The sequence below is a fragment of the Stegodyphus dumicola genome, chromosome 9 (genome assembly GCF_044657685.1).
Source record: "Stegodyphus dumicola isolate Sdum_Otavi_A_Nest chromosome 9, ASM4465768v1".
In the NCBI taxonomy this organism is placed as follows: domain Eukaryota; kingdom Metazoa; phylum Arthropoda; class Arachnida; order Araneae; family Eresidae; genus Stegodyphus; species Stegodyphus dumicola.
In genome coordinates this window covers 190,524,616-190,668,794 of record NC_140776.1, presented here as the reverse complement: position 1 = coordinate 190,668,794, position 144,179 = coordinate 190,524,616, and the positions used below count along the sequence as shown (strand labels likewise).

Below are 144,179 nucleotides of genomic sequence, written 5' to 3'. Positions count from 1 at the left end.
CCCAGAAGACACAGATTGAAAGGAAAGCTTTAAACGAGTAGAGGGGCCTGTGAAAGGGAGGGTCTAGACCCCGGAAGTTTTAAAAAAACCCTCAAATAGACATTTAAATACGGTCATCGTAAAAAACTCACAGCTACCAATTATACAAGTCCTGGTTGGCGATGTACCAGTAGAAGCCCTCATCGATACAGGAGCAGAAGGAAATTTTATGAGTGAAAATTTCTTCAAAAAGAATTTTTATAGGGTACGATTATTTAAAACCAAAAATACGGAAATTATAGCGGCGCAAGGAAAAACATGTCACTGCATCGGGAAATTATCATTAAATTTACAGGTAAAAGAGGAAAGTCTCAAAGTATTAATTTTTGTGGTGAAAGATCTGCAACATTCTCTTATTTTAGGTATGGAGTTTTTAAGGGCCGCGAGGGCCAAATTAAATTTTCAAGATAGTTCCGTGGTGTTGGAGATGGACCAGAGGGTGGTGGAACCTGTGGAGACACCGCAAGTGGACCTTAGCCATCTGAATGACCATGAAAGGAAAGCAATACAGCAAGTGGTGAGTAATTTTTCTCGTTTGTTTTCAGAAAAACCAGGAAACTGCGAAATAGTGACGCACAAGATTCAATTAAATGCCGAAAAACCTTGTAGGACTAAACCTTATCGGTATGACAAACAAAAAGACGTAATCATCGAAGAACATATTCAGGAGATGTTAAAGAATAAAATAATAACGCCCATAAATAGTGAGTACGCGAGTCCAGTCGTACTATGTAGGAAAAAGAACGAGTTTCCTCCTTCGGATAAAAGGGCTTGGAGGTTTGCTATCGATTACAGAAAACTAAATATTATTACTAAATTTCCAGTTTACACTTTGCCGGTTATAGACGAGATCATTATAGATCAAATCGACAAGATATATGTCTACTTTGGACTTAACGTCTGGCTACTATCAAATAGCTATGAGACCCGAAGATATACATAAAACCGCGTTTATAACAAAATCGGGCACTTATGCATTTTTACGCATGCCTTTTGGGTTGTGTGGGGCCCCATCAACATTCCAGAGAGCTATGGACATTGTTCTAAAGCCTGTCCTAGGAAAGTCAACTTTAATTTATCTAGATGATATAATTATAACGAGTAGTACGTTGGAACAACACATTAATGATCTAGAACAAGTTTTTAAATTATTAAAAGAGGCCGGTCTTACAATTAACGCCTCAAAATGCAAGTTCGCAACTAAAGAACTTAAATATCTCGGTTATAAAATTTCGCAAAAGGGAATAGAAACGCAAGATTCAAAAATAAAAGCTATTAAGAATTTCCCACCGCCCAACACCGCCAAGAAACTTTCTTCTTTCCTTGGGTTATGTTCTTACTATCGATCTTTCATAAAAGATTTCGCTAATATTGTTGAACCACTCTTAGTAATCAAAAGAAAAAGGGCTAAATTTACGTGGACAGCGGAAGCTAACACAGCTTTTGAAAGATTAAAAGAAGCGCTCATTAATGCCCCTGTTTTAAAATTCCCGGAGGGGGACGAAAACCTGGAAATTGCAGCAGATGCGTCAGACTATGCGGTGGGTGCGGTTCTTATGCAAAATAACCATCCTCTGGCATTTTTTAGTAAAACGTTGAATCAGACACAAAGGAATTATACAGCTACAGAAAGAGAAACATTAGCCGTATTAATGGCTGTACACAAATTTCGAGTTTATTTCGGCAAATCGCCAGTAACAGTCTTTTCGGATCATGCGGCTGTTGGTAGACTTTACTCGGGGAAAAACCTAACGCCCAGGTTAATAAGGTGGGCTTTAAAACTCCAAGAATATAATATCACAATAAAATATAAACCGGGTAAGGAAAACAATGTAGCTGACGCACTTTCTCGTATAAAACTGGACGATGAAGGAAATGAACTTAAATGCGCTGTGTTGACTTCAAAAATTTTAGATTCTAGAGATACGGTTATTACTGAACTGAAAGCTGATCCTGAATTTGGAAATATCTATGCTTATTTGAAAGACCCCGAAAGCTTTGAGCATACAGATATCGATGCGATAAGAAATAGAGCAAAAAACTATGAAATAATAGATAATTTATTATTTTATACGAAAACAACAAACGAAAATCTTGAGTATAAACCAGTCATCCCAGCCTCGCTTAGATTAAGCATTTTGAAGGAGTTGCACGAAGCAAAAACAGCGGGCCATCTAGGGGTCAGAAAGGTTTAAAAAGGGTACGCGAGGCGGTATATTTCCCGCAATTATACAAAATAGTAACGGCGTATGTCAGGTGCTGCAATCAATGTCAGTTAATAAATGATATTAATTACAGCCCGGCCGGGTACTTAAATAGCATTCGCGGTACATTTCCGAATGAAATTTTAGGCATAGATCTCCTTGGTCCCTTTCCCCAGAGCGAGTTAAATAAAAATCGTTTTCTTTTAGTAATAGTAGATCATTTTTCAAAATGGACAGAAATTGTTCCACTTAAACGCGCGTCAGCCAAAACAGTCGCAGATGCATTCTTACACAGATACATTTTAAAATACGGTGCACCGATAAAAGTCATTAGCGATAACGGAAAACAATTCATTAGTCAAATATTTGAAAACATATGCAATGGAGTTGGCATACGCCATATCAAAATGGTTCCATATAGACCACAGGCTAACATAGCAGAAAGAGTTAATAAAAACATAGTAAAAATAATTCGCAGTTACGTGAGCACACATCACAAGCGCTGGGATGGCTACATAAATGAATTAGCTTATGCTTTAAGAACGGCAAATCATGATACTACGGGAAATACCCCAGCAGAATTATTCTTAGGCCGAAAATTAATTACGCCTTTAGATAAATTATTCTTTGTGCAACAAAGAGAGCAGGAGTTTAAACAAAAAGATGTGCAAAAGCTGATTGATCAGGCGCTTAAAAGCTCGGATACGGCAAGAAATAGGCAGAAAATATATTATGATAGAAAACGCCGTGAAGCAGATTTTAAAGTTGGGGATAAAGTATTGAAGCGGAAATTTTCTTTATCAAGTGCCCCAGACAATTTTACTGCAAAGCTAGCTCCAAAGCTTGAAGGCCCCTATGTAATTCAGGAAATCAAAGGAGTAGTATTATATCTTAAGAACCAGAGAGGGGAAATCTGTAAAGCAAGTCCCGACCAGGTGAAAAAATACTATAATCCAAATGATTTTGAAATCCTTAAAAGTTTCTTGCAGGACTCAAGTCTAAACGAAATAGAAGGTCCAGAGATAACAACTATTCCACCACCCAAGAAAGAGAGAACTGAAGAGAGACCTAGCCCTTCTACAACCCGGACGTCGGTATCAAAAAGAAAAAATAATTTTCAAACTCCAGCGTTTAAGAAAAACAAAAATACAGATGCACCGGGTAAAGAAACCGTGGTAAAGAGAAAATCACCACCTACAAAAGATTGCAGGAGAAATTATATATCAAGGAGAACGCGCACACGGCCACAGAGTCAGGTGCCAGCAAGGCCGCCGTTCCGGAAACTGAAACGGCAACAGGAGGCACAAAAATACGACGAACAGAAGAAATTCAAGAAGGACTCCAGACCGGAGGACGTCAAGACCAGTCGTCCCAGGGAAAAACGGAAATGCCAACAACCAGACGATTACTCCGCCAAGAGGCCAGCATATAGAGGACGCAAAAGAAAAAGCAATGTGGACGACACTCGGAGATCAATAAGGAGAAGATTGACATCCATGAAACCTCTAACTTGGGAGCAATATTGCCAAAAACGAATGACGGAGTTTCAAGCATCGAAAACTCAAAGATAAGTTAAAACCTTCTATAAATTGTTTTTCTCTTTTGTTCCGAAATGTTATGCATAAGTACGAAGTTCTATGTTTTGACGAAAGTCAATATGTCTCGGTTGAGACTTAGTTTTGTTTTACTTTATTTAGCTAAGGCAAAAGTATTATTTTCTTTAAGTGTAAAAGCTAAAAACAAGCATTTTCTGTTGGTCGAAAGACTAATTCTGTTATGTTAAAGCCAAAATTTGGCAGAAGATAAAAATAACTTCGTATTCTTGTACTAATAAGAATTTTAGTTTCAGTGCCGCCAGCTTGGCGAAGAATGAGTAAAGTAAAAATTTATTTTCTCTTATTCATTTTATGGTAAATTGTAAAAATCATATGTATTAAAATTTTGTAAATATACGTAAATACTTGAATGTTATGTAAAAGTAGAATTTAGTCTAGAAGCATAAAATTGTAGATGCTAAAAGTGAATGCTTAAAAGCAATGAAGTCAAAATTTAAGTATTAAATTGTAGATAAAGTCATGCTTTAGAGCGAAAGCCTGCATGTTTAAAGATGAATGAGGGGGAAGTTAGAATGAATGTGTTTTGTAGGGTTCTCCACCTACATTTGAATTTTTAAGAATATTAAAGTAGCTCATTGAGTTGTAGAATGTCGAGTAAGGTGTGTCTATTTGGTCGTTGAATTCTAACAAATCATGGTGGTTAGGGGAAGTGTTGTAAGACTAAAACACGAATATTCCCGTTTGACACCACACACGGTGGAGAGCCAGGGTAAAGTTAAATTAATGCTTGAAAAATTGAATGAATGTGAAGTAAGCAATAACTAAGAAAAACGAATCGTTAAAAACAAAAATTTATTGTGTCAAGAAAGTGTAAATTATAATGTATTTAGAAAGATACTGATACTTATTCCTTCCAGATGCTGGAAGGAAAGACCAAGATTGATTGATGAAGTCCAGGAAAAATTGCTGTAAGAAGAGAGCTTTATAACGATCAACAGAATTTTAGTATACAATTTGTTACATAAGATTTTTGTTGTGTAAACGAGGTTCTCGCCAGTTAGTTCAGAATTAGAGAAACTTACAACAGGTCGTTTGTAGGACCTGCTTCCAAGTTTTCCAAATTCTGGCAGCGGCAAATGTAGGGTTTATATTTATTTTAACTAACATTTATTTTAAGTTTAAACTATCTTTCCTGTCAAGCCTTACTTTCCCCTGGAACTGCCAATGCCAGAATATGTAAATTTTAGTAGAACGCGCAAGGATTCAAATTATCAGCGGAAGTATTATGATTTAAATAGAAAGGAAACAGATTCGTTCGGGAGGTGATATTCTTACTTCACGAGCGCGGAGGTAGTTAGCGAAAAATTGAAGAACCCCGCGTTTCGGCCTATGTGCTTGGCGGGAAGTAGTGTTAATCGTCCAAGTGAGCTTCAAGTCTGCTGAATTAGCAGCGGTATTGTAAAACGCGGTGAGTTAGTTATTTTAGAGAGCCTCGTAGTTAGAGTCTTGTCTTTAGTTTCTTTTCAGGTTATTATTTTTATTTGACCGCCGAGTTGGCGCAGTCTGTGAGCGTCAAGAGCACGCAATTGTAATTTTTACGTTGAATAAAAAGGGACTTAAACCCTTTACAAGACTCTGTGTTTTATCCAGTTTTCACAGTCACCCCTTGGTTGCGTGCAAGTTGGAGGCGCGCAACGTTACAACTCAGAATGCACAAAATAAACCTAGAACTATGTATAAAAGAAATTAAGCAAACAAAAGAAAAGAGAACAGTTTTTCACAGACGATTGAGTATTTCTCATTCAATTAATTCAGTTCTCACTTCGCGACAAGGCAAAAATGCATAAAAACTCAAAATATCTATATTAAAAATTACGAAGTAAATGTCAAACGCTTATTTTCTCGAAAAAATTCCAGAAAGAACTAAGCGTGATTTAATTGGCAATAATAAATGAATGCGTTATCTTTGTTGTTGCGCTGCTAAGTTTCTCTAGATTGGCAACAAATCCACTAGTCTCCTGTTTCAAATGTAAACATCAATGGCCGCCATTAAAAACAGGCTTAGCGGCAATTAAAAAACTTTAAAATTGCTGATAATTCTAAACGTATTGCACACAGATTTACCAAAGGCATAAAATACTAATCCTTAAAAACAACATAATTCAATCATATTTAAATCAAAAAATGTACAATTTACAAACATGTAAGAGTAAAGAAACTGATATCACTGAGCCGGGTAATAGAGTGGATATATATATAAATATATTTATATACGTTTGGTGCGGCCGGTTGCAACCAAAATACGAGGTGCATATCTACATGTTATAGCAGTCCTATATACAAAATTTCAACGTTCTGAGGATACTCGTTTTTGAGTTATGCGAGATACGTACGTACGCACGCACGTACGTACATACGTTCGTACAGACGCCACGAAAAATTCTCTTCAGAATTAATTTTAAAGCAGTTTTATAATTTTTTTTGAAGGAAGAGTCTTTTATTCTGTTCTTACGTACAGACATCTCGCAAAAACATCGTTAAATTGCATTCGATAGCGGTCAAAATGGATATTTTCGTTGAAATATGCTGCCTGAAATTTTTCGCGATTACAATACTTCCTTTTTACTTCGTACAAGGAAGTCAAAATAAATACACAGAGAGAGAAGTATAGTCATTTAATCAATATTAGTCTTGCGCTCTTAATATCAAGATTATCATTTCCAGAAGCATAGCCTAAAATAAGTAAAATTATAGCAAAATATGCAGTTTTTATTGCTAATGTAGTCTAGAGTTGTTTGTCATTAGTTAAACAGTCATTAAACTAATTTTAATGTTATTGTATTATCACTGGGGACCCTTTCACTTTCTTAATTAACCTCCTCATTAATAAAGCCTCCCCCCACACATACACACATACTTGATGGAGCAACTGAAGCTACCCAGCACTTGCTACCATGTCCTAGTGTCAAATTCCGATTACAGAAAAAGCAGTGGGTTGCATCTGGAGCTTACAACTCGGGTTTGCCGTGGGTAAACGTATATTCGAGTTTCTTTTGTAAGAAACTTCTAGAAAACTCTCAACGCAGGCTGGCAGCATGAAAGTTTGCGTGATTTTCCTCACAAGTGACGTATCAAAAAATCTTCCATGAAGGCATATTCTTCCTCTAGGGAGCATATTTTGCCGCAATTCTAATAATAATTTTTTTATTGCACTGTGTTTACATTTTTAGCCTTCTGTACAATTAAATCTGATGATGAAAGCATCTTTTTAAATTAAGGCATACCAGCTCTAATTAAACTAAATTTTATTTTTGAATTTAAAATTTCATACAAAGATCCTTTTTCGGATCTCTATCGTTAAATGTCTGTACATGCATCAACTTCATTATTTCCGAGCGGAAACATTCTTTTGAACTTAGTAAGGAACGAAAAACTAAAATGGCACATCTTCTAAAAACTTCTTATTCAAAGTAAGCTATTCTAAGCAATAAGAACAATGCATTTAATTTAATGTGGCCACTAGACTACGCTGGGGCATATACAAGATGATCCACAGGTCGCGCATTTATCTTTACATATAATAAAAGAAAGAGTCTGTCTGTGTGTGTGTGTCTTTCGTTCGCGCTGCGCGTAAGCTAATAGACCCACGGCTACGACATTTGGTACATAGGTGCATCTAGACAAGAGCCAGTGCACCTCGAAGCGATTTTTTTCGAAATTCGAATTAGAATTTTTTTATTTTATGTTTTGTGACGAAATCGCATCATTTTGAGACATAATGGGCTATAGGGAAGCGAGATTTTATTCTACGCACACCATTTTCACATGGTCATGAAACGTAAGCACTTAGCTATTTTACGAGCTTAAAATAAATTTCGTGTTTCAGTAAATCGATTCAATACGAATTTATTTAACAAAGGGAGCTTAATACCTTTCGAACGGGATTTTTTCTAAAAAAGGCTTATTTTTAAAAATGTATAGTTTATTTTTCTTTGATTTTTGGACACGTTAAACTTTCAAACTTTCATCCTTGCGACTGCTTTTACAAAAAGAATTTTGGAAAAATGATAATATTTATATTTTAAAAAAATGTTTTAAATGAAGCCTCCGAGTACACTTCTCACACCTCACATCTTTAAAACTGTGATTTTGGCAACAATTTTCCCGTCTTATTGTTGTTGATAGATTTTTGATGAAATCGCGTCATTTTGAATAGTTTCATTCTTTTAGAAATATGGGTTTGGCAACAATTTTTCATCGTATTTCTTATGTCACTGTTTTTAAGAGATTGGCATATTTCATTGTCATTTATATATATATATAATACATTTTTATTAATTTTTTTTTTTTTTTTTTTTTTTTTTTTTTTTTTTTTTTTTTGATAAAGTAGTTCTGCAGAGTAAAGTTCTGCGCGGAATTTTATGTTTTTTGAGTTGCTTTCATGTTATTTTTTGCTTATTTCACTGTTTGTAAGATATTGAAAAGTTTTGCATGATTTTTGTTCTGCAACGGAAAGTTGGTCAATTTTTTTATTAGGATAATTAATATTTGTATTAAAGGATATAGCTTAATTCAGTATGGGTTTCGGCTTCCCTGTTCCGAGTAACTAAATCTCACTACAGGTCGACTCTGCCTTCGGGCACGTCGTGGAGGTTCAACCTCCACTATTACCCTCCAGCAGAGCCGCGCACCACCTGGATACGTCACCAGGGAGCACCGGTCGTCAATTGCTCCTGCCAGTCGCTCGGACGAGCCCGTCGCAGCGGGACATTACCCAGCGACCCCGGGGGAAAACCCCACGGGTTACTAGCACCACGCCGCGCTAGGACGTGCCAGACTCCGAGGCCGGCCAATAAGTGACCTTTCCCAGAGCCTTCAGAACCACCAAGTTCATAAATTTTATACCCCCGTGGCCGAGACTGCCTAGGTACAGATCCTAGCCAGTAGCTTCGCAGAGTTCTCTACGGCGACCCCCGGGGGGGAGCTTAATTCACTGTAATTTTGTTATACGTAAGAACTTTTTTTTTTATGAAGTTGTTCTGCAGAGTAAAATTCTACGCAGTTTTTAAATTTAACGTTTGGTGTTCCCTTCAGCCATTTTTCCGATACAATTAAAAAAGCCAGACGAAGGCTGGCAGCGAAACTGCTAGTAATTTCAAAAATTTCTAAACTCCGAAATGGCTATTAAAGGCAAAACGTTTCAATGAATGAAACTTCTGTATTCTTAAAAAAAACAAATCACATGAAACTTCAGTTGTACATTATGCCATTACTTTGTAGAGATAATGAGGTTGTTTCGAAGCAGATGTCGTGAACGATGTGCAATGCAATGCCTTCGCTGGGAATCGAACTTCGGACCCCTCGAATACTCGCCGAACGTGCTGACGAAGTGTGAACGTACCACGAAGGCATGCTAAGAAGGTGGAAGAAATACCTTATAATCTTTAAAAATCCAGTGATTTGCTGCAAGACAAATTTTTATGATTGAGCTTTACTTCAACAACGCATTCCTAGAGAAAAACTGTTGAAGCTTTTAAAGATTACCTCCCCAAATGTTCGTCAACTTAACAAGACAATAAGTTTCCGATTGGTAACTTGATTTCGAGAAACTAAAGTAAGCGTTCACCATAAGAAACGAAGTAGCCGCTAGTCTCCTCTGAGTTCAGACAAAATGGACTCTCAATCAAATCTATGCGTTGCGAAATAATGCTCAATCATAAAAATTCTTCGGTAAATCTTGGGCATCTGATACCAAATAAAACAGTTATAGGGGGTCATTGAATGAAATGATTTGCCATTTATATCCATTTTGTAATTTGACAATTTTTGAGAGTTTGATGACAGCGAATTTTGGAACACCCTGTACCTTTCTACAGAAAACAAGGGTAAAGATTCTATAATGTATTTTAAAGCAACATCGTAAAACTCAAGAATAAAATAATTTTAATAATAAAGAAGAGTAAATACATTTTTTGACACCATTTGCCGTCACTAATGATACATCAAGAATTTTTCTTCCCCTTTTTAGCTCAAAAGCAGTTAGCCCAGAAGTGTTGGTTCACTATAAAAGTCCGAATCTCTTTTCAAATTGTTGCCACCCAATATTAGAGCCCTGCATTATATTAAAAAAATAAAGAATGAAGAATCTGCACTAATGTATGTATGTTTCTGGCAACGCAAAATTCTGTTTTGATTCAAAATTGGATGACTCTGGGTACCGTCGTTTTTTCACAAAGCGAGAAACATACATACGTTCATGTAGGGCGATAATATTGGGTGGCAACAATTTAAATAGTAATTCAGTCTTTTGCTATGATTCAACAGAAAAACCTGTTTTGAGACTGATAGCCCTTCTTAGCTAAGGCCATTTGGGCTAATATTTCATATTTTTTAAAGAAAAGTGTAAAATATAAGAGAAAAAGACCATTTTAAAATGCTTTCTTTTATATTTTCAGAGAAATCGGCATGGAACAGAGCAGTTATAAGCAAATGAACCTTAAAATATCTTTTGAAGATTATTTCAGCCGCGAAGTATCTTCATCATTTTGTCTCTTCCACCACGATTCTCGAGATTCGTATCTAGTTAGCTATAGGGCATTTTCTCCCTGCTTCCTGCATGCCTTCGTGGTGTAGCGCTACGAGGTCCTGGTTCGAGTCCTGGCGAGGGCACTGCTTATTTTTCATGTCTTCTGATTCTAAACAACCTAATGTCTCTACAGTGGCGCCCGAACTAAAAGGTGGAGGATGACGATTCTTTACCAACAGAATTTGGCGATTGAGTACGCTAATCACCAGTCACTCTTTAAAAGGAGATTATATAAGTTATTTTCTTCCTCGTTCCTGTATGCCTTTGTTGTGTAACTGTAGCATACTCGGCGCTTATTGGAGAGAGTCCAGGTACCAGTATGTTGCTAAAGAAATCATATTTTGAATAACATTCTCCTCCACCCGAGTATGAGCACTTGAAAGCACAGATCAGGATTTTTTTTTGTTTATGTCATATTTTGCGAAGCTTTAACGAATTTTTGATTAAAAAAACTCAACGATTCCTAAGTGAGCAGTGGTAACACTGTACGAAAAAAAAAAAAAAATCTGATGTGTACACCACATGACTTCCTTGTACGGAATATTAAATTATACGCATTTGTTTCTCGCACTTCTTTTAAACTTATTGGATTTAATTAAATCTACTTCGCCAACAGCGCATAAACCACAATAGAATAAAGGCATTCTTTAAAATTCACTCTATTTGTTTAACATAGCGACACTCTGGCACTAGGTTCACTTAACAGTATTATATTTCACTCATATTATAACTCAGAATGCACAAAATGTATATCATTTAAAGAATTATCTAATCGATGCGACATGTTCTTTTCAAATACTATAATAAAGCTAGAACGATGTAAAAAAGAAATTAAGCAAAAAAAGTAAAAAAAGAAACCATTTTTCACAGACGATTGAGTATTTCTCATTCAATTAATTCAGTTTTCACTTCCCGACAAGACAAAAATACATAAAAGCTCAAAATATCTGTATTACTAATTATTAAAAATTAAGTAAATCTTAAACACTCAATCTTATTTCCTTGAAAAAATTCCAGAAAGGCTTAAGCATGATTTAACTCGCTATAATAAATGAAGGCGTTATTTTTGTTGTTGCGAAGCTTAGTGTCTCTAGATTGGCAACAAATCTACAATTCTGCTGTTTCAAATGTAAACAACTATGTCCGCCATGTTATTTAAAACTTAACCGCACTTAAACAGCTTTTAAATTGTTGATAATTGTACAAATATTGCTTCCACAATTACGAAAGGTATAAAAACCTCAACCGGAAGATAAGAACAACATAATGCAATCATTTTTAAAGCAAAAAATGTACAATTTACAAACATATAAGAGTAAAGAACCTGAGATCACCGTGCCGAGTAACAGAGTGTATATATATATAAATATAGTATTTATATACGTTCGGTGCGGCCGATTGCAACCAAAATACGAGGTGCACATCTACATGTTATAGCAGTCCTATATACAAAATTTCAACGTTCTGAGGCTACTCGTTTTTCAGTTATGCGAGATACGTACGTACATACGTTCGTACAGACGCCACGAAAAATTCTCTTCAGAATTAATTTTAAAGCAGTTTTATAATTTTTTTGAAGGAAAAGATTATTTTATTCTGTCCTTACGTACAGATATCACGGAAAAACATCGTTAAATTGCATTCGATAGCGGTCAAAATGGATATTTTCGTTGAAATATGCTGCCTGAACCTTTTCGAGATTACAATACTTCCTTTTTACTTCGTACAAGGAAGTAACAAAAGAAATATATCTCTAGTGTGAGAGACCATCTATCGGAAATTATCAAGATATGCTGTTTTTAAACATTTTCAACCCAAACGGACATTACCGCAAATGCTCTCGATGTTATGTATGAGAGTGTAAATGAAAGACATGCCTAAATACCACTAACAAATTACGAAAATGATCATGTAAAATCACGCAAAAAAAAAAAAAAAAAATCACTAAAAGCGTTTTGTCACTTTTAAAACAGCTGTCACCATGTTTTTCTCTCATTATGAAAAACCAACAGTACCTCTAAAGCCAGCAAATGTTCAAAAAAATAGTCCTCCACCCGAATATGAGCAATTGAAAGCCCGAATTTACAATTTGATTTATAGTCCATTTAATATTTGGAAAGCTGAAAGTAAATGAGTTTGAAAATTTTGGAAGTGGGGCATAACTTGGAAAAAAAAAAACAATTACAATCTAGCCTGTTTCTGTTAACTATTAAAATTTGTTCGAAGCATAAATAAAAATACAAATGTTTGTATGCAGACGTCTATATCTTCAGATCTTTGGTTTGGGATCTATTTATGCCTTTGGTGACACTGGAAAAAGTAAACCTTAATAATTTCGCTAACGCATCTAAACTTTTAATCTAGCATGCTGCGACCCAGTAGCAACCCCTTTTCTCCACTGAGATTTTTTCGCAACCCCAGAACCCCAAAAGCATTACGCAAATCCTATTGCACTTTTAGGTCATTAACTTTATTTCTAATTTTAAGACGCAGAACAATGTGAACATTTTAAACAAGTAACAGACGAAATGACAGCGTCACGTGCAAAGCAAGTAAAATGAAAGTTTATATTGTAAAAAGAATGCGTCAAAACGTTTTCGTTTTTCGATTTTGTCTGAATGGTCTTATCTTTATCCATCTTCAGATATATTGTGTAAAAATATTTGTTAATTGTAAAATTATTTTTACAAGTTAAAGCAATATTAAAACTGTTACTGCAGGTTGCAACCTACAGTTCAAAAGACACTGCTCTAAATACACTGAAAATGCGGCTAATCTTTGGAATATGGTAACAGGTAGTTTGGCGACATTTTGGTAAGGCGATAAAGGTTACTAGCTAGGACATTAGCAGTGTACATGGATAAAGTCAAGAGTGTGCGCAATGCTATTTTTGTGCAATTCTAGGATGTGTTAAGTGAATATAGGTCGAAGGGTATATGGATGATACCGTGTATGTGCAATTCTTAAAAACGAGGCAAGCAGTGAGCGATTCTGCACTTTCTCCCAATTTCGTACCTAATCTTCGTCATGATTAAGCACTTTTGTTCCATAAAAGTTCTAGCATAAGCGTAATTCGGCTAGCAGATTGTTCGAAAAAAATTTTGAGTAAAAAAAAAAAAAAAAAAAAATGCCTTTACTTCGTGAAAACAAAATGGCGTCAAAAAAATAAATAAATAAAAGTTTCTGTAGCAGTATTGGTCGCCAAATTTCGCCAAAAAATCGCCAAGTTACCATAATCCGAAGATTAACCGAAAATGCTCGTAGAAAGTGTATGCCAATTACACAGTATTCTAATTCAGCTCTGCCTCACCATTTCAATGCAGTATATATAAGTAATATTCAATATATAAATCCGTGCATAGGATGTGAAAATACTCCAACACATATCTGTTTCTAAATTTCAAAACAATATAAAATAATATAATAACAAAACAATATAACAATACACAGTGTAAATCTGTGTATAGGGTGTAAAAATAAGTTTAAGCACTGTTAAAACACAAATAAATATTCGTTCTTTAAAAGCACGGTAATAATTTCAGTACTCAATCGTACTCAGGTATACATATCAGATATAAGCAATTATCATGTTTTCCTCTAAATAACGCACATAAATAGACAGAAAGTTGTTCAAGAAAGATTTGCCAATACAGTTTACACACGCATTCATCGATATCACTTCAAAGTATTGAGTAATGTGCAATTTCTCACTATCATATGCTAGGAAACAAAATGATTCCCAAATTCCTGTAAAATTTATATAAATCAGTTTAATGTGTAAAATAACGAAGCAAAACCAAATACATACCGAATCGCTTCGAGGTGAACGAACACTTACATCTTTTAGTCCAAATAACTTCAAATCAAAACTTAAACAATCCATTCCGCTTATGCTAAACCCGCTGAATATGCTTATAGCTCTCCAAATAAGTGTTATAAATACACACTACATCTCTGAAACAACTTCAGATCGCATTTTAATGTAAAATATAACGCAAAATTTCAGATACACTATGTATTTACCAAAAAATAATGATAAATTGAAGAGCTCGCAGAACCAGAGACAGCAATGGCGCCGAGCATGCGCAGAACCAAACATTAATGCGGTAATCCAGTACCCAATGACTCGCCAGTGGCCGAGTGGTAAAGTCACCGAACGCTGGTAGTTCGGTCCGAGGTTCGAATCCCGAGAACGGGCTGTTTGCATGAGCGTTTTCGTGGTGTTCCCAATGTGTAACGTGTATACGAGTCGGTTTGCCTTAGAAGTTTCTGTCTGATTGCTGTCTCATCTAGAAGGCTTCCCTCTAGAAGGCAGACAGCACTGGAGGCTTTGCCGTAATCATATAAGCAAACAAACGAACGAATACTTCATGCTCTTGTAGGGACGAGTCGAAAATAAAAAACAAATTCGAGATTGATTATGTTATTCTAATTTCAGAACAGGAAGAGAAAATATTGAAAAGCCACCTGTATGAATATAACAGTGTGTTTGGAGGCGAGCTTATGCTATAAAACGAGCAATTAGCTGGGCAACATAGCGAAAAGAGAACCTAATCAGCATTTACTCAAAGAATGAGGCATCAATTTAAGCAACTACAGATTTCAGAAATAAATCTCCAATTGTACAAAAGATTCCCGAACTTTTTGTCTTGTTTCTGTTTGCTACTTATAAGAAAAGCTTCTCATCGTGTTACAATGATAAAATAATGATGATTGATAAAATTGAATAAAAATAAAATAAATAATCGCAGATTACTTTTTCTTTATAGATTCTGCAATCTAACGGTTTAAGAGAATAGAGTTAAAAAAGTGCAGTAAGTGTTTTCTAAAGGAAGGTAAATAAAATTAAATAAAAAAAATCGCTAATTTTTAAAATACAGTCCACTATATTTCTTGTAAAAGCGTCTATAATCGCTAACAAAATTATTCCAAAGGGGTAATTTGCCAGAAGAAATATTAATTTTGTTTTGGAATTTCACTTTTCAAATTGTAACCATCCAATATTAGAGCCCTGCACACCTAATGACTCTACAAGCGGTCATTAATTTGGTCTCATTATTAAGCCAAGCGGTCTAATTATTTTGCCTTTATTTGTTCTTGGAAAAATTCCTTTGGTATACACACAAAGTTTTTTTTTGTTTGGTTTATTAGGTTGCAGCAAAGAACTGGAGGGCTATCTGCCTCAGGGGAAGGATGCCTTCGTGGAGGACTTTCCAAAGGAAAATGGCTCGTTTACACGTTACGCAAGGTGAAAACCCCGAAAACGACCATGCAGTTAGCATGTTCACGGGATTCAGACCTGAGACCAAACTACCAGTGTTCAGCGACTTCACCGCTCAGCCGCTAGTTGGCCGTATACACCCCAAATTGAATAATGAAGTATACCGAGGTACTACTGTATGAGGATAATGTGACCAGCTTGTGTTTCTCGCATTGTGAAAATACAACGATTGCTAAAGTCATCAAATTTTGAATATCGTATATCGCCGTCCAGCTCGGCTGTGCAATTTTATTTATTGTGTATTTCATATTTTGTAAAGCTTTAACGAATTTTTGATTGACAGACTCAAGGATTCAAAAGCGGGCGGAGTATCTCTATCCGAAATTGTGAATATATGCTGTTTTTGAATGTTTTTAGCCTAAAGGGACGTTAGCCCAAATGCTCTGAAATGCTTATGTTTGCGTAAATTAAAAACACGCCTAAAAATTCACTAAAAAATGTAAAATCGCTAAAACAGTTTGTTTAGTATTTTTTGTTAGCACACAAATTTCTAGTGTATCTTGGCAACAATAGTTGACTACCTCTCATGATTCAATTACGGTTGCTGTGGTAGCCCGAATTTGGAATTTGTTTTACAATCTATTTAATATTTTGTAAAAGTTTAATGAATTTTGGATTAAGAAACTCAATGCTTCCAAAGCGAGCAGTGGTAACACTGTACGAAAAACAAATCTCCAACTGGGTGGCTGTCTATCGAATATTTTAAAGATATGCTGTTTTTAAATGTCTCAACACAAAGGAACATTTGCCCAAATGCTCTCAGAACATGTATGTGTCTGTAAATTAAATAAAAAGGGCTTAAAATTCGCGTAAAATCACGAACAAAATCACTAAATGTGTTTTACATTTTTAAAATTGTTTCCACCACGTGTTTCTGGCATTCAGAAAAAACAACGGTATCTAAAGGCATCAAATTTTGAATAACGTAGTCCTCCACCGGAAGCTTATCACCTGAAAGCCCGGATGTGGAATTTGGTTTATTGGAAACTGATGGTAAATACGTGAGTTTATATTTATATGTAAAAACTAAAGGCTTACCTGAGTGCAGGCCATTTTAGCCAGTTTCAAATACTGCAAATTGCCATTCAAATTTCTCTACGAAGAGAATACATAAAAACAGCATATCTAAGTTTTCTGATAGAGTGTTAGCACTATATTATATTCGCACTATGCAGTTTATTATATTCGCTAGATCATTTCTTTAAAAACTAACCACTCATGTAACCAGCAGCCTAAAACAGTAATCATAAAAAAGTATATGATGATTGAATCGGTGAAGTGTAATTTTATAAAAATATTGAATATTTCTAATTAGAAATGTCGATTTTTACACGTGTTTATTTAATTCAATCACATTAAAAAGTACACAAAAATATTCTTAAGAACTCAGTTCATTGTTTTTTAAACCGCTTAATTTATTACTCGACAACCTTCCTGAACAAATTTGAAAGTATCTTAAGCTTTAGTGAATGGCAACACGCTGGCACGTGGAAGATAAAAATATTTAATTCCGGCCGCTGCAACACTTTGCTTTCATAGAGTCGAATTTGTTAGCACAGATCGAAAGATAATTATCTTAAAAATCTTTATTTGGAATAGTGTTACGCTGAGTGTGTTAATCAAATCAATCTTTACGTGTGTTAATCAAAAATCCATTAAAGTGTTAAATTATAAATAAATTATCAGTTGTTGCCTAGCAATTAAAAGCGAGAGAGCGGTAAAGTCGTTTTCACCGAGGAATTCGCCCACAAGCTCCTTCTGGGGTTCTCCCGGCTGAATGTCTTTCAGGACCCTGGAAATTTATAGCCATGGGGGGGAGGGATAAACATGTGTTGCATCGTTTGTGAGAGGGCGGAAGGCTTCATTGGTAAAAGAAAGGTTTCCGAGTAGAGGATAGGGGTCTGAAATGTTAAACTTGTTCCATTTCGTGCTAGAAATACTGATAAAATTTACACTTTTTTTTTTTCCCCCAAATTTTTCATAGTTTATTCGCAAGAAAATAATGCGCAGATGCAAAAATTTATAAAACGTATGCACGATTTTTGCTTATTCGAACTTCCCCTTGATTAAGGAGTCCACACCAATTTTAGCATCAAGTGATATGTCTCTTTTTATAACATAAATATTAATAGTAAAAAATTCAGCATGTTTTAGACTATCAGTTGTAAAACAGGCTATCGGCCTTAATTTCTCAATATCGAATTACTTCGCAATACACTTTATGTATGAGAATGTTTTGTTAAGTAACTTAATAATAATCATAGCTTTAAACAGTAAATAGTACCATAAAAGATGCCATATCATTAATTTGAATTACTTTATGCATTCAATTTGGTACGTCACACACAGTGTCAATATTTTCAGCGTTGGTCTAATGTCTTGTTACCATATATTATCGCCCTGTGTTATATTTAAAGAAATTAAATAATAAGGTACCGACATGAACGCATGTATGTTTCTCGCATTGTGAAAAAAACGACGGTACCCAGAGCCATCCAATTTTGAATAACGTAATTCTCGAACCGAACAATGGGCACTTGGAAGCTTAATTCGGAATTTGTTTTATCGTCTATTTCTTATTTTTTAAAACTTAACAAATTTTGATTAACAAACTCAATGATTTCAATACGAGCAATGGCAGCACTATAAAGAATAAAACATTTTTATCTTCAGCGTGCGAGACTGTGTATCGGAAATTTTAAAGTAGGCCGTTAGCCTAAATGCTCTCGAAACATGTATGCGTCTGTAAACTAAACATATAAAAACCTGAAATCTTTCAGATTTTTTTTGTTACTTCTGGCAATGTTTATTATTCTTTCATTTCAAATTTACCTCAAGTAGTACCTTTTCATTCTACATACTTTTTTGGGGAGGCTACCAGCGGACGAGCTGCAAAATCGCTGAACGCTGGTAGTTCGGTCCGGAGTACGAATGTCGGCTAACGGGCTGGCTGCCTGTTTGTTTTTTGTGGTTTTCCCCATGTGTAACTTGTATAAGAGCAAGTTTTCCTTAGAAAGACCTCCCTCATGCAGACAGCCCTTGTATATTTTGCAGTAACCAAACAAACCAAATTATTCTACATTTTATTAATACTGTATTATAAGAGGCATATAATTGTGGCAACGGTTTTATAGATAGGTAGGTTGTTTTGTCTTTAGAATTTTATATATATATATGTCATAATAAAAGCAAAGGAAATAACGGAGCAGTGTAGATGCGTGATTAGATCCATATTGAAGAAGAATTTTGATTGCGTAGTATTTAAAGAACTTGGCAGTCGAGGCAGTTTTAATTCCATTTTTATTTGCAACTGATATTTGTGGCCACAATCACTTGGCACTCTAGTCGTGCAGAGATTTACATTTTTGATATTGTTGGGATAGAAAGCAAGCCAGCGAAATTACATCTTAGGACAGCAGAGAGCAAAAGCTGAAGTGCGTCGTTATGAAAGATGGAAGCACGCGAAGAGAAAAGTTTTGGTTTACAATTCGGTGATTGGTCGTCAAGAGGCATCTGGTATTAACGGTTACGTAAGATCGCATGATTAATTTGAATGACGCAATGCAGATAAGTTATTACGATTTTAGAATAGAGAGGAAGAATTAATGTTTATAGTTATATTATAATTCTGATTCATACATTGTTATCTTACATATATATATATATATGGATGTTGACCATTTTTGTTGCAAAGAAATATATCATTCTCTGCTAACCCAGGCTTTAAAGTCTGAACTAAAAATGTACCGATGTTCTAGAGGGCAGTAAACCACAAGAATGATAGAAATGTGATAGGCAAACAAAATACGCTTTGGCCCAAAATTATATCTCATACATAAAACTAATACTATTTATGATTCATACAGAAAACTAATACTATTTATGAAATCAATATGAATAATGTTTCATGCAATTAGAAGAAAGCTAAAGTAAAAATTCGTATACAGTAGAACTTGGTCAATCTGTTCCGAAGAGTCTGAATAAAATGATGAGGTATTGAGAAATGGAATGACAAATGCTCTAAGCCAAGCTTAAAGTTTCAGAGTTTAACTTCAGTGTTCGTTCAGTCAAAACGTTTTCTGGTAGCAAATTAAACCCTTGTTTAGAAGAAGATATCTGTGTGCCATTATGGCAAAGCCTAGAAGGCTATCTGCCTAAAAGGAGGGATGCCTTCGTGGAGGAATTTCTAAGGGAAACTGGCTCGTATACACGTTACACATGGAAATAACCTCGAAAACGCTCATGCAGCCAGCCCGTTCGCGGGATTCGAACCTCGGATCGAACTACCAGTGTTCAGCGATTTTACCGCTCAGCCGCTGGTGGGCTAGAAGATATGAAACTGAGAAATGTCGGCCGTGAAATGGAACACCGTATTTCCTTACGCACTTCCCCCCCTTTTTGTAGTAAATGTTTCGTAAGTAAATCGAGAGGGAAAAATTATGCGAATACCTTAATTTCCAAAGGACGTGGTTACAGCAAGAACATGAGAAATGAAAAGTATTCTTTGAATGACCTACATGTAACTATTACAATATTACTTTTTTTAAGTAATCTTTATTCCAACAAGAATGAGTAGTAATATTAACATTAGTTTAACTAATATGTCTTCATGTCTACATCCCTGTAACATGGATCTCGCCGTTGTTATTCCTCAAAATATCTATGCAGCTGGCTCAGCGAAATGGTAAACTGAATGTCAGTTGGTGTTTGCTTCGCTCTGACTTGTCGGTTATTGAATTAGACTAACATAAAATTCAACAGTTAGATAGGAACGTTTCGGAGGTATCTTCGCAAGTATTTTGCGAGAGTTTGTCTGTTAGTAAGATGAAAACAATCACCTATATGAACAAATTCATTTTAGAATTTAAGGGAGTTCGTTTTCTGAACGCATTGAGAAAGGAGAAAAATCACGCGAATATTTTTAAAACTTTCAGAACCTGGCGCTTAAGATCAAAGAGGAAATACGCAAGGGAGAAAAGGGATTTACGCGAGGAAATACGCTAATTGTTTTGCATGCAAGACGTAAGAAAAAATGGTATTATAAGCTGAATATATAAAAGCAGGTTGTCTTACATTATAACTCTTTTATTGTACATTTTATAAGAGATCTAAATTGTATAGTTTAAACAGTGTGGGATTTTTATTTTCCTGGGAAACTGACATTCCGTCTACAACTTCGCCGTGGGAGATGCACATTCACCTTCTCTAATTATTTATGATTGAATTGAGGTTTAAGGAGTACCATGGACAACAATAAAACTGTCAAGATTCATTTGCAGGGAACTAGAAATGAAGACATAACAAAGATGTGTGGTTTAAGAATCTGTATTTTTAAAGTATGGAATAAAATATATTTATTCCCAGCCATTGAGACTGTATACAGGGAATTCTAAACATGTGCTACTTTTAACTGTTTAGCTATTTTGCTGTTCAAATGGGTTTCCCAACTAGTCCGTTTGTGAATCCCAGCTAGCCCGTTTGCCTGCAATAGAATCCAGTCTAAATCGAACTACGAGTTTTCACCCGAGTCTACACTAATTATACCATCAAGTGATGTGTCTCTTTTTATAACATAAATATTAGTGGTAAAAAATTCAGCATGAGTTAGAATATGAGTTATAAAACAGGCTGTTGGCCTTAATTTCTCATTATCAAAACTAGTCGAATTACACTTAATGAGTGAGAATTCTTTGATAAGTAAGTTAATAATAATCATAGTTTTAAATAGTAAATAGGGCCGTAAACGGCGCCATATCATTAATTTGAATTACTTTATGCATTCAGTTCGGTACGTTACACTTAATTATGCACTGATATTTTCATCATAAGTCTGAGTTATTGCCACCAAATATTATCGCCCTGTATTATATTTAAAGAAATTAATGCATGTTTACTGCATGTTTCTCGCATTGTGAAAAAACAACGGTACCTAGAACCATCCCCTTTTGAGTAACGTAGTCCTCCATCCGAATATGGACACCTGGAGGCCCAAAATCTAAATGTCTTAATTTGTTTCATTATCTAGTATTTCATACTGTGTAAAACTTTAATAATAAATTATTTATTAACAATGACCATTCTGTTTTGCCCAATAAAGTGGGGTCCAACCACAATTGTTTATTGTATTTGCCTGAATATTGGAATCATCATAGTTTAACTATTCCTGCATGACTCTTACTTACCTCGTTGGCATCAAACGGATTCATTCTTAGACTTATTACAAGCAAAAGTAATGAACACAATATAAAAACATATTATTGAAATTGAATGCTATACAGAGTTCGTACACACGGAAATTAAGTACTTTTAAGGACCATTCATGAAAAAAATTAAGGATCTGTAAGCAAATGGGAACAGAATAAATTCAATTAAAAATATTATTCTATGCCTAAATTTCATTCTTGTAATATCATCCTAAAGATAAAATAGATTCCTAAGTAATATGCATTATTACTAAACATGAATTAATTAACATAATTATTAATAAGTTTGAGAATAAAATAAACTTCAGTAAATATTTTAGCATTAAATATTTTACACTTATAATAGGTAGGACATATTTGAAAAAAGATGAGTGACATTTACGTTTTACTAATAGTTAGCTTTTTGTAAATTTTTTTTGTCTCATTTTGTCACATACTTGGTCAGTCTAGAGCAGAGTTTCTCAACCGGTAGTATGCGTACCACTGGTGGTACGTAACAAGAAAATAGGTCGTACACAAAGAAGCAAAGTATTTTTAACTATTTATTTCAAAAATTAAAACCCCAACATCCTCATTGAGTTTTTTCTCTAACACTCGTAAATTTATGCGATCTGAGCTTTGTTCGAGAGTGGTGGTAGTAGTAGTAGTACTTTGTGGTGGTGGTACTAAAGGGTTTTCAATTTTTGCTTAGATGGTACACGTTAGTCAAAAGGTTGAGAATCGCTGGTCCAGAGGTTTAGTAAATAGCCAGAAGATTTTATGTCAAACGGCATAGGTTAAAATGAGAAGTAAGATCATAATCAGCATGATTCATAACAAAAGACTGATGTTATCACCGCAGCTGCTTGTTTAGAGAGAGACCTGCTGATTAGAACAAACCTGAAAGGCATGATGCAGGCACGGTTGGCAAGTTTAAAAGTTAGTCAAGCTCTGTTTGATGCAGTTAGTGTCATAGCTTTGTGTAGAGTTCCAGGGGTTGTAACCCAGTTAATATACTTTCAGGTTCCAATTGCCATTAAAGCACCAGAGATGTAAGTTGTTTTCTACTATTTTAAGTCTCAGTAGATGCAAATAATATGTTTTACTTGAATTTCTACATTTTTGTGTTTTAACTTGCGACTACAGTGAGTATAAATGAAAGGCAATAACTCGCTTTAATATGTAGAGATAATTTTTAAGGGTAAGCAGTTACTTATAAATTATTAAATTAGGTGAATAGGTAACCTTAGTCATTATGGATCCTATTAAAATCTAAATCTAATAAAATTTCACAGTTTAAAATACATGTAATTTATGACACTGATTCTTAAAGGATATTAGAATAATTACATATTAAAAGCTACAAAACATTTATGTTTTGTAACAACAACACTCAACAAAATATTTATCCGTCATTTTAATTTGAAGCCTTACAAAACATTTTGGCTAGTTTATATCGATTTCCTTCTCTTTAAGCATCTTTCCTAACAATAATTAGAGATTTGTCTCAATATGCAAACCAGTGCTCTCGCTAGTTTCTGCGTGCTTTATCTCCTAACTTGTAAACTTCTCCACAATGTACCTATGAGGGTTTACTTGATCTTGTAAAAGTTAAATAGTTAAATAACTGGTTTTTAATAGTCCAAAACCCCCAACAGACGTGAAGCAAATTATCACTATGTCTGAAAGTAACTACAATATCAGACAAAGGTTTAAATAAACCTTTTATTTAAAAAGAACTGGGAACAAACATAAAGGCATGTTCTGATGCTAACAAAGTCAATTACATCTCAGGGTGGCGTAATTAAACAAGAACATTCAAATTCAAACTAAAAATGTGGACGAGTGGTCAAAGATTATACAATTTAATTTTAATTTAATCTGGCTCAGTAACTCTATCATATGAGGAAACAGAAATGGAAAATTATAGTAATGGCTAAAATCATAAACAATTGGGTAATTTACATAATAATAACTGCACATATCTTTGACATAAAAAGATTTTTAATTAATTACCTGTTTAATTAAATGTTTTAATTAACATTTTAACATAGAAAGATTTTTAATTAACTACCTGTTTAACTAACTGTTTTAATTAACATTTTAACACAGAAAGATTTTTAATTAACTACCTGTTTAATTAACTGTTTTAATTAACTGATTTTTAACTAAAATTTTAACATAAAAAGATTTTTAATTAACTGAGAGTTGGTAAAGAACTTAGTGGGTATAAAATGTCAGCCATTAACTTGAAATTATTTTTAAATTTTTTGAAATTATTTTAAACTTGAAATTATTTTAATAAATAAATTTAAACTGGCTCAGTAACTCTTATCATATTAGGAAACAGAAATGGAAAATTATAGTAAAGGCTGAAATCATAAACAATTGGGTACAACAATATAATAATAACTGCACATATCTTTGAAGAATAATTTTCTTTATTTATTCAGTTTCTTTCTTCAGCACGTTTCCTTTTCATTTTAGAATTTTTGGATTTAATTAAGGATTTCCGTTTATCTAAAAAACACTAAATGCATTTAGAATGTATAGAAAAAGTGACTAATTTAATTTATTTACTAATATGGAATTCAAAAGAAATATGAAATATGTATAGTAAAGGCCGGTTACAGAGCTGGTGTGGCAGAGTTTTTAGAATTTAGTGACACACCAAACAATAACATCTAGAAATGCCAAAACCTTTAGAATTTAGACAGGCACTGCAAGCAGAATTTAGATAGGCACCATGCAGTCGAATTTAGGATCCACAGAGATTTCATCAGATGTCAAAATGCCTCTGTGTATGATGCATTAAGACATATTAGATGGATCTTTTAAATTGTAAGTTTTCAATTTCTTTCTTAATAAAAAAAAATCCCTTTCTATAATGCCTGCCCAAGTAATAAGATTAGAAGCATTTTTGATATTTTCCATGCTTGTATATAGTGAAAAGTAGAGAATATAAAGGGAAGATAAACATGTTAAAAAAAAAAGATTCTAGTATCAGGAGTAAAACATTCAAATATTATGTCTTCATTGTTCTTCCAGACGTTCTCCAAAAACTACGAAATTCATCGCAAACTTTCTGTAAAGTACATCCATTACGCGCTGATACCATGGAGACATTTTTCATTTTGTCACATATTTCTCGAATCTTCTAGAATCGTGGGTCTATAAATCTTGCCTTCAAATCCTTCTAAATTTTCCAAGCTGAAATGTCAAAAATTCTAAAGAAAAATTATCTCAACCAAATCTGTAACAGCAAAACAACAGAAATATTTTGGAAAAAAAAAAGGGAGAGAAAAGTGTAAAATTAATTTTATAGAGAAAACTGATGCATATTCTCAGAATTTTGAATATTTTGAGACTATTACATGGACTGCAATGTCAAAAATACTAAAGAAAAATTACCCTTACCAATTCTGTAGCAGCAAAAAGTCAGAAATATTTTTGGGGGAAAAAAGGGAGGGATAAAATTAATTTTATAGAGAAAACTGACACATATTCTGAGACAATTACACGGGAAAAACTCTTACTATGAAAAAATTAAAAAGACATTTTTAATTAATTGCAAAGCTAATTTTGCTTTTAACGTTTAACTGTTACAGCACAAAATAGCCTCTTTTGTAGGATTAAAAATTTGCTTTACAAAGTCCAAAATCTCCCCAAGAAATATAATTTTACAATGTAAAACCAATAGACTTCTATAAACATAAACTAGTCTTTAAAAGAAGAAAATTGCCTTTTATTTATGAAAAGAATTTTATATTTAAACCTTATCTTCGAACAGTCATAAAGGACCTTTAAATTTATTGCAAACGTTTAACTGTTACAGGACAAAATAGCCTCTTTTGTAGGAATAAAAATTTGCTTTACAAAGTCCAAAATCACCCCAAGAAATATAATTTTACAATGTAAAACCCAATAGATTTCTATAAATATAAACTAGTTTTTAAAAGAAGAAAATTACCTTTTATTTATGAAAAGGATTTTATATTTAAAGGTCGAAAACTCCTTTTTGTCTGATATGAAACTTTAATTTTAAACGAGAAAAACTGCATCTATATTTATATTTAAAACTTAAATTTCATAAAATGAAAAATGACCTTATATTTTACTTGATATCGTTGTGCAATTCATACATGTCAGGACGATCTTTTTTCTCTTAAACAAAGTTGTAACCAATATATATGTTATCGAACAAGATTTTGGAAATCATAATTTTTAATTAATGAATCAGATATGCAGATATTATTATGCAGAAATGCAGTTTATCAGGAATGCAGATATTCATAATGAACTTAAAGTTCTAGAAATTAAAACGTTTATGGCCAAAATTGCCAGAAAATTCTTTAAGAACATCCGCAAGGTTGAGAATGAAAGGATTCCTTTACTTAGCTACGATTATAATGAAATTAATAACGCCAGAAGGCCAGGAGCAATTATAACGGCATTAAACTAATGATTATGAAGAATTTTATTTAATTTTACTTTATTTAACATTCTCTGGAAACATATTTTCATAATATGCCTTACAGCTTTCATTTTTTAACAGTAATTTCTTATTATTGATTCTATTTTAAATTTAAACTCTTAGTTAGAAAAAATTGTAATTCCTAGCAGTAGAAAATCATGGACCTTATAAGAAATAGACTAACCCAAACGGATTTTCTTCCTGGTCTGAGGCGTTGCCGGCTGTCACTTTGATCACATCCGGAGGAGTAGGGACGACTTGCAGAAATTTAACATTGGTTGCCTATTGCAGCCTGTATAATTGTCAAGAAAAAGCTGGTTGTAGCGCCTCATTTCACAAATTAGAATTTCTACATATTTTTATTTTTTAAATTGAGATTGATTTTTAAAAATTTAGCATATTTATCAAGAATAATAACCGTTCCAAATAATTATAAAGCTATTGCACGCTTTCAGGGCTGGATATTTTTTTACCTATAAGGAAATTTGTAACTACTTCTTTTAGAAAATAATATTTTTAATCTGAACTAATAGAAAATTTCAAACAAGCCTTTTTCTCTTGCAATTTTTATGCTTTTTATTGGTGTAAATAAGTAAAAATTACTAAAATATTTAAAAACGAAATTTGAAAGTTTTGCTTAAAATTCTAAATTGTGCTGCTTTTTTTAAATTATAGATGAGTATTATAGCACAATTTCTATAAAGGAATTTTATTTCAATTATATTTCATACTACGTCATTAGTGATAAACACTTTTGACTCCTTAAAAATGTTTATACATTTAATTCTAATATTAAAATTGTATTTAACCGTAATAATTAATTTTGCTTGTATTTTACAGTGATTATTTCTTTTAATTTACCTTTAGCTCTGCATAAGACTTTTTTTATTTACTGTTAAATTAATTTATTAGCCCAAAGCGGCAGTAGCTTAGAAAGGCTGTTAGTTTCGAAGCGGCATTTTGCACTGTTTTACCATAAATGTCCGTGTCTCCTTGCAAATTGTTAATATTATCGCCCTGTATTATATGTAAAGAAATTAAATAATGAAGAATCTGCATGAATACATGTATGTTTCTCGCACTGTGACGAAAACGACAGTATCTAGAGCCATCAGATTTTGAATAATGTAATCCTCCACCCAAACATGGGCATCTGGACGGCCGAATTTCGTTTTAATCTATTTCATATTTTGTAAAACTTTAACGAATTTTTGATTAACAAACTCAACGAGTTCAGAGCGAGCACTGTACGGAAAAGAACAGTTTTATCTCCAGTGCGGAAATTCTAAACATATGCTGTTTTCAAATGTATGTGGTTTACGGGCGAAGAACATGATATTCAATAATTATAGGTAACACTCAAATCTTTAAAAAAAGGTTCCTTTTGGGCGTAATATAAAATGTGAGTGCTTCTAGATTTTATTTTTTTTTTTCTCTTCATTACGCTCAGAAAATTTTGAAGCTCGCGAGGGGTATTTTCCTAAGGGGAAGGATGCCTTCATGAAGGACTTTTTAAGGGTTGGTTGGGTTATTTTGGCACAAAGCCCATGGGGGTTATGTTGTAAGGATCTTAAGTTTTACTAACGTTTATTTTATTTTAAATCTTTACTATCACTTCTTATTTTCTACTTCCGGCCAGAATTAAAAGCTTTAACTTATTTATGCAAATTTGTCTTGCGAACGCCAAGTACTTAAGTTGTGGCTTTTTGCCAAGCAAGAGAGAGGAAGGAGTGATTAGGAGCAGGCCGCTTGCCATAGCAGTTTTACTCGGTTGCTGGTTGCCTTCAAGGCCAGAGGTTTAATCCTCTTGATAATTTTAAACGTATCGTAGTGTTAACAGTTCTCTGTACTACATACGGCCTTTCTGTTAATATTCGGCCAATCTTCAAGTAGGCACTTGTTTATTAATCCAAAGTTAGTTTAGTTAGAGTTTAGTTAATATTTTTATATTCCTACGTTCAGACCACAAGTGGTTGGTCTCTGTATTCCGAAGTCCGGAGATCATTGTAAAGAGAGAAAAATAAAGGGTTTCGTATACCCTTCCTGTGTATCTTGTCTACTTCCCACATTTATTGAAACATAGCTTTAGTGAGCTCCCTGTTCCGAGTCAGGTCATTTAATGTTCCCAAAGCAAGTAAGGAGGAACACTGAACCTGATAATGTTGCGCCAAACAAAAGGTTGTGTATTTCCAAAACTTAAAAATAAAGACAAGAAACCATGCACTATTCAATGCACACTGCATGGAAATTTAAGACAACGTTACATTCAAGTATAAAATAGCAAGTGTATAATAAAACCTGCAACAACATCAAACACATAAAATTCTTTTACAAAGAACTAGGATATGAAAGCACTAAGACCATGAAATGCAAATAGAAAAACTCTATAGTCAAAGGATAAATTTTCATTATACGAATATAACTAGATCCCGGTGGACTTTCGAAGGAAAACTGGTTCTTATACAAGTTACACATTGGGGAAGCCACGAAGACGTCCCTGCAGCCAGCCGATTTGACTGGAATGGAACACAGGTCAAAGCTACCAGTGTTCAGCAACTTTACCGCTCAGCCGCTAATGAAACTTTCAAATCATATCCATTGCACTTAGGTCAATGCAGATATTGGAAGTTCTGACCGTGGAAATCCATGCAGATATCGGAATTTCTGACTATTTAGTAAATATAATGCTACTTATATAGACGTTACTCACAGACAGGAAAGAACGAAACACATGAGAGATTTTTCTCTGCATTAAGTAAGAAAATACAATCATGACAGCAAAAATCATTTATAATTGAAGTTAAACTATTACGAGAAAACTATTAATTATGTCTATTATAAGAACGCTTTCTCTTCCGCAGAAGTGAAGGGCTGCAGCACCCGATCAGTGCTTGAAAAAGATGGTGCAATACTAAGGTTATTGTTAGAAAAGAGTGTTAAAAAGATTGTTAGAAAAGAGTGTTTACTGTTAGAAAAGAGTGTTAAATTGTTAAAAACTAAGGCTCTGGTGTAGAACTGGGTGCCCCTTCGATTAGCGATAAATTTTGGGAATGAAATCTCATTTCTGGTTACTACAGTTGGGGAAAAAAATTGCCCCGACTGGGGTGGGAAAAAATTGCCCCAAATAGGGTGGAAAAAAATTGACCCAACTGGGGTGGAAAAAAAATTGCCCCAACTGGGGTGGGAAAAAAATTGCTCCAACTGGGGTGGGGAAAAAATTGCCCCAATTGGGGTGGGGGAAAATTGCCACAACTAGGGTGGGAAAAAAATTGCCACAACTGGGGTGAGAAAAAATTGCCCCAAGCTGTGAACGTCCAAGCCTCTAGCAATAAAACGGTCAATCAAACGGGATGCAGATGGCCGTTTAGATAATTTTATAAAGAACTACCGTATTTTTCTCATTAAATTCATCCTTCTTCTTTAATAATTACTTTATACTAAATGCGATAAAATGTTTCATCATCAAATTTTTTAATGTATCTCAGGTTTCTAGCAGCGAGGTTCAAAATTAAACTCTCGACCATCACTTTACTGAATGACGGTTATGTTATGAAATTCTGCACAAATAGGTAATCTAAAATTTTTATTTCCCTAACAGGACAAAATTCTATCCATGCTTCGTGTTATAGTTATAAACTAACTTCTGCTGTGCTACTAATTGCTATTGTAATCTACTTTACAAGTATTATTTAATTTGCTATTTTTTAATTTATTAAGATGAATATGATTCCCTCGCAGTGTAGAGACATTAGGATATTTGGAAGCAGGAAACGTGAAACATGAGCAATGCCCTTGCTGGGACTCGAACCTCAGACCTCTTAATACGCACCGAGTGTGTTGACCATTATACCACGAAAGCACGGTAGGAAGGCGAGAGAAATACTTTCTCCATCAATTGTGGCAACAGTTTGAAAAGTGAAACGAACATTACTGAACCAACGCAAAATCGCAAAGCAAAAACAATAGTCCTTCAAGGACAAAACCCCTTTGGACTAAAACGTAATTGGGAATAGGACATTTAGTAATTAAATATTCAATTATTACTTTACTCTGTAGATAAATACTGTAATAAATCTATTACGGTGGATGAAATTAAATAAAAGGAACTGCAAACCTACGTATTCATCTGATATATATCCCCTAGATACGAACAGCATTTATATGCTTATCTTATATTTAAAATGTATCCTTTTTACCCAAACTCATTACATGCGAGGATGACATCTTATAAAAGTTGCATGTTACCTTCCAGTAGAGAAAATATAGTAAAGTAACATATATGCTTTGCTTTGTTTCTTTTATTGGCGAGTTGACGCGCTTGCTTTAGTGTTTCTGTGCAAATCGTGTGTGAAAATACTCCAGAACACTCTAAATCAGGGCTTCTTAGACTTCTTTCAGTCGCGACCCCTTTTTTCCACTGAGATTTTTTCGCGGCACCATAAGCATTGCCCAAACTTTTGCAATTTTAAGTCATTAATTTTATTTCTAATTTTAAAACATAGAACAATGTGAACATTTTCAACGAGTAACAGACGAAATGACAGCGTCACGTGCAAAGCAAGTAAAATGAACGTTTATATTGTAAAAAGAATGCGTCAAAACGTTTTCGTTTTTCGATTTTGTCTGTATGGTCTTATCTTTATCCATCTTCAGATATATTGTGTAAAACTATTTGTTAATTGTAAAATTATTATTATAAATCAAAGAAATATCAAAGCTCATAAAATGTTTGGCGACACTCTGCTGCAGGTGACCTACAGTTTAAGAGACTCTGCTCTAAATACACTGAGAATACTCGTAGAAAGTCTATGTACAATGACACAGTATTCATATCCAGCTTCGCCTCACTATTTCAGTGAAGTATATATAAGTAATATTCAATACAAAAATCCGTGCAAAAGATGTGAAAATACTCCAATACATTCCTAATATACAGAAACTACTCATAAAAAGCTTACCCACAATGAAGCACAGTTTTCAGATGTATGTCTGTTTCTTAATTTCAAAACAATATAATAAGGTAATAACAGAATAGGGTGTGCATACGGTGTGAAAATAAGTTTAAGCACTGATAAAACACAAATAAATATTTGTTCTTTAAAAGTACGGTAATAATTTCAGTACTCAATCGTACTCATGTATACATATCAGATATAAATAATTATCACGTTTTCCTCCAAATAACACAAATAAATAGACAGAAAGTTATTCAAGAAAGATTTGCCAATACAGTTTACACACGCATTCATCGATATCACTTCAAAGTATTGAGTAATGTGCAATTTCTCACTATCATATGCTACGAAACAAAATGATTCCCAAATTCCTGTAAAATTTATAAAAATCTGTTTAATGTGTAAAATAACGAAGCAAAACGAAATACATACCGAATCGCTTCGAGGTGAACCAACTCGCACAGCTTTTAGGCCAAACGACTTCAAATCAAAATTCAGCAAACATAAACAATCCATTCTGCTACCCGCTGAATATGCTTGTAGCTCTCCAAATAAATGTTATAAATGTACACTACATCTCAAACAACTTCAGATCACATTTTAATGTAAAATAAAACGCGAAATTTCATATACACGATGTAATTACCAAAAAATAATGATAAATTGAAGAGCTCGCATAACCACAGACAGCAATGGCGCCGAGCATGCGCAGAACCAAACATTAATGCCGTAATCGAGTACCCAATGACTCGCCAGCGGCCAAGCGGTAAAGTCGCCGAACGCTGGTAGTTCGGTTCGAGGTTCGAATCCCGAGAACGGGCTGTCTGCATGAGCGTTTTCGCGGTGTTCCCAAAGTATTCCATTAATAAATCTTAAATGTGTCCATCATTAATACGAAGTTTTCGTTTTCAAACTGCTAATTTTAATGCGGAAAATTGTATTTTAAAAATGGTTAAACAAACTGTATTATGAAAGAGTTGAGTTTCAAGACATAATCAGCAGTGTTTTCTTACGCACAATTGTAGTACAGGTTAGCACACTGGGCGCGTATTCGAGAAATCCGGGTTCGGGTCCCGGCGAGAGCATTGCTCATTTTTCATGTACTGTTGCTTCAGAAATATACAATATCTTTATGAGAGAACTAATCTTTATTTGTCTTATGCACGATCGATAAAGAAAAACAAATTGAAATTTATGTCAAATATATTCTTATTTTAATTTTCAGTCCCTCTTCCAGAGAAAGGCAATCTAAATAAAATATATTACTTTGTAGAAAAGACATTAGGAATTTTTCGAAAGCAGGAGAAGCGAAAAATGAGCAGTGCCCTCACCAGGACTCGAACCACGGACATCTCGAAAACGCGTCGAGCGTGGTGACCACTACACATGGCATGCTAAGACGGAAGAAATACTTTATATACTCCCCCTTTTAAAGTGCGACTACGGATTAGGGGACCCAATTGTTGTTACACATATAATGCATGCATGAACACATGTATCTGTCCATACATACATTTCTGGATCGGGTCCTGGTAACAGAACAGTACACTCGTTTAAAAATTAAATTTACGCCCAAAATTCAAAAGAAAAAAAAGCAGCATTTTATCTCATATTTTTGTCACCAATCTAGTATACAACTGTATGAAAACCTGTTACCAAAACTACATTTCTAAAAGAATGAAACTATTCAAAATAATGCGATAAAATCAAAAAGATAAAAAAATCCGATTCGAATTTCGAAAAGAAATCGCTTTCAAGGTACACTGTTCTAGATGCACCTATGTACCAAAGTTCGTAGCCCTGGGTCTATTATTTTAAGCGCAGCACGAACAAAAGACACACAGACACTTTCTTTTATTATATGTAGAGATTAGTTAAAAAATTAAATCTATTTTAGAATTTTTTATTTCGTAACCTTGCATTAGCAACAGAAGTTCAATTTAAAAAGGTTATATAATTGCCTATGTTAAGTTTCGCTTAAGTGTTCGTTTAGAAAGTCCTCCACGAAGGCGTCCCTCCCCTTAGGCAGATAGCCCTCGTGTGCTTTGCCATAATTAAATTAAATACACCAGCTTAAGTGTTCGAAATGGCTTTTTGTCTATTAAAATCATGTTACTCATCATTAACTCCGTTCTACTTCCTATGCTATGTTATGCTTGCTTTCCTTCGACGCAGAACTAATCGGAAAGTCTTGCAGACTGTACAGAAATGTGTAGTTGGTGTTCTTGCAAACTGCACACAAATCTAAGTGCAAAACTCCCCTTCCTATATACGAAATTAAGAGGATTCCTGAAGAATTAAATATTGTGCAGCTCTGAACCTTTTATTTTCACTCATTTTAAACGTTTCACAACAATCCACACACTGTCAGCAGTAAAACAAAAAAAATATACAACTGTGATGTTATTTAACGGTAAAAGACCTAAATATATTTTAAGTGCCACTTGCTCCATCAATTACTATAATTATTATCTGAAAAATGCATATATATATGCATATATATAAAATATAAAATACCTACCATTTTAATAATAAATTACAAATAGCCTTTTACATTTGATATGCATTGGGCTGTGGACAGTTCACGGGAGGGTGACTCCCACGTGACTACCACTGTCCAATCTGTGTTTTACAGAAAGGATGAATTTGAATATTTTGTTTAGCTAATCTGTTGCACTTAGTTGTGCCATTTGTCTTCATTTAGATCGCGATATTAGTTTAATTATTCCAATCTAGGTAACCTGTTTCAAAACTTGATAATTATTAATATTTCCAATATTTCTCATTGTACGCGTAAGCTGGTGACCACCCACGTGACAGGCTCCTGCCAATCATCTCCCTTACTCCACCTACATTTCACAAAATTTGACAAGTTTCGCCTAGTTGGCGCGGCGTAAATCGCCTTAATTAAAAACTTAAGTACCAACGCCTTAGGGCAATTTACCAACAGAGAAGGTTAAAGTAGCGGTTGGCTACTAATTGCCGCCTAGCCATTGACTCGATTTCGATTTCGATTTCATTTGATCATGCTTAGCCGGATGATCATGTCACACACACAGCCACGCCCACAAGATATAACTATTATACTTTTTGGAATCGTATTTTATTTTCTGCATTTATGACTGCAACACACACCTTTTATGAACTGATTTAGTACTATTTTATGTATAACTATTGCAAAACTTCAGATTTACAACGCTACGATGGCTGGATACCTCATCGCCAACCAGATATCTTATCGCTCATCAAGTGACATTCGTCACACCCCCTGCATCTGCTATCCTGTCTCCACGAGAACTACGTTCGGCATTTCCTTACCTGCAGCGCTTCTAGAAGCACCAAAGTTCGATAGCCGGAACACAACCTGCAATTTCGCAGGTTAATCGCGGCAAATAAAGCAAGTTGGAGTTTTGATCATGCTCCCCTTTTCACGCCAAAAATAGCAAAGCAATAACTTTTCTGATATAATCTCTACTTCTTGTAATTCTGAAAAAAGATGCGTCATTTGACCTCAGTCGCGAAATGACTCCTGGAATGCGATGAAATCTTAACCCATCATCCTAATATTAAACTGTTACGTGTCTGAAATTTAATTTGCTTAATGTAAACATTCTTGCAATAGGATCCCGAACTATCATCTGTTTAATGTATTCGTACTTTGGCTCGCTTGTCATTCGCCCTTCTTTTGTTCCACTACAATAATTTACTCGCTTACAAAACTAACATCCTCTGTCCTTGTTTTTAGTCCAAAGGGATTTGAATCCCGAAGGACTATTAGTTTCGTTTTGGCATTTTGCGTCGGACGGATAAATGTCGGTTCACTTTTCAAACTGTTGCCACAAAATGTTACAGTCCTGCATTATATTTGAAGAAATTAAATAATGAAAAATCTGCATAAATGTATGTATATTTCTCGTATTGTGATAAAATAACGGTACATAGAGTCATCGAATTTTGAATAACGTAATCCTCCAACGAATATGAGCATGTGGAAGACCAAATTTGAAATTTGAAATTTGTTTTATGATCGATTTCCTATTTTTTAAAACTTTGACGAATTTTTGATTAACAAACTCAAGGATTTCAAAGCGAGCAATGGCAACGTTGTGCAGAAAAAACATTTTTATCTCCAGCGCGTGAGTCTCTGTATCGGAAATTCTAAAGATAGGCTCGTTTTAAAACTGTTTTTCGATATTGCTGTTGCACTGGATCTTATGGTTTAAGTGCGAGGAACATGATATTTAATAAAGAAAGGTAACACACAAAATGTTAAAAAACGCCCCTTTGGACGTAATTTAAAATCTGAAACATTTCAGATTTTTTTTTTTTTTTTTTTTTTTTTTTTTTTTTTTTTTTGTATTGTATTGTTTCAGAAATGTATTACGTCGTAGATAAATTCCGGTTTGCTTATTCGAGTCCGTAATGTAGCGATGTGGAAAACCTTTGAAGAATGTTTAAAAATAAATTACATGTTTTTCTTTTAAAATAATATAGAGTGATAACACTTGGTCGCTACAGTTTCAAAAGTGATTCAGTGTTTTACAGTGATTGAACGCAAAATCCAGTTTCGAGACTAATAACACTTCTGAGCAAACTCTCCTGTGGTCTAATAAAGAAAATAAGGTACAAAAAAAATCAGAGAGGTTTCAGATTTTATATTACGCCCAAAGGGGCGTTTTCTTAACGTTTTGTGAGTTACCTTTTTTATTTCACGTTCTTCGCTCTTAAACCTGTAGGGTTTATATTTATTTTAACTAACATTTATCTTTCCTGTCAAGCCTTACTTTCCCCTGGAACTGCCAATGCCAGAACATGTAAATTTTAGTAGAACGCGCAAGGATTCAAATTATCAGCGGAAGTATTCTGAGTTAAATAGAAAGGAGACGAGTTCGAAGTGTGCTTTCTTGCTTCACGAGTGTGGAGGTGGCTAGTTAGAAATTGAAGAACCACGCGTTTCGGCCTGTGTGCTTGCCTCGGCAAATTGTTAATCTTTCAACGCAATATTCAGAGTTTACTTTAGAACGCGGTGAGGTTGAGGTTTAGAGAGCCTCGTAGTTAGTCTCTTGTTATTATCTCTTTTTTAGTTTCGTATTTTTATTTTACCGCCGAGTCGGCGTAGTTTGTGAGCGTCAAGAGCACGCATTTGTAACTTCTAAAGTTGAATAAAAAGGGACTTAAACCCTTCTCAAGACTCTGTCTACTTTCCAGTTTCAGCAGTCACCAGTTGTTGCGTGCAGGTTGGAGGCGCGCAACTTTACAAACCATAAAATTAAATTCAACAGCAATATTTAAAAATAATTTTAACAAAAAGAGCATATCTTTAGAATTTCTGATACACAGTCTCGAGCGCTAAAGATTACTCAACGATTTCAAAGCGAGTCGAGGCAACACTGTACAGAATAAAATATTTCAATCTCCACCTCGTAGGGTAGTCGATTTCTAAACTATGCTGTTTTTAAATATTTTAGCCCAAACGGCTTTAGCCAGAATGCTCTTGAAAGGACTGTCATATAAATTTCAAAAGCACCATAGTTGTACATGCTTGAATTCACGATGCGCCGTAAGTATTGGCATACATTTTTTTTTGTTCTTTTCAGTCTTTTCTCAGTTAATCGTATGAATTCGGCTTCACGAAACACTTTTTTGTATTTTAATTATTAACGTTCTGTGTGTTCATTTTATTTATTAAATCTCACGCACCTAGCGGTCAAGCCGCATAAAATTCCATTCAACACTAAATTCACAAAATATTTAAAAACAGCACATCTTTATTATTTTCGATAGACAGACTAGTGAGTTGCAGATAAAAATGTTGTATTCCATACAGTGTTGCACAGCTCGCTTTGAAATCGTTGAGTTTGTAAATGAAAAATTCATTATTCAAGGTTTACACAACATGAAATAGATCATAAAACAAATTGGACATTCAAAGTTTGTGCTTCCAGGTGTCCATGTTCGGATGGAGGCCTACGTTACTCAGAATTGGATGGCTCTAGGTACCGTTGTTTTCTCACAATGCGAGAAACATGCAGATTCTTTGTTAATTAATTTCTTTAAATATAATACTTTAAATAGTATCGGGTGACAACAGCTCAGATGAATGCTGAAAATATTGGCAATGTCAGTTATCAGTCAATTAAGTGTAACGTACCGAATTGAATGTATAAAGTAATTAAAATTAATGATATGCCGTCTTTTATGACACTATTTGTCATAAAAGACTATTATTTATTAAGTCTATTATTTATTAAGATATGATTATTAAAATTCACATTCATTAAGTGTATTTCATTAAGTAATTCGACTGGTTTAGATAATGAGAAATTAAGGTCAATAGCCTGTTTTACAATTTGAAAAGTGAGCCGACATTTATAGTTAATCGGCTCAAAATGCTGAAACGAAAGTATTAGTTCTTGTGGGCAAATTGTTCCTTTGGACTGAAAATAAAATGTCGTCTGCAATTTCCATGGCAACTGATATCGTTTTCTTTTTCTCGGTAGCGCTGCCACAACAGAAAAGTACAACTAAAATATGTCACAAAATGGCATATTTTTGCGAAAATGTGTTTGTTTGTTTTCCTATTTATATACGATTTTCGTTGCAAATTTTCGACTTAATTCTATCATCACCGATACCTATTTAGAGCAGAAACCGAGCTTTTAGTTGTTCGTTAAAAGACTTGAGAGATCAACGTAGTTCCCTTGCTAGATAATTACAATTATCCTGCCCCAATTGAATAATTTCCCATTATTGTCTGCAATAATGAACTCTGTACTATTCCGGCACTAATGAAATTATGTTCTACAATTCGTTAAAATGTTTTGCGCGAGAAAACCTGGGGAAAGTGCAGAATTCGCCGACTGCTTGACGCGTTTTTAAGAATTGCACATACTCGGCATCCACATCGGTATCACATCGACCTATTTTCACTTTAAAAAAAATCATCCCAGAATTGCACAAAAATGGCATCCCGCACTCTCTTGACTTTATCCATGTACACATCGACCTATTTTCACTTAAAAAGTCAAAGAAAATTGACAAAACTCCAATTCTTCTTACTCTTAAAGAAGCGCCAAACGAACGCCAATCAATTAAGTGGGCGATTCTGCACTTTAGCCGAATTTTTTTTTTTTTCCAACATCCACCATTTCTTAAAATATTCTTATATCCGTGATTCTACTCAAGCAATAGTTTTCACTTTTTTTTCCCCGCCCTGCACCGTCTGCCTACCAGCGGCCGAGCGGTAAAATCGCGGAACACTGGTAGTTCGGTCCGAGGTTCGAATCCTGCGAACGGGCTGTCTGCATTGACGTTTTTGTGGTTTTCCCCATGTGTAACGTGTATACGAGGTAGTTTCCATTAGAAAGTCCTCTGCGAAGGCGTATAGATAGACCTAGGCAGATGGCCCTGAGGCGTTGCCGTTATCACATATGCCAAATACCCAATGCGCCTCTTTCACCAATACTAGACGATTTCCCTTTCCCATCCTTTCATAAACTCGAAAAATACATAAATTTAGATTCTTTTTATTGTGTTTTATAAACTAAACAAAGAAAAGTGGAAAAGTCTTCATAAATATCAAAACTTGAATAAAAGTAATTTTTTTATATTTATAAATTAAAATAGGTAATTAAAAAGCTCACCGCATTCCCCCTGAAACTATCAAACTTATCTCCCCCAAGGAATATTTCCTTTGTGGTTGAGAACCCCTACATTGAAGTTTTAAACTCATTACCAGAATACAGGTAGAAATAAAAGAAACATAAAGAGCTTCGTAAAATTCTTTGAGAGATATAAGTATATTTTAAAGCAGGGTTTCTTAAACTGCGAGTCGCCAAAAATTTTAGCAGTTTTGATATTTCTTTAACTTATAATAATTTTAGTTACCAAATACTTTTAAGCAATGTAACTGAAAATAGATAAAGATAAGACAATACAGACAAAGAAGAAAAAACGAAAACGTTTCGACGTATTCTTTAAACTGCTTTAAAATATACCCTGCTTTAAAATATAGTTTCATAATATAAATATTCATTTTCTTTGCTTTGCACGTGACGCTGTCATTTCGTCTGTTACTTATTTAAAATTTTCACATTGTTTTATGTCTTAAAGTTAATGACCTGAAACTGCAATAGTATATTACAGTGCAAGTGAAAAAATTCACAGTTTCACTCACGCGCGTGTCGGATTTGTGCAGTACTTATGGGGTCCCACAAAACTATTGTGAATATTATGGGGTCCTGGGGGTCGCGAAGAAATCTCAGTGATAAAAGGGAGGTCGCAACTGCAAAAAGTTTAAGAAACCCTGTTTTAATGTAAAGGTAAAGAAGTAGTTTTCTACAAATTATTGCAAAATTCAAAGAACAAATGTAGATGTTTTAAGTTACCTATTTATTCTTTTTTTGTGTAAAACACAAGTAATTGGTAAACTATCATATTAACGAGTAAAAATGACGGTGAATCTTCGGATTATGGTAACTTGGCAAATTTTCGGCGAAACTTTGGCGACCAGCCCTGCTACAGCAACCTGCTAGTTTTTTTTTTTTTTTTTTTTTTTTTAATGAACATTTTTTTTCCAACAATCTGCTAGCCGAATGACGCTTATGCTAGAACTTTTATTGAACATAAGTGCTTAAACATGACGAAGATTAGGTGCGAAATTGGGAGAAAGTGTAGAATCTCCCACTGCATGCCGCGTTTTTAAGAATTGCATATACACGGTATCCATGTACACGTCGACCTATTTTCACTTAAACAACATCCCAGAATTGCACAAAAATGGCATTGCGCACACTCTTGACTTTATCCATGTACACATCGACCTATTTTCACTTAAAAAGTCAAAGAAAATTGACAAAAATCCAATTCTTCTTACTCTTGTAAAAAGCGCCAAACAAATAAGTGGGCGATTCTGCACTTTAGCAGCGAAATTGTTTTTAAGTGCTTATTAGCTAAAATCCCGGTTGGAATTTTCCGTAAAATGTCACATTACATGTCTCATGATCCCTCATTTCTCTGAGATAAAATAATCTGTGTTTCGAACTGCGTACTTCTCAGATTATTGTTAAAGTCCTAGCTAGTAACGTTTATCGCCTTACTAAAATATTGACAAACTACCTGTTACCATATTCCAAAGATTATCCAAAATGACTTTCAGTGAAAAGAGGACACGCTGTGGAACGAAACACAATTAAATCTCGCACATTCAAATCTATGCGTACATGGGGAGAGGGCGTGATCCAGAGCATTATCTCTTCACACGCATCATAGCAACACGTCTGCACCTGAGAAAACCAAGACTAGAACAAGATGCGATTTCGTGCGTCCAATGCGCAATCAGTAATAACCATGTGAAGAAGCGCATAGCCCAAATAATGGATATTCTGGCACCAAAGGGTCTAAAAACTCTGCAACGAGTGATACTACTCAAATCATTTTGCAAACAGCAGCATCTCCGCACCAGAATGGTACCATGGGCCCTAGGAAGGCGTTGCAACTCTGGATAACTAGTATAAGGGGCATACTTAGTGTAAGTAATAATAGGTGTTCCTTACTCTTATACTTAACCTAACATCGAGTTTCAAGTATCCTATAGTTATCTATCAATCTATAAAAGAAAATAAGAATTCACTTCCTAAATTCCGGTTTAAAGATTCTAAATCAGCTGTCAGGGTAATTTGCCCTGAAATTAATAACTCTGGATAACTAGTATAAGGGGTATACTTAGTGTAAGTAATAACAGGTGGTCCTTACTCTTATACTTAACCTAACATCGAGTTTCAAGTATCCTATAGTTATCTATCAATCTATAAAAGAAAGTAAGAATTCACTTCCTAAATTCCGGTTTAAAGATTCTAAATCAGCTGTCAGGGTAATTTGCCCTGAAATTAATAACTCTGGATAACTAGTATAAGGGGCATACTTAGTGTAAGTAATAACAGGTGGTCCTTACTCTTATACTTAACCTAACATCGAGTTTCAAGTATCCTATAGTTATCTATCAATCTATAAAAGAAAATAAGAATTCACTTCCTAAATTCCGGTTTAAAGATTCTAAATCAGCTGTCAGGGTAATTTGCCCTGAAATTAATAACTCTGGATAACTAGTATAAGGGGTATACTTAGTGTAAGTAATAACAGGTGGTCCTTACTCTTATACTTAACCTAACATCGAGTTTCAAGTATCCTATAGTTATCTATCAATCTATAAAAGAAAGTAAGAATTCACTTCCTAAATTCCGGTTTAAAGATTCTAAATCAGCTGTCAGGGTAATTTGCCCTGAAATTAATAACTCTGGATAACTAGTATAAGGGGTATACTTAGTGTAAGTAATAACAGGTGGTCCTTACTCTTATACTTAACCTAACATCGAGTTTCAAGTATCCTATAGTTATCTATCAATCTATAAAAGAAAGTAAGAATTCACTTCCTAAATTCCGGTTTAAAGATTCTAAATCAGCTGTCAGGGTAATTTGCCCTGAAATTAATAACTCTGGATAACTAGTATAAGGGGTATACTTAGTGTAAGTAATAACAGGTGGTCCTTACTCTTATACTTAACCTAACATCGAGTTTCAAGTATCCTATAGTTATCTATCAATCTATAAAAGAAAGTAAGAATTCACTTCCTAAATTCCGGTTTAAAGATTCTAAATCAGCTGTCAGGGTAATTTGCCCTGAAATTAATAACTCTGGATAACTAGTATAAGGGGTATACTTAGTGTAAGTAATAACAGGTGGTCCTTACTCTTATACTTAACCTAACATCGAGTTTCAAGTATCCTATAGTTATCTATCAATCTATAAAAGAAAGTAAGAATTCACTTCCTAAATTCCGGTTTAAAGATTCTAAATCAGCTGTCAGGGTAATTTGCCCTGAAATTAATAACTCTGGATAACTAGTATAAGGGGCATACTTAGTGTAAGTAATAACAGGTGGTCCTTACTCTTATACTTAACCTAACATCGAGTTTCAAGTATCCTATAGTTATCTATCAATCTATAAAAGAAAATAAGAATTCACTTCCTAAATTCCGGTTTAAAGATTCTAAATCAGCTGTCAGGGTAATTTGCCCTGAAATTAATAACTCTGGATAACTAGTATAAGGGGTATACTTAGTGTAAGTAATAACAGGTGGTCCTTACTCTTATACTTAACCTAACATCGAGTTTCAAGAAGTATCCTATAGTTATCTATCAATCTATAAAAGAAAATAAGAATTCACTTCCTAAATTCCGGTTTAAAGATTCTAAATCAGCTGTCAGGGTAATTTGCCCTGAAATTAATAACTCTGGATAACTAGTATAAGGGGCATACTTAGTGTAAGTAATAACAGGTGGTCCTTACTCTTATACTTAACCTAACATCGAGTTTCAAGTATCCTATAGTTATCTATCAATCTATAAAAGAAAGTAAGAATTCACTTCCTAAATTCCGGTTTAAAGATTCTAAATCAGCTGTCAGGGTAATTTGCCCTGAAATTAATAACTCTGGATAACTAGTATAAGGGGCATACTTAGTGTAAGTAATAACAGGTGGTCCTTACTCTTATACTTAACCTAACATCGAGTTTCAAGTATCCTATAGTTATCTATCAATCTATAAAAGAAAATAAGAATTCACTTCCTAAATTCCGGTTTAAAGATTCTAAATCAGCTGTCAGGGTAATTTGCCCTGAAATTAATAACTCTGGATAACAAGTATAAGGGGTATACTTAGTGTAAGTAATAACAGGTGGTCCTTACTCTTATACTTAACCTAACATCGAGTTTCAAGAAGTATCCTATAGTTATCTATCAATCTATAAAAGAAAATAAGAATTCACTTCCTAAATTCCGGTTTAAAGATTCTAAATCAGCTGTCAGGGTAATTTGCCCTGAAATTAATAACTCTGGATAACTAGTATAAGGGGCATACTTAGTGTAAGTAATAACAGGTGGTCCTTACTCTTATACTTAACCTAACATCGAGTTTCAAGTATCCTATAGTTATCTATCAATCTATAAAAGAAAGTAAGAATTCACTTCCTAAATTCCGGTTTAAAGATTCTAAATCAGCTGTCAGGGTAATTTGCCCTGAAATTAATAACTCTGGATAACTAGTATAAGGGGCATACTTAGTGTAAGTAATAACAGGTGGTCCTTACTCTTATACTTAACCTAACATCGAGTTTCAAGTATCCTATAGTTATCTATCAATCTATAAAAGAAAATAAGAATTCACTTCCTAAATTCCGGTTTAAAGATTCTAAATCAGCTGTCAGGGTAATTTGCCCTGAAATTAATAACTCTGGATAACTAGTATAAGGGGTATACTTAGTGTAAGTAATAACAGGTGGTCCTTACTCTTATACTTAACCTAACATCGAGTTTCAAGTATCCTATAGTTATCTATCAATCTATAAAAGAAAGTAAGAATTCACTTCCTAAATTCCGGTTTAAAGATTCTAAATCAGCTGTCAGGGTAATTTGCCCTGAAATTAATAACTCTGGATAACTAGTATAAGGGGTATACTTAGTGTAAGTAATAACAGGTGGTCCTTACTCTTATACTTAACCTAACATCGAGTTTCAAGTATCCTATAGTTATCTATGAATCTATAAAAGAAAGTAAGAATTCACTTCCTAAATTCCGGTTTAAAGATTCTAAATCAGCTGTCAGGGTAATTTGCCCTGAAATTAATAACTCTGGATAACTAGTATAAGGGGTATACTTAGTGTAAGTAATAACAGGTGGTCCTTACTCTTATACTTAACCTAACATCGAGTTTCAAGTATCCTATAGTTATCTATCAATCTATAAAAGAAAGTAAGAATTCACTTCCTAAATTCCGGTTTAAAGATTCTAAATCAGCTGTCAGGGTAATTTGCCCTGAAATTAATAACTCTGGATAACTAGTATAAGGGGCATACTTAGTGTAAGTAATAACAGGTGGTCCTTACTCTTATACTTAACCTAACATCGAGTTTCAAGTATCCTATAGTTATCTATCAATCTATAAAAGAAAATAAGAATTCACTTCCTAAATTCCGGTTTAAAGATTCTAAATCAGCTGTCAGGGTAATTTGCCCTGAAATTAATAACTCTGGATAACTAGTATAAGGGGTATACTTAGTGTAAGTAATAACAGGTGGTCCTTACTCTTATACTTAACCTAACATCGAGTTTCAAGAAGTATCCTATAGTTATCTATCAATCTATAAAAGAAAATAAGAATTCACTTCCTAAATTCCGGTTTAAAGATTCTAAATCAGCTGTCAGGGTAATTTGCCCTGAAATTAATAACTCTGGATAACTAGTATAAGGGGCATACTTAGTGTAAGTAATAACAGGTGGTCCTTACTCTTATACTTAACCTAACATCGAGTTTCAAGTATCCTATAGTTATCTATCAATCTATAAAAGAAAGTAAGAATTCACTTCCTAAATTCCGGTTTAAAGATTCTAAATCAGCTGTCAGGGTAATTTGCCCTGAAATTAATAACTCTGGATAACTAGTATAAGGGGCATACTTAGTGTAAGTAATAACAGGTGGTCCTTACTCTTATACTTAACCTAACATCGAGTTTCAAGTATCCTATAGTTATCTATCAATCTATAAAAGAAAATAAGAATTCACTTCCTAAATTCCGGTTTAAAGATTCTAAATCAGCTGTCAGGGTAATTTGCCCTGAAATTAATAACTCTGGATAACTAGTATAAGGGGCATACTTAGTGTAAGTAATAACAGGTGGTCCTTACTCTTATACTTAACCTAACATCGAGTTTCAAGTATCCTATAGTTATCTATCAATCTATAAAAGAAAGTAAGAATTCACTTCCTAAATTCCGGTTTAAAGATTCTAAATCAGCTGTCAGGGTAATTTGCCCTGAAATTAATAACTCTGGATAACTAGTATAAGGGGCATACTTAGTGTAAGTAATAACAGGTGGTCCTTACTCTTATACTTAACCTAACATCGAGTTTCAAGTATCCTATAGTTATCTATCAATCTATAAAAGAAAATAAGAATTCACTTCCTAAATTCCGGTTTAAAGATTCTAAATCAGCTGTCAGCGTAATTTGCCTTGAAATTACTCTTGACGTAGCCTAAAGGAAAGAGGCACTCATAAAGCTTCTCAGCAACAAGGATTTTAATAGCGTGGCTGAAATACTTACGCATTAGAGTATGTGGGCTCACCAGCGACCGAGCGATAAAGTCTCTGAACACTGGTAGTTCGGTTCGAGATTAGGCCTATGGAATTACACCCTCAGTTCGTGTAGCAAAGCAATCACGCAATTCATATTACCCATTCTTCGCATCTGACATATCTTAGACACCAATTTGTAGTAGCAACTGTTCCCCCTCTCTTTATTTTTTAGCTTGTAATAGCTACAGTATTTTCGTTAAGAGTTCTTTCAACTATGTCTTGGAGAAAAGGAGTACCTAAAAATCTTGAAGGGCTAAAGTAGCCTAAGGTATGAAGACAGACCTTTTAGACTGAAACATAACTATAAAAAGGAAATAAGCAGTATGTTTGATGATGAAACGGTTCCAGGGAAAATATTCTTCCAGAAAAATCCCCTGATTCTTTCATAATGATGAGAACTGTAAATAAATGTACAGGACAGGACTAAGTGTGGGAAGCACCAACACATCGCCATTGGCAGAACTGGTGTCGCTCCTTCACACTAACCGTCTTAAGAAGAACACCTCCACAGGGTATACTTACGCCACGCATCGGTGTTAATTGAAACGTTATCATTAAGGCATAGAGAACTTGTGGGCCGAAAGATACAGTTGCTGGTGGCAATAACATTGCAATACCATACCTTACAGTCTTTGATGGTGAAATATAACTATCAGTATACGTACACAAATAAACAAATAGAACTGAATGGAAAAACATTAAACATAATTAACTTGGTTAAGTTATTGTGATATTAATGGGATGTTTTGGGGACATTGTAGCAGTTCATAGATGGTTCACAGTTCATTGGCAGTTCATGAAAAGTTCATGGATTGAGTCAGAGTTCATATATACAATATAGTACACCAGTTCCAGTTATGCGATTTTTGATGTGCATAACTGTGGTCGTATTGTCTAGGTACTAAATCCTTGCTACACTAAGATAATCTATCGCGACAGAGAACGCGACGAATAGATACGAAAACAGAATGTGATTTGATGATGGAACTTTTCAAGTTTGGTTTATTTAACAATGGCAAAGCTCGCGAGGGGTATTTTCCTAAGGGGAGGGATGTCTTCATGAAGGACTTTTTAAGTGTTGGTTGGGTTATTTTGGCACAAAGCCCATGAGAGTTATGTTGCGCCAAACAAAAGGTTGTGTATTTCCAAAACTTATAAATAAAGACAAGAAACCATGCACTATTCAATGCACACTGCATGGAAATTTAAGACAACATTACATGCAAGTATAAAATAGCAAGTGTATAATAAAACCTGCAAAAACATCAAACACATAAAATTCTTTTATAAAGAACTAGGATATGAAAGAACTAAGACCATGAAATGCAAATAGAAAAACTCTATAGTCAAAGGATAAATTTTCATTATATGAATATAACTAGATCCCGGTGGACTTTCGAAGGAAAACTGGTTCTTATACAAGTTACACATTGGGGAAGCCACGAAGACGTCCCTGCAGCCAGCCGATTTGACTGGAATGGAACACAGGTCAAAGCTACCAGTGTTCAGCAACTTTACCGCTCAGCCGCTAATGAAACTTTCAAATCATATCCATTGCACTTAGGTCAATGCAGATATTGGAAGTTCTGACCGTGGAAATCCATGCAGATATCGGAATTTCTGACTATTTAGTAAATATAATGCTACTTATATAGACGTTACTCACAGACAGGAAAGAACGAAACACAGGAGAGATTTTTCTCTGCATTAAGTAAGAAAATACAATCGTGACAGCAAAAATCATTTATAGTTGAAGTTAAACTATTAAGAGAAAACTATTAATTATGTCTATTATAAGAACGCTTTCTCTTCCGCAGAAGTGAAGGGCTGCAGCACCCGATCAGTGCTTGAAAAAGATGGTGCAATACTAAGGTTATTGTTAGAAAAGAGTGTTAAAAAGATTGTTAGAAAAGAGTGTTTACTGTTAGAAAAGAGTGTTAAATTGTTAAAAACTAAGGCTATGGTGTAGAACTGGGTGCCCCTTCGATTAGCGATAAATTTTGGGTATGAAATCTCATTTCTGGTTACCACTGGCAAAAAATGTGCCCCAATTCGGGTGGGAAAAAATTGCCCCAACTGGGGTGGGGGAAAATTGCCCCAACTGGGATGGGAAAAAATTGCCCCAACTAGGGTGGGGAAAAAATTGCCCCAACCGGGGTGGGAAATAATTGCCACAATTGGGCTGGGGAAAATGCCCCAACTGGGGTGGGGAAAAATTGCCCCAACTGGGGTGGGGAAAAATTGCCCCAACTGGGGTGGGAAAAAATTGCCCCAATTGAGGGTGGGGAAAAAATTCCCGCTGCCAGTTCCTATTAAAACATTTATCAGAACTACTATTTCGCCTAATTGATTTGGCATACATGTGAGTGTTCCGAGTAGAACAATGAGTTTACTTTAAACTATGTTCTTTGAAATTGTAGAAGATATTTCACAGATAGAAGGGTATAATTACCCTTTATTTTCCCCAGTTCACTGCTATTCCGGCATTTCGGGATACACATAATTGACTGCAATGCCTATTCCAGGAGACCAAGCGAGTTTAGTTGTTATAATACTTAATTTTATGGTTTAAATGCGAAGAACATGATATTTAATAAATAAAGGTAACATACAAAACGTTAAAAGAGCGCCTCTTTAAGCGTGATGTAAAATCTGAAAGACTTCAGATTTTTTTTTTAATATTTATTTGATTTTTTTTCTTTTACAATTATTATTTGAAAATTGTGCTACTAGTTAGTAATTTTCTTTCAAATAATAAACAAAAGCAAAAGATCAGATTTTCACTTTGAAGGTAGGCAGTTAAAAATATGACACACAAATTTTGCAATCGGCCTTTTTTACAGCTTGCTAGAAAGAAACCTTCCTTAGGAATGATACTCATAGGATAAAATAACACTCACTATAAATGTTAAATGATAGTACACAGATAAAATGAATTTTAAACCATCAATTTACGCTAACACACTTTTTTAATAGCACATATAAGTAAAAGATATTTTTTTGCCGTTATAACATAGAAAAGAGATTTTTCTTCAAGATTTTTTTAATGTTTTCCAATTTGATTCTTTATAGCGAAAGCGTATGAACCGTATCCTAAATGATCTAGTTTTCGAAAGATTTCTGTTAATTCCCAACAAATCAAGTGAACTGTTGATTAAACGTAATCGCCTTGAATGAGAAGGAATTAATACATTTCAGTCGAACATATCAAAGAATTATTTGCAATTTCTAATTAACCTCGAGGCATCAAATTTTGAATATTGAACATTTCCACCCGAATATGGACATTTGGAAGCCCAAATTTGAAATTTGATTTATTATCGATTTTACATTTTGTAAAACTTTAACGAATTTTTGATTAACAAAGTCAACGATTTCAAAGCGAGCAATGGCAAGACTGTACGGAAGAAACAATGACACTCCACACCGTGAGACTGGGTTTTAAAATTTTTAGCCCAAAATGAAATTAATAGCCATTTTTGTCATTTTGCGTTGATTTACTATAAACGGCGAATCACTTTTTAAATTGTTGCCACCCAATATTAGAGCCCTGTATTATATTTAAAATATTAAATAATGAAGAATCTGCATATAAATGTATGCATGTTTCTCGCGTTGTAATAAAACAACGGTATCTAGAGCCATCCAATTCTGAATAACGTAAGTCACCACCCGAACATCGGCATCTATCTGAAAACCCAAATTTGGAATTTCTTTTATTATCTATTTCATACTTCGTAAAACTTTAACGAATTTTTGATTAAGAAACTCAACGATTTCAAAGCGAAGAATGGCAAAACTGTACAGAAAAAATCTCCAGCGCGCGAGGCTGTATATCGGAAATTCTAAAGATATGCTCTTTTTAATAATAACCTTATCAGGAACTTTTTTTTTTTCAAACTTTGCCTAAAAAGCATTTGTCATTCTATAGAATGCCTAGATATTATACGCAATGCCTAGGGAAAGTATGTAATTATTCTCATATTTCATACTTTGCCTAAAAACGTCTTGCATTATATACAGTGCCTAAGCATTCTATAGAACACCGGCGTTTCATACTTTGCCAGTAACATATATAATACGAAAATGTAAGAATCGAGTTTCATTTTCGTGTTACTATGGAATTTATATTTCATCAATCATCTTCAAGAATTAGATATAAAATATACAAACTAAAATAATATGTATTTGTAAGCCAATGCACATGCGTAATATGATGCGATATAAGGTTTACGTAAAAAGATACTGAATAATTTTTTCGAACAACTTTAAAAGAAAACTAATAGAATATAAAAAAATCTGATGTGTGCACGACATGACTTGCTTGTACGGAATATTAAATTATACGCAGTTTTCTTGCATTTCATTTAAACTTATTGGATTAAATTAAATCTACTTCGTCGATAGCGCATAAACCACAATAGAATAATAGCCTTTTAAAATTCAGTGCATTTGTTTACTACAGAGACACTCTGTCCCTAGGTTCACTTAACAGCGTTACATTTCGTTCATTCTTTAACTCAGAATGCACAAAATTCATATCATCTTAAGAATTATCTAATCGCTTCCACATGTTCTATTCAAATACCATAATAAATCTAAAACGATGTATAAAAGAAATTAAGCAAAGAACAGCAGCAACAAAAAGAAACAGTTTTTCACAGACGATTCAGTATTTCTCATTCAATTAATTCAGTTCTCACTTCGCGACAAGGCAAAAATACATTAAAACTCAAAATGTCTATTGAAAATTATTAAGCAAATTTTAAACACTTATTTCCTCGAATAAATTTCAGAATGGATTAAGCATGATTTAATTCGCAATAATAAAAGAAAGCGTTATCTTTGTTATTGCGAAGGTTACTTTCTCTAGATTGGCAACAAATCTACTATTCTGCTGTTTCAAATGTAAACAAGCAATGGCCGCCGTGGAAAAATTATTAGGCTTAGCGGCACTTAAGCAACTTTTAAATTGTTGATAATTCTAAACATATTGCATACAGATATACTAAATGCATAAAAAACCTTAACCCGAAGATAAGAACAACATAATTCAATCATTTTTAAAGCAAAAAATGCACAATTTACAAACATATAAGAGTAAAAACCTGAGATCACTGAGCCGAGTAACAGAGTGGATATATATATACATATATTTATATACTTCGGGTGCGGCCGATTGCAACCAAAATACGAGGTGCACATCTACATGTTATAGTAGTCCTATATACAAAATTTCAACGTTCTGAGGCTACTCGTTTTTGAGTTATGCGATATACGTACGCACAGACGCCGCGAAAAATTCTCTTCAGAATTAATTTTAAAATAGTTTTACAGTTTTTTTGGAGGAAAAAGAGTCCTTTATCCTGCCCTTACGTGCAGATTTCACGCAAAAACATCGTTAAACTGCATTGGATAGCGGTGAAAATGGATATTTGCCTTGAAATATGATGCCTGAAATTTTTCGCGATTACAATACTTCCTTTTTACTTAAAGGTGCTGTGGCATTCACTTGAGTGGCTCTACATTCAAAGAAGCATTAGTCTGCTGCAAATAACAAGAAATATTAAACGTTCAACAATACAATTGAGATAATCAATTCAACAATACATTAATAATAGTGAGCAGGGTACGTGCACAATTGCTTACTCATCTAATGGAGGCAAGCCTCCAGATACATTGCTCACTCCTGAATGATGCACAAAAAGATGAGAAGTGAAGAAACATATTAAGAAAGCAGGCATATTACGATTAGCAGAATGAATGCAAATTACATAGCTTAGCACAAGAATATGCAATAAGAGGTACCTTTTCTGTTAGTATTTCTATTGGGAATAAGTAAAATTGGTGTGTAATGTACTGAACAAAAATTTTTAAAGTTAAATGTATCTATGACATGTAAAGATAGATTGCAATAACTGATAGCGCTTAATTCGTGGAAATGAATGTAAATTTATTTTATGTTATGAGAAAAATTTGAACTTGATAAAGAAGTACTGACAACGTAAAACAAGTATGTCGTGTGTGATTATGGCAAAGCCTCGAGGGATATTTGCCTAAGGGTAGGGATGCCTTCGTGGAGGACTTTCTAAGGGAAACTGGCTCGTATAGACGTTACACATGGGGAAAACCACGAAAACACCCTTGCAGCCAGCCCGTTCGCGAGATTCGAACCTCCGACCGAACTACCAGTGTATAGCGACTTTTACCGCTCGGCGCTGATGGGCCCGAAGTTTAAATAAAACCAAAGAGAATCATTATTGGACAGCAGAGATATTTCAACAGTAATCTAAAACACAGAGTAAACATTTGTGTGTTTAATAATTGCTTAAAATTTAAAATGGGAAAATTAACTGACACTACATCTCTGAGAAAACGGAAGATCAGTGCCAGTTTTGATGGAGAACACCCAATTTTTCTTTCTCTACCATCCTCCCCTCGACTGGACATTCGGCTTGCCAGTAATATAAGTGCCACATTTCGGAGAGACACTATCCACTTACAAACATTTAAGTTTCCTCCGGGTTTTGAGCCCAAGAGATTCCCAAATTAAGAAGGCACTGGATAATGCAGTACTTTGTTAAAGGTTTGCAATGAATCCTTTAAAGGTAAATAATTTATTTTTTGCTTATCTCATGCAATGGTCTTTCTTTCCTCTATTTCGTTTTTAATATTTCATCATTTATTTATCCATAATAACAGACTAAGGACTGCCATTGAAACCTTGGCAATAGGCAAATCCGTGCCGATTTTCTCTATAGTAAGTCCGCCCTTTATTAGAAATAATAGAAACTCGGGTCACAAACATTATCTGAGCAAAATCGCCTCCATGATGAACGGTGTCTCAAGTTACGAACACTCAAGTTATGATCTTCAAAGGTGTTTTAATGAATGCATGCTGCTTAATGCTTAAATATTTTTTTTTTTTTTTAGTCCAAAGGGATTTGAATCCCGAAGGACTATTAGTTTCGTTTTGGCATTTTGCGTCGGACGGATAAATGTCGGTTCACTTTTCAAACTGTTGCCATAAAATGTTAGAGTCCTGCATTATATTTGAAGAAATTAAATAATGAAAATCTGCGTAAATGTATGTATATTTCTCACATTGTCATAAAATAACGGTACATAGAGTCATCGAATTTTGAATAACGTAATCCTCCAACGAATATGAGCATGTGGAAGACCAAATTTGAAATTTGAAATTTGTTTTATGATCGATTTCCTATTTCTTAAAACTTTGACGAACTTTTGATTAACAAACTCAAGGATTTCAAAGCGAGCAATGGCAACGTTGTGCAGAAAAAACATTTTTATCTCCAGCGCGTGAGTCTCTGTATCGGAAATTCTAAAGATATGCTCGTTTTAAAACTATTTTGCGATATTGCTGTTGCACTGGATTTTATGGTTTAAGTGCGAGGAACATGATGTAACACACAAAATGTTAAAAAACGCCCCTTTGGACGTAATTTAAAATCTGAAACATTTCATACTTTTTTTTTTTTTTTTTTCAGGCAGACACTGACGCTTGGGTCTTTCCTGTGATCAACGATATTATGTTAATGTATTATGTGAAGGCGAAATGGCAGATGACATTAAAGATTTAAAATTTTATTTGATCCAGTTTAAAATAGTCTTCCCGGGTCGTAGAAGTTCGAATGCACCAGAGAGTTCCCCTACAGTGTTGCCACTGTTTGCTTTGAAATTGTAGTGTTTTTTTTTAACAAAAATTCGTTAAAGGTTTGCAAAATATGAAATAGACAATAAAACAAATTCTAAATTCGGGTTTCCAGATGCCCATATTCGAGTGGAGGACTACGTAATTCAAAATTGGATGACTCTAGGTATCGATGTTTTTTCACAATGCGAAAAACATGCATACATTCATGCAAATTCTGCATTATTTATTTTCTTTAAATATAATACAAGGCGATAATATTTTGTGGCAACAATCTTAAAAGCCATATATCGCATAAGTGATACAACTGAAAATGCCGTTTCGGGACTATTAATCTGGGCTAACTCCCATTTGGACTAAACATTCTCTAGAATTTAGTGTGATAATTAAGTGAATCAAATATTTTAAAATTCTATTTAATAAAAGAACTTAAAGGAAAGCAGAAAACTTTAAATTATGTACGATTATGTAAAAATGGGAAATTTTCCTTTATGAAGCATTCTCTCTATTAAGATATAAGCGCCAACTAGACACTTCCAGCGAAAAAATATACTCCAATCCTCACTTCGATTGAAGTAAAAGTTTTGTAGAAGTAAGAAATATAGGACTGTTATTTCAATAAATAGAGATGAAACTGAATGACATATCTAAAAACTCTTTTTATACACTTATTTGAAATCAAGAACACTGTTATAAGAGGTTAAAAACAACGTATTTCGTTTAACGTTGGCTTATGAACAGCGTTGCTGCCGCAGGTGTCTTGTTGTAGATAATTGTTTGGTAAGTGTTGTGCTTTAATGTATAGATACAAAAGTTTAACTAAAACAGATTTTTAAATGGTAAATAACCTTTAAAGATAGGTGAATTAAAAAACTTAGTTTGGAACAAAGTATATATAGGAAACCTATTTAAAATCTCTATACACAAAGGCGTCCCTTTCCTTAGACAGATGGTTCTCATGTGCTTTGCTGTGTTTAAATAACCTCACCATTAGAATTTAACGATTCGTTTATTTATTTTACAAGTATCTGTACTGCACTTCCTCCCTCCTCCCCATTTCAGACAGTATTAAAAAAATTCAATTGCGGACTTATAGCCCCCCCCCCTCAATGGCAAAGTGATTAAAACCGGCGAATGTTGAGAGTTGGACCTGACTTGATTTCAGGGGAGAGAGTTGGTTGCATGTTTACTTTCCACATGAGTAACGTTAATACCAGTTAGTTTCCTCTTGGTAGGTCCTCCACAAAGGCGTCCCTTCCCTTAGACAGATGATTCTCGTGTGCTTTGCTGTATTTAAATAACCTCACCATTAGAATTTAACGATTCGTTTATTTATTTTGCAAGTTGTGTCCTGCACTTGCTCCCTCCCCTCTATTTCAGACTTGGGAAAATAGTAAAAAAAAATTGTATCTCATTTAAGAAATTCAAATAATAATAATAATAATAATAATAATTAAGGTAGGTTATTTGTGGACGTCAGAGTTACAAGAGCTATCTGCCTAAGAGGTGGAATGCCTTCGTGGAAGATATTCGGAGGGAAACCGGCTCATATTCACCCTACACATGACGAAAACTCACAAAAAATTGAAATCCAGGATCAAATCGAAACCAAGTCGAAACCAACTACCAGTATTCAGAATCCTTAACCACTCTGTACCTGGTGAGGAAACTTACGAGTTAAGAAGAATAAAACAGCACAGCTTACTGCGACCGGCAATGAGAGTTCTTTAAGATGCCAGTCTGGCATTTCAGTACTTCAGAAATCAGATCAAAAGTGGACCAAAGTCAGAACCTACATTTCGCGTATGGCTGCGAGATTATTTCAATATACAATTTTAGTTAGTTTAACAAATTGTGCCAAAGCATACTAGGGCTATCTGCTTAAGGAAAGAAATGTCTCCGTGGAGGACTTTCTAAGGAAAATTGGCTCGTAAGCACATTACACATGGGGAAAACCACGAAAACGCCCATGCAGCTCGCCGGAATCGAAGCAGAGTAGAACTACCAGTGTTCACCAGCGGTTTTTCCCAGGACTTAGAAGAGAAGGGCTAGCTCATAGAGCTTTTCCCCCTGAAGCAGAAAGTGAGAAGTGATGACGTAGCCATGATGACACTGAGCGCGCCAATATAATTCACAGCTTGGAAATTAGCGTTTTTGAACCAGCGTTTAAAATGAGCTGTGTGTGAAAGATAGCTATAATTTGGAAGAGGCAATGTTACTGCTTTATGCATTTTAGACTGAACTATTAAAAAATTTAATAATGCTTACTCAATTTTAAAATGATAGATAAAATGTGCTACTCTTTTAACATAAAGTTCCGTGGTTTTTTTTTAATTTTTATTTGCAGGTTTTTTTATTTAATGCACGTTTATTTCTAATCATTTCTTTATTTGCATGCTAACTGAGAGAATTTTTATACTGCTTCTAAGATAACTATAATAGCAGCTATTTAAATTTACTCAAAAAACAACTTTACATTGACATAGGTTTAAACATATATGACATATATGGCAACATTTCTGCTAACCTACGTTTGATTTTTTGCCTAATTGTAAATTTTACATTGTTATAATTCTCTTCCGATTCAATATAATAGATATTTTTTAAATAATTTTGTAATTTATACTTATATCTATATTACAATTAAATAAATGTATATAAGATTGTTACCTTAATTTTGACAAAATAGCTTTATTCAGAGTACCTAAAACAGAATTTAATTTTTCAAAAGTGTGAGTAAAGGAAGCAGGTCTTTTTATACCAATTACTTTGATGTTTTATACTATTATATTTTATCTAGAATGCTAATCTAGCACAAAATCTAATCAATAATTAGTTACAAAGGATACAATAAGAATAACTTTAACAAGTACTTAGCAAAAATTAGTTTGTTAAATACTTGTTATTCTTGTTGGTACTATTTTAGTACTATTCATAATACCGAAGATATTATCGATTAACTCATAGAAGTCAGATGCTTTCTGATTTCCTGTGGGGGTAGAGTATACCTTTTGCGGTATTTTTTGAAAATAATGTTTTCTCTGGAGCGACTTTTTGTTTTTCGTTTCCCTTGACCATTAAATAATTTGGTTTTAGTTTGTGACACAATTTGATTTCTTCTCAATCTCTATTTAAAACCTCTTTAATAATATCAAAATTTAAAACAGTTACATCTTCTAAAACAAATCCTCTATCTAAAACGCGGTTTCTCAGTAATTTGAGGCAGAGCGCGAAATGAGACCTCTGATTAAAACAAACTGCACATTTTGAAAAGAACCAACTTAGTCCAGTTTAGAGTCATAGCAGAGTTTTCAATCTATATGCATTTCGTAGAAACTGAGAACGCATATTTTTTCTACAGAATACAAATATTCGCCTCTTTCCTTCTTTAGAGTAAGAACATTACTTTGAATTCTTGGACTACACTAAAATTTAGAAAACACTAAAAAATAAAATAAACACCATTTCTTTAATTTGATAATACTAGGTAAAGATATTCCAATTTTTTTTTTAATTTTTTTTATTTCCAAATATCATAGCTTTAAGATGACAGAGCTCTTATGACAATGCAACGTGAAATATTTTCACTAGTCCACCTGATTTTTTTCTTCTTTTTCAGTAATGCATTAATCTGCGTCTTTATAAAAATATGCTTTAGACATTTTTCCAAATTCTCCGATTTGTGAGTTTTATTTCAAAATCATTAAAATTTGATTTATTATTGTCATCATCAATTTCGATTTATCATTGTCATCATAATTTACTTTCGGCACAGCATTCCATTTCAACAGTTTCTTTTTGTGGCTATCCAAACAAGCGATTTTTCATATCATCTTCATAAACAATGCATAGAAAATGTTCGCTGCAGATTTTTCCGCTCTTCACATTAATAGAATCTTCTCTTTGACATTTGTGTATCCATTCTTTCGTCAAAAGCAAACTCTCATTTGGATCCTTTGGTTCCATGAAATAAAATATATCATCCTTTCATACTTTTGTAAGTGCTACGGCACGTTACTGTTGCTCAAAAAGACATATTATGTAAACGATACTTTACAATATAGAATTTAAAATAAAACTGACTAAAATTGCATATATATAAATTATTTTACATATATACATTATTAGAAAACAGATATATATATTATTAAAATTAATTTGGGATATGTAACCTCTAGAAAATCGTCTCGCAGCTCAATGAAACTACTGTTTTAAACGCGGGAAATCAGGACAGGTGGCATCACAGCGACGTCAGATTATTGCCTGTTACGTCCCCCCATCAGGCTCGCGTCGGCGAGGAGTCAAACAAAGAAATGAGCTAGCCCTTCTATTTATCCCTGGGTTTTTCCGTCCGTCGGCTTGTAGTCCCCTGCTTTCAAAGCGAAGCTGTCTTATAGTAATCCAACCATGCAGCCCATTCGCCTCTGTTCGAATCGCATTCCCTTGTTACTCTAAGTATATTTGTTACCGTGAAAGACCGAAATTGGAGAATGTCGACTTTCACCGGAGAATATCAACATTCACCAAATACGTCGGTGAAAGACCGAATATTTCACTACATTCTTGTATATTCGGACCCTCACCGGTGTATGTCGACAATCACAGATATGTTCTGGTGAAAGTCGAAAAGAGAGGTCATAAAGTGCCATAATAGTTTAAGTTGTTGCAATATATAAGATTTGAATCACATAATTTAGTAAGTTTTTTATTACCGTTATTTTATTTTCTCATTTAGAACGCACTGTATAATTAAGTAAGTTTTTAACTTCTATTATTTTCCTTTCTCATTTTGAATGTATTGTGTGTTTTAGGTTCTCATGTTCTTAAGTTCTTATTTCAAGTCTCAAGTGCTTTTATTCGCGACTGAATTGCGGAGAAGAAAATATAATATTGTTATATATTCAACATTCACCATTAGTACATGGTGAATATCGACATTGACCGGTGTAAGTCAGAAATAAGAGTATTTGGAAAATATTTCGGACGTACACCAAGAGACTGTGTGAATGTTGACATTCACCGGTGAAAGTCAACATTCTCCAGATTTCGGTGTTTCACCGTAACATATTCATCAGACGCATGTAGATAGCCGCATTCAGATAGAAGTATGTAACTACGGCAAAATTCAGCAGGGCAATTAATAATGCTAATATTATTTCAACTATACATTTCCCACACGGTCACATGGTACGCTTCATATTGAGGACTTTGGCGTCTTCCTGTGCAGAGCTAATGCTCTCAAGACACTGTATTAACGTCTTAGTTGTATGTGCGAAATATGTTTTTGTAACTCAACGTGTATTTTAGTGTATCATCATGAGTGATATAACTTAGGGCTTCGACTACTCTCATGTATATAATGTTTTTAAATGCAGGTATATTTCTGTTTACCTGAGGGCATCAACACCTCTCCAAACGAACGGTTTGGTTTGGTTTTATGAGATTACGGCTAGTCTCGAGGGCTAGCTGCCTAAGGGATGGGATGCCTTCGTGGAGGATTTTCTAAGGGAAACTGGCTCGTGTACACGTTACACATGGGGGAAAAACACGAAAACGCCCATATAGCCGTTTTGTCCAACAGAACGAATCAGTATAATTCAGTGAATCAACTCTTGGAGAATCAGGAGTTGCTTATGCTAGACACTTGTTGGCTCCGGAAAATACCCGAATAGTCTACGAAAGCCGCCCGGGTCTCCGGACCCGCATTCACCTGTCACCTGTGTTTGAATCCGGAAAAACTACCAGTATTCAGCAGGCTTTAACCACTTGCGCTACGATTAAACTTCACGGTTGCGGTGCCGTGCGCTACGATATAACAAGCGGTAAAGTGTCTCATTTACGCCGCTCCGCGTCTGCGAGTGCAATCCAGAGCTGTAACTCGAGAAATAAACTGTTTGAAATTATTCATTTCTTGACTTATTTAATAACTTCGGACGAATGGTAATATGTTTCGCAGAGAAAACCTTTTTAACTAACAATGAACTTATTTACTTAGCATTCTAAACATTACAAAAAGAATAACATTCCGTGATTTATCAACCTCAAAGCAATATATAAAAAAATAACTGTTGCCACAAAAATCTACATTATAATGCCCCAAAAAATCTACATTATTAAATTATTGTGTATTAACCGAGTTCGTGCACGTTCCTAAACATAAACAATCTCGTTGTTAGGCGACGTGTGCACCACAAAAAAAAAAAAAAAAAAAAAAAAAATTGAATAACGCAAATACTAATTTATAAATGCTTTGCATATTGATTTAAAAATAGTAATAAATCTCCCGGATTAAGACATTTAGAGGTGCTTAAAACATTCTGGTGTCCCCTTATATATTTACGCTTGTGGTCTTAATTTAAATGTACTTGCTCATTTCGTGATAAAACTGGCAATGAAAAATTTTACGAAAATATGAATACAGTACATTTTTGTTGGTCTAATAAAAAAGCGAAGCACAATTTTAGCAGCTCCAAGAGATTCAGGCGCATAACTTTGTCAAGTCCGTCAAAGATGAAATATTTTGGTGTTCTCGAGTCCTTTTTGGAATGCCCCTTTTGCTCGATGTTCTAAGCACCTACTTATTTTGCTTAATGGTTAATCGATCAAGAAACCATCTAATAAAAATTTTTGCTTGAAAATACAATGCTGAAAAAAATAGGCAGAGAAAATTTATGTAATTTTAAATGTTACAATTACTTCTAAAGGTTTACCTATTCGTTTCACTTGCCCCAGTGTGACTACTTTGTTAAAATATATTAAAATTCTCTTCTGCATCTCTTGTACATTCGTATTTCAAGGACTAGGCATTCAATCTGCATAACTGCATTTTAATTCATTTCACTTCCACTTTCTTGTTGGCCCACCAGCGGCCGAGCGGTAAAATCGCTGAACACAGAAGTTCGGTCCGAGGTTCGAATCCCGCAACCGGGCTGGCTGCATGGCGTTAACGTGTATGCGAGCTAGTTCCCTTAGGAAGTCTCCACGAAGGCTTCCCTCCTCTTAGGCATATAGCTCTCGAGTGCTTTGCCATAAGCAAAAGCATCCTCTTCCTCTTAAGCTTTCTTAACATCTCTCTTCCTTTGGTTCTTTATTTCAGATTGAAAACCAGTTCCCTGCACACTCTAGGAGGATCTTGTAGATTTTCCGAACCGATTTTCAGTCGCAACCGTTGGAATTCACATTCTGAGTCGAATTCTAAACAGCCTTCTGTATTAGTTTCTAATGAGCATTTCTGATGTTCACTTCCCCGGTCAACTCATGGTTAAGTTTTCATTAATTCACTTTACGAGTTCTTGTCAAGCTTCGTTTTCTGCACCGACAATATCGAGACAATTTCTTTAAAATTTATTCTTTAACTGCTCACCGTACTGAACTGTGTTGAAGACTGGAAGAAAAGAAATGCTTAATCTTTCAAAATTAAGCATTTTCATGACTTTAAATGAGTCGTTTTTAAGTAATGAATTTTTAAGTAAGAAGTAAGATTTTTTTTAAGTCATTAGAATTTTTAAGTAATTAAAGTGCGTCATTCATTAGCGAACCCACACTTGCCTAGTCTTTTTCTGCTTTTACTTGAAATTCTAGTTTTTATTATTAATTGTTCACATTTCCTATAAAACTGTACTGAAATATCAGGCAATTTTAAGCAATTCGCATTAAACAATTTTTCGTAGAAATACAAGGGTGGATCCAAAAAAAAAAAATGTTACAAGGGTAATAAAAATTATTTATTAAAAATAGATACAAAATACAAAAGGAAATTAAGAGGCACACTTGTCTATCATTTTCCCACATAATCACCAAACCTATTTAGGCATTTATATGACCACAGCACCACTTGTTTAACCCGGATTTGCAGAAATCATGTACCTGCCCATTGGTGTATTTGGTGTATATAATTATGGCAAAGCACACGAGGGCTATCTGCCTAAGGGTATGGATGCCTTCGTGGAGGACTTTCTAAGGAAAACTGGCTCGTATACACGTTACACATGGTGAAAACCACGAAAACACCCATGCAGCCAGCCCGTTCGCGGGATTCGAGCCTCGGACCGAACTACCAGTGTTTAGCGACTTTACCGCTCTGCCGCTGGTGGGCCCCTGCCCATTGAGCCACTTCAGGGTGGTTATTTTCACATCACTGAAGAGAATCTCATTTCAGATAGATGCTTCTTCTATTATAAGGAAAGAAACTAACTTGGGCTAAACCTAGGCTATATGGAGGCAGACTCCCGACTTCCCATTTAAACTTTTGCAGCAATTCTTGAGTATGGGGTATCGAGATTGGCGAGCATTGTTCTACAGGTTTGGTTTGGTTTATTAGATTATGGCAAAGCACTCGAGCTGCCTTAAGGGAACTGATACACCTTATAACCCATAAGATCTTCGAATATGTGACTGTTGCAAGAATTGGGATAACTTATTTATTTTAAGAGCAATTACTTCCAACTTTTTACCGGATGACAACATAATATAGCTGCTTTCTGAAATAGTAATCATAAAAATATTTGTGGCATAATGATCTTTCTAATTTAATCCGCTTTGTAACAAACGTTTTCGTCGTGTTTCCACCTTGCTCGCACAGTTTAAAACATTGTGTTGCATAATTTAATTCCATACTTAATATATAGCTCTTATAACATTTGGAAACTACTGTGAACCAAAAATTCTAAGAATTTCATGTTAAATTTTTATTTTATTTGGAGTTCAGTTTATAAAATGTATTTTATTAAAAAAATCTGTAATGTTTTTGTGCGTAAAATTTTTAATATTAAAATATTCGTCAAATTTTGGGTTCAGTTAGAAAATAGTGCCCATATAAAGAATTCCAACAAATTTCAAGTATGTACCATTAGCCATTTTTAAAATATCATGCGCGGCAAAACATGACGAAAAATTTTGTCACAAAGTGGATTAAATTACAATAATATGTGTGGCAACACAAACTTTCTGGTTACTAGTTCCCAAAGCAGCTATATTATGCAGTCATCTGTAAAAAGTTGGAAGTAATTGCTTTAAAAATAAATGAAATATCTCAATTCTTCCAACAATCACATATTTGAATATCATAAGGAGTTTAAGGTGTATGAGACCCCCTTAACGAAGGGATGCCTTCATGGAGGATTTTTTAAGGGAAACTGGCTCGTATACATGTTACACATGTGGAAAACCACGAAAACACCCATGCAGCCAGTCCGTTCGCGGGATTCGAGCCTCGGACCGAACTACCAGTGTTCAACGACGTTACCGCTCGGCCGCTATTGGGCCCATTGTTCTACAGGATGCGTTTACGTTGGATGACTTTACGTAATCTTGTCTGAGAGGCACAGTAACGATCGACAGTCATAATATGTCCACCCTCCAGATACTGAATCAGAACAACGAATTGCGGCTAGCACCTGCAAGCGAAACCACTTTTCTAAAAGTCTTGCGATTTAAATTGCTCTGAAGCTTCTGCGAACTTACTTCACCTACCCCAACAACCGCTGCTAAACAACTAGTTCCATCTGTCTACACTCTGGAAAAAAGTAATAGCTCAAATGCTAGTATTTCAAATGCTGAATGAAAGAAAAGAAAATGCTGAATGAAAAAAAGAAATGTAGCATTTCAAATGCTGACACTCGGCCCACCAGCGGCAAAAGCCGCTGAACACTGGTAGTTTGGTCCGGGGTTCGAGTTCCGAAGAGCGGGCTGGCTACATGGGCGTTTTCGGGGTTTTCCCCTTGTAATGTGCATACTTTGATACATTCGTCTGTATACTGGCTAACAGCAAGAGATATTTTGCCCTACCCTTACCAGTACCTTAGAGATTCCAGTTTAGGGCCTGCATCTGTGAAATCTGTAATTAAATATATCCTTTAAATGAGGTGAATTTGTCGGGGAAGAAGTTTTGAACGCTTTGTTTCTTGAAAGCATACTGAAGGCTCGAGAGCTAGTCAGGTAAGTTTTGTAACTTGGATAGGAGGCGGTTTTCCTTAAAAAGGCCTCCACGGAGCATTCCTCCCTTTTCGTGTAGTGTATTCCTAACGGCGGAGCACGTAATAAGTAAAAAAAAAATGCCGATGATTGTAACCTCTTTTTTGGGGGGGGCTGATTCATATGCGTCTATAAGTAGCGAAGTCATCACAACGTATTACTCTTATCTCTCACAAGCGTATTCTTGTTTTCTAATTAATATTTTTAATAGTGCCATTCTGTTTCACCCCATTTTATTGAAACAATACCCTAAAAAGTGTGTTTGTCATGCTTATGAAAATTATATCACAATCCAAATGAGCTAATGACGAAATTATACTTAATCACAGAAATGGTGATCTCAGGGCCTATATTTTTCTGGAGGAAATTGTTTGGTATGTGTTCGATAAAGGTGATACATTTACAATTCCTTATCTCAATAAACAAAATTGAAATAAAATGATACATTTGCAAACTTTTATATGTACATTCTGAAAACAAAAACGTTGTTGTTCCCCTTGGAAACTGTTAAGAATTAAAAATATTCAGTTTAAAAGATGCGAGCAAGATATGCAATTTAAAATCCTATTTTTTTCACTCATGGTTATAACTGCAGTCAGTCCTATACTGTTAAATTCGCAGTACGTAACTGAATGTATTGTCAAAAATACAGCCAATCTTTGCTTAAACATTTTAGAATTTTTATATCAAAAACCCAAATATAGTTGTTGAATTATATTGAACTACTGAATTGTAATTAATTGCAGAAGCTGAAAATAGTGTTATTGAGCATTAAGTTAAAACATTTAAACAGTCAGTTAGTTCAGTGTGTAACTCTACCAAATAGTTCAAGACTAATCTTGCATCGAATCTCCGAGAACGCATCGACTGCAGAATTGTTCTCATGATTTTCCCCTTGCATAACGAAATTTTTGGCTCGATTGCCTTAAAATGTTCTACACGGAGTTTTCCATAACATGAATCCTCTCGCAAATTCCCCATAGTTATATAACATATTTTGAGTATTGGACAAACACAAACGTTCAGATAAAGAACATTAAGCAGGTTTATTTATATAACGATGGATTCTTAATATACTGTTCGGTGGGTTATGCATTAGGATTATTCAGATCATGGTACCATTTTTTTTTTTTTTTTTTAAATTTAAAGAAAACGAAATCCTCGTGCACCACAAAGTATCGCACGAGACTTACAAATCGTAAGTGAAAAAGGCAGAATAGTAAGTAATATCATCAGTTTTCAACAATACAATGAAATCATAACAAGGAAAAAAAAACACAAGTAAATACAAAAGTATAAAAATGTATAAAGAAATCATTAACAGTGTTTAAAATAAAAGTCAACAAAATCATTGAAAGCTCGGTAGGCCGAAATCGAGGATACAAAATCATAACATTTCGGCGGCCAATGAATTTGAATCTACATTTCAAAAGATTTCTTGCTTTATCAAGCAGTGGGCAATCAAAAAGGAAGTGGAAAACACTCTGCTCAACGCTAAGATTGCAATTACACAAATTGGAAGATATCAGCTTAAATCGTTCAAGATAAACATTAAACTTACCATGTCCAGACAAAAATTGCGTAACTTTAAAATTGAGCAACAAGTCCTTACTTTTCAGTCTTTCAAAAATAGTTGGGAAGAATGCTTTTGTAACAGATCCCTTATCAGAAGAGATATAATCACAGTTCCACCGCTCAATCGTTTTAGCTTTGAATGTTTTTTTAAATAAGATTTTGGAATATTTACATCAACGTTAATATCATTTTTAGTTGCATTCTTAGCAAGCCAATCAGCTCTCTCGTTTCCATAATTACCCGAATGACCACGGACAAATGTAAAAAACACTGAAATACCCCTCTTCTCCAGATCTCCGAGAGACTGCTGTATATTGACAATAATATCATTACATAAAGAGGTATTTTTAAGAGATTCCAGGGAAGAGAGTGAATCCGTACAGATTAAGTAGCTGGAACCACTTCCATTCTGGCTAATTATCCACTTGATTGCAAAATTAATACACAGAAGTTCAGAAATATATACAGTACATTCATTTCTAATGCGAAATTGGTGACACTCAATTTCAATATCATCTTCAAAAATAACATAAGCAAAACCAACTTTATCATCAATCCTACTACCATCCGTATACAGCACAAATGAGAATGAATTAACATCAGTGTCCGTACTATCCAGAATCTGTACTGGTTGTCTTACAGAAGGATGTGGTAGAACAGACAAGGGCAATAAACGATCAAAGTGAGAATTGGAGTAATTTGCAAGACTATTCTTATAATCTATAAAAGTCAGAATAAACAAATCCAGTGGTGGAAATCCGGCAAGAGAGAAAACAGCATTGTAACTAATAGTTCGGTAACCGCTTATAACTCGCAGCAAAATTCGTCTTTGAACTCGAAGCAGGCGTTTAGAGTTAATTTTCTTTTTTAGAGACAATCCCCAAGCTCTACATCCATATGAAATAAGGGGTACGATGCCTTGTTTATAAATAATTGCGCTAACATTCGATTTAACACCAAAACTATTACAAGCAATTCGATTCAGCCCACGCTGAAGTCTCTCACATTTATTAGAAATGGTACCATAAAAGCCATGTTTGCTATGGTACCAGTTTTAAAATGTGCATAAACGTATGTATGAAAATGTATATAGATTTACACTTAATATCGTTTGTTAAAAAGAATCTGTAATAAGTAAATAACCGCATATAATCAAATTGTAAGAAAACTAATGTGCTTATATTCGATACAATTTTAAATGTATTTAAAAACCTTGCTTGCTATACTTATCTTGAGGTATAAAAGCCTTGCTTGCTATAATTATCTTGAGGTATATGTGCAAGAACGGTATTAGAAAAGTGAGATATCCAAGAATATCCTGACATCAGATTGAAAGGTTTCGTTTGATAAGGTACAGCAAAACCTCGAGGACTAAGCTAACCCTGAGGGCTAAACCAAGTTAAGCTTAAGGAAAGTGTTGCTTTCGTGCATGTAATGCCGGGAAAGATTGGTTTGGTTTCTGTGATTACGGCAAAGTCTCGACTGTATCTGCCTGAGGGGCGGGAAGCCTTCGTGGTGGACTTTCTAAGGGTTAGGTAAGGTTATTTAATTATGGCAAAGCCTCGAGGGCTATCTGCCTAAGGGGAGGAATGCCTTCGTGGAGGGTTTTCTAAGGGAAACTGGCTCGTTACACATAGAGAAACCACGAAAACGCCCATACAGTCAGCCCGTTGGCGGATTGGATCCTTGGACGAACTACGAGTGTTCAGCGATTTTAAAGCGCTGCTGAGCACAAATTGGAAGGAATGACATAATTTTAAAGGACTTGAATATGCAACATTTATACTTTAGTCACATAGGCTAACTAGGATCATTATGTAGGTTTAATTAGCGGTGTTGAGCACGGTGGCTGATGGAATGATTCTGATGACAGGAATAGAAGAAATTCACAGTTCGTTTCACGATTACCTTTTCCAAATGAACACTATTTCGATACTGATGATCACTAAAATATGTTCAAATGCGCAACAAATATTTGAGTTCATTATTACTGCAAACATTATTTCTAGATACAAGAAATAAATTTTTCTCAAAATAAGAATATTTTATCTGCTACTAAGTATTTCAGACTTCGGCTTAATACCCAGAATAAAATTAAGATTGCAAGATTTATAGGTAGTGGATGTTATTTTATGGTTAATTAATGCCAAGAATTCTAATTTTCGAGCTTGGCATATAATCGACCAACTAAATGTTTTACATCAGAACATCAGGTACATCTAAATCCATTTAAATTGGATTAAGGTGATAGATTTTTGCTAAAGTTCTATTTCTGTATGAAACTGCGAACTGTTTTTAAACCCATCAGGAACTGAAATTTCTTATTCAGCGAAAATTTTGCAAGTTGAGGTTACTTGAAAAATACTTACCAACTTTATTATTGCAAACATTATTTCTAGTTAAAAGAAATATATTTTCCTGAAAATATTTCATCTGCTACTAAGCATTTCAGACTTCGGTTAATGACCAGAAAATTAAGATTGCAAAATTTAGAGGCAGTGGTTGCTATTTTATGGTTATTTAATGAAAGGAATTATAATTTTCGAGTATGGTATATAATCTACCAACTAAATGTTTTACATCAGAACATCGGGCACGTCAAAATCCATTTAAATTGGATAAAGGTGATAGATTTTTGCTAGAGAAGTTCTGTTTCTGTATGAAACTGCAAAGTATAACTTTTTTTTAACCCTATCAGGAACTGAAATTTCTTATTCAACGAAATTATTTGAGATTATTTGAAAACATGTACAATCTTTTTGCTAGAGGTTTTATTATTGTATGAAACTGCCATGTATAATCTTTCAAAGCTATTGAAAAGTGAAATTTCTTATTCAGCGAAAATATTTGAAAGTCGAGGTTACTTAAAAATGCTTATAAACTTAAAACAATTGAATAAACGAGAAACAAATTACAAGTTGTTCAAAGGAAAATGTGTCCCAGATCTTTTGAATTTATAATTGCTTATTTTTACAGGACTTAACAGTGTTCTTTACTGAATTTACTTACTTTCTTACTGTTCCAAAAGCAATACCTAGCCACATAGACACTGTTTAGTTAATAAAGGAAGTGTTTTTAACTAAGCAAATTATCTGATGAAAATATGTTTATTTTATATTTTCATCAGATAATTATTTTTGTTCATTTCATTCGAATGGTTTTATCACATTATTGGTATATTATTTCCGACTATTAAATCAAATAATTTATTTGTTTAAATTACGTCCATAGGGACTCTTTTAACATTTTGTGCGTTACTTTAAAACTACATTATAATTTTCACCTACCTGTAATTTTAAAGATCTTGGATTAATTAAATGGGTAAAATCCTAGTATACGGTGCAGCCTTGGCGCGACTTTGAAAATTATCGCCAACACCAAAAATGATCCAAAAAAAGTCTGTATATCTATATATATATATATATATACTATACACTATATGCTATGTGTGTATATACATAGTATATATACTATATACCTAGTATATACTATGTTTAACTATATATTTTCTTTGAATGACCCGTTAACTACTCATCGTGTATGTCCCGTTTTTACTGATCATAAAGTAGCCAAATCCCGTGTGCACCGGATACTAGGATTAAACCATTAAATGCTAACTTAAAATATCTTGCATGTATTTTTTAAATGATAATGCTGTCCACAAGTACACCGCTAAACACTTAAAATGTTAATATATACCAGGTCTAAATGGTTTAAAAGAAACTCTAAAAAGTGAAGTTATAAGGTTAAAACTTAAAAACATTCAAAAATCATACATCAAAATTTCACTTAAAAATACAATGTTAAGAAAAATGGTAAAAATTAATATGGATTTAATGATTGCAGTCTTTCATTAAGATATGGCCATTAGTTTCTGTTAGTTTCACTGCTATTGAACATACCTCTTTAAACATTAAAGTTCCACGAGCTGGTCACATTGCTTCAGAACTGTAATTAAGTTTCACCATCATTCAGCCTTTTGTAGACTTTCAGAGTCAGCTTTTAGTTGCTTTTGTTTTTCGCCAAAGTCAATTTTTGATTCTGCTGCACTTCACTTTGCCAAGTGTACTTCTGTGACTGACTTTCCGAATTGGTCTTTTTTTCGGTTCCACTTTACTTTCTTGAGCGAACTTTTGACTGGCTTTACGAATCGGTCTTTCTTTCTGCTGAAATTTACATTCCTAGTCAAGTTTCAGTAGCTTCTGCGGTGTTTCGCTTTCAGAGTCCTCATCTGATCAAGATTGTGGTTCAGACTTTAGTACCTCTTGCTGCAATTCACTTTCTGCGTCATCTTCTAATCGAGATTCACACCCAGACCATCAGTTTTTGCTCCGATTCACTTTCAGAGTCCTCTTCTGACTGATTTTTCGGTCCAGGCTTCGTTTCTTCTTGCTGCGATTCACTTTCTGAGTCATCTTCTGACGATTTCTTGATTCGGACCTTAGTTGTTCTTGTTACGATTCACTTTCCGAGACATCCTTTGATTGATTTTCTGATGCAGGCGTCCCTTTTTGAGCCAGTTCACTTTCCGAGTCAGCTTCTAATTGACTTTCTGAGTCGGTTTGCTGAGAACTTTCCTGCAGATTCATTTCTAATTGAGTTTTCTGCACCGAAAATACTCTACATCGTTTGAGCCCGAAATCTTTATTCTGAAATTGCTTACCGTGCATAGACCTTATTAAAGAGTTGTTCAAATTAGTAGATTTGCCGTCGCTTTCAGGATTAAGCATTCTCGTGAATTCAGCTTGATTCACTTTATAAGGATATTTAAGTAGGGAAAGTGATCTAGTTTCACGTACCAATTTGCGAACTCATTTTTTGCTCTTCTTTGGAACTCCTCAAAGCCTTCCTTTTCGTTAAAGGATTTGCTAAAATGTTCAACGAAGAATTTAGACCACAAACTTGGTGCTAAACACAGAACTTGCTTTTGGTTCACATCGCAGTGACTGTACTGATACAAAGTTAATTCAGCGTAAAAGGCTCACGAAGCCGCAATTTGATGAAAAATATCTCGTTTGTTTATAAGAAAATTTACCGAAAATTCATCGTAAACCTTAGCGAAATTGACTCCACCCCCCCCCGATTTAAGCGATTCTTCAAATCGCAATTTGGCACCTTTCCTGGCAGCTAGCTGAAAGATGACAACCCACCTTCCAATAGGTTCGGTAAATTTAGATTTTGTGGTTTTTATCTCTATGATATATTTCCTGAAGCTGCACTTCCGGTACCTTGAATTTTCTCCACACAAAATCGAATAGATCTTCAGCGCAACAACACTCAACATTTCGCGACGCCATTCTAATGCAGATCAGGATATCGCCGACTGCACAGTTGACCAAAATACTTGTAGTGCTTCCCTTTTAAAAGGTTAGACACTATTTAAAATACCCGGATATGCTTAATTCACTGGTCAAACAGAATGTTCCAAATGGTGTCATGTTCAAATTGCTGGCCTTCATTGATACATTTCTCAGTACGAATCAAGACTCATTCCGTACTTGTCACCAAAATGTGCAATGGGATTTCTTCGCCCTCCGCTTTAATCTGATCCCAAAATGTATCATGGTGACGTGGTTTACGAACGGTACATCTTATCTTCTATCCACCTTATCTCCTATCACCTATCCTCATAAGAAACAAGTAGTATTAAAAAAAAAAAAAAAAAAAAAAAAAAAAAAAAATTCCTACTTAGGTCAACAAAGAAAGATTTTTTAAATACAAAAATAATAATAATAATAATAGGTGAAAAAACTGTATTAACATCAAGTGTCATCCACTACAAGCAGAGTCGTAGCTAGGGTTTTCAGCGCCCAGGGACAACTGAAGATTTCGCGCGCCCTACTGCTTGCCAAGGATGGAAAACATTTAATTCTAAAATGTGGTAACATCAGTTTGGCGCCCCTTGGATTCTGCGCCCGGGGACAGATGCCCCCCTTGCCCCCCCTCTAGCTACGCCCCTGACTACAAGTCTAAAAAAATGTATTTGAACTTGTGTGGATAAACAAGAAGTATTTTATTAACGATTGAAAATTAATTAATTAATAATTAATTAAATAAAAAGATTTTTAAAGTCAATTCCTACTTAGGTCAACAAAGAAAAATTTTAAAAATACAAAAAAAAAAAAAATAAAATAAAATAAAATAAAATAAAATAAAATAAAATAAATAAATAAATAAAGTAAAAATTTTTAATATATGAAAAAAAAAACCGTGTATTAACATCAAGTATCATCATTCACTACAAGTTTAAAAAAATGTATTTGAACTTGAGTAGACGAATAAAATGTATTTTATTAACGACTGAAAATTTGAACAAGATATAGGGAAAGTGTGAGTAGGCATTTAAAAATCGAACGGCGTAAGAAGCATGGGAAACTCGATTGGTCCCCTGCGTCCTATCCACTGTCCTGGTACCTTATCACTCACCACTAGCACTTACAATACATTCATATGACATTGCCTTTAATATTTTTGTGGTGAACATTGAAACGCTTAGAGCATTGGAGCTGAGGATTCACCACATGCAACCGCGTAAGGTCGGCCTTACTGTAAATCAGACATTGCTCTGTGAACCTCGGATTTTTCTCGTAGACGTATAATTGTTAACCTTGAAGGCGGATCCGTCCCATTATCACATCTCTGTACCTAAGCGTCAACAACATTCTCAAACTTCCAGTACCATTTAATAACCCGCTTCCGCTCTTGGAAGCGCAAACATACCACCCGCCATGTCAACGTTACTCTCTTGGCACTACCTGGATTGCACAGCTCGATCGACGACTCTGCTGCCATATGTGGAGAAAACATAACATTACGTTTCCTTATAAATTTAACCCTGTAGCTAAGAAAATACATTTTATATGATAGTTCAAAGTGTGCATACATTTTTATGACGCACCCTGTATATGACACCAGGAAGGGTCAATCTGGTTCCTACCGTCCACTAATGGGCTATTTAAGCTTTAACGCTTTCGCATCGAAGTCGTCCCAAACGCCCGAGGATTGAGATATCGGCAGGCCGCCCGAATGTCTGAATAAATTTCTACCTAGTGCTTTCCCCCATCTCGTTAGTGCATTGCTTTCGGGAGTTCATCCTAATCATCGACGACCTAACCATTCTTTTGAAGAGAATAAAAGTAAATCTGTTATTTTAATGTACCATCTTTTTCCATTGTTTACTGTCAGTGTTTAGCTATTGATTCCCAAAGTTGCAATCCTGTCCCAAGGGGAAACTGCACACTGTGGTGAAAGCATCCAAGAAAGAAGTTGTCGCTTTACGTAAGTAAGTTATAGTTAGTTCTGTAGCATTCTACTTGTCATGGGGGAAGGAAAACCATTCCAAGAGATATTTGCCCACACGGGCCTTTCCGATGTTTGAAGAAAATAGATTGGATCCTCTTTCGATGCGAAAGAATTAATGGTGGGCGGTAGAGGCTTTTGTGCATCTGGTTCTAAAGTCCGTTCCCCCGCGAGCTGCTCTTTTCTGTTTCCATATTTCTGTTTCCATATTTTCTGTTCCATTTCTGTTCCATTCCTTCGCCATTTCACTTAGGTGTTGTTCTGTGACTATAGCGCGATGATGGGATTATCACATCTTAACAAAGAGTGACGCTAGGAGAAATCTTTTCTAGAAACGAGTTTCTTCTTTTCCTACCATCGAAAGGCTCCTAGCGAAATATTTTCGCTGGAACCGATGTCCCAGCTAGCTACGCGGAACGTAACTTTCTATCTCATAAAAATATGAGCAAATATTAATATATAAAGTGTTCTCCCGCCTTCTTAGCGTTCCTTCGTGGTGTAATGGGCAGCACACTCGGTGCGTATCGAGAGGACAGTGGTCCGAGCCCCGGCGAGGGTATAGCTCATTTGTGTCCTCTCCTGCTTTCAAAAAGTATCTAATCTCTCTACACTGGCGCCTGAACTAAAAACGTTGGTGGATGATTATTCTCCACCACCAGGATTTGGCGATTGAGTCCGCTAATCCCCGTTAGCCTTTTAAAACGGGGAGTATATAAGGTTTTTCTCCCACCTTCTTAGCGTGCCTTCGTGGTGTTATGGCCAGTACATTTGGCGTATATCGAGAGGTCTGTGGTTCGAGTCCCGGCGAGGGCATTGCTCATTTTACATGTCTCCTGCTTCAGAATGACCTAATGTTTCTACAAATAAATGGATAAATTTAACTTTATGTATTTTAGTAAAGCTGCACTCAAACATTTACTTTGCATTGACGCTAAATTAGGTTACTGCGAAACCGGTGAGCGGTAAGGGCATTTTACTACCTACAAAGTGGGTGGTAGGTATAGAAAGGTTGACTACCGCTGATATACACGATGTCCATAAGCAACGTTACGCTGTCTTCATTTTAGCAATCATTTATTTAGTTCCTTATAATTATGGTTAGTAAAATTTTATGCTCATTCTAAAAAGTGAAACGCAGGTAGTTTAACTCATGTATGATAAATTTGAATAAAATATGTTGTAGAGACATTAGGTTGTTTGGAAGCAGGAGAAAAGGAAAAGTGGCAATGCCTTGCCGGAAATCGAACCGCGGACCTCTCAATTACGCGCTGAGCGTGCACACTACTACACCACGAAGTCTCGCTAAGAAGGTGGAAAAAATACCTTATAATGTAATCATAATACCTTATAATGTAACACCTTATAATGTAATAATAATCTGACAGATACTGACCTTCAGAAAAGAAAACTTATCACTCTCCTCGGACGGTCGATTAAAAAATAAATTAAGATAGTATGAAGTTGATTTTTCTTCCATTTAATAAAAAACAAATGTATGAAATTGATTTTTGTAATGATAACGATGCATGAAGTTGATTACTTTTTTTCTATTTCTATTTTGGGATTTACTTTCATACGTGCTTTTGTGATTTAGTGTTCTTTAATATAAAATTTTCTTGCGTTTGTGTACAGAAAGCACTTTCATACAAGTAGTTTATAAGCATTTTTTTTTTTTTTTTTTTTCTTTTACGAATGCTTAAAATACTTGAAAAGTCAACTAATTTCCGATCAATGGCAATAATTACTTGCTTTTAATTTAATTTCTTTTTCCAATTGAAATTTTGTTATTCATGATTTTATTCAAGTCCCCGTAAAACATTTTTAACAATTTACATTCAAGTTACTTTAAAACAATTTTCAGAATTAAACTGTGGGTTCTACCTGTGGGTTCACTCTTTTTAGATACTTCTACTAAAATTAATATTAGGAGATAATATAGTCAATATTTCTTTAGTAAATAAACTATTATTATCTTACTTTGCAGCTATTGCGCAAGTATTAGAATAACTTGTTTTCGAACTAAATGAATTTGAGATCATACAACAATATATATATATGTGTGTGTATATGGTATCACTCTTCCGGATTCAGAAATGTATGTGCGTATATAGGTATGTGCATAAACACATCCTTCGTACGTACATATAATAGAGTGTAGGGGAAAAGTACTTGAACAATGCAAATCTCTGCAGTAATTTTATTTCAAATGGTGTAAGTTAAATTTAATTCCGTACTGTTCTGTTATTAGGACCGGGTGCAGAAATGTATATATGTATATACATTTGTGTCTGTGTATGTTTACACTTATATACGCACATACATATACTTCTGAATCAGATACTGATGAAAAAAAGAGTACTTTAAATTCTTACATAATAACTAGTTCTCATAACTCATGTAATAAATAAAAAAATACTACTGTTCGTTATCACCCATAACATGCAAATGTCAAGATATGCAAATGTTCAAGGAGGGAAAAGTATTCCAACTAAATGATTGTAATTTCAAATTTAAAGAAACCAATAATAAAAATAAAATTGGTTCTTTTCCATTTTAGGGACTGTAAAAAATTGCAGCGAAAATATATGCGCAAAAGCGCCAAATTTAGTAAACGTGCTCATTTAACCTCGCGCCAAATCTAGCGAATGTATTTTATTGACAATCAAAACATGCCAAGTTATAAGGTATTTCTCCCACTTCCCTAGCGTGCCTTCGTGGCGTAACGGTAGCACGCTGGACTGGTGCCCGTGGTTCGATTCCCGGCGAAGGCGGTTGCTCATTTTTTATATTGGTTGCCTGCTTCCAAATAAATCCTAATGACTCTACAAGTGGCGCCCGAACTAAAAGGGTTGTGAATGATGATTCTCCGCACCCAGGATTTGGCGACTAGGTTCCCTAAAACCCTAGTCGCCCTTTAAAAAGGAGAGTATATAAGGAAGGTATTTCTCAAACTTCTGTAGCATGCCTTCGTGGTGTAGTGGTTCTGCGCTCTGAACCGGTATTTCAAAGGTCCGTAGTTCGATTCCCGGCGAAAACTGTTGCATATTTTTCATCTTTTCTGCTTCCAGTTAACCTAATGACACTTAACCTAATGTTAAAGTTAGAAATCCGATATCAAAATAAGTCATATTTTTTAATGAATTGAAGAACGTTGTACATTCTTACGGCCATGATTGAAAGAACTGCTATAAAGGCCGCCGCATGGGGGTGGCAAAATTGTTCACTGTATAAGGGAGCCTAGGCCAGAGGGGCGCCGAAATTTATTCTTATCACAAGAATTAAAACACAATGCTGGATTTTTCCTCTTAGATATGCGCACAATATCACGCAGTAGTTACATTTTAAACTACTAAAACATCAAATAAAACGCAATCCAAAGCTCAGAGAAAGCTAATCCGATCTCACTGCAAATTCGCTACACTCAACAAAACAGTTATGTAAACAACTGAACTGAGATATTTCTCTCCGGCGTTTTAAAACTTTTCAATCGTGCACCAGTTTCTGTAAAGCAAAAGATTAGAATTAACGGTCACAGCTAGCACAGTAGTCAATTACATTTATTCGGATTAAATATACTCGTACATTACCAGATATCTATTATTACAAGCACCGCGTGCTCCAGTATTTTTACTTTTTCGGCGTAGCTTCTCTTAAAACTCTTCATACGCTGCATTACACGGTGAAATAAAACGATTTTAATTAAAATTCTACTAAAAATTGCTAACTAAAATACAAAATCCGGAACAATATATTCGTTATTCTCTCCAGATCTAGGTTTCATATATTATTCTGTTGTCTTATTCATCTGTATTAATAGCTCTTATCTGTTGCTGATGTATTTCCTTACTTCTGCAAGCCTCATGACCTATCTGGTGGAACAAGTGAGGGGGGGGGAAATTTTTTATTATAAATTAATTTTAAGAGAAAATATATTTTAACATGTGTGCGTTTAAGAAAAAAGAGCAGCGAAAATTTCGCAAAATTACAAGCACATAAATTTTGGCAGCATAGTTTTGTCAAAAGTAGCAAATTTGCGAAAAAATTGCGCGATTTGGCAACACTGCGTTGCAGCGTAAAGCTGATTCGCCGGTTGTGGTTTTGGTTACACCAAAGAACAAATCTGTTGTGTACCGCGGGCTTTTGATTTTAAAAGTTCTATAACTTCACGTGTGTCTTATTAGCAGATGATTATGGATATGGAGAAGGAAGCTTCAAAAGGCTTGTTTTGTATGTATTCACTTATATATTTTTTTTCAACTATACAAAATATTAATATTTGTGTTCCGTTTGTACACAGGAATTCAATATACGAGTAAATTAAAATTTTTGATGTGCAAATGTAGTCGAATATGTTTAGTTTCCTAAAAAAGTGCCAGAATATTTAAATGTGCGAAACTAAAATTATAAAACGTTAGTTTCCTTGAATTATGCGTTTTCTTAGTCTTCAATACAATAAATCCAGATGTAAAGTATAACTTCAAAAATAGGCTGACCATATTTTCGTCATGTCACATATTATATTAAGTTGACCATTATTCTTCAGAACCGTGTGCTTAAAATGCTCGTTAAAAATGGGACAAAATGCCATAACGCACAAAATACCTTAGACGGAGTTCACGCTGTAAATAAACTAGAAACTCTTAAATTTGTTTTTGGTTTGCAAGTAGAAAAAGGAAATTTTTTAGTAAAATTTCTCAAATGATCTTTCTGAAAATTTCTAAAATCATGTATTTAACAGCTTTTGACACTATAACATATTTTCTGAAGCAGGACAGAATTCGAAAGGAAAAACCTCTTGGAAAACCAACAAAGATATCCTGTAGAATATAATACAGTATTATCAATTAATTACATAACTGGTTTTCTCTTACTTGAAGCAGAACTTTATTAATCTGGTAAGATGTTTAGACCAAGACAGTTTAATTATAATAATGTTTTTCAAACTTTTAATATTAGGTATATTTGATATTGTGATAGATAGTAAGAGTTAAGGATACGGTGAATATTTAGCTGAAATATGCTAATCAACCTAAATGCTACTATTTATCCAGTGATGTTAAATATTTAAAAAGAGAAAAATTTCCACACTTTTTTAAAAAAATTCAGGACTTTTATTGGTTATTTATAATAGGGATATTTCCATTCCATTTTATTTCTCTCTTCCTGTTAAATAGTCTTAAAATTTGTTTTAATTAAAAATAAATAAAAGTTGTAGAATGATAGAAGCTTTTCCTAATGTGAAATAACCCTTCCATGAATATGTTTCTTATCATAAAGTTATGCATATGCTTTAAAATATTAGATTATGTTAATTAAAAATTGTAAAATAAACAGATTTTTTTTGCTTTCACAAAATAATAGAAATGTTCAAAGTTAAGCTTTCCTGAAAATTCTTTTTCTTTTTTTGCTATCTTTAGAACTGATAAATTATGACATAAAAATAGTAATCATTAATATATTTAGGGAAAATTTCTTTTCATAAAACATATATGCTTCTGCAGAGAGCCTCTTTCTGTAACTGTTAACTGGAAGTCAATATTTCTTATTTATTTTGAGATTAATTAATATAGCAATTGGATTATGTGGATGGTCTTTCACTTTGTTAGAGATTTCTTACTGGTAACTTTATGCTTCCTAGTTTTCAATTTTTAGCCTTTACTAAGGAAAATGTTTCCTAGAAATAAATAAATTTCATTGAATGAATTAAACTTAAACTCTGTGGTTTCAAAACCCTTTATCTATATCCGGGTAAAAATAAACATTCCTATTTGAAAAGCAAGCGAACGTCATTGAGAAACAAATGCCAGTGGTTTCAAGGCGTGACCACCAAGCCTCTAGAGGATTGTAAGCATTGTGACACAATGCTCTAGTGGTGCAGTGGTCGCGCCCTGAAACCACATAGCAAATGCCACATATATAGAGGTTTTTTATATATATGCAGTTTAATTACTGCAATTATTTATTGTTTATGACAGAAATCCTGATGTGCGATGACTAACTTTTGAAATTTAAAGTTGTATATATTAATAAAAGGAAGTTATTTTGTCTCATCGAAAACGAATTTTAAAAGGCATCCGATCTGAAGTATTAATACCTAAAACATATATGATTTTACAGTCATTTTGTGTTATTTAGATGTAAAAGATCAGTAATCAATTCATTTTCACTCAAAAATTTCGGAAAAAAGAGGAGAAAAAAAAAATCTGAAAATGGTGGTTTCAGGGCACGACCACCGTGCATCAAAGGGTTAAACGAGGGTACAAAGAAAGACAGCTGCCCTCTTCCTAAAATTGATTATATTCTTGGACACCATTTGGATTATGTAATGCGTTAGCGACATTCATGTGCCTCATGGAGACTGTGCTGAGAGGTCTTTCCTGTGAAGCTTGTCTCATATACTTGGATGATCATCATCGTCGGGAAGAGTTATGAAGAACATTTAGAAAATCTTAGAAAGGTACTTCAGAAAGTGAACGAAGCCAGTCTAAAGTTGAGTCCTGCCAAATGCAAATTATTCAGACAAGAAGTGACTTACATCGGACGTGTCATCTCTGCTGAAGGTGGGTACACATCCAGAAAAGGTGTCAGTGGTTGAAGGCCGGAGACACCCCGAAAATGTGCATCAGCTGAGAAGTTTCCTGGGTCTTTGCAACTACTATAGGAGATTTGTGAAGAATTTTTCATACATCGCAAGACCACTTCACAGACAGCAAACAAAAGTTTGTGTGGATTTAGCATTTAGCAACCTGAAGGAGGTTCTAACATCTGTTCCAACGTGTTTTGCTTGCCATAGTTAAGGCTATAGGACATTTCCATCATTATCTCTGCAGCAGAAAATTCCTGCTCCACATGGGATCATGCATCATTGACCTGTCTTTTAAATTTCAAGAATTTTGAAATCCAAATAGCCTGGTAGATACAGACTCCAGGAATATGACATGACTGTCTGTCATCAGAAGGGATCATCACATGTAAATGTCGATGTGCCCTGTCTAGAAGACCCTGCCCTAAAAAGCTGCTCATATTGTGTCAAGGTCAATGGGAAATACAAGCTGCTTAAACCGGTCGTATGAAATCAACATCGGCTGATTGAGACCTATGCAGTGACAAAGAAGTCAGGAAAGACCAGCTGCAGGACAGTGACATTAAACCTATAATTGACTTAATGGAGTTTTCAAACACAAAACCCTACCTGACAGGACATTTCAATCGATAGTTCTACGGCAAAATAATACTGGGCTTTCTGGGACTCGCTCCATATTTGAAACAGTGTCTTATACCAGAAATTTGAATTGGACCACTTTGGGTACATCCAAGATGTTCAGGCATGGTTCAAAATGATACATGATTTTGCACAATAGCGAATTAACTTTAACAGAGAAGACTTTGCAGAGAGTTCAAGAGTTCTATTGCAGTAACGCAAAGGATGACGTGCAAAAGTGGTGCCGATCTTGCGATGCCTGTGCTGGTCGGAAAGAACGAAGAAATGCAACCAAGGGAAGCTACAAAATTACAATGTAGGAATACCTTTTGGATGTATTGCCTTTGACATCCTGGGACATCTGCCACAAACTGCTGATGGCAACAAATACGTCCTTATTGTCACTGGTTACTTTACCAAGTGGCCTGAAGTGTATCATCCTATTCCCGATCAAGAGGCTATCACGGTAGCAGATGTAATGTTACAGCACTGGATTTCCAGATTCAGATTGCCTCTTCAGTTACATTCCTGTAAAAGAAGAAATTTTAGCTCAACTGTAATTAAAGAACTCTGCAAGCTACTTGTCGTCGACAAAACCCAATCGACACTTTTACATCCTCAGTCAGACGGTATGGTAAAGAGGTTTAATTGAACCATCCTTAATAACCTCTCCCTGATGGTTTCCAAAAACGAAAAGGACTAGGACAAGACACTACCACTATTCTTACTGACCTATTGCCAGTGCTGTCCATGAGACCACTGGCTTATTTCTCATCCCATATGCTCTTCAGTTGCGACCTTCGTCTGTCTAGTGATCTCTTGTTTGTTGTCCTTTGGATGCGCCTTCATTCCCTGAAGAGTACATCCAAGATGTCCAGCTATGGTTCAAAATTATACATGATTTTGCACAAGAGTGAGTTAACTTGGCAACAGAGAAGATGAAGACTCGATATGACACGAGAGCTACAGGACATCGATTGAAGGAAGGAGACAAGGTTTGTTTGAGGAATCCGATTTGATGGAAAGGACTCTCTCCTAAATAGTCACCTTGGGATGGTACTTACACAGGCTGAACAATGTTGTAGTTCTGATCCCTAAGTCATCAAATTCCAAGCCTAAAGTCGTTCATTATAACAGGCTAGCTCCTTACCATAGTCAATATAGTGATATGTTCTATGGGAAATAAAAAGCCATTTTGGTAATATTTAATAACAGACATTTGCAAGTAAAGGTGAAAAGCATAAGTGTTAGAAAACAAACGTGAGCCACTACACTATAGGCATATTCTATTATCAATAATTTGGCTCTACAAACAGCTTTTTGCTTGGCATATGTCGCACACTGAAACACTACCAAAGTTCTCTGCCAAATTTACACCTACCAAATAACTTATAACCCTGATGCCAAACTGGGAAATAATTTTTCATTATTTTAAGCTTTCATCACCAAGTATTAACTCATGACATATTTCATCAGTGAGTATTAACTTATGACAGTTTAGAAATAACTTATACCAAATAACTACCAAATAACTTATAACCCTGATGCCAAACTGGGAAATAATTTTTCATTATTTTAAGCTTTCATCACCAAGTATTAACTCATGACATATTTCATCAGTGAGTATTAACTTATGACAGTTTAGAAATATCTTGAGCAGCAATACCTAAGATTTTTTTAAAAAAAATGCTAGTAACTATATACCAAACAGGATGGTAATCGGCTAATCTTTGGAATATGGTAACAGGTAGTTTGGCGACATTTTGGTAAGACGATAAAGGTTACTAGCTAGGACTTTAGCAGTGTACATGGATAAAGTCAAGAGTTTACGCAATGCCATTTTTGTGCAATTCTGGGATTTGTTTTGATTGAAAATAGGTCGACATGTACATGGATACCGTGTATGTGCAATTCTTGAAAACGTGGCAAGCAGTTTGCGATTCTGCACTTTCTCCCAATTTCGCACCTAATCTTCATCATGATTAAGCACTTTTGTTCCATAAAAGTTCTAGCATAAGCGTAATTCGGCTAGCAGATTGTTGGAAAAAATGTTGAGTAAAAAAAAAAAAAATGCCTTTACTTCATGAAAACAAAATGGCGTTCAAACAAAAACTAGCAGGTTGCTGTAGCAGGGTTGGTCACCAAATTTTCGCCAAAAAATCACCAAGTTACCATAATCCAAAGATTGACCTGGTAATCTTTTATGTTGATATTAAACTGGTATATTGGATATTGATGTTATTCATCTGTGATCACAGTGTCCCAATCATTAATCAACTAACACATGGCGGAATCTAATATGGTTCTAAATTCAGAAAATATCGCTACTGATAGTGGAAAAAGTAGAGAGGTTTACGAGAATGAAAAGATTTCAACTGACGATTTAGTGGGAATTTTCGAGAGGGCAGTTGGAGGACTGGCAATTGAATAAAGAATAATATCTATCTGTAAAAATAAAGAGAAAGTGACAATGCAACTTAAATAATTTACATTTAGAGAAATGTTTAATATAATAAACATTTCTCTAAATGTAAATTATTTTAAGTTTCGATGGTTCGCTAAAACCATTGAAACTAGTCCTGTGAAAATTTGCAGATGTAACACTGATTTTTTTTGTTTTGTTTGAATCCTAAATTAATACTTGTTCAGCGGGTTATTTTATCTTAAGCAAATAAATATCGAAGTTTATTTATTTATTGTAAACTTTCATTCTCTTAAAGTCATAAATGCATCATTATTTTGTAAACAACTATTCATACTTTTAATTTGATAATTTCTACATGCTATCTTACTAAATGTAAACTGATGACCTAAAATTTGGGATTGCAGACGAGTCCGGATCTCGGACTTTGTACTGTATTTGATAATTTGTCTTTACCTGATTTTGGTGACTAATTTTTCCTTCTAACTTAAAAAGATAGGATTGATTGTGAAAGGAGTTCTAACTTTAAATTTTGCGCATTTTCTTATTTTGCTAAGTCAATTAATTTCCCAATAAATACACTAGAAGAATGGTAAATTAATTAATATTTGGGTAAAGCCATGCTGATAATTACCTTGAATGAAGTGAATCTTTAAATTTAACTTAGAATTATATGTATGTAGAGAGGAATGTTTGACACTGTATAATATGAATTTTTTATTGTAATTTTTGAGAGTTTTAATTTGTTTCATTGTGCTTTATTTTTTAATTTATTCGTTCTGACTGGGAATAAATATTTAATGTAATGTTTCATCAGAAAAAGAGCACTATTTCCTTTTAATTTAAAAATTTTAAAACCTGTTTTATATTTTGGCAGCATCTGTTTCTATTGATATTATAAATTTTATTATTTTTAGCTTGTTATCAATGCCTGTACCTCTTTATGCATATGAAAATGAGCCTGCCCATGTTGAATTCTGTGAACGGGAGTCTGATGAAGATGATGAATATGAAAATGTTGAGTTTTTTTTATTGAAGAAGATATGGATACAAATGCTGATGAGTATGTTCTTTCCGCAGTACATTAATGTTGGCATATTCTTTATTGTATTGCCTCACCAGTGGCCCACACTACTGAATACTGACAGTTTGATCCAGTTTGGGTCAAAACTCATGGGGACAGGCTGATAAATACAAGCCAGCTTGTCTCAAATTGTCCTCCACCTCTTAGGCAGACAGCCCTTGTAGCTTTCCCATATTCAAATAACCTAACCTACCTTTATCATATTATTTAATAATGTGTTACTGCAGTTGGTTTATGTTTTAAAGTTTACAAAATATATTGTTTAAGCATCATTTAATGCATACGGTACAAGCTTAGCATAAAGAACATAACTCATATTTTTAAAACATTGTAGTAGATGATGAAATCAGGCTTGTGTAAATCGAATTCAAAACCATAACATTTTATTCCCCTTTAGGTGATTGGGTAGTGTTCAAAATGTTTTGTTTCTGCACTTTATATAATGTAGGATATAATGGCTGTACAAGCTGGATCCTAAGATCACTTCTGTAATTGTAAATGTAAGCAGGATCATTTAGTTTGAAATATTTGTATCTTCATTTTTTCATAAGTGACTGGCAGAGTCAGGATCAGTAATCTTAAGAGTGGGTTAAGTATGTAAATGATGATGCTTATCTTGTCTTAACCATAAATTAGAACTATCTTTTGGTCCACATCTTGACACAATAAGTCTGATATAATTCTTTTCAGTCAATATGTTGGTTAATGATGTTTTCAAACTTGTTTTTCTTAACAGTATTTAATTTAGCATACAAATTCTTGACTTGAACTTTTTAATACTTTTTTGAAGGATCTTGGGACTTAAATGGTTGTCCTGTTTCCCATGAATAATTCAGAACTCAAATCCGCTATTATGATGATGTGACTGAGTTTTGGTCTAAAGTTAATTTTATGCTTTTTAAGATATAACAAAAATTGCTACAGAAAATTCCAAGTTTGAGTCAAGTGACTACATGAGTAAGCAAAAGTGATTGATAAACATGTATGATTGTGTTGATGTCATGATTAATATGTGTTACTGGCTGCAGCAATTGTACTGATAGAGTAGAATTGGTTTGTCACAGTTAAATCATTATGCTGACATCGCACTGTGCGAGTGTTATTGGACTCTAGTACTGTACCTGTTGAAGCCATTGAGCACATGTGTTTGGTTTTTGTGTGTATTTTTATTTAAAACTATGCAGTAAGCATACTTAAGTCATTTTGGGAGGAAAAAAAAAAAGTTCTTCCAAAGTGCAGATAAAGTGGAGAAAGGCAACTTAAAAAAATTTTCAGAAAATTGTGTATTGTCTTCTGTGTGCAATTTTGACTTTTCAGTTACTCGTGCAAGCCATGGTGACTGAAGGTGACATATGGAGTCTAATTAACATAAAAACTGCATTAAAAATAAAATCTACTTCAAAAGCAGTGCCCTCATTTTTCTATAAAAAATTATGGCAATTTTGTTACAAATGCAGGGTTTTCATTCTCATCATTTCTGGTGAAGCACTGATCTGTGTTTCGATCAGTGTTTGCCAATTCTGTCATAGGAAAAAAATTACATGCAGAAGGAGTAAAGCAACTGCTCTGGTTAAGTGCATAGTAGATTGTACAAGAAAGGAAGCTGAGCATCATTGCAAAACAAATGGCTTGCATTGTGGATGGAGTTCAGATTACAATATAGGTTACGGTATGAACAGCATAAAGGGAATTAGTTATGGCTTTCAGTAGAGAAATTCAGTCTTCTATACTTCTGTAAGGTTTTTTCCCTATTTCCTTCACATAGCTGCTCAAAATGTCTAAAAATAGCCTTAAATGTTAAATAGCTTTTAATTCATTTGTACACTCTAAAAAGTGACGCATCAATGTGGTATTATATGAATGGGGCGCAATTGTATATGCCCATACCTTATGATAACTTTTGGCAGCTAATGACTGACTAGTTGGAGCTCCAGCTCATTACTACAGAGCATCCGGATGGTATATAAAATAACAGGGCATTCTAATGATAAGGCATAATTTCCATGCCAGTCTGTTCTGTCAACCCACATGGACTGTACCAATGCTTTGCAGATGGCTTCTCAAGCATTATGAGCAAATGTCACCATTTGAGAGAGAACCTGCAGTTGTATTAACAACAGCAAGATGGTCAAATAGCAGGGGTTGCTAGGAAATTGGGTCAGAGCGATGTTACCATTTTTGATGATGTTGTTAGGAACAGGCGAAGCATGGTTGTACGGAGCTTCAAAAAAGTAGCGGTTGACTGAGAGTAACAACAGAATGCGAGAACAGCCTGATTGTCCAATTGGTGCTTATGAATGATCCAACAAGTAACCAGAACATCAGAGTGACTGTTAATATAAAAACTTGGTAAATGGGGGCTGAAATCATGGCACTGACTGCCCCTCACTGTTCCACACCGTCAAGCATGTCTGCTGTGGTGGGAAGTGCATTTGGCCTGGGATCTCGCAGACTGAAATAGAATTATATTCAGTGATGAACCCCAATGACCAGTGAAGATGTTTCTGGAGATGCCCAGAACGGTGGTGGCATACTCACCTAATTGTTGTTCTCCACAGAGTCTATCAGCCAGAAGTTATGGTATGGTTATTTCATTTGTTAGCTGGACCTCGGTGGTTGTCATTACATGACATCCTTACAGCATCGAATACTAGATTCAGCACCCCATAGTGTTGCCATTCCTTTCACGTACCTTTGAACATATATTTCCATAGGATAATGCTCAACCTTGCACCTTTTTACTTATGGTAGTCTTTGTGTTTTTTCAACACTTCTATGGCAGGCATGGTTGCCAAATGTCTCTTTTCAATAGAGTATGTCTGGGCTCTGATGAGCAAGCATCTTGTACCATTGTAGATCAGAGTGATCTAACTTGAATATTGGAGCATGTATGGCAAACAATCTTGCAGGGGGACATTCACCAACGCATCAGTGCCCATCCGGGTAACAGCTTGGGTGCTACTTTGTTAGACGGTTGCACAGATTTTTGGCGATTTACGTTGGCGCATATGTTGGCACGATTTTTACAAACGTCAGCCATCTTGAAAAACGCTGTTTTCAAAGTATTCGAAACTTAAAAAAAAATAAATATCGTTAGAAGTAATAGATTAATTTTTTGTTGAAAATGCCGTTTTTTAAGATGGCAGGCAAGTGTAAATAAATACATTTACTATGAGTATAAAATACTAAAGTAAGGTTATTACTTTCGGTTTTGGTTTGGTTATTACTTTCATATAGCAAAGAAGAGAATAAAAACACTGCTATAAAACATTGTGCCAACATTTAATTAGATTAAATTATTACTGAAATTGAATATCGAATTAAAAACCATCATCCAACATTTAAAAGAATTAGAATATTATTAAATTCAAATACTTTAAAATACCTTATATAAAAAAATATAAAAATATAAATGTATAGAATATAATTAACAGTAAAACATATGTGACAATAATTATCTCAGCAATTTTTAAAAATAGTGTATGAATTTTTTTAACAAAAATTGAAGTATACAATTATAAAATAAAAGAAAAATATGTACTTACATTTTTCTTGAATCATTTAATCTGTTGTTTATTGATAAGTATCACAAAAAAAAAATCGGAATCATAATTTAGATATCAATGAAAAAAATTTGGAAAATGTAATATCAAGGGCAGGAATAAAAAAATTAAAAAAAAAAATATAAATAGATAAAGCAATTTAGAGCCAAATTAATGGATCATGAAGATGAAAAATAACAAAAAAATTTGAAAAAAAAATCCAATAATAGGTATTGTTTTTAAGATTTCGAAGATCCTTTAACCGCCCCTCCCTGAAGTACATGCCAATCTTCCCAGTCTATGTCTCTAATAATTTCAAGAAATTTAACATATGGATGCTCATTCAATGCAGAGCAAATTTTCCTAAACAAATACCAGGCTATGTATCCTTCAAAATCTCCTCGACGATTGTAAACCGGCAAAGAATTTTTGAAGTCACGCCATTGTCTTTCAACTGTGTTAGTATGAGCTCCGGTTTCAGGATCTACGAAATGGAGCGAATGGTTAACTTGCAAGTGATTAAAACCTTCTTCGCTCAAACGGTCATAAGCTTTCCAGCAGTCCGAAATAATCTGGGTTCCCGGTTTGATCCAATCCTTAATTAAAGCGAGAAGAGTATCCGCTGTTCTGTCTGGCACAGCAACTAAAAAACAGCGACCTGATTTGTGCTCTATTCCCCCAAAAACCCACTGCCCTTCAAACACGTGAAGAAGAAAGTCAAACACGTGAAGAAGATATTGCAATTGCTGTAATTGGATGTATTCATAAACATCATATTCCACTCGATAAACTTGTCTCAATTGCAACAGACAGGGCAAAAAGAATGACCGGCGTAAGAAACATATTTGTTATTATTTTGAAAGGAAAAATCAGTAACAAGATCTTACTTACCCTCGTATCATTCATCAAAAAGTGCTTTGTGCGCAGACATTTCCAGAAGAAATTTGCAAAGTTATGGAATTCGTGATTATATTATTATGAACCCCATTATAACTAAAGTTTTTAATCATCACCAATTAAGGAATTTTTAGTTGAAATAGAGAGCAAGTACTCAGATCTTCTGCTGAATAATAAAGTGCATTGGTTATCAAGAGGAAATGTTTTGAAACATTTTGCATCCTTATTAACAGAAATTAAAGCATTTCTCCTTGAAAAGAGTGTTTATAATCTAGAACTAATGAATGATCAGTGGATCCAAAAATTTTATTTTATGGTAGACGTTACATCTCATCTAAATCAGCTTAATGAAAAAAACTACAGAAGAAAGGAAACACAATTTTTCTGATGTTGTAAGAAGCTATTTCATTTACGATGGTAAGTATTTCATTTGAAAGCAAATTATCTCTTTTTGCTCAAGATTTTGAAACAGAAACTTTGATTCACTTTCCAAGCCTGTTGAAACATCCCCAAGAAAATAGATCTAATATTGACATTTGCTATTTCAAATTAACAGTTTTAGATACGAGAGAAGTTTTTCTCAGCAGGTTTCAGGAATTCAGAATTAGCAAAGCAACGTTAGCCTTTGTTTAAAAACCCCTTAATACTAGTGAAACAGAATTGAATTTTTCTGTTTAGTATTCACATTGGCAACTCTGAAATCAATTGCTGGATTAAAAAAAAATATATATATATATATATACGGAACTTGAAATTTGAACATCTCAGACACAGAAACATTGAGAAAAATAATGTGTGCTTAGTTCACAGCACGAGTAACCTGGAGAAGGAAGATATGCTGATTTTTAACATGTGGAATAATATTATTCCCGACACATATAATCAGCTTAAAAAACTAACGTTTGATGTTTTCCTTATTTGAGTCTACATATTCATACGAACAATCATTTTCAAACATGAACTTTTTGTCAAGAGTAAATCGAGAAGTCCTCTTATTCATGAAAACTTGGAATAATGCTTAAAATTAAAAACAACATACAAAATGCAAACTTTTCAAGGAGATGCAAGGCCATTGTTCACATTAGTGTTCTGTTAGTCATTATTGTGATTTAAGTTTTTTGCTATCTTACAATTCTCTTTTATCAATAAATAGTATCATTATTAAGTATAATATCAAATTTTATTCAACATACATATATAGTTTAACTAAGACTTAAAAACTGAAGTATTGAGTTAATTTTAGGGAGTGTTGTGGAGCGAAAAAAGATGTAGTATTGAGAAAGGTACAAGATGATTTAGACATATACAGAGAATGAATGGAAGAAGATACACGAAACAAGAATACAAGTTAAGTATGGATGGGAGAGTTGGAAAAAAGTTGAAACTTAGCGAACGTACCTTAATCAGATCGAAAACGTTCTCACTAAAAGCCAGCATCTAATTAAGTGTATAACAGTATAAATATCTATGTAATTTAAGTTTAAAAAATATGGCTTTGTAAAGAGATTTCAGTGTTGAACTGTTGATAATTGACTCTGTTGACTAATGAGTTTGCCTTCACTGGCCAAAGGAACTGGTGAACTGAGACAACTTTGTGTGCCATCTCAAACCTTTCCTGCAGCATGCACTATGCCCTAAAAGGCTGAATTGCTATTATGCCCAAAAGTGTGTATACATGTTATTATATGTAAAGGTTTGAAACACTTTTTTTATTACTTTTTTTGAAATTATTAACTTTGTGTTTCATGTTCAGTTTCAGCAGTTTTCTTAATGTTGATTAAAGAGTTACTGTTTATTACATTTGCTATTTCGTATTACTGCACTAGAGGTTATGATTCTGTGTACATTAATTAGCAGCATGTTTAAATTCTTGGTTAAAGGTCTTCAAGTTAGTTTAATAATTATTTATTGTGTACCTTTTTCATATTCATCTTAAATTTCAGAAGAAATTTACGTCCCAGTTTAGTGCTTTGAAGCAACATATATGTAAATATTGTATAGCATATTCCGTTATGTACTGACTATTGAAATGCATTTTTATTTCTTTTTTGCAGGACATTTTGCAGTTTGAACTCTATGTACTACTGAGGGGGGAGGGGAATTGATATCTAATCTGAAAATGAAGTATTTTTTCATAGGCAATGATTCAGTTTTTGACAATTGCATTCTAAATTAGAATTTTAAGCACATGTGTGAAAACAGGAAAGTGCTTTCCAGGATTTAATTTTTTAAAAAGTGGAATTTTTATTTTGAGAAATCATCTTAAATTTATTTAATAGAGATCATGGTAAATGATTCCAAAATTTTTTGTGTATATTTTACTTGTTCCCAGAACTTTCTGAGTTGTCCTGCTGCGGATAGTTTCTACATAACCACTAAACTTCTGTGATTCTGATTAATTCAGGCTCCAAAGAATGTGATGTTTGTGTCATTATTTGATTTTTAGGAAAGTGATTATTCTAAACCTCATGTTTATATAAAAATTAACTGTAGTTTGAAAATATGAGTCTTGGATGATAATATCAGTGGCTCTTTTAAATAGAAGCTACAACTTGCTTAAAAATATCTTGTGCAGTTAATGCCACTAAATACCTTTCAACATAAAAAATGTCTTCAGAATTATTTTTATTTCTTGCATTTGCTTCAACCGTGAAAGAAAAGAAAAATCTTATTATTAAATTTTGTTGCTGTTAAACATATCTGTAGTAGAAGATAAGCATGTTTTATTTATATTTTTTATGTATTGTTTTATATATTTAGAAGTATTAAATATGTTTATGATGCACAATTTTGAAATCTACAAAATAAATTTTGTTGTATATAAAATTAAGTAAAATAACAGACAATAACATTGCAAAATTAAAAATTTACTCTAACAAACACTTAAAAAAAGTGAAAATAAAATGCATTAAAAATTTGAGTAATATTCTTAAAAGTATCTCTTCATATGGTATTAATAAATACAGTACAAAGTCTGAAATCCGGACTGGTCGGGACTTCAGCGATTCCAGATTTGGGATTTTTCTGGATAATAGATCATCAATTTAAATCTGGTAAGATGGCATGCAGAAATTATACAATTAAAATTCAATACAATTCTGTATCAATGATGGAGTGTGAATCCATTGGAAGGAAATGGGCCTGTTCAGGAACGTGCACGAACTCAGTTAATACACAATTTAATATGTTCCTTATAATGTAGATTTTTTGTGGCAACAGTGATGTTTTGTTATATACAGTCAAAAGCCGTTAATACAGACTCGTCGGGACTTCGGCGATTCCGGATTATAGATCATCAGTTTAAATCTGGTAGGATTGCATGCAGAAATTATAAAATTAAAAATATGAAACCGTAATTTATGAAATAAAGAAGAATTATGATCTAAAGGGTATTAAAATTTACAAAAGAAAGCTTAATATTCATTTGTTTACTTTATGAAACATTTCTTTCAATGCAAGTTGTTTAAGATGCTTCCACAAAAAATTCAAAAAGTTCCTTTTTATTTTTTCTTGTCTCATATATAGTGGACTTTCCAATGCCATATTCCTCGCATAATTTTGAGACGGATATGCCTTTATCCATATTTTGCAGAAATTCCACTTTTTGTTTAATGGACATGAAAACTTAGTTTCGCTATGGATATCCTTTGGCAACTCCAGAATTGGAAACACTTTTCGACTTAATTGAAAGTTCAAGCTTAGTTTTTATAAAATTGCCGTAATAAAAAGAGTCTGCAAAAAATAATAAGCTGGATCAAATTAGAAGAGCAGAGCGCAGTGCAGTCTGCTGCATTAATTGAAATGCCTTAGAATCAGTAAAGATAATTTTAGCCTAACTTAATAGCATCGATTATACATTATTGGCTGTGTATCACAAGCTTGACGACGAAAGCCAAGCTGTTTCGCTAAATTTTGTCTTGCTCCTATAGAGTACTGAATTAAGCCTGAACTGTATTAGTTTAGTTATTTACTATTCTAATAATTTTGTGCATCTCCAAGTCAGATAATGGTGATTCAGTGGGTTTACTAATTTTAACACTTTTTCATTTTTAACAATATTTTAATTACTATATACAGAGCGTATTCTTAGGCCGCCGCCTTCAACATGAACAAACTTTATTCTCTTACAACTAAGCGAGCAACAGCGCCCTCTAGCCTTTTTCTTCAAATTACACAACACTCCCCACCTGAACTCGGTGGAGAGTTCATCTTTCAATAATAAATCCTAGAATATTCAATTAATATTTCGACAATAAATCCTGGAGAAATGGTTAAATATAACAAACATGCATACATAATTATAAGCACATAAAATTTTACAAAACATTAAATGATACCTATCAGCAAGGTCAGGATAATCAAACCTAAAAATACAAAATACAAACATTAGTTAAGTTCCATATTATATAACAATTGTATAGGCTTTTTTTAAGGTACCAGTAGGTGTTTTAATTATGCAAGATCTTATTTTACCATCTCTGCCTGGCATTAATTCCAAAATTTTACCTATTGTCCAAAGATTTCTGGGATGTTTGTCGTCATGAATCAAGACAATATCGTTGATTTTAAAGTGAGATGCGTTAGAGTGTGGAGGACAAATATTGGCAAATCTCAGATTAAAAAGATACTCTGATCTCCAATGCTTCCAAAAATGATTTAAAATATCTTGATGGTATTTATATCGTTTAATAATTGAATTTCTTGACCCAATCAAATTATTTGATGTTATTTTATTAGCAGGCAGAGATAGCAATCGTCTACCAACCAGAAAATGAGAGGGTGTTAGTGGAGAAGGTTCATTGGGATCGGTAAACACGTAGGTAATTGGTCTACAATTAATCATTGCCTCGATTTCAATGAGCACTGTTTCAAGCTCTTTCACAGTAAGGGATGATCGACCAATAATTTTTCGCAAGCTGGATTTTATGGTTCGTACCATACGCTCCCAAAACCCTCCCCACCATGGACCCCTCTCAATAATAAATTTCCAATTTATGCCTCTAGCAGAAAATAATTCTTTCACAGATGAGTCACACAAAGTTTTAAAAATATGTTTTAGTTCTCTATCAGCTCTTTTAAAAGTCTTGGCATTATCGGAGTACACGATGGTACACAGTCCTCAGCGAGCTAAAAATCTTTGGAAAGCTAGCGAAAAACTTTCAGTGCTGAGATCAGTTACTATCTCTATATGTAAGGCACGAGTGACCTCACACGTTAACAACAGCATGTAAACTTTACCTTGCCTGTCTTTCGTAAAAAATGGACCGGCGAAGTCCAACCCGGTCACAGCAAATGGAGGCGACTCTTGGATTCTGTCTGGAGGAAGTGGAGCGATATCCTGTACCCCAGGACGAGCACTATATCGTTTGCATATCACACATTTGCTGATGATAGTCTTAACACGCTGTCTTCCCTTAATGATCCAATATTTGTCTCTGATCTGAGTTAGTGTCGAATTAACTCCAGCATGGAATACCCTTTCATGCGAGTCCGTGATGATCAACTCGGTAAACTTGCATTTTGAGGGTAATAGAATAGGATGTTTTAAATTCTCTTGACAGTCTGCAAATTGAATGCGACCTTTCAACCGAAGAATTCCCTCCTCATCAAGCCTTGGATTAAGGGAGTAGATGGAAGAATCGAGAATTGATTTTTTATCTGATAACTTAATTATTTCCGCTTGATACGATTCTCGTTGCGTAATTTTTACCCAATAATGTTCAGCTGCTTTAATCTCAAAAGCACTTAAAGGTCCATTCTCTGTAGACCTTTTCCGAAGTCTCCCAATAAATCTAAATACATAGGCAGTAATTCGAAGTAATTTTCCTAAAGAACTGAATTTTTCTATATGCAAAATTGGGGATTCATTGTTAATTACAGGTGCAGTCAAAATAATACTTTTTCTTAACTCCAACGATTCTGAATTTGGTTTTAATTTCTTTTGTTTTGGAAAGTTTTCAGTAGGAAAACGTAACCAGTGTGGCCCATGCCACCACAGATCATTCTTAATTAGTGACTGAGCACTAATTCCTCGAGTTAGTAAATCGGAAGGATTTTGTTTTCCTTCGCAGTGGTTCCACAATTTGTTGTTGCATATACTCTGTATTTCTGTAACACGATTGGCGATAAATGGTTTCCAGTTATTTGGCGAACCTTTAATCCAAGTAATGGCGATTTCGGAATCACTCCAAAAATAAACATCCTCAATTAAATCACCAAACAATTTTTTCAAATATTTATACATTCGAGCAGCCACGAGTGCTCCCATTAACTCTAAACGAGGAAGCGTGATTGCTCTTAAAGGTGCAACTCTGCATTTCGACATGATAAAGGAAGTTTTAATTTTAGAATCACTCGTACAATATCTGAAATATGCGATGGCCCCATATGCTTTAGGACTAGCGTCCGAAAATAGGTGAAGGCTTATATTCATTGGATCGTCATCAAAGAAATTTCGCTGAATCGATATTTCAGTTAAATCATTAAGTTCCTCCCGCCAAATGTTGAATTTGTCCTTAATCTCTGCAGGAAGAACCTCATCCCAGTCAGAACCGGAACACCAGATTTCTTGCATAATAATTTTTGCCCGAATAACAAAGGGTGCAATAAATCCAAATGGATCGTATATTTGGGCGATACTTTGCAAAAGTTTCCTTTTTGTAGCAAAATCGTTTCCAGTAGAAAAGTCAATTAAATTTTTTAAATTTAACTTTATATTGTCTTCAATGGAATTCCAAATCATGCCTAAGAAATTCGATTCACTAGTTAATTTGTTATCTGATTCCTTAATCCCATTTAAGACCCATAAATCGTTTAATGCTTTAGAATTAGTTCTTAATTTTCTGAAATTCATCCCAGCATCCTTAAATATATTAACCGCATCTACAGATAACCGATATGCATCTTCAACCGTTCCTGCTCCAAAATATAGGTCATCGACATAGACAGAAGAATTTAACATTTGGAAACTGTCTGGCATTTTATCTTTATATTTTCGAATGTGATATTTTATAGTGGCGGCCAAAATGAAAGGAGATATAGTCAAACCGAAAGCTACGCGACACATTTGCATAATCTTAAAGGAGTCATTATTTTCATTAAACCAAAGAAATTTTAGAAATTTTCTATCACCTTCAGCAATTCCTATCATCAAAAAGGCTTTTTCAACGTCTCCACAAAACGCTATCTTAAACTTACGAAAATTTAACATAATGTCTAGTATATTTGGATTTAGATTAGGTCCCGATTCAAGGCAGTCATTTAACGAATTCGTGTCCTCTGTCCTTGAGCTAGCATCGTACACAATTCTTACCTTAGTAGTTTCACTAGGTCGTATCACTGCTCGGTGAGGCATAAAATATCCCAAATTTGTATCATTATTTGGACATTCCTCCACAATTCCTTCTAATATCTGGTTCTCAATTATATTTTTATATTCCCGAAAAATCTCCGGAGTTTTACTTAGTTTATTGTGAAAGTTTGCGAATCGTTTCTTAGCTACCTCAAAATTATTTCCTAGATTATTCGGACTGTATTTCCAGATTAAATTTGCCTCATATCTTCCGTTTTTAAACTGCAAATTTCTTTCAAACTGGTCTATTTCGCAGTCAATATCGGAATAATCATCAGAATCATTAATTCCCATATGTTCTAATTCCCAAAAACCTTTTAAATCTTTCAACACAACAGTGTTTGTCATTACCGCTAAATTTTCAGAACAATTTTTGTTTGTTTTATTTTTCTGGATTCCTGCGGCAACCCAACCAAACACAGAACTGACTGCGTACAGCCCTTCAGATATTTTAATTCTTTCAGAATAAACTACATTCCAGAATTCATCCCCCCCCAATTAATATCTCAACATCTATGTTATTTTTTCTTGCACAATCGGCGATCTGCAACCCCATATGCTCCATGAAGTCTGCAATTTGTTTACTAGGCACACTGATGGACGCCGAGGAAATAACATCCGAGATCAAACATTCAATTTTTATTTTATTATTTTGTTTCCAATTCTGAATTTCGATTTCAACGACCGGATAGGAATGATTCATTGCCTTCGTCGCACCAAATGAATAAACAGAAAGTCTTTCATAACGGATTAGAGTAAGTTTTAAATGGTCGGCCAATTTTTTCGTTATAAAGGATCTGTGACTGCCTTGATCAAGAATTAATCTAGTTAATTTTGATTTATACTTAGAACAAGCATAAACTGTACAAGTTTGTAATAATATTTCCCTAGAATTACAGTCATTATTATTATCACCTTGAGGAACAGAAGCAATCAATTTTAAGTTTTGAACTTTATTTCTTTCCTCAGAATTCAAAGTCAGAGATTCAGTTTCATTTTTGGAATAACCTTGTTCCAACTTTTTGTTTACAAGGGATTTATTAGTACAAATCGATTCATTGTGATACATACCGTCACATTTATTACATTTAGTTTTATTTCTGCACCTTTCTGATGTATGGAATTTTTTAAAACAAGAAAAGCAGCGGTTTTCGAATCTTAGTTTCTTTAATTTATCAGAAACACTCACTTCGCATTTAAATGACTCGTGCAAATTATCACAAAAGATGCATTTTCGGTTAACTGCAGTATGAAATGCAGCCGTGGGTGTATTTTTTATATATTTTCTAGTTTCATATTTTGATTGATAGACTCGCGGAGGCACAGGATTTTTCCTTTCGCTTAATACTAGATTTGAAACTTCCCTGCATTCTATTTCCGTTTTAATAAATTGTGTTAATTCCGAAACTTCAACTTTATCTTTCGATCCTCTTTGCCGATTAAATTCCAAAACTAAATCGTCCGGAATTAATTTTAATAATATTGGAATTAATAAATGTCCATATGAGCCAGAAGTTACTTCTAAAGTTTCCAAATTACGAATCGAAACTTCTAATTCGTCATATAATTTACATAAAGCCTTTACGTTAGCAGAATTTTTAACAGCTTCTAAATTGAGAATTTTATTCATGAATGAATTAATGATCAGGTCTTTTCGACCATATCTGTCCTTTAGTAATGCTACACAACTATCATAATTACTTTCTGTTAACTCAAAGCCTGACACAACATTCGAAGCTTGTCCCGTTAAGAATGTTTTTAAGTATACAAATTTTTGTATTTTTGAAAGCGTTTCGTTTTTATGTATCGAATTTTCGAAACTATTCCAAAATTCATTCCATTGTTTGGGGTCTCCCCAAAATTTATCAATCATTAATTTTGGTAATTTCAGCGTACTACTCCCACTAGAACTGGAACTTACATGCAAAATTCCATTACCACTAGACTGGTTTAAATCAGAACTTTGGGGATTCCTCGCTGGCGGTACTGCGGTAACCGCACCTAGAAACTGCTTAATTTGACTACAAGCAATTATACATTTGCCATTGTATTCTTCGCTTATACTACAATCTTCTTCAATTAAGTTAACATCAATTAACTCTTGTATTTCATCATCAAGCGTTCTCAAATTATTTTTCTTTTCGGTTAATAATTCAAACAATTCTCGTAATTCTTTAATCAAATTTTCATCCCCTTCAATTTTTAATTTATCTTCAATCACTTTAATTAACCTACTAACAGACGATCTCAATGTGGAATGTTTACGTTTCAATCTATCTAACTTCTCTTCCATTTTATTTAATTTAAATACACCCACGACAGCAATAATAAATACTTACTAATGTACTACAAATAATCACTAAATAATTAATTTAAGATTTCCCTACCTTTATTTGGAATTCCATTGTCCCTTGAATATGAAATATCCATTGAAATCGAAACACTTGGATCGAACACCTAAAATCTTCACAAAGCCTTAATTCCTTACGCCGATGCACCATCTAATAATTTTGTGCATCTCCAAGTCAGATAATGGTGGTTCAGTGGGTTTACTAATTTTAACACTTTTTCATTTTTAACAATATTTTAATTACTATATACAGAGCGTATTCTTAGGCCGCCGCCTTCAACATGAACAAACTTTATTCTCTTACAACTAAGCGAGCAACAGCGCCCTCTAGCCTTTTTCTTCAAATTACACAACAACTATACCTATGTTTATTTCTTGCACATGCTTCAAAATAATCTGAGTCCTGAATAAATAAACTTCCACATATACTTAAGGCTTTATCTAGGGCCGGCACTCGATACCGCCGTTACGTGATTGTTTTTCCATAACAAGGTATTTTATTTAGTGCCTTAAGGGAAATTAAGAATTGGAATTTTCAAGTGAAAATCTCCATATTTTATTATGGAAGAAAAAATCAAATTCGCATGCGTAAAGCATTAAAAAAAAAAAAAAATGTTTGTGGCTTTGGGGTCCAGATTTTAGATCATTCCGGATAATGGACGTCTGGATTTCGGACTTTGTACTGTATTTATTGTTCAACATAAGTAAAATTGAAAGGATTTCATCTGATTAATTTTCTGTAAAATTGTTTTTGGAAATGCTAAGTTAAAAATAGATGTGGAAACTCATTGAAGATCGTAACAAAATTTGGAAACCATAGTTACGGGTAATGTCTCCCTCCCCCCGCCAAAAAAGGATGTAAAATTTCAAAGTGCGGCCATTATATAAATTCATATGTGTCTTCAGAAATGTTTAATAAAAAACTAATATTTTTGAAGATATACCTAGAAATACTTCTACTTTTAAAGATGATCGTAAAAATTTTATAGGTTATAATTCAGATTTTTTTTCAAAAAATTTATAAAAATTGTTAAGAAATACAAATTTAAAAAATAAATCAGAAAAAGTGTGCAAATTTTATTTGGATTGAAACTAAATTTTGGATTGTGAAAGAAAGAATCAAGTAAATTTAATTTTAGAAAAATCAAGTAAATTTTATAAATATCTACCAAATTCAATTAACAGTGAGTAGCTAACATTTTAAGAGTTGATTTTTTAAAAAACTATGCATGATATTTTTACAAAATTTGGCATTTTGGCATAATTTGAGGTGTAGAATCGAAATATAGAAAAAAAATTGTATGTTTTTTCAGAAAAGTCTGATTTTGTGTTGAAGTTATACCTTTGTTAGAACAACTGTTAAGTCTTGTTTTTTAAATGTAAGAAAACTCAATCTGAATTTTGTCAATTGGCCCAGTAGATAAGGAGATATAGCTACCCCATTTTTCCCCTTTTGTGTGGTTTAAAATTTTAGTAGTTTAAAATAGTCCTTTAGATCTGAATATCTGGATGTTGCGAAAAGCGCAATATTGTGAATCCTTGTGTCCACTTCCTTGCATGAATGTTACTGATGTAACATTATTCTCTACACTTATCTACTCCTAACTGATTCATGATTACCAACTATATATATGTATGAAGGTAACCACCAAAATTTTAATCATGTTATTAAAATGATAGTTTAAATGTGCTAAATAAACCTTTTAATAAATTTCGGATTCTTGTTGAAGGAACATTCTTTAAAATAGTTAAATTATTTCTTAATTATTTTGTTTTTCATATAAAACTCTTTGAATATTCACATTTTTTATGACTTACAGCAATTTTTCACTTTCTTTCTAAGTAGCTAAGAATATTTAACGATTCCATGTTTAAATAACACCCATTCTTGTGGCATGTTTATGATTAATTCTTGCTATTAATTATAATTCCTTTTTTTCCTACAGTTACGAATGGCTTGAACTGAAAATGTAACTATCAAAGGAGCAGATTGGTAAGCATTTTAACTCTATATGCTTCCATTTTAATCATTTAACTTCACATCAAACTTTTTTTTCCTCCTTACTTATAATGAAACATTTCTGTATTATGATATCCTGTGCTTATCTTATTCCATTATGCTAATTATCATCAAATTGTATTAATTAAAACAACTATTAGATTCATATCATACCTGAATATTTTGCTAAATACTTGCATCTGTGTAGTGTGTTTCTTAAGGTAATACTGATTTATAATTTCTTCCTCGGAGAAAAGAAATTAGTAAGACATGCTTTCTCAAAAACTGTTTTTTAAGGCATTTATCCCCTTTTTATTCAAAGTAATTAATGGCTTTTTGTTTTCTAAATGTCATTAAATGTTTGATTTGTAGTCGGTTTCATGCTTTTGAGTTCCATTGGCTGTAAAACATGCATTAATTTTATTAAAACATTTTTCTGATTTTGGTATAATGAAAAAATTATGTAAAGCCATGTAAAATCCATGTAGTATTACATGCTCGAAGCTTAGCATTTTTTACCCGATTATTATCTTTTCAACATGATTTTCAGAACTCTTAATTTTAAGCTGTTTGAATTGCTTGTAGAGTTGTTTAGTACTTTAATTTTCCTGTTGGCCATTTTTCGTAAACAGAAACTCGCCAAACGCATAAAATTTTTTACTTTGATTTCATGTAACCATGAGTAATCCTTGATGAGCCTAGTTTTGTTATTGAATATAATAAATTAACAACTGTTCCTCTTTCTATCTTTCATTCTGTATTTTTAATGTATTTTTAGCTGGTTGTCCATACCTTTGGATATTGGACGTCCAGATTTCAAACGATGTATTGTAATACAAAAACATTTCAAATGATGCTAATATTTGGCACTTTTAAATTTTTAAATCCAGTTTAGTATGTAAGTCCCTCTGTCCCTGTAGTTAAATTTAGGAAAATTTTTATACTCACAAAAAATAAATTGCTGCAAAAATTGAGCAATTTATTTCATTTTAAAATTGGAGATTTTTGGCATCATTTTTGGCTTGCCTTGGAGTATAAATTTAATTAAAATGATTCAACATGGATTTTTCCCTTCAGTTGTAGTTCTATGAAGTCTTTTTGAGAATACTATATAATAAAAATTTTTCTAACTGAGTGAAGGAATGAAAAATTCAGTGGAAAGTACAAAATCTGGATGTCCGATACCCGGAGTGATCTAAAATCCAAATATTTCGATCACCAGCAACCTTCCCCTCTCTTCACTTTGTCATTTTTTATGCTTACAAATTTTATATTTTTTCATAATAATGCAGCAAAATTGACGAAGGTATTTCATTTTAAAATTTGAGATTTTTGGCAAAAAATCTCAAATTTTAAAATGAAATATTTTGAAATATTTAAAATGAAATATTCATGATTTTTGGCCTTAAAGTATAAATTTAATTAAAATGATTCAACATGGATTTTTCCCTTCAATTGTAATTCTGTGAGGTCTTTTTGAGAATACTATATAATAGGAAATTTTCTTACTGAGTGTAGGAATGAAAAATTCAGTAAAAAGTACAAAATCTTGATATCCGATACCCGGAATGATCTAAAATCCAAATATTTCGATCACCAGCAACCTTCCCCTCTCTTCACTTTGTCATTTTTTTATGCTTACAAATTTTATATTTTTCCATAATAAAATATGTGGAGAATCCCAATTTGTAATATCATTTTGGCACTGATGCCAACCTGGCGAATAATTATTTTTTGCTTCCATCACTGAATGAAAGTATCAACACACTGCAACTTGAGAAGTGAGGCAGTGAAGTCTAAACAATTTTTTTTTTTAATATATTAGAAACTGAATACCAAAGAACATGGGTAACCTTTTTATATTCACTCCGCTGTGAAGTACTGAGTCCATTGATGAGAAATTTAACAGAAATTTCTTTCCATATGCAATGATATTTATATGCTGAAAGATTTCATTTACTGCTACTTGAATTGAGAATTATTCACTGGTTATTCAGGTAAGACCAGGAACAATGCGAGCTGGTGTAGTCGCTCTGGGCAGCAGAATATAGGAGAGGCAAAATTTTTAGAGTTTAGAGAAGCACAAAGCAACAAAATTAAGGAATGGCAAAAATTTTACGGGGGGGGGGGCAAAATTTTCAGAATTTAGACAGAAGCTTGGCAGTGGAATTTCAGACCCACAGAGACTGCATTGAGCCACAAAATGTCTAGCACTGGCCCTGGATAAGCCTCAGCAGAGTTCGTACGGTCCTTAAAGAGTCCTTAGATTTTTTTGGAATCTATTTCTGGTCCTTAAAAGTTATTGATTTCGACCAAATTCGGTAGGAAGTCCTTAATTTGAATTCCTCGCATTCATATTCATATTCATATTCATATGCCAAGCCCTTATGAATTCGCATTCATAAGGGCTTGGCAGTCGGTAATAATTGTAAATTTTATGCTAATTAAGAACTGTTTTAACCTATCTAACATCCATACGATTGCTATTAACTCCAATTTGCTGGAATGGTACTTCTTCTCTGCTTTTGTTGTTTTCTTGCTAATGCAACAAAACAAGATTGCCATTTTCCATCTTCACCATGTTGCATACTTCGGCACAAATCGTCTGAAAAATCCAGTTAGACCCGAGAACCTTCGCACTTCGTGTATATTCTTTGGTTCTGGAAATTATGTTATGGCTTTTGTTTTTCAACAGTCTGGTCTTACACCACCTTCGTTTTGTAATAAAACCCAAAAAATCAACTACTCACAAATTCGCATGTTAATAATTTCAAGATTAAATTTGCCCATCTTAGGCATTCTAGTACCTCTTGTAATTTGAAAATCATCTCTTCCCAAGATTTTGCAGGAATAAGTATATCATCTACATAACGTAACACCTTAGTATTCAACAAGGGGCCTAGGACATGCGACTTTTGATGCTGAAACTGAGCAGGAGCATTTGCAAACCCAAATGTCATTCTTTTGGACTGTCCTGTTTCATCAGGAGTACTGAGCGTTGTCTTCAATGTCTTCTTCTAAACAGTATTTGCAAATAGCCATGGATTAAATCCACAGTAGTGTAAATTTTACATCCTCCTAAACACTCTAAACTATCAAATATTCGAGGGAAAGGGAACTTATCTTTTATTGTCTAATTGTAAAGTCTGCAGTAATCAATCACCACTCAATGTTGTCCGGTTGTTTCTTTACTAGTAACGCTGGATAAGCATAAGGGGATCTAGTTTCGGAAACTATCCCATTATCTTTCCATTTAGCAATTTCTTTTATCACATTATGTTCAGCTGTATTTGCTTTGTAGGAGCGAGAAGCTACAGGCTTCCTTCCGTCCGTTTCCTTGATGTCCATTTTTATTACATCCATGCATCCTAATTCATTTAAATTAAGAGCAAAGCAATCTCTAAATTCATTTAATAACTTCAAGATATCAGTTCTTTCATCAGCAAATTTTATATCAGCTATCTTAATTGGTTGAATATTTTGAGAAATAGAATATACATGGTTTTGTTCATCATCTTTGTTTATACTAGGCATATCTATTTCCTTTAATTCCCAATCTTCTGTTATATCTATTACCCTGGTTTCCTTTTAATCTGCAATTGTGTCCTGTGTTCATAACTGGGAATATTTACCCTACCAATTAGTAACTTCCTTTACTGAATCCGGACTTCCATGTGTGTTTTGAAATAATATCAGTTCATGATTTATATATGGGGTTACAGCATGCACAAAGTTTATCCTGTTACTTCCATTGGTTTCTTAGCATATAACATTCATAGCATTGGTTTCTTAATGTGTTCACACTCCATTTCGTTTTTCAGTTGCACAAATGGAATTTTATTAGGGTATCGTATGTTAGACATATCACTTTATTGTGACATAAGCCAACCCTTATGTTAAAATAATGACATAAATGTTGGCTGCATGGCATGTATCGGGAGAGATATTTATAAATTAAAATATCTCTTCTGATACATGTCATGCAGCTGTGTCTGATCATTTAGGATAAACAAATTTGGGGTTGTTTTGATTTTTGTTGATAAACCTGAGCTTTAACACGAGGTCACTGCAGATGTGGGATATACATTCTCGATTCCAAATATTTTTTTTTGTCCCTTTCCGTTTGTATCGGCAATCGTAATTTCGAAGACGGAAGTCTTCATTAGAATAGTACTGCATCCCGTATCTATAAAACATTCAATAGACTACTTTGATCTTTTCTTTTATCATTCATAAATTCTTTGCGACTCTTTGTGTGGCCCTCAGGGTTTCTACAATCCTTAAGAGTCCTTAGATTTTTGGAATCAATTTTTGGTTCTTAAAAGTCCTTAATTATGGCCAAAATTAGCAGAAGGTCATTAATTTTAATCATCTGAAATTTCTCTCTGTTTTTACGACTGCCATTTTGAAATTAGCATTTTGGAGGAATGTTTTTGGCGATTCACTGCTGTATATATGGTTATCTTTTGAATGCGTTCATGAGTTACAATTTGTTTCTATTTCTAATATAAATGATGGGATACTCGAGTTTTTAAGCAAGAAGTGAAATATAAGCATTTCGAAATTCATTTTTTCTAATAAAGAGCTCTTAAACAACTTTTCACTTTTGGAAATGTGAATTCTTTTATAAAACGGTTCTAAATTTGGCGACTTTTCAACATTTTGGCGATTTTAAGCTTAGTTTCTATAGAAACTTTTTAATTCCGAGATTTGAGGCTTTTTCGACGTTTTTTTTAAAGCATTGATAAATTTCAATAAAATGATGGTAATATATTGAAATATTTAAAAAATAACATTAAAATAAAACATTTTTATTTTTTAGTGTCATATTATAAAGTTTCATTTTGGCAACTTATTATACAATATTTTGAATCTGAAAAATAAACAAGGTATAATGCTATAAAGCACAATTTACGAAACAGCTCTTAGCAAAAGCAAAATTAGTTATGTAATTAATTAAAAATGTCTTGTTTTTAATTTTTTCTTAGTAAGAGTTTTTCCCATGTAATTGTCTCAGAATATTCAAAATTCTCAGAATGTGCATCAGTTTTCTCTATAAAATTAATTTTATACTTCTTCCCTCCTCCTTTTCCCCCCCCCCAAAAAAAAAATTATTTCTGATTTTTTGCTGTTACAGAAATGGTAGGGATAATTTTTTTTAGCGTTTTAGACATTGCAGTTTAGAAGGATTTGAAGGCAAGATTTATAGACCCACGATTCTAGAAGATTTAAAAAATGTCTCCATGGTATCAACACGTAATGGATGTATTTTACAGAAAGTTTGCAATGAGTTTCTTACTTTTTAGAGAACATCTGGAAGAACAACAACAACAAAAAAATATATAATATCTGAATGTTTTACTTCTGATATTAGAATCTTAACATGTTTATCTTCTCCTTATTTTCTCTACTTTTCACTAGACACAAGCATGTAAAATATCAAAAATGCTTCTAATCTTTTCACATGGGCAGGCATTATAGAAAGGGATTTTTTTATTCATAAAGAAATTGAAAACTTGCAATTTAAAAGATTAATCTAATATGTCTTAATATACCATACACATAGGCAATAAAATTGCAACCATTTGCTCTCGTAATTTTGTGTTTGTTATGTTTCCTTTTTTAACCTTTTTTGTTACTCGGGTCTCGGGCTTTGGTTTCTCGGTTGTTTAAATATTAAGTCTTTTCAGGTAAATTTTGAATTGTGGTTTTCCTTGTGTAAATTTTGAGCATGGCCGGCTCGGTGGCTTCTCGTTTTTGTGTTGGACGGGCCTGTCCCGTTTTGGCCATGTGGCCGATTTAAATCGGCTAGGGGGGCCGGGGCTGCGCCCATGCAAAATACAAAATACACATAGGCATTTTCCCACTTGATGCAATCTCTTTGGATATATATTCTGTTGCCTAGTGCCTTTCTAAATGCTTCCAATGCCAGCTCTAAATTCTAAAAGTTTTGCCATTTCTAGATTTTGTTGTTTGGTGTGTCATTTAATTCTAAAAATTCTGCTACATCAGCTCTGTAACTGGCCTTTACCATATATATTTCACATTTCTTCTGAGTATTCACGTTACTAAAGAAATAAAATTAGCCACTTTTTCTGTACATTCTAAATGCATTTAGTGTTTTTTAGAATAACAGAAATCCTTAATTAAATCCAAAAATTATAAAATGAAAAGGAAACGTGTTGAAGAAAGAAATTGAATACATAAAGAAAATTATTCTTCAAAGATACGTGCAGTTATTATTATGTAAATTACCCAATTATTTATGATTTCAGCCTTTACTATAATTTTCCATTTCTATTTCATTATATGGTAGAGTTACTGAGCCAGATTAAATTAAATTGTATAATCTTTGACCACTAATCCACATTTTTAGTTTGAATTTGACTGTTCTTGTTTAATTACGTCATTGTGATTGACTTTGTTAGCATCAGAACATGCCTTTATGTTTGTTCGAAGTTCTTTTTAAATAAGAGGCTTATTTAAACCTTTGTCTGATATTGTAGTTACTTTCAGACATAGTGATAATTTGCTTCACATCTATCGGGGTTTGGGACTATTTAACTTTTACCAAATCAAGTAAACTCTCATAGGTACATGATGGAGTGGTTGACAAGTTAGGAGATAAAGCACGCAGAAACTAGTGAGAGCATTGGTTTGCATATTGAGGCAAATCTTTAATTATTGTTAGAAAAGATGCTTAAAGAGAAGGAAATCGATATAAATTAGCCAAAATGTTTGAGAAGTCTTCAAATTAAAATGACGGATAAATATTAAGTGTTATTGTTACAAAACATAAGTGTTTTGTAGCTTTTAATGTGTAATTATTCTAATATCATTTAAGAATCAGTGTCATAAATTACATGTATTTTAAACTGTGAAATTTTATTAGATTTTGATTTTAATAGGGCTTTTTTAACAAATATTGTTAAAAAATAATAATAGTGACCATGTAAATCCATGATGACTAAGGTTACCTATTTACCTAATTTAATTATTTATAACTAACTGCTTACCCTTAAAAATTATCTCTACATATTAAAGCGAATTATTTCCTTTCATTAATATTCACTGTGGTTACAAGATAAAACACAGAAATGCATAAATTCAAGTAAAACTTATTCTTTGCATCTAGTAAGACTTAAAATAATACAAAATAAATTATTACCTCTGGTGCTTGAATGGCTTATTGGAACCTGAAAGTATATTAACTGTGTTACAATCCCTGGAATTCTGCACAAAGCTATGACACTAACTGCATCAAACAGAGTCTAAATAACTTTCAACACTTGCTAACCGTGCCTACACCAGGTCTTTCGAGTTTGTTCTAATTAGCAGGTCTCTCTTTAGACAAGCAGTAGCGGTGATAACATTCAGTCTTTTGTTATGAATCATGCTGATTATGATCTTTCTTCTCATTTTAACTTATGTCGTTTGACATAAAATCTACCTGCTATTTACTAAACCTCTAGACCAGCAGTTCTCAACCTTTTGACTAATGTGTACCATCTAAACAAAAATTGAAAACCTTTAGTACCACCACTACAAAGTACTACTACCACCACCAATCTTGAACAAAGCTCAGATTGCATAAATTTACGAGTGTTAGAGAAAAAAACTCAATTAGGATGTTGGGATTTTAATTTTTGAAATAAATAGTTAAAAATACTTTTCTTCTTTGTGTACCACCTATTTTTTTTCTTGCATACCACCGGTTGAGAACCTTTGATCTAGACTTATCAAGTATGTGACAAAATAACACATAAAAAAATCAACATACAGCTAACTATTAGTAAAACGTAAATGTCACTTATCATCTTTCAAATATGTCCAACCTATTATAAGTGTAAAATATTTAATGCTACTTGATAAACTGCATGAACTTTATTTTATTCTTAAACTTATTAATAATTATGTTAATTCATGTTTAGTAATAATGCATACTACTTGGGGATCTATTTTATTTTTAGGATGGTATTACAAAAGTGAAATTCAGGCATAGAATAATATTTTTAATTGAATTTATTCAGTTCCCATTTGCTCATAGGTCCTTAATTTTTTTCATTAATGGTCCCTAAAAGTGCTTAATTTCCATGTGCAGAAATGTGTACGAACCCTGAGTATACTTAATTTCAGAAAAAATTTTCTAGCATTGAAAAAATATTAAATTATCTATTACCTTTAAATTTCTAAAGCAATATTAGAAATTTGTGCCAAATGAATCACTGAATCTCAAACCCTAAGTAATGTATTTACTCACTTATTTCTTCCTAGCTTTCTTTTTATCACAGGCTTCTGAAATTTTTAAAATTATTTACCTAATTTTCACCTTCCTTCAGTCTTTCATACAGTGAGTTTCCCTTAAATTTTAAAACATTCATTCATGTAGGTGTCGTTTTCATCTTAATAACTAATTTGCCTTGGATTTTGGGTGCATGGGCTCTGATTAATAAAAGAATAACAGTGAACAGCTTCAAGAAAAATGGGGCTATCTAATGCTGTTCGTGCAGTATTCCCCCTTTTTTTTTTTTAATAATAATAATATATATATATATATATATATACTAATTTTATCATCTGAAATGGAGAGGGGAAAATTAGGAAAAAATTTTAACTTCCAAAGAAAATTGTAAAGTAAGAATATAAATGCAAAGTAATCATGGATAAGCTACTAGTAACTATCATAATTTTATTTCTTTAAAAAAAACTTGCATTTCAATAAGAATCCACATAATTACAACATTTAATAAGTTATCTCATTTCTACTTCTCTATAACTCTGATTTCTCCCATTCTTGCTGTCATCTTTGCTACTCATTAGGCCTCAAATCTTATATAAATAATTAGAGAATTTGACTATGCAGCTGATGTGGCAAAATTGCAGAGTGAGTATCGATTGGTGAAAATTGCAGAGTGAGTATCGATTGGTGCTTGCTCACTTTAAGGGTAATTTTTTGTATTAGGCTGGCATAAAATCCAACACTTAGATATGACAAGGTTCAGCATGGCCTTTGCAGGTAATAAGCAAAAGTTTGTCTTTCTTAGCATGACAAAAACAATGAGTATGTGGACGAATCCATTTTAAAAGTTTGAAAAATTATTGCATGTGGTAAGACAGACTGAATGGTGATGACTTGCATGCTTCAGAAGATGACACAAACTGCAATTTTAGAAGTAGTAAATGCTTTGAGATGTAGGGAATAGCCCTGGACAATAATAGCAGTGGATGAAATTAAAAGCAGAGGGAAGCAGGAATGAAATTATCTTATTAGGTACTGAAATGCTAATATTACAAATGCATTAAAGTAGGTTTCTTTTAAATAAATAATTAGTTACAAAATCCTTAAATATGTTTTATTTGGTATATTCTTACTGTAATCACGTCTTTCAAAATTAAATTGATAGAACAATTTTCCTCTCTCGATTTTCTTACTATAAAATTAATAAAAAAAAGGGAAAAAATTCTGTGAGTAAACATGGTAATACCTCTATCTCCCCACATATATAAACATGTATCTTCATGAAAAAAATCTAAGGAAAACAAATGACATTTATCTTTAAAAAATTATTTCAGTAAACAGGATGAGAATTAAGTTTATTTTTAGACTTATGTTATATGAAATATACTCAATTGAAATAAATTAGAAAATTAAATTCAAATAAATTTTAAGCCAAATTATGTATTTAAATCACAGTAATTTAGTTGTAGTAATTAATATTAATAAAAAATAGCGTATTTCATTCAGAAAAGTATAAAAAATTTTCTAAAAAATTGCAAAAATTACCAACATTGGGGTTTATCTGATAATTTTCAAATTTATTCCTTCGTTTTGCATTTAGAATTATAATTTTAATTTTTCACAGAAATTTGTTTTCAGCTTTAAAAAAAAAAAAAAAAAAAAAAAAAAAAAATCACTTGTCTTAATAGATAGAGTACATTTTTGTTCTTTTTGAAATATTCCAGAATTTCTACTTTACCAAACAGAACATTTGAATTTATATATAAAATTAACATTACAAAGTTAAACTCAGATCAGAAACTGCATAAAATTTAACTAATAATTATTACCAGTGTTATGCAAAATACTATTAAATTAATTAATAAATTAAGAGTGATATTCCACATCTACAAAGTTTGTAAATTTTATGTTTAAATATTTTTTTAAATAAATATTTTTAAGAAAGGTCCCTTGGAATACTGGACATTCTGCAACTGCAAATTGCTTAAATTATAAATACACTTCAGGTCTTTCATACCGTTGCTTTTCTTTTTGCATTAGCAATAACAGAAGCAAGAAATATTACCTTCAGTTACTGTATAGGTATTTTCTCCCTCCTCCCATCATGCCTTTGTTATGTAATGATAGCACACTCGATGCGTATTCGAGAGGTCTAAAAATATCTAAAAATCAGACCCTTCTAATTTTCTTTTATTTAAAAGATATTTGCATTCTACATTAGTTGTTACTAGCAAATCATTGGATAACTAAATGCCAAGCTGTAAGTAAACTAATGTAGCTTACAAATATGTAGAATTTTATATCTTGCATTAACTTAAAAGTACAGTTTTTTGCATATTTGTATAATTTGGTTTGCTGGAACATGGCAAAGCATGTAAAGCTAGTTGCCTAAAGGGACGCATGTACTTATGGAGGAATTTATAAGGAAAAGTGGCTTGAATTGACATTGTATTTATGTATGTTTATATTGTTAATTCTAAAATTAATGTTTTATTAAAAAATTATTATTATTAATTGATTTTTAATACTGACATACACATACAGAATGGTTTAAAATTCCACATAGTCACAATTTGTTTTTTTAAAAGAAGTTACTTTATGATTTGCATGTTATATTATATGTTTAAAACATTATAAATATGCAATGGCAGTTACAGAGTTTAATAAAACTTGTAGTTTATAAAATATTAATGAAATGATATTCTGGGGAATAAAGTGCAATATGTTGTTTTTGTTCACAACTACCGTTACATTAATGGAGCGCTAGGCATAAATGGGTTAACATATTGCTAGAAAAATATTTTAGGTCATTTTTACTTTTTCCCTGTTGATATTAATATACTAAAATATATAGAATAACGAAGTTGCCCCTAGGCAGGAAAACAAAACATTACGAAAATTATCATATGATAAATTTTTAATCAAATGTAATTACTTCATTTTGGAATTATAAAATTTTCATATGAAATTAATACGATATCACTGTTTCAATTAATTACTGCTGGTTGTATAAAAAATACTGGTTATAAATAAAATGGTCAATTGAAGGCTGAATTTATTGGATTCACAATCACAAATACTATTATTAAATCTATATTTAGAATAAGTATTTTGCACTATATTCAATGTAGATAGTGCATGTGCTTGCTAGATACTCGTTCTAGTACAAATCATCCTGCCGTTAGACCAAAGAATATTTATAGAACACATATTCTTTGGTTAAGTATAAAGAATAGAATACATATTATGAGCATCTTAAATAGAATACATATTATGGGTATTGATATGTACTAGTAGCAAGGGCTAAATGTTAAAATACTGGATCAATATATATAACAGTGTAAAGTGCATAAGAATTATCCATAAAATAAATAACAATACTTCAAACAGTAATTATGAAAGATTTACTTAACGCTCAGGAACGTTACAAACACACAGGCAGCCATGTATATATCTGCTACTATCTTTAAAGTAATTATTGTTGTTTTCTCCTGATTGGCTGAGATCCCCCCGCTCCGCTCTCCAATCGGTTACCTGATCCAAGTGTTCCAAACTGAAACCTTAGTCTTTGCCTGTAAGTGTACTCTTAAATCGTCTGCTTCCAACACAGTTATATTTCGGTCTGTTTACGTTTCAGGAAATTCTCATGTAACGTTTTAATTTCTGTAACTTTACAAAACTTTTGCCTGTAAAGAGCGACCCTTTTTTTTTTTTTTTTTTTTTTTTTTTTACAGTGTGCAATTTAAAAACTTTTTAAACAATTTGAGGGGGATATGAACACATAGAACAGTCATTTGTATGGGATAAAATTTCACCTGTTTTATAAAAATAGTTTTGTAAAAAAACAAGTTTCAAAACTACATAAATAGTTTAATTTTTGTGTTAATTTTGAATTATTGCTTTTAAATTAATTAATTAATTGGTAGTTATTATTTTACATTGAATGTTTAAAACTGATATCGTTTGTAATAAAACTCGAATGTGCTTGGAACGAAAATAATTTTAATAAGTTGTGAGTACTGTACTACGTAAAGATTTTTGTCGATATGGTCTATATGTGTGTGTAATGGAAATTATATATAATAGAAATTCTACAAGATTTTGTATACGAGATCTGCATTTTGCAAAATTTTATATTGATCTGTATTTTTCAGAATAATATCCATAGAAATGCATATTAATTAAGAATCTTTTTCCTAACTGAAATTTTATTTTTAGTTATGTACAAATATAAAAATTTTGTTTTTTCATTTGTGTACAGCTCCTCATTAGGATCTCCGATTTTAATATCGAATATCTTTATCAGTTTTGTTGTATGAGATTCAAGCATTTTTTTTGTTTTATTCTGAAATTTTTCAAACAAGTATAGGAACTGGAGGGAGATATGAAAAGTAAAATTTCATAATTTTTACCAAATTGATGTCTTTCAACTTTAAATTGCAAAATATGAACACTTGCATCATTTTAAACAGTTTTGTAGTTGGAAGTATATGTGTACAACCCACACAAAAATAAAAGCCAGGTAAGGACTTTTCAGGGCACTGAGCATTAAACCGTTATGATACAGCTATTAATTATTATAAGAAATAATGGTTAGAAAATTGTATACTTAAATTATGCTTTCCAAAAACAGAGGTGCTAGATCATTAAGGCAGGGAAGAACGCTCGTGTTGTTTTCATTTGATGGTATATTAATGCTTATAATAGAAATTGTTTTGATTTATAAATAAAGAAAGATTTACTTATTCATGAAATTTGTTACATTGAAAAAATTTTTTAATAAATTTTACTTTTATGGTAGAAATCTGAATAATTTTTCTTTTACTACTACTGAGTTCAATAAATCAGTTTAATTTTAAAGTTAGAACAAGTATATTTTCCTTTATAGATTATATGAAACAATTCTTTTATAGAATGGTTTTTTTTTTAAATTTCTTAATTACATTTCTTCCTCAGATAAGAGAATAAATTTTCGTGTGTGTTTAAAAGATCTTTGTGAAACGGAGAAAGCGAAATGTTTGCCATGCAGCCATTTTTATCCTAAGGAACGTATTCTTCAGTGGTTTAGAATGGTAAGTAAATGCCATCCTCGTTTAAAGATAAATGTATGTGGATATTGTTCATACATCTGCTTGCATATGCAATCTCATGTATTCAATGTATTTTGTCTCTGTTCTCCCATAATTTTTTTAACCATGCTTAAGTATATTTTATTTATTATTTTGTATAATTTAAATCTCAATTACAGAATGGTACTTGTCCCTTGTGCAGAAAATCTGCGGCAGCCTTCTGAAGCGGGAACTGAAACTGTTATGATGTTTCGAACAAGACTTGTATATATAAGAATTACTTCAGTTATTGGCCTTAACTTTTCCATGTAAATAAATTTTTTTTATTTATCGAATACTTTGAAATTCTTTTATAACTGCATTCATTTAAACTTCGTTTCCCTTTCAGAAAGAAAGAAAAAAGTCCATATTAGACCTAAAACTGCAGTATCCAATAATGAAAAACAATAATGTGAAAAGTCTAAAATAAAGTTAAAAAGAAGTGGTGGTACTTAAAGAAATCTGCTCAAAAGTGTTGCTGCAATTTCAAAGAGAACAACATCGTTAATAAACTGTTCTGGTGTAAAAATTTAAATGTATTGGGTTTTAATGAAAGTTTTCTGCCACCACAAATATCGACTGCACAGACAGTTCACGTTGGCGTACAGACACTTATGCCTGTAGTACAATTGCCAATAATGGGAAATATTTAGTAATTTTTGTTATTTCTACAATTTTGCATAAAATTGCATTTCTTATCAAATTTATTGATTCATTTTGTATATTATTGCTTAAGCCACAGATAATTTAACAGACTCGCCTCTAACTCTCCTGTAAGTGTTGTATCAAATTAAAAAAACACTCCATGAATTCAGATCTGGGTATGCAAGGCCATTTTTCGTTCTATATAAAACTACCGGGCTTCCGTAGGAGTTGCTAATCGGAACAATTATTTTATTTGCCAGCATCTGTTTAATATGCTGTTCCAGGATTTCTTCCTTCACGTGGTCTTATCGCTAAGATCACACCTTAGACCGGACTGGGGGAGTGTTTCCTACATCTGTCTCGTGCTGCACGACCTGACAGAAACCAGGTTTCTCATCGAATAATTTACAAAATTTTCTTACCAAATTTTTCATTTTCTTTTTCTCCTCTTCCTGAAGATGGTTGAGGTCAACATCTGGCATGGCCCGCTCTTCTTCTTCAACAGTATCCATCTGGACCTGTAAAATAGAGTTCTTAAAATTAAATTTTGCACTTGCTGTGCATTAAAAGTCAACCTCCAAAATAACTGAAGTTAATAGGTCTTTCACTACCAGAAAATTAACTTTTCATATCTCATTCTTTGTTTGCATGTGCAGCCTTACTTTTCCAATGCAGACAACACTGTTTTCCTTAGGCAGCAATTTCCCTTTGTCTTGTAGTTTTAAACTATCGTAATGGCGAAAATTCCTTTTAAAGAAGTCTTGCTCCAAAAAGCTGCATTGCGCTGCAGTGTCCAGTAAGGCAGTAGTAGGGACGTTGTTCAATAAAATATGAATTTCCGGCAAGGAACAATTTTTGTATAACTACCATATTTAATTTAATTTCCAATGGTTTTTTTTTTTTTTTTCCCCTGTTGTTCCAGGGGTTGACCTGGCCCTCTTTTCGGCTGCCCTGATCAGTTTAAATCCCTTGCTTCTGCAGCTTCTTACTGTGATCTCCAAATACTTTCGACTAACCCGTCTTCTTGTTATCTTCTTTTTCAGCTTTCCCCGCCTGCCAGTAAGAATTCTGCTTACTTTGAGGTTTCTGTTAAGGCGAAAACCGCGAATACTGGCGGAAGTTTTCTGAACATGTGTTTTCAGCAGCTCATTTACTTTGGAACTTCACAGCCAGCTGAAATAGGTTTTCCAAGGTCTGGCCATTTTTCTACCTCCGGGAAATCTTGAATCGACGGCAGCAGGCTAGGCAAAATCACTTTGATTAATTCCTTATCTGGCTTTTTTCCATACAATAAATTAAATATTTTAATTTTTCAAAGAATAAAGTCCATCAAAGCTTCGACGCTTGTCTGATATTTACTAACTAACTCTGCCTCCAACTTTGCTCGGTTCCCTTGAACGAGCAATACCCTTGAACCTGATACCCTTGAACCGATACCCTTGAACCAACTCAGGGCCTGGCATTTTAGGTTAGCTGTAGCAAATGTAACTTTCTGCAGCTGGTTTTTGGGATGTAAAGTAAAATGCTGATTCAGCTGCTCTAAGAAAGTCATCATGGAACATTGGCCATCGAATGTTATTGCTAGCTTCATAGCTGCTCACATGGTTTCTACGATGAAACATAATCCCTCCATAAGGTTTGCTGGTGACTGCAACATTTGGAAGGTCTTCATTTTCCAACGGCATGGTTCATCAAAAATGCTTAGGGCATCACTGTAGGTTTCCTTGCTTTTATCTATTAACTAAGTGTTGAAAAACCTAGTGAACTACTAAGTGAATAATTGCTCAAGTCTAAAAATAGAAACTTAAACTCAAGAAGGGTTAATTATTCTTTATTGCTCAAAATAAAATTGGTCCTTTTCTCAGGACGTACAACAAAGCCTTAGGCTTAACTCAAAAATGTAAGAAATAAGAACTTAGCTAATGTCTAACTAAAGAGATTTAGCCAAAGCTAACACAGTTTCTAAGTTGGCTTCTAATATTAAATTAGCTAGCGAAGCTATCAAGGGCACGTAATACGGGAGCATAGTAACAGCTTAGAGAGACGTAAGCAAACACACGCTATTCAGGAATTCTAATTCTCTCTCTCGAAGTCAGTGGAACATCGACTTAAATAGTACTCCTTGTAATTTGTATTTAACATGATTCTAAAAACTCAAGCTGAAGCTGCAAGAGACAGGAGATTAGCTTTAACTTAAAAATAACTGTTATAAAATTAGGATATACCTTGCAAGTGCTTAAATTTTGAAGACGTAAAAGCAGCATTTCTATCACTTAAAATTTTCTTTGGTATTTGAATTTGAAAAATTTGTCTTAAACAATTTGTATAAGAATCAGTAGTTACACTTTTGGAAACAAAAGTCCAAGTATACTGAATAGCATGGTCGATAATAATGTTAAGTTTTTAGTAGAGTTATAATAATTTAATCCACCAACAGTATCAATAGACAATATTTCAAAAGGTTCCTCAAGGGATGGTAAAAATTGTATTAACCCAATTCTTTTTTGTTACTTTTCTTATTAAACTGACATACTTCACAATGTTTACAGTAATTTCTAACATCTTGAACAGTTCCTGGTCAATAATTGAAGAGATAATAAATTTGACATTGAGGACACAATATCACCAAATTGTAAGTGAAACCTTTCGAGTAATTTAGTTCTGAGAGATATGGGTATTACAATTTTATATAATCCTTGTTTTTTAGTAATTAATACATCATTAATTTTCTTATACTTAGGATTAGAGACATTATCTAAATTTTGATGTTCTTTAATTTCTTCTAATGATAATAAATTAACCTGCAAACTTAAATGTTGACAAATAAGGTTTCTAGTTAACGTATCAGCTTCAACATTAGTAAAACCTTTTTTGTACTTAATATCAAAGTCATACATAGATCATTTCGAAGACCATCTGAATAACCTACCTGTAGGATGTTTAATATTATTAAGCCAAACTAAAGCAGCATGATCAGGATGTACAGTGAAATGATTATCATGTAAATAATAATAAAAATTATCTATGGCATCAATAATTGCTAAAAATTCTGATTCAGTAATTGCATAATTTTGTTCATAAGACCTTAATTTTCTAGAATGGGAAGCAATTGGATGTAGGTTAACATCTGGATCTTGTTCTAAAACTGCACCAGCAGCTTCTTTAGATGCATCTAAAAATACATGACAGGGATATTTTGGATTAAACAAAGCTAGACTGGGTCTTGAAATGAACACATCTTTTAATTTTTGAAAAGTTATTTGACAGTCGTTAGTCCACTTATAAGGAGTATCTTTTTTAAGTAAATTTGTTAAAGGAGCTCTAATTATTGCATAATTTTGAATAAATTTATGATATACTTTTATACTTCCCAAAAATCTTCGTAATTCTTTAACATTTTTAGGGAGGTTGTAATATTTTAATAACCTCAATATTTGCATTACTGGGCTGATATTTTCCTGCTTGAACCTCATATCCTAGAAAATTTATTTTTTCTTTAACAAAGTAATTTTATATTTTGTTTTTCATATATATCAAATATTATTTTAAGATGTTCATCAAAATGTGCGGAAAACACTATAATGTCATCAAAATAATTTAAAGGAAATTGAATCTGACATTTGTTTAAAATTTGTCCAAGAGCTGTTTGAAAAACAGCTGAGGAAATTTTCCAACCAAAAGATAATCTAGTAAATTCATAAATAACAAAATTTGTAGTAAATGCCAATTTTTCAGTAACTTTATCATTTAATTTTATATGCTAATAACCTGATGTTAAGTCCAATGTGGAAAAAATGTTTGCATTTGTTAACTTATCTAACACAACATCAATTCTAGGAATAGGTTTACAGTCTGTTTTGGTAATTTGATCAAGTTTCAAATAACCAATACATAACCTGGATTATACTTGTTCATCTCTCATCATCAGTTAACAAAGCTAAAGTTACAGGTGCAGCATAAGGACTAAAAGATGGTTTTCATGATACTAGCAATGTAATAATTCATCTATTTATCTATTAATTTCACTATCTTTAGGGGCTCTATAGGATCGAGAGGCTATGGGTAATTCTGAAGTTAAGAATACTCATGGAGGTTCTATATTCATACAGCCACATCATATTTGTTTTTAGCAAATATATGATTATAGTTACTTAATAATTTTTGCTATTGATCAAATTCACTATTTTTAGCATAATTATAAAAATTTTTAGTACTTAACACTATTCTTACATACAAATTTAGTCTGAGAATGTTTATTTAATTGAATAACTTTACTTATCATGCATTTAAATTGATACACTTCATAATTATTTAAATTTAATTGCTATTTAAATAAGGAAACACAAGATAATGATAATAATAAATAAGATAAATTAGAATTCACAACATAAAATACTATAGTATTACTAATTTTACCTATTTTGCATAGTAATTTAATTACTTTAGTTACAACAAGACCTGTGGATAATAAACATAATTTAGTATTAGGATTATTTTGAGTAAGTTCAATTTTTGCATCAATAGAATTTTAAATATTTTCAGATAGCACATTTACCTGAGACCCTGTGCCTAGAATTGCGAGGACTTCTTTTTAACTAATTTATACCTTAACTTTAAAATAATTTCACTTCTTTTTTTGGTTTGATTTGTTGACAATTTTGATTGTTTAGACTTAAAGAAGGAAATGATCTATGCAGATAAGACAGTTGACGTGGCTGGGAATTTCTCGATGTTTGTGGAACATTATACCTAGGATTGAAAAATGGTCTTAAAAACCTACATCTAAACTTGTAAAAACTTGGATGTATACTTGGTCTTGGAATTGCAAATTTTTGTTCTCCCAATGAAGCTGAGGTAGACAAACTTGAACTAAGAAACAATTTCCTAGCAGTGTTGATCTAATCTTGGATTGTGCTTACATTTTCTGCTGTTCAGGCAGACCCTGATTTAACATATTGATGATAATTTTGTTATCTAATTTTAGACTTTATGCCAATTTTAACTTTTGTCTATAATATTTGTCAATCTCAGTGAATTTGGAGTAAGTGCAGTTAATAAAGTCACTAAAAGTGATGGTTTCTGCACTAGCAAAATACATAAGAAATTTATTCCTTACTTCTTTCCATTCTAACTCAACATATTCTCTTAAATAAAATGCTAAGGGCTCGTCTTTTAAACGTTCAAAAAAACAGTAAGGCTTTATCTTTCGCGGCGACATTTTTAGAGTCACATTTCTTTTCAAACAATAAAAAGTATTTATTTATTGGAATGTCATGATTTGTTCCATCGAATATGGCTCACGGAAATTTATCCACACTGATTGTGTCAGTTTCAGTTTCTTCTTCATTTTCTTTTGAATGTGATCTTGTTTTCATTATTAAATTTTACTTTTTTCTGAAAACTGAACATTGAAAAATTTGCAAAATAATTACCATTGAATTATAATTTTTCTGAAGAATTTACAGTACTAAACACAAAATTAAAGCACCAAACTTGAATATTCGCTGACACTTTTTTCACTATAAACACTGTTAGAATCTTTCAGAAGATGTGCACACTTTTCAGTATGCGCAGACACACAAAATCGATGTGAAAAGTAAACTCTGCAGCAAGGAGGCACAGTCTTCTGGAAGCAGAAGGGATGACAGAAAAGAGAGAGTTGCGACGCATTTAAGCTTTTATACAGCATTCCATTTCAGATCACATGGCAGTTTAATGTACAGGTGTTGGGTTCAAACTTCATCGATGAGTGCGCAACACAGATTAGATGACGGATGTTTTTTTGATTAGTTACAAAAATTATTGCTCTGTTATTTTTGCCTTGCCACAGAGATTACTTTTCTAATTTTCATCCTTTAAAATGATGTAATCTGTACAAAACTGGGAGGTGCATACTGCAATCACAGTGATAATATGCATTATCCAGAAATAAAATTATTTGTGGAATTTAGGCCATGTCTGCAAGTTTTTTTTTATGCATCCATTGTTCTAACTATGCAATCATGTCTTCAGGTTATGATGCAGAGAACCACCGCCAGTCCATTGCAACTTACTTCTACCAAGTCATCTTATTACAATAAAAATGCAGTCTTATCACTATAATGGAGCAGTTTTACTACATCTATATGAGGTAATTATAAGTAATGAATTAATTGCCTCTTGCACTAAAGCTGCAAAGTAATAAAATCGTAATTTGTTTTCTAGTATATTGTTTATTATATTATCTTCTTTGAAAACAATAGTTAGAATTTTATGAACTGAATTAACTCATTAGCATATTTAAAATAGAATTATTAACCTTTTACATGCCAGTGTTCCTTTTTTGGAACATCATGTTTAATATTTTTTAAAAAATAAAATATATCTGTCAGTTTGAAAAAATTGCCGTTTACTATAGAAGGTATGATTTATTTTTTAAACATGAATATTTCAGCATAAAAAAATTTCTAAAAATTAGCTTTTTTTACGATTTTTACAGTACTAAACAAAAATTTTTTATAAAATTCCTAAAAATTCAAATCCACCCAAACATTTCCCCATCATACTTGAAAAGGACAAGTTTAATAAGTTAATAAAAGAAATTCAAATAATAATGAGAAATATTTCCTCAAGACTGTGTAAAATTGGCACGTAATGATATGCAAAATCAGTGATATCACACGTATATTTTTCTTTATTAGATTTTTAAATACATTCAGTGCTCGTATCTCGTAAACATGCCCTTTTTTAGAGGCATTAATGGTGTGTCATTTATTTCTGTAGAAAGGATGGGGCAGAGGACTGGAAGAGGGTATGACCTCTCTCACCAAGGAGGATGTGGTAATTGGTTTCAGCTGTAGTTCCCTGTTTTGAGCTCCGATATCTGCTTGTTTCTTTTGTTAGAAATGACCACATCTGCTTCATAAGGATTTATTAGGTTCTCCGAAAAGTTGAAAAATGCAAATTTGCAGCTTAGATCAAAAGTTGTCTTTGAAATCTAGAGAAACAAAGTATTTTTCCATAATTTTTTTTCATCGCACAGTCTGCTGACAGATTTGTCTAACAAAGGCAAATGGCACAGTACAAGATTCGAGAATGGAACAAAGTCCTCTTAAAACAGCAAAAGAAATGTCAAAATTTCAAATTGGGTAATTTGTATATATGTGCCGTTGAAACTACAGTTCTGTTGTAACTATTTCATCAAATGTTATCACTCACAAACCATTAGAAAGAGCAAAAAGATGTGTCCAAGCTTAAAAAAAAGGAAGTTTATGTTCTCCAACCTCACATTATAAAATTATATAGTGAAGGAATGGGTGGAGTAGACCTTTTGGATTGATTTCTTAGACGTTATCGACCAGTTTCGTAGCAAAAAATGGTATTAGAACTTATTTATCAAAATGCTGAATATGATTGTGGCTGCTGAGTGAATTTTGCACACATTTACACAAAAACTTTATATTAGAAATCATTCGCATGAATTTTAGAAGAGAAATCGCTTTGAATTTACTTCAAACGAAACCTAAAATTCACAATATACCTGGACCCCGAGCCCATCAGCCAATGTCTGCAAGAAAATCAGATGCACGTTATATACACCTATCCCTCGATTTACACGGAAGATGGTTTCCGCACAAAACCGTGTAAATCGAAATCTTGGATTTTGCTATGTAAAATGAGAAAAACATTAAATGTGCATAATTTAGTTAGATAAAACAAAATTAAGACATCTTAAAATAAATAGCATTATTCTTTGTTCATAAAATAACAAATATATGTAGATAATAGAAGTGCATATTTAATTTATTTTACATTAGGAAAATATAAGATCATTCAAAAAATTATTATAAGTTTAATCACTTTAATGAATTAATCACTTTTCTTCTTGATTGGTACAATGTCATTTTCATCACACGATCATTCTTGATAAGATTCTGCTTCAATGGTTTGACGGATTAGGGAAGATTTCAGATCAACAAGACTTTGTAGTGAAATCCGTAATTAACAATTGCCTATGGTTTTTCCTTAAATCTTTGTAAACCTCCTCATATTGATTTAAGCACTTACTAAGCTCCCATTGGAATCGGAGAGCTCATTCAACATTTGTATCATATTGTAAAAAATGATTACCTAATTTTCTTCCCAATTCAAGTCCTACGCTGATGGCTCTTGCTGTGAATGCAACTGGTTAAGATTGCTCTTCATCAGAATCATTGTCTTCATCATGTTTGTTTCATGAATTATGTTAACTAACTCATCCTCATTTAGTTCTTCACCAGCCATTATTTCTTTAATATCTGCCTGAGCTAAATCCTCAAAACCTTCTTATTAGTTTGGACCAATTTAGGTCTGAGAATATTCGTGATCTAATGGTAATCTATCATTTTCGTCTTTAGCACCATCCGACCACATTGCTTTCCAGCTTGCGTTTAGCGTTGATTGTTTAATCTAAGTATATGACAGTCCAACATGCTTAACACAATCTAAGATTGTAAATTTCTTTCAGTCATCCATAAGAGTAAGAGATTCATCATTCTCCATTTGTTCTAAAGATATACCTGAAAATTTGTTTGATATACAATGCCTTAAAAGTCAAAATTATTCCTTGATCTAATGGCTGTAATAAGGAAGTTGTATTCTTTGGTAAACCGACAACTTCTATATTTTCGTGTTGTAAATCTTGAGGATGATAGGTACATTATCAATTAATAGAAGAGCTTTAAAAGGCAATCCGTTTTTACTTAAATAAGTTTTAACATCTAGGACAAACATGTTAAGAAACCATTCATTGAAAGCTATGGCTGTGACACATGCTTTTTTATTAGCCATCCAATAAACGGGAAGGTTATTTATGTTTATTCCTTTAGTAGTGTAGTTTTTTTTATTTGTTAATAAACAATGGTTTCATTATATAATCGCCTGAAGTGTTGCAACAGAAAACAATTGTAATACGACTTTTCGCTACCTTATGACCACTAGCTGATTTGCAAGCTTTAGCTAATAAATTCTTTCAGGCATTTTTTTCCAGAACAACCCAGACCCATGAGCATTGAAGATCTGATTAGAAGTGTAGGAGTTGACACCAATGATTTCACCAAATTTTGCTGGATATTGTTGTGCTGCATCCGAATCAGCAGATGTGCTTTCTAATTTCAATCTTAGATTATGTAAAGAATGTCTTTGTTTAAATCTCTCAAACCAACCATGACTTACAGAAAAAGATACTTTCCTTCTCCGCCCTCCTAGTGAAGTCGACGGTTACTGGTTCTTAAGTGTTTTATAAATCTTTATTTGTAATAGCATTAGTATCAGTTGGAATCCATTTTTGATTTTGGTCTTTTATCCATATCACTAATGCCTTTTCCATATTCTCTATTGTATCATCGCTTACGTATGAAATTAATCTTAAATCTTATAATTTGCACTGTGTAACTGTAGTATTATGTGAAATTTATGGATGCTGAGCTTCGAACATGGAACTTACAATAGTTTTGTGCAGTAAAAAATGGTAAGTAATATGGGAATAAAATGTCAGTAATTCGTTGTAATAGTTTGCGTATGAAAAATATAAACTTCTATTTTCGGAAAAAATACGAGAAATGTATCAAATCATGTAATAAATCTGGTTGGTCTTCAAGTTCGACTGAAGTGATATAACTTCGGATATAACTTTACATAAGAATATCTAAAATTTCCAATGGGAATTCATATTTTGGAAAATAGTTTTCTATTTTTGATACAGTTTCATTGCACTAAGTCTTCTAGCTCTTATGAAATATTGTTATTCAAAAATTTTCATGAAAGATGAAAATTATTTGATTTTTTCCTTGAAAGGTTTAGCGTCATTCAGTAAGCACCTGCAATTAAACTCGTATGGCACTCTCTAATTAATGTGAAATGATATATATTCTTTGAAAAAGATTGGGCTATGTTCTTAGAATCTACGAAATAGTGAAATGTTTGGTATGAAACGATAAAAATCTTGCATGAAGTTCGGTATATGTTCACTCTCATTATTGAAGATCTCTTCCTAAATTCTAAAATAGTGATGTTTTTACTCTTATTATTTTCAAAATTTGGTACTTCATGAATTAAATAACTGTATAGATAGATGTACTAAACTTTATCAAAAATTCAAATATTTTATTAATTGTTTGGTTTTATTTAAATGGTTTAGAAGTAAATGAGCGGTATGTTAGGTAGTTTCTTTCAGAAATATATCCGCGTTTGAAAACTCTGTAGATAATTTGCCTTACTGAAATTGTTCTAAATTTTTAAAAATATATGGGTGATATGTTATCATCTAGAGTGTATTTTCTCTTTGAAAATAGTATATAGAGTTATAATAGGAAATGAATCTTCTTTCTATAGCAGAATTTATTAGTATCTCTAGAAGAGGATTTAGAAAAAAAAAAAAAAAAAATGTTCATGTTTTTGTAAAAAAAATAATGTAGTATCTGGTTGTCGTTATGATAGAAAGTGTTATTCAAAAGTTTCAGAGTGGTAAAATATGATTGTGAAATGACGTTTCCTGAAAATAATCAATGTATTTCTCAATATTAGAAATAAAAATAGTCAAAACTAGAAGTCTTTTACACATTGTGAGTATGAAAGTCATTGAAAAATCTGTTGCAGTCGTATAAAATTTAACTCGAAGGTGAAAATTGTTGCTTGCAGGATTAAACAATATCAAAATTTGGTTTGAAACTAAATCACTGAGTGCTACATACAGTAGTGATCGCGATTTTTTTCAAGGTCTTTTAGTAGAAGATATCCTGTTTTTTAAGTAAAATTATTTTCCTTTTCCTATGAAAGTAAGTCTAAAGCTAAATCTTTGGAAAAGTGAGATATCTGGATTTTCATCTGTTAGGAGAAATGCACATGCTACATAAAAATAAAATAGGGGTATCACTGAATTTTCTTGTTACTACAAAAGGGTAGATTTAGAAAATAAAAGAGCATTTCTAAAAAGTTGGTTAATTACCTTACTCTTACTTCTTAAAAGTTGATAAGTTATAAGAAAATTCTTTTTAACCGTATACTGCTTATAAGATATGATTTGTTACTCAGGTTTTATATTAATGCATTACACGATTTTACATTTCGTTTAAGTATTGGTAAGGTTTTACTGTTCCTAACGAGTGGAATTTTCTTAGTGTGTACGTGAATATTTAATTGCATTTTCCTTAACAACGCGTGGGAGTAATTTAATAATGCATCGCATAAATATTCTTTTCTTTTAAAAATCCTAGTTGAAAGTTAATTAAATTATTTAGATTAATATTAAACGTATGTAAAGGGCTAATTGTACTGCAGAAAGGTTCATGACTTTTCTGTGTATACTGACGAGGGTATATAAAGTGAACTTCAGGTTTTTCCCACTGATAGTAAATCTGGAACCAATAAAAATGTATTAAGACTCATTTTTAGGTAAATATATTGCTTTCCATCGCACATTTTCTTGGGAATTCTGGGTAAATAACTTAAATTCAGTAAAGATTATATTCTGATTTGGGTAAAAGCTTAAATATTCTACAGTGAAAAATGTTTATTTCATATTTAGTTCTTAATATTAAGAAAATAGTTCTAAGATAGTTATTGTGTACTGTGGGAATACTGCAGGAAAAGATGAATGATTTAGGTGGTCTTTGGAGTTTTTCACTCAGAAAAAGGTAATATTTAGCAAATTACAGTTCTCGAAAATGCATAGAAAGTTCCTGTAATGCAAACATATATGTACAATTATAAGAAAACGTAATACTTATTTGGGTGTAATTTTTTATTGAAAATGAGTTATTACTTGTTAAATGTGTATTAGTAAGGAATATTTAACTGCTATGGTGAGTATTGTACGAAGAAATTTCTGTATATGTGATGAAGAAGGTTAAAATATTCGAAATTGTAGTAGAGATTTGGGTAAAATGTCTCTTACTCTTTGGTTCCTTCTGTAAATATTGGTAATGATATATGTTTTGTAAAGTACTTCAAAAGATTTCATTCATAAGAAAATAAATTAATGCAAACTGACATTTGCGAAAAGAACATTTTAGTCTAAGAAATTGAAAAATAGTCTATATATGAAATTGTCTAGTGAATTAAGTTGGAACTGGGCTAAGTTAAAAAAAATGTATTAACACTATGCGTTAGAAATAAATGCATATCAATAAAACAAACTTTCAAGAGATGAAATTGTAACCAATGGGTAAAATCGATGGTCATTCATCTCTTATTCAATACTGGAAATATTTATTTTAGAAATTTCTTTTATACATGTAACGTCAAATTTCGTCCATTTCACATGAAAGCCGTTCATGAAGGCAGAAATATCCGTACTTAGTGTAGGGAAAGGTAATAAAGTGAAAATTTACATAGTCAAGACATTTAAAGTGATGTAGAAGGCATTCAATTAGTACAAATTACTGAATTAAAAGGTACTGAGCGTTCAAAATAATGAGAAAGAATTTTCTATGAGTACATGAAAGAATGAATATGGGTCTAAAATTATGGATGAAAGTTGAGATTTCATTCTAAAAATTCGGAATCTATCAAACTAGCTTAATGAGAATCAAGATTCAAAACTGAACATTGGTAACACTGAAGAGCATAAAAACATATATTCAGATATAAAGGGTATTAAGAATTAAAAGGAAATGCCAGAATATGCAGGAAATGTTAAAGTTTGAAAATGCGAATGAAGTTAATAATGAAGTAAAGTAGTAGGATAAGTCATGGTAAGAGTACTACAGAATGATAAATTGTAGAATTGGCAAATTAAAATAGTACTATAAAATATGGACTAAGTAAGGGCTATTCAACGAATTGGATATGAATAACAGTTAAAGGTTGTAAAATAAAATGCTTAATTGAAATCGATCTCTATTTTTAAGAAATTTAAGCGTGTTAATTTAGCTGAAATAGTAATATCACAAGCGCAATTACAATAAAAAATTATAAAACAGAGTTAAACTTTAGAGTATGTTGGAAACTAGAAAGAAACCCAGTGCCGGAAAAGTATGAAAATTACATCTAAAATTAACTAAAGTTCATGCGTATGGCAGGAAAATGTAATAAAAAAGTTCAAAATTAGAGTACTCTAAAAATTATGAAGGTATAAAATGTACGAAACATGTTAAAAATAATATCTAAAATTAAATAAAGCTCATATATATGGTAAGAAAATAGAGGAATTAAGCTAAAATTAAGAGCCTGTTTGAAATTAGGAAGGTTAAAACGTATGAAAGTCGTTACAAATTAAAGGAAAGTCATGTGAAAATATAACAAATTAGTTAAAATTCTTAGTATGTTGAAAACTAAAAGCGATAAAAAATAGAAAAGGTGTTAAAATTTACATCTAGAATTAAATAAGTTAGGTATATGGTATTAAAATGTAATAAGCAAGTTCAAAATTAGAGTACTTTAAAAATTACGAAGGTTTAAAATGTACGAAACAAGTTAAAAATTACATCTAAAATTAAACAAAATTCATATATATGGTCAGAAAATATAGGAATTAAACTAAAATGTAAAGTATATTTGAAATTACGAAGGTTAAAACGTATGAAAGTAGCTATAAATTAAATGAAAGTCATGTACATAGTGTAAAAATATAGCAAATTAGTTAAAATTCAGAGTATGTTGGAAGTTAAAATTTACACCTAAAATTAAATAAAAGTCTATATGATGTGAAAATATAGCAATTATGTTAAAATTAGGACTATATTGGAAATCATGGAGGTTAAGATGTATGAGAGAAATCAAGTAAAAGTCATGTATATAGTGTGAAAATAGAAACTGGTTAAAAATTTGAGTATATTAAATAGTGTGAAGGTTAAAATGTACAAAACAAGCTAGAAATGTTACATCTAAAATTAAATACAAGTCATCTATATGATTAGAAAATGCATGAAATAAGTTAAAATACAGAATATGTTGAAGATCGCTAACGTTGAAAAGAACGAAAAAAGTTAAAAATTACATTGAATAATATAATACACGAAAATGCGTGTTTTAGTAATTGCACTCATAAAATATAACGAGTAAGTTAAAAGTATTGCCTAACAAGTCTGAAAAAACTCTGGGTAAAATGAATTTAAGAATAAAAATGAGTAATGTAATGAAGATTACGGAAAGTATATGTAATATTATGAACAGAAGATTTAAGAAATAAGGTAAAATTCTGAGTGTATAGGATCACTCAATCATTAAATTCGAAAATAATCCTCGTTCAGGGTAACTAGGAGATAATCAATACGAAGAAAAAACACAAAGGCTAAAAATTTATTAACGAAGGGAAATCACCTCCGATAAATCGGTAAAATATAATCTCTTATTAAATAGTGATGACATGTAGCAGTTTTGCATATATTCAGTCATAGGATAAATAAAAGTAAGAAAATAATTATCTTCGGAAGAGGTTATACTGTGAAGGAAACATTTTATTATATGCTAATATCTGTTTCAAGATAATAACTGTATCAGTCACTTAAAACACCTACTTGATATACGTTTTTAAGAACTCAATATAAATAAGCAAGTTTACAAATTATCATATAACTACTAAATGCCTATAATCACCAAATTAAAAAAAGAAAATAATCTAAGCACACGTCCTTTTTCTGTGACGTAGCAACTACTCTACTCGCATCCACTTCCTGATAAGGCTCCCTGTCCCCATTTTCAGATAAGCGTCCCTTCCACGGCTGAGCCTTCCTTCTCGGGAGCTCTCTCAACTCCCGCTCCCTAAGCTCCCGATCCAGAACTCTCATTTCCTCTACTAGCCTCCATTTGGCCTTCTAAAGCAAGCTCTAAGAAAATAACCTAACACTAAATTAAACAGACGTAGCCGAAGCTAGACACAATAACCCAACTAGTTGGCCCTAAATTAAATTAGCTGGCGATTATCAACAGATACGTACAATACGGCCGAGCATAGGATATTGGGCTTAATAACTGAGTAGCCGGACGGCAAACACGCCCCACTAAGGTCTAAGCTCTCCTGCTGAAGTTCAAAGTTCCGCTAGTCACCATGATTAACTTGCTAAATGCATGTTGTTTTCCGGCTGTCTTGGTGTGTACAAGTGGGCGCTTGAATTAGAGCGATTACTTGGTCAATGAGTCTAGGAGGACAGTTAGGATGGATGGAGGGTGATTAATCTCTTCTCTACTAGAGGCCCACCAGCGGCCGAGCGATAAAGTCGCTGAACACTGGTAGTTCGGTCTGAGGTTCAAATCCTGCGAACGGGCTGGCTGCATGTGCTGTGCATGGGCGTTTTCGTGGTTTTCCCCATGTGTAACGTGTATACGAGCCAGCTTCCCTTAGAAAGTCCTCCACGAAGGCATCCCTTCCCTTAGGCAGATAGTCCTAGTGTGCTTTGTCATAATTAAATAAACCAAACCAAACCTACATGTAATAAAAGAAAAAAAAAAGAGTCTGTGTGTGTGTCTTTTGTTTGTGCTGCGCGTAAGCTGATAGATCCAGGGCTATGAAATTTGGTACATCGGTGCATCTAGACAAGAGCCAGTGCACCTCGAAGCGATTTTTTCAAAATTCAAATCAGATTTGTTTTACTTTATCTTTCTTGATGAAATCGCATAATTTTGAATAGCTTCATTCTTTTAGAAATGTGGTTTTTCATTCAATGCTTTGTATACTGGACTGCTGATTGTTGAAAATATGAGATTAAGTGCTGCTTATTTTCTTTTGATTTTTGGACGCCCAACACTCACATCGCAATCTTCTTATTCTCGCGAGGCACAACAGAAAGAATTTCCTTTTCTCTCTCTCTTTATTAGCTAATGGCAAAGAGGTTTGTATATTTTGAATCATGTCATCTACAAAGCAGAATTTAGATTGAAAGCTTTTTGATGATAGTTTTATTCTTTTGGAAATGGGGTTTTGGCAACAGTTTTTCATTCATTGCTTTGGATATTGGACTGACTGTTTTCTCTTGAAAATATGGAGATTTATTGCTTATTTCATTGCAATTTTTTATATTATGTTTTAATTATATAAAAAGTTTTGCATGATTTTTTTATGAAACATATTTTTTAACAAATTGAAATAAAAATGAGCTCTATGTTGTTTTATTAAAACAAATTAACTTCTTTTTATTATTGATTTTTTTAAATTTGAATTAGGCATGTATAGGTACATATTTATGATTAATTTGTAAAAGTTTTGTTTCATTTAGTTTGGATTTCATAAAGATAGAAAAAATTCAAGCTAATGAGATGGATGAATTTGCTTTTGTTGAACAAGCAAATCGATATCGGGTTCAATAGACGAGGTTGCAATTCTTAATGCATTTTCAAGATGTTTGTCTGTCCTATTTTTGTTTTTTGTATGCTTCATTTTTGAAATAATTGTTCACAAATATAGGTACTTCCAAAAGCTGAAGACATTAATAAAGCATGATTGTGAAAATTAGGATATTTATTGTGGGGTAGGTAATCTTTATAAAATCAATGTGAATGAATCGATTATATATGAATCAAATTCAAACATTTTTAAAAATAAAAATGTGTAAATTTAAATACTTTCATAATTTGCGTTTGGGCCGCACTTTACACACCCATGCTTTATACCATTTGAACTGTTAGGATTTTGCAAGGGTATCAGGACTGGTATTCCTCTTTACTTGCTTTGGAAACATGAACTGTCCTGACTCGGAACAGGGAGCTTACTCAAGCTATGTTCGATAAATTGTGAAGTAGACAATACACACAGGAAGGGTATACGAAACCCTTTATTTTTCTATCTTTACAGAGCTTTCCGGAACTTCGGAATACAGAGACCAACCACTTGTGGTCTGAACGTAAGAATATAAAAATATTAACTAAAACTCTAACTAAACTAACTTTGGATTAATATACAAGTGCCTACTTTAAGATTGGCCGTTAATTAACAAAAAGCCGTATGTAGTACAAAGAGCTGCTAAAACTACGATACGTTTAAAATTATCAAGAAGATTAAACCTCTGGCCTTGAAGGCAACCAGCAAACGAGTAAAACTACTATGGCCAGAGGCCTGCTTCTAATAACTCCTTCCTCTCTCTTGCTTGGCAAAAAGCCACAACTTAAGTACTTGGCGTTAGCAAGACAAATTTGCATAAATAAGTTAAAAGCTTTTAATTCTGGCCGGAAGTAGAAAATAAGAAATGATAGTAAAGATTTAAAATAAAATAAACGTTAGTAAAACTTAGGATCCTTACAAGGGAAGTTGGTTAATTTATTTATTAGGATAATTAATGTCTGTATTAAGGGGTATTGCTTATTTCATTGTGATTTTTTTATATGTAATACATTTTAATTTAATTTTTTTTTTTTTTGTTTTGTTTTTGATAAAGTTGTTTTTCCGCAGAGTAAAATTCTGTGCACCTTTTAAATATAATGTTTGGTGTTTCCGTTCGTTGGCTAGTTGATACATAAGCCATACATAAAACAGTCTTAGAAGAGTAGAAGAGTTAGTTCTAATGGCTATGCAGATTAACTTGGACAGCGTAATAAATCATTACTGATGACAGCATATCAAATCAGAGTTCATGATCGCGTGTATCACGCGATTTGGATTGAATTCATCCAAAAGTGCAGTAAGCAAAATACATTACAGTGTAATAAATAACAAAAGAAGATTATATATAATGTATGCCGCGATTAGACTGAACCTTCTTTAAATACTCCTTCTATCTCATTTACATGCAACGCGTTACTAAAAACTCATTCTGGTAGGGGGTTTGTAATGGGGAAACAAGAATTTAAAGGAAAGGGTTTCAAAATTAAAAATAATTGTTATAAAATTAAAATAAACTTTACAACATAATAAAATGAATTAAAAATTCGGGCTTCAAGGTGCCCCTGTTCGGGGGGGGGAATCCGACTTTATTTTGCCAATAGCACTGCTTGTTTCTTGTCTCCGAGTCCCATTGCATTTATACCTTTATGTTTTGAAAATGTGTACGTTTGAGAATTTCAGGCTGTCTTTAAGATTATAGTAAAATTAGTCCAAATAAGAAAACTAAATTTAATATTTTTTTTTAATTAAAAAAAAAAAATATGACCTTTCAGAATTTACATTACTCTCAAAGGGGCGTTTTTTTTTTAACGTTTTGTAGATTGGGGCGTTTTTTTAACGTTTTGTGGATTACCTTTATTTATTAAATATCGTGTTCTTCGCACTTAAACCGTAAAATTCACTTTGACAGCAATAATGGAAAATAATTTTAAAATGAGCATATCTTTAGAATTTCCGATACACAGTATCGCGCGCTGGAGATTTTTTTTTTTTTTTTCCCCGTACAGTGTTGCCATTGCTCGCTTTAAAATCATTGAGCTTGTTAATAAAAAATTCGTTAAAGTTTTACAAAATATGAACTAGATAATAAAACAAATTAAAAATTCCGGTCCGTGTTCGGTTGGAGGACTACGTTTTTCAAAATTATATGGCCCTAGGTACCGTTGTTTCTTCACGATGCGAGAAACATTCATGCAGATTTTTCATTATTTAGTTTCTTTAAATATAATACATTACGATAATATTTCTTGACAACAGTTTGAAAAGTGAATCGATGCAAAATGGCGTTTTGAAATGAATAGCCCTTCTGAGCTAATAATCTTACGAATATAATATTTAGCAATCATAAGTATAATTTTCAGTTTCGGTTTTTCAAGAAATCACAGAGTTCACAGGATTTTGCAAGAGAACAAACACATGATTTAATACTTTCCAAATGAGTCGAGTTTGATCAAATATAAGGGCTGAAGGCTTATAAATAAGCATTCAGGAGTAATTTAGTCTTGTAATAGTTTTAAATGTTAATAGGTAAAATGTAGTATTAATGATAAATATGCATAAACTTTACACCCGATTTTATTTTAACTATGTAAGTAAGCAAGTATTCGAAGTAATATGAATTAACTGTTTTTTATTATATAAATTTTAAGGGGAAAATATTTTACATTAAGCTGGAAATAAGGTTTATGTAGTCTACAGTAAGTATTTACATCCATTCAAATAATGATTTATGTGTACTGAATACTGTTTCTTTATTTTATGGGAAATTTAATCTGCAAAAGTGAATCTAAAAATTTTCTGCACTGGCTGTAATTTTCTCCCTTTTGCGGGAGATGAATACATATTCTAGTTTATTATTATGGCAAAGAACAGTAGGGGTGTCTGCGTAAGAGGAATGATGCCTTCGTGGAGGACTTTCCTAGGGAAACTGGCTCGTATGCATGTTAAACATGGGGAAAATCACGAAAACGACCATGCAGCCAGCCCGTTCGCCTGGATTCGAACCCAGGTCGGAACTACCAGTGTCCAGCGATTTTAGCGCTCGGCCGCTAGTGAGTCGATATTGGTTATCTGAGCGAGACACATTTTTGTGGAATGTCGAATTACAGCACTGGCGTAGAACAATGTACGTTTATTTAAATGGCTTTACCATCATGATGGTTTGGTTTATATGATTACGGCAAAGCCTCGAGGGCCGCCTAAGCGGAGGGAGGCCTTTGTGGAGGTCTTTCTAAGGAAAACTGGCTCGTATACACGTTATGCATGGGTAAAACCACGAAAACGACCATGCAGCCAGCCCGTTCGCGGGATTCGAACTACCAAAGTTCAGCGACCTTCACCGCACGGCCACTCGAGGCTCTTGGCCATCATGAACTTTTATTATTCTCGAACTTTTTGGGGCGGGTAATCCTCATGTGTTCATAAATTCAAATATTTAGTGTGCTATTACGTAAATTATAGCCTGAAATGAAGGTAATTAAATTGAATCCAAATTCAACCAAAATATTTACATGTCTTTTCACACATATTTTTAGTAATTTTATTTTTATATGAAACGGTAGAAGACTTTGGTGATATAAGGAAACTGAAGGTCATTTGTGTTCTAAATTCTTAAAGAAAATACATACCCATCAGCGTTCCAGCGGTAGGATCGGTTAACACTCTTATAGTTCGACCGGGGTTCAAATCCCAGCGAACGAGTTAGTTTCAAGAGAAATTTCGTGATTTTTCTCATGTGTAAGGTAAATGCGAATAAGTTTCCTCCACGAAGGCATCCCGCGTGTGTTTTGCTATGATCCAAGTAACCTGAGAAGAAACGAGGGGAAAATGCAGTAAATATTAGCTAGTCAAGTGATTGAACATTGGTTCTCAATTGGGGCGATATCGCCCCCCGGGGAGGATGCTGAGGAGCGGTGAACTTGTTTTTGACGGTGGGCATGTTTTGCAAGGTACAAGTGATTGTTTTTAAAGTACAAATGCACATTAATCTATAGGAGACACATCAGGAGATTTGGAGGATATGCATCTAGAGGGAATAGCTTCAATTCCGGTTTCATATCTCAATTTTTTCAAAATATAAAGAGTAGATTTAGAGGTATGGTTTGTAGCCTAATCCTGATGGAACTTAATACCGTCAAGATTGTTTGGATAAAGAGATGAAATTTCGTCTTTTAATATAGGTGTTTAAAGTTATTTCTGATTGTAATCCGAATTGATTTTGATATTTTTTTCTACTTTCCTTATTTTAAATTTTCCCTTATAAAAGAACAATAAAACCAGTAAGAACAATAAAACCTTTAGAAAAAAAATTTTTTTTTCTCTGAACCAATATATTAAGTCTTTTGCTCCTCTTTTTCGGCAATAAATTCATGTTTATCTCTTGCAATCGTTACACGTATGCCCAAGCTTCATGAGTTGTAACTACACTGAAGTGCCACTAAATTAGGGATAGACATGGCTATGCAAATTGAATAGCGCTGCGCCGCATCTGGGCTTACGTGAGGGAGTTGTGATAAATGCACATACACTATGCTTCTCGATAATCAGTTGTTTCTTATACCAGTATAGGTAAAATTTCAATATCGGGCAGATAGTAATCTCTCGTCGCTTGGGCCATACAATTTCTATAATCCTCAGCGGGATAGGATTTTAACAGTCGACAGTGTCAAGAGCATACCGAGAATACACGGATGGTGGGAAAAAGAAGTAGCGACTCTGCAAAGTGCAAAGCACATTTAAGTTAGAACAATCGTGGTATGAGAAGTCTCAGCCGTATTGTACATGGTCAATGAAGCCAAATATTAGCCCAAATTACCACCTAGCTAAAGCAAGCGACAGTCGTACAGTCAGTAAAAAGATCGTGTATCGCTCCCTTCACCATATGGGCTTCGGAAGCCGTAGACACACTAGGGTACCTTTCCTAAATGCATGCCATCGAGTTGCCATTCTTACCTGGGCAAGAGAATATAGAGAATAGACACTAGTGGACATGAAATGTGTAGGAGTGATGAGTCTCGATCCTTCTAATTAATACCGATGGGAGGCTCAGAATATGGCGAGAGAATCATGAATGTACGAGTATGAATCCGGTGTGACAGATTGGAACTGTACAAGGCCTGGAGGCTTAATCATGGTCTGGGATGCTTTCTTCTGGTTGTGTTTGGGATCTTTAGTACTTGTTCTTACCTCCCTCAATATGATTCTGTACGTGGAGTTGATGAGCTATCATCTCCATCCATTTATGTCCCTGTCATTCAAACGGAAAGGGAGTATCTCAGAAAGATAACTGCGCCTCTCAAAGGTTACGGTTGGCTACTAGTTGGTTGGATGGAAGAGCATTCCTCTGACTTCTCTGTCATAAATTGGTTACTTAAAAGCCCTTACTTGAATTCTACTGAGCATCTTTCCAAATTAGTATATCTTATTATTGAGGAATGTAGAGAATTGAAGTGTTATGTTCTATTCACTCGTTTTCCATGTTCAGAATGTCTGTTATGATGGTCGTATGAAATGTCGTCTGTTGTGATAGTTTCGTATGTAAGCATATGATTGAGCTTATTATTTATAAGCCTTCCTAGCGCTAAATACATTTCCTCTAACAACATATAGGTCATAGTTCATAGGTCTTCGCTCATTTAAGAGGTACAATACCCTGAAATCGTTACCTATCTATATCTGTCCTTAGTGGGTATCATATAAAAGTCAAACATAAATCCCAATGTTGGAACAGACCTTTTCACTTGAAGTTCGGAATAACATCCAATGTGGCAATATGTAACAGTGGGATAACTTGTGTAAAATAGCGATTTAAAATATCTGAAGCGTAACTTTCACATCGTAAAAGCAAATTAGCACATCTGTAGCATAAACCCGTTGGCTTAAATTTATCCTCGTTAGTGCTACGGCTGTAGCGTCATTCTTGCTCCGTGTCTTGAAGCTAACGGAATATCGTGGTTGTAGTTGTTGAGGCATGTAACATAAGTGAGCGGAGCATAGTTGCACAGACCAGTTGTTGAAATTTTTAAAACGCATAATACACATCAATGTGCTGCCCCAAGGTTTCGCAAAATCCCTATCGATTTATCAGCAATAATTAAGTAAATGTAATAAAGAGTAAATAATGAAAAGTAGAAAAAACACTATGTACACTCAGTACATCGATCACCAAAACTCATTTTGGTGTATCGTTCTCGCTAATTATATAACGTAAGTTCATGTTACGCTAACCAGTTGATTTTATCTTAAAGAGGTGACTATTAAAGAATTAAAAATAGTTTTATATATTTTTGTATTGTGCATATATTTAGCTTCATTTTTACCCAGTCAAAGGTAGATGAAACCCTTTCCATCAGAGTGGCAGGTAAACATGATTCTCTGTGCTTTGCACTAATAAATCCAAGACAAATTCATGTTTTGAAAGTACTTTTTGTATAAAAAATATTTTCTCAGAGTATTCAAGTATTTTCGTTTTAATAATATTAATCTCTGGTTATATATATATATATATATATATATATATATATATATATGTACATATAAGTATTACGTTTATGCTTTGTATTGCAAGAAACTCCCCAAAAAGAAACATTTATTTGAATATGTATGGCAGCGGCAATTTAGCGTTGGTTCGTTTTCCGCTTCCACTTTTATCCCAAAAAATAGCAAAAAGCAGAGATATTAATTAAAAGTTCTTAAAACGCTAATTTTCGTCCTCATTTTTCCGAATGGCAACAGTGCTGATATCATCAACAATGGCGGCAGGGATACAACAGCAATAATGGTTGCGTGCCCTTATTGCTGATGTAATGAGAGAGAATTACCGATTTAATCAAAAAAATGAATAAAACAAAAATAAAAAAATAAAATTTAAAAAGTCATTCGAATTTTGGAAACCTCGTTTCGAGGTGCACTGGCTCTTGTCTGGATGCACCTATGTAGCAAATTCGTAGGCCTGGGTCTATCAGCTTACACGCAGACCGAACGAAAGACAGACTCATAGAATCTTCCCTCTATTGTGAGTAGAGTTATATATCAGAGTACCTTTCATTGTTACATATTCAAAGAATCCTTTTAATAACGTTCGAAACAATGAATTTACCAATAATTGTTTAGGCTTTGTTGAATTAAAACAAAGTTAATGTATACATTTTTAACAATGCTTATAATCCATAATCATTAGAGATATCAAATCTAGTGGTGCTAAAATCTTACGTGTGGAGCTTATTTGATTGTTATTTTTAATGCTGAAATCGCATTCGAACCATTTTTAGAAATGGAGTTCTTTTTTTTGACAGTATTGTGTTACGTTTTTATACCAACACCCTTTATCGACAGCCTATTGGGCATACTTATTTGTTTTGCGACTGCCTTCCTTTTGTTTTCTCGAAGAGAAGAGAGAATTCGGGAAAATAATGAGGAAAACTTTATTAACCGTAATGAACACAAGTTTAATGCCGGAAACACGGTACGTAATTTAGATTTCCTTGATTCATATGCTGATATTAATGAATTTAATGATGATTCCTTTGATGTGGACATAGACAGTGACACCGATCTCCTCGAAGCTTTTGATAATAATCTTCTTAAGTTGCATATTGATAGTGATACTGACCACATCGGCCATTTTTCCAAAGATTTGGATAATAATTCTTATGATGTGCACAATATCAGCGATGAAAAGCAATTTAATTACCTCCAACAGGAAACAGAAAAGGATTTTAATTTTCCAAAACCTGATAACTCAGGTAATCAAATAGGCACGAATAGCAGCATAACCATCTTGAACCAGGAAGAATTCAGTTGGAATGCCTCTATTGAATCATTGGATGCTGAATGCATTGTATCGCATAACAATCTTGGAACACAAAGAGACATCGATTCTGGTAATCTCCTTAACACAAATAATGAACCAAAAATGAATGGCAAACTGGATCAAGAAGACAGAACAGAACTGAAACCAACTGAAGATTCTGAAGAACAGCTCGTTGATCTCGTCGTTGGTACCGGCCCTGTTATCTGCTTTGATGACGAGTACACTCAACATCCTTCTTCGAATCATAGCAAGCGTTTCAAAATTTCAAACATAAGAAAAACATTACTGAAATATTTCTGCTTTAAAAAATTAAAAATAAACAAAGGACTTAAAACATATTATATAGATCTGAGATAAGTTTACACAATTTCAGTTTGTATTCGTGATAGATTTGTTTGCCATGACACCAATCTCGACTGACCAGTACTTGCCTAAAAATTGGACATTGACCAGTGATTGACTAAATGACAATCTCATTGAATAAAAGTAGGTCATTGTCTGACCAGTGACTAACTAAAAATTAGACATTTTCTGACCAGTCACTAACTGACGATCACATTGACTGACCAGGGCCTGCCTAAAAATTGGACATTGAGTGACTATGTGACGGTCTCCTTGATTGCCCGTTGACTGACTAAAAATTGGACATTGACTGACCAATGACTGACTAAGTGACGTCCTTATTGACTGAGCATTGGATTTGGACGGAAGAAATTGCCTTTTTCGATAAGAGAGAGGAAAGATGTTTTCAGTCCAATCGATTGCGCTACAGCTGAAATGGAAACAGAAAATCATTTTAAAATTCTTTTCTAGAGCTACATTTCAGAACTGCAAAATTTAAATTAAATTATATGGTAACCTGAAATTAAAATATTATTTTCAGTTAAATGCCGTTGCTAAATTTGTTTTTCTTGTGCTCTTAAATTAATTTACTAGTTTACACACCATATTCAGTTATGATTTACCAATATGCTCTATTTTAAATATAACTTCTCATTGAATTAAGTTAAGCTGTAGCTATTATTGAAATTTTTCTTAGGCATATTTTCCCTTGTTATCTGCTGCTTCCTTTTCGTTTTTCCTATGTGATTTGTCGGCATTTCGTATAAAAAACCTCCAGATTATCATTAAAACCCGAATATGGATGTTATTTTGTATTTTACATTTTTTTCTCTCTGTGGCCTTCATGTCAAAACTTACTAGAAATAATAAATGAGAATATACTGCTTTCTTTTCAAACGAAGTATTTTCAATATGTGTCCCATAGCAATATGCCCTCTGTTTAAGAATGCTAAGAGTTTTACCCTGTTTGATTCCCCGCCAACGTGCTGGCTGCATGGTTGGATTCTGCAGTTTTCCTTATCTCGATATATATAAGAAGATTTCCCATAGAACGTTCTCCGCTAAGCCATCCCTCGCGCCAGGCAGGTAACCATCCTTTTCTTTGCCCTTTTCAAATAACCTAACTTTTACTCAAACAAATCAATCATGACATGAAATTTGGAAGAAATTAATTTAAATAACTTTTATAAAAATGTCTCGATTGGATATATACTAGAATTACACCCAGTAATTAAAGAATTTACACCCCACAAATACACCCAAAACAAATATTAAACTGAAAGCTTTCAGACTTTGTATTGCGCCCAAAGGCATCATTTTTTTCATTTGCAGACATAAACGTTTGGACAGAATTCGGGCTAATGTCCCTCTGGGTTAAAAATATTTAAAAACAGCGTATTTTATAAATTAGAAAATGAACCTTTCATATACTTTCATATATTTGAATAAATATTTATGAAGCATTATTAATAAAAATTAGAATAAAGGAAACTCTATGAATAATCCTGAAACGTTTAGTCTGAAGTTTAAAATTTAACGTAACTATCGCAAATGACTGAGTGCAGGGGGTTTTGAGGTATCCTTTGAAGGATTTTGCAAAGAATTATATATATAAACAAACGTTATAATTTCATTTTCTAATATATTCCGGCTGAGAGCCCTTTTGTTGAACCATCATATTACATCTTGATTTGTAAGACAAAAGCCTTTTCCTGAAAACATAAAGGTTGATTTTATGCCACTTCTCGTTCACAATGTTCCACAGTCCGTCCAATGTTTGGGGATGCCACGTATAAAGAGCTTGTTTTAAAAGTACAAATGCACATTAATCCATAGGAGACACATCAGGAGATTTGGTGGATATGCATCTAGAGGGAATGGCTTCAATTGCGGTTTCATATATCACTTTTTGCAAAACATAAAGCGGTAGATTTAGAGGTATGGTTTGTAGCCTTATCCTGATGGAACTTAATACAGTCAAGATTGTTTGGATAAAGTGATGGAATTTCGTCTTTTAATATAGGAGTTTAAAGTTATTTCTGATTGTAATCCGAATTGATTTTGATATTTTTTTCTACTTTCCTTATTTTAAGTTTCCCCTTATAAAAGAATCCAGTAAGAACAATAAAACCTTTAGAAAAAAAAATTTTTTTTTTCTCTGAACCAATATATTAAGTCTTTTGCTCCTCTTTTTCGGCAATAAATTCATGTTTATCTCTTGCAATCGTTACACGTATTCCCAAGCTTCATGAGTTGTAACTACACTGAAGTGCCACTAAATTAGGGATAGACATGGCTATGCAAATTGAATAGCGCTGCGCCGCATCTGGGCTTACGTGAGGGAGTTGTTGATAAATGCACATACACTATGCTTCTCGATAATCAGTTGTTTCTTATACCAGTATAGGTAAAATTTCAATATCGGACAGATAGTAATCTCTCGTCGCTTGGGCCATACAATTTCTATAATCCTCAGCGGGATAGGATTTTAACGGTCGACAGTGTCAAGAGCATACCGAGAATACACGGATGGTGGGAAAAAGAAGTAGCGACTCTGCAAAGTGCAAAGCACATTTAAGTTAGAACAATCGTGGTATGAGAAGTCTCAGCCGTATTGTACATGGTCAATGAAGCCAAATATTATCCCAAATTACCACCTAGCTAAAGCAAGCGACAGTCGTACAGTCAGTAAAAAGATCGTGTATCGCTCCCTTCACCATATGGGCTTCGGAAGCCGTAGACACACTAGGGTACCTTTCCTAAATGCATGCCATCGAGTTGCCATTCTTACCTGGGCAAGAGAATATAGAGAATAGACACTAGTGGACATGAAATGTGTAGGAGTGATGAGTCTCGATCCCTCTAATTAATACCGATGGGAGGCTCAGAATATGGCGAGAGAATCATGAATGTATGAATCCGGTGTGACAGATTGGAACTGTACAAGGCCTGGAGGCTTAATCATGGTCTGGGATGCTTTCTTCTGGTTGTGTTTGGGATCTTTAGTACTTGTTCTTACCTCCCTCAATATGATTCTGTACGTGGAGTTGATGAGCTATCATCTCCATCCATTTATGTCCCTGTCATTCACACGGAAAGGGAGTATCTCAGAAAGATAACTGCGCCTCTCAAAGGTTACGGTTGGCTACTAGTTGGTTGGATGGAAGAGCATTCCTCTGAACCAATTTATGACAGAGAAGAGCGCTTCTCTGTCATAAATTGGTTACTTAAAAGCCCTGACTTGAATTCTACTGAGCATCTTTCCAAATTAGTATATCTTATTATTGAGGAATGTAGAGAATTGAAGTGTTATGTTCTATTCACTCGTTTTCCATGTTCAGAATGTCTGTTATGATGGTCGTATGAAATGTCGTCGCCTGTTATGATGTCAAAATGTCGTCTGTTGTGATAGTTTCGTATGTAAGCATATGATTGAGCTTATTATTTATAAGCCTTCCTAGCGCTAAATACATTTCCTCTAACAACATATAGGTCATAGTTCATAGGTCTTCGCTTATTTAAGAGGTACAATACGCTGAAATCGTTACCTATCTATATCTGTCCTTAGTGGGTATCATATAAAAGTCAAAAATAAATCCCAATGTTGGAACAAACCTTTTCACTTGAAGTTCGGAATAACATCCAATGTGGCAATATGTAACAGTGGGATAACTTGTGTAAAATAGCGATTTAAAATATCTGAAGCGTAACTTTCACATCGCAAAAGCAAATTAGCACATCTGTAGCACAAACCCGTTGGCTTAACTTTATCCCCGTTAGTGCTACGGCTGTAGCGTCCTCCTTGCTCCGTGTCTTGAAGCTAACGGAATATCGTGGCCGTAGTTGTTGAGGCATGTAACATGAGTGAGCGGAGCATAGTTGCACAGACCAGTTGTTGAAATTTTTAACGCATAATAAACATCAATGTGCTGCCCCAAGGTTTCGCAATGTCCATATCAATTTATCAGCAATAATTAAGTAAATGTAATAAAGGGTAAATAATGAAAAGTAGAAAAAACACTATGTACACTCAGTACATCGATCACCAAAACTCATTTTGGTGTATCGTTCTCGCTAATTGTATGACGTAAGTTCATGTTACGCTAACCAGTTGATTTTATCTTAATTAGGTGACTATTAAAGAATTAAAAATAGTTTTATATATTTTTGTATTGTGCATATATTTAGCTTCATTTTTACCCAGTCAAAGGTAGATGAAACCCTTTCCATCAGAGTGGCAGGTAAACATGATTCTCTGTGCTTTGCACTAATAAATCCAAGACAAATTCATGTTTTGAAAGTGCTTTTTGTATAAAAAATATTTTCTCAGAGTATTCAAGTATTTTCGTTTTAATAATATTAATCTCTGGTTATATATATATATGTACATATAAGTATTACGTTTATGCTTTGTATTGCAAGAAACTCCCCAAAAAGAAACATTTATTTGAATATGTATGGCAGCGGCAATTTAGCGTTGGTTCGTTTTCCGCTTCCACTTTTATCCCAAAAAATAGCAAAAAGCAGAGATATTAATTAAAAGTTCTTAAAACGCTAATTTTCGTCCTCATTTTTCCGAATGGCAACAGTGCTGATATCATCAACAATGGTGGCAGGGATACAACAGCAATAATGGTTGCGTGCCATTATTGCTGATGTAATGAGAGAGAATTACCGATTTCATCAAAAAAATGAATAAAACAAAAATAAAAAAATAAAATTTAAAAAGTCATTCGAATTTTGGAAACCTCGTTTCGAGGTGCACTGGCTCTTGTCTGGATGCACCTATGTAGCAAATTCGTAGGCCTGGGTCTGTCAGCTTACACGCAGACCGAACGAAAGACAGACTCATAGAATCTTCCCTCTATTGTCAGTAGAGTTATATATCAGAATACCTTTCATTGTTACATATTCAAAGAATCCTTTTAATAACGTTCGAAACAATGAATTTACCAATAATTGTTTAGGCTTTGTTGAATTAAAACAAAGTTAATGTATACATTTTTAACAATGCTTATAAACCATAATCATTAGAGATATCAAATCTAGTGGTGCTAAAATCTTACGTGTGGAGCTTATTTGCTTGTTATTTTTGATGCTGAAATCGCATTCGAACCATTTTTAGAAATGGAGTTCTTTTTTTTGACAGTATTGTGTTACATTTTTATACCAACACCCTTTATCGACAGCCTATTGGGCATACTTATTTGTTTTGCGACCGCCTTCCTTTTGTTTTCTCGAAGAGAAGAGAGAATTCGGGAAAATAATGAGGAAAACTTTATTAACCGTAATGAACACAAGTGTAATGCCGGAAACACGGTACGTAATTTAGATTTCCTTGATTCATATGCTGATATTAATGAATTTAATGATGATTCCTTTGATGTGGACATAGACAGTGACACCGATCTCCTCGAAGCTTTTGATAATAATCTTCTTAAGTTGCATATTGATAGTGATACTGACCACATCGGCCATTTTTCCAAAGATTTCGATAATAATTCTTATGATGTGCACAATGTCAGCGATGAAAAGCAATTTAATTACCTCCAACAGGAAACAGAAAAGGCTTTTGATTTTCCAAAACCTGATAACTCAGGTAATCAAATAGGCACGAATAGCAGTATAACCATCTTGAACCAGGAAGAATTCAGTTGGAATGCCTCTATTGAATCATTGGATGCTGAATGCATTGTATCGCATAACGATCTTGGAACACAAAGAGACATCGATTCTGGTAATCTCCTTAACACAAATAATGAACCAAAAATGAATGGCAAACTGGATCAAGAAGACAGAACAGAACTGAAACCAACTGAAGATTCTGAAGAACAGCTCGTTGATCTCGTCGTTGGTACCGGCCCTGTTATCTGCTTTGATGACGAGTACACTCAACATCCTTCTTCGAATCATAGCAAGCGTTTCAAAATTTCAAACATAAGAAAAACATTACTGAAATATTTCTGCTTTAAAAAATTAAAAATAAACAAAGGACTTAAAACATATTATATAGATCTGAGATAAGTTTACACAATTTCAGTTTGTATTCGTAATAGATTTGTTTGCCATGTCACCAATCTCGACTGACCAGTACTTGCCTAAAAATTGGACATTGACCAGTGACTGACTAAATGACAATCTCATTGAATAAAAGTAGGACATTGTCTGACCGGTGACTGACTAAAAATTAGACATTTTCTGACCAGTCACTAACTGACGATCACATTGACTGACCAGGGCCTGCCTAAAAATTGGACATTGACTGACTATGTGACGGTCTCCTTGATTGCCCGTTGACTGACTAAAAATTGGACATAGTCAGTTAGTCAGTCACTGGTCAGACAATCTCTTTGACAGGCCGGAGACTGACTAAATTTGGACATTGACTGAGCAGTGACTGAGTGACGATCTCATTGACTGAGCACTGACAGACTAAAATTTGGACATGCACTGAACAGGAACTGAGAAAGTGAAGATCTCCTTGCCTGACTAGTGACTGAATAAAAATTGGACATTGACTGACTAAGTGACGATCTGATTGACAGCCTAGTGACTGAGTGACGATCTGATTAACTGACCAGTGACAGAATAAAAATTGGACATTCACTGAAAATCGACTGAGAAAGTGAAGATCTCTTTGCCTGACCAGTGACTGACCAATGACTGACTAAGTGACGTCCTTATTGACTGAGCATTGGATTTGGACGGAAGAAATTGCCTTTTTCGATAAGAGAGAGGAAAGATGTTTTCAGTCCAATCGATTGCGTTACAGCTGAAATGGAAACAGAAAATCATTTTAAAATTCTTTTCTAGAGCTACATTTCAGAACTGCAAAATTTAAATTAAATTATATGGTAACCTGAAATTAAAATATTATTTGCAGTTAAATGCCGTTGCTAAATTTGTTTTTCTTGTGCTCTTAAATTAAT

General features: G+C 33.4%; 1 long non-coding RNA gene across 3 annotated transcripts; it reads left to right on the top strand.

Moving 5' to 3' along the window:
* Positions 1-76,056: 76,056 nt before the first annotated feature.
* On the top strand, positions 76,057-143,870 carry LOC146995597 (uncharacterized). Of its 3 annotated transcripts, none has more exons than XR_015043171.1 (7): positions 76,057-76,217; positions 82,531-82,676; positions 98,784-98,830; positions 112,032-112,147; positions 112,324-112,452; positions 118,841-118,958; positions 119,591-119,606. It is a non-coding gene; the product is annotated as an uncharacterized LOC146995597 (long non-coding RNA). The 3 variants fall into 3 exon arrangements; XR_015043170.1 differs by lacking the exon at positions 119,591-119,606 and adding an exon at positions 143,608-143,870 and having other exon boundaries at positions 76,058-76,217; XR_015043172.1 differs by lacking the exons at positions 118,841-118,958; positions 119,591-119,606 and adding an exon at positions 112,533-112,551 and having other exon boundaries at positions 76,059-76,217.
* Positions 143,871-144,179: the final 309 nt, after the last annotated feature.